Here is a 118,575-nt window from a genome sequence, read left to right on the forward strand (position 1 = left end):
ATAACAATGCATTGATAACTGTCTTCACAAAGGCGGGACTCTGGGAGGGAAACACAAGTGTAGCGTCTATTGGGAAAAACACTTCTTCTCGGGGGATCGCTAACTCACCCATGTTTTGCGGTCGTGGAGTTTAATAAGAATCAATTGGTTAAATAGATCAGCAGTCAACGTGACCATGACAATAGTATATAAATTAAACTGAAAAGATATATTAGTGATATAGGAAAAAAACTTTGGGTTACATCGGAAACATATACTTTCTCGTATGTCTTATTTGAGTACTAATGTAGTGGATTCCTCCCCTACAAACGCTGTTTGTTGCTGGCTAGCCGACCCAGCGAATTCCCCAGTGTATGCCTCGTGGTCTAGGTCAGCAACCAGCGCCGCCTTACATGACTGAGGTCAACTATTAAGCCATGCCTACCTCCGCTATATAAGACCTGACCTCGTGGTGACCTTGCTCTTTCGACCTACACCAACCAACAAGCAACACCTCTTCTCCTCCTCCTCCTCCTCTTCCTCCTCCTGCCTGGCGGCCCTCGCTCCCGCCAGCGACCATGGCGACCCACAAGCTAGTCCTCTGAGCACCCTCGCCAACCAGCTCTCTTTACTCAACGCTTGCAACCATGCTGCCTTTCCAGCACCAAGCTGCATTGTACATCCAATACAATATGTATACAGAGAGCACATTGTGAGTTTCCTTTCTCCATCCCATCCTGAGTGTGAACCAACATCTCATAACCCTACAAATGGTGACCCCCGGAGATTCGCACTCACACAGGATGGAGGAGAAACCGATCACTCTCCCAGTCTTCAAGCAACATGGAAGACTGGCTTATCCACACAGAGGCAGCTCTCATCGACTCTACAACTACTGTCTCTACACCGCAGGTTAGACACCCTAGAGCAGCTCTGCTACTCTAAGCAGACAGCCGCTCCTCTTCTTGCCCCAAGCACCACGTCCTACCGACCCCAGCACACCCGTCCTGCCTCAGACGCCGCCCCCGGCCCAGCAGTACCCCCTGCCACTGTCCTGGACCCTCCTCCGCTCCTGCCTGGCAGCCCCTGCTCCCGACGCGGCCCATGCGCCTGAGTGCGGACCCACACACCCCTCTTTTCTCCTTCAGGTACCCCCTGCTACTGTCCTGCACCCTGCTGCTGTCGCGGACCCTGCTGCTGTCATGCACCCTGCTGCTGTCATGGACACTTCCTAACGCAGCCCCTGCTCCTGACCCAGGCCCACACACCCCAGCAGGCGCATCTGACGACTCTGTACATGCTGTGAGGGAAGCACAACATTCATCACCCCCACACACCCTTTTTCTCCCTCTCTCCTCCCACAGATCTCGTGTATCTAGACAAGGTTGTCTCCACTAGCGGCCGGCTTATACACGCCCTCGCCGTCATGTCTAACATGTGGCATGCACCGCCCGTTCTGCCTCACATGTGCCATGCAACCCTGCAGACAACAAGTCTCCTACACCGCCTGGAGGGAAGGGGGAGTATTGCAGTGGATTCCTCCCCTACAAACGCTGTTTGTCGCTGGCTAGCCGACCAGTGTATGCCTCGTGGTCTAGGTCAGCAACCAGCGCCGCCTTACATGACTGAGGTCAACTATTAAGCCACGCCTACCTCCGCTATATAAGACCTGACCTCGTGGTGACCTTGCTCTTTCGACCTACACCAACCAGCAAGCAACACCTCCTCCTCCTGCCTGGCGGCCCTCGCTCCAGCCAGCGACCATGGCGACCCACAAGCTAGTCCTCTGAGCACCCTCACCAACCAGCTCTCTCTACTCAACGCTTGCAACCATGCTGCCTTCCCAGCACCAAGCTGCATTGTACATCCAATACAATATGTATACAGAGAGCACATTGTGAGTTTCCTTTCTCCATCCAATCCTGAGTGTGAACCAAACATCTCGTACCCCACACTATAACCGTGTATCCGAGGCCCGAGACCCTAATAGTGAGAGCCCCAGTTATCAGGGTGTGTGAAGAGGGGGACGGTTTGATGAAACCTATTATGATGAAGCACTTTCATGACCTTGAGGTGACAACAACTACGTGACACAGCTGACGTGGCGTATAATAATAATAATAATAATAATAATTAACGGTTAATTGAAAGAGCAAGGCTGAAAATATACTAATACATAATTGGGGAATGGGTCTCTTGATTTACAAATAATTACAAGTAACATAAGTGATACAAATATGATATATAATAACTAGGTGTATGTATTTGTGTGTATGTGGTTGTGTGTGTGTGTGTTTTATACTTTGTATATACCTATTCTGTTTGAGTTTTTAAAGAGATTTACTATGAGTACTTGAAAATATTACTGTCGCCAACCCTAGGGCCTAGTAACAATAGCTGCATAGAGCTGTCTGTACCTAACAGCTGTCCACAAGTTAACTAGCTCGACAACCACGGCTTCGTTAAGAGTGTACGTCTTGCTCTGAATATCTACTTATTTAAATTGTTTAGTTCTGTTGTTCTGGAAGACGTGAATTTTCTCTCTTTGTTTATAGGTAATGTTGTAGTAATTTAGTTGCCATGAATATATATGAATAACAATAACCCGTGTTTAATATAGCGGGGTTTAATCATTCACATTTGAACTAGTATGGATAAGATGCACTATATATTTTATGGAATTCATTGAAATCCCCATATATGACATAATTTCTATCGGAATCTTATAAGATACTTTATGAAAATATGTGAAGAGATGAGTTCTTAAATTGAAAATGATAGCATTTTGTTCATATAACGGGGTTCCTGTTGTTGATGTTGCGCACGACACCATATACCAATGTTTCCTCTCAATGGTTACCTCCTTATAATGTGTCATCAAAATAGTCTCTAATTCTTAAAATTTAACTTATATTTAGATTCAAAGATTATTTTAGACTTATAAAATAATACATAAGCTGTAAATAAAGATTTAAAAAGAACAACATTTATTTAAGTTTCTGCAAAACCTAAACCTAAGCCAAAGTCGTGAAGCGGTATTAAGAGCAGCTGTACCTTAGGCTGAGACTCACACTTGACTTGGCTGTCTCACTCAACACTATTACGCCTTTCTCACCATGGCAACTGACAATCTCTCTGCTGTTGTATATGCCAAAAATGATCTTAGACTTGTAAGTAATTTGACTTTTTATTGTCGATTTATAGTTGTATTTGAAGTGCATAGTAAATCCATGACGGTAATAAAAATGCCACAAGTTTTTCAGCATGGAGGTAATGTTGCACAAATGCACCAGTTTAATTGAGTAGAACTTGTAGTCAACCAGTTTTGTCCACCTCGAACAGCAGGTCAATTTATAGTAATGCACCATTCTTTCGGTATTATTTTCTTTACACACCGTTCATTCCTACCACTAATCTATTATCATATTCGAATAAGACGTCTAATTATAAGATAATTTTCATCTATTACATTACCGACGGAAAAGTATAATAACGGAGATAGCTTTTCCAAAATATTTTCTATTTTCTTCCATTAACATCCCGCCATTATCGTCTGCCTCTCCTCCAACACTGCCTGTCTCCTGTGTCTCCTTCATAAATCATCCTGGCAGGCGTTGCTGTACACGTCACACAGCCAATCAAAAGCCTTTTTTTTTACTGGGATTACCCCACCCGGGCACAGGTCACTGACCCACATCGGGGCCTGGGGAGCGAAGTTGTAATAATAATAATTCAGAAACCAATTAAAATGTTTTTGGGTTTAATTCGCGGTATTTTTGGCCCAATCAAATTTCGAGTATTCTTTTTGGTCTCTCATATTTTGAAATTCAAGTTCAGTTCCGACCATGGAAGTCTGCGATGGGTGTCACTTAAAGTATATGGAGTTGATTGCGATTTTTTTGAAAAAAAAACGAAGAAACTATAGCATTTTTTCGATCGCATGGTGTTCTTCCAACCTCAGTAAAGTGTACTAAGAGCAAGACAATGTAAATATCGCAAAGACTAACATGTGGCGTTGTGTAAGAATCCCAGAATCCAACGACGAACAAGAACCAGGCCAATAAGGTAAGAAATAGGTGATTCCATCATATGGTGAGAGTCAGTTAAGTTAGGTTAGGTTTGGTTTGGTTATTGTTTTTCTAGTGTTTTTCTAGCCACTTTTTCTTTCTCGGAAAACATCTAACGAAAAAAAATCGCAAAAAAACCCGGCTAATTTCCGCCAAAAAGGAAGGTCATATTCGGTCTCGCACAAATACACTAGAAAAATATATTTTTAACTTACTAAAAGTGAACGGTGTGACAAGAAAAATTTACCATTCTTTCTTTGGGTATTAGAGATATGCTTTTCTTATGGTTATTGAGGAGTTTTGAACGAATTTTATATTAATTTCTGTCGGAAATCACCCGTTTTTGAGATAATACCTTCAAAAGTTATCAAAGAACATAGGAAAAAATATTTATAATACCAACAGAAATTTAACCTTACTTAACCTACTCCCTCTTTCTGTGTAAAAAAAACACGCAAAGAAAATCCCCAAAATCCAACCAAACCTAACCTAACCCAACCTAACATAACGTAATCAAACGATAAGTACACCGATTTTAACAGTTTGGACAACTCACGTTGTTTGGTAATACACCGTGTTTTCAAAAAAATGAAATGGCCTCGGTATTTTTCTGATGGAACTTGGCAATAGACGTAAAACAATTGTGTTGACAATGTCCACTCAGCTCTTCCACCTGTACAGCCATATCTGGTACAAAATCAAAATTTCCCTCCTGACGGACCCACGCATTGCTCATTGGCTAAGACAAAGAACTCTTACCCAATAATAAGTCTCCCTTCACCCTGCGCTCCCCAATAATAACGTTACCCTCACCCTCTATTTCCACTAGCCAAATACGAACTCCCCCCCCCACCCCCCACACATGCGCTGTAGACGAAGAAGCGAAAAGCGAACACACTCGAGTAGGAACTGAGGGGGAAAGAGCTTCTCTGCCCAATGTAACCAAGGATGGGGTGTCTTGTGACATACAAATAATAATAATACTGGAAAAATAACATCTCGGTTATCCTGAATTTCCGACGAAAATGTCATAGAATAAAAAGTCTTAGAATTGTCTAAACATTTAGAAAAACGTAGATCTAACACCGAGAGATAGAACGGTGCAATATACCCAGCAGAAGACTTGACATGTATGGCAATAATGGACTAAAATCAGATTAGTATATACCGAGACTATGAATTATATAACTGTGTGACTTGTTAATGTCTTGGCCATGAGAGTAAATATCAGTGACTGGCAGAGAGGAGTAACTGTACCTCTGCAAACACATCCTAGTAATCTTTCTTTATTTTTGTTTTAGTCCTTCTATGTGACCGACTTCAGGATCACTGGAGAGCACCCAATAAAGATATCAATACAATACAGCATTACTGGTCACAATAATTTTAGTTCTATCACAAGATTAGGCTGATTAGTACCATCTACATATAGCCTTTATTGCAAAATGGGGTTGAAATCATTTACTCTTCAGAATGGTATGAGTAAAGTGCCTTGCGATATGGCCAGATCTAAATCGGCATATGTACATCTCTGCATTAGATCTCGGTAATTTATGAGGAAACCTCTACCACCAGAAGTTGTTTGATTTTGTTCATTTTTCCCACATACAGTAATCTTATGTGGGTAACATTATCGTTTCGGTCTTCAGCCTAATTTCAAAAGGTTAGAATCATTCAAGACATATCAAATCCATCGGAAAAACATAATTTCAACCCAACCCAACCAAACCTATAGGTAGTAGGCAGCTACCAAACTAATGGTAGACCCTGCTGCTATATGGCATCACAGAAATTGTGACCAAGTCCCAGGTTGCTCATCTGTCTTTCTGCCTCATTTACACACAATTGCAGGGTCTCAATTGACTCTCTTACTATTGACAACACAACATATATACAGTACTCCCTCTTTATCGACGGGGGTTACGTTCTGTAGACGGCCGTCGATAAAGAAACCGTCGATACCGTGATGGTTACGTAATTTTTCTAACTATTATTAGCATATGTTGAATAAATGTACCTTTAAGCATTAATGCGTTTCCTTTACACATAACCTTAAATAATAGTGTATAAATAATAATATAATAAGTGGACAAAAATACTAGCAAACTTACGATTTCATTTATTGAAGTGAACATCGGTCCTTACAGTAAACAATACAGTGTACAGTATATACAAGTGTGATGATTGAGGCTTATTAAAAGCCTGACCAGTCAGATGAGTATGATGAGTCAAGGTCTGCATCTTCTTGAGGGGTGTGGGCAGGTTCTGCGTCTTGTTGTTGTGAGGTGCCGGCAGCTTCTACGTCTTGTAGAATAATAAAAATCCGTCTAAATAATCCGTCGATAATCGAAACCATCGATAAAAAATCCGTCGATAAAGAGGGAGTACTGTATAACTTTTTTCACTCTTGATCTGTTTTATTCTTTCTAATCTTTTATTTTCCTATGACATCAGCTAACAATAATTTTAAAGTGGGGGGCCTTTTCGGATGGGTCCCACTGGTCGGGAAGGTTGTGGACCCCAGGGCCGACCTGATCATTATCAAACTACTGGGGCCTCAACTGACGTCACCGCGGTTGCTGAAGGATCGGCTTTTTTCACACTTAATTTTTCCAATATTCGCGGCCTGAGATCCAATTTTTCTTCTGTGGAGCACCATCTATTAACCTCTTCCCCCAATCTCTTACTACTAGCTGAACTTCAACTGACCAAAGCAGCTTCACTGAAACCTTTTCAAGTCTCCAACTACAACCTTTATACCTCTTTACGTTCTTAGGGAGGTGTATGCACCTACTGCAACACACATACACCTATAGCTCGACTCATGGATCTTGAATCTTCTCTTTATGATGTCATCTGGCTCAAAATATCTCTACCAACTATGACTATTTTGCTTTGTTTCCTATACTGTTCTCCCAACTCTACTAACCACAGTCAGTCCTCGACGGGTTTGGGGACCGACGACCAGGTCGTAAGTCGAAAATGCGAAAATAATACATAGAAAATCTGAAATGGGTGTCTCTTTTTCTTCTCAGCACCACAAGAACTCTCACTTTTAGGCTTGCCAGCCATTTTAAAGGGAATTACAAACGAAAATTTTGTCAGTACACAGCGAGATCACTAACGATGTGATTCGAAAATACGTAATATGAAAAATATTTTATACGACTGCGGCGGTCGTAAATCGAGGAGTACCTGTATTTGGAACTCTTTGACTATCTCACTTCTTGCCATGAGTCATTGCTATCCACACACCGAGATCCTCTACCTAGGGGATTTCAATGTATACAATCAAAGACAAAAGTTGTGTCGTGGTTTTGTCCAAAGAATAGATATATCTCATGAAACATTATGAGAGCCCCCTACCACAAGGCAGAGCTCACCAAAAGTATAGTCCTTCGGCATATGTTTTCACCAAATTTCATGACACGAATTTTGTCTTTCATTGTACATCACAGAGAGTGGCTTGGCTCTGCAAGGGATGACCCAGGTGGAGCTGAGGCACTCTTTTTTCCTTACTTAATGATCTGGAACACATAATTAAACACCCTACACCTGTTCCAGATCAAAAAGATCAACTTACTAACATTCTTGATCTTTGTTTTAGCTCTACCCCTCACTCTATTCATACTCAATTTCTGCCCCCTTAGGGTCTTCTGATCACAATCTTATTTCTATTAAATTAAACTGGGCACGACCACCTCACCCACCCCCCTCTAAACGCTAACTATGACACTATCGGAGGGCAAACTGGCAATCCTTGTGAGAATTCTTCTTGGACTTTCCCTGGGATGAATGTTGTTTTTCCACTCGGGATGCCTTGGTATGTGCTAACAGTATTGCTGGGGTTATACTCGGTGGTATGAGTGCATTTATCCCATCTTCTACCAAAACTTTCACATTACAATCATGGTTTGATCGCTCCTGTTCTCTTGCATGTAGGGAGAGAGATAGAGTGTATCAAGTTATGAAACTATCTCCTTCTCCTGTTCCCCACTTCTCTTTCATTACTTCTAGGAATCATTGTAAGGTTATTCTTTGTAGGGCCAAGCTGAATTTTTTAATAAGAAAGACCTCTGACTTGACTAACTCTTCTTCTGGTAAATCCTTCTGGTCCTTAATGAAAAACATATGTAATAAGTTTTGCACTCTCTCTTTTCCTCCTCTCTTCCGACCTGATAACTCTATAGCCAACTCTCCCCTTGATAAAGCCAATCTCTTTGGCACCTTATTCTACTCTAACTCCACCTTAGACGATTTCAACTCTACCCCACCTGCTCCTCCTACTGAACCTATGCACTTTCCTATAATCTCCACTCGTAGGGTTGCTGGCGTGTTATCCAGGTTGGATGTGAGTGAGCCTTTTACTTTTGTTGGGTCACCAGTATGGCTTTCTCCAGATGAGATCTACTGGTGATCTGCTCTCCTACTACACCCATCTTTGGTCATCCTCTCTTAGGGATTATGGGGAAACTTTCGCCATGGCCCTCAACATCTCCAAAACAATTGACAGGGTACGGCACAAGTCTTTGTTTTCTAAACTTTCCTCTTATGTTTTCTCTCCCCCACTTTGTTCTCTAATTTTTATCTTCCTTGAGAACTGATCCATGGCAGTTGTTGTCGAGGGATCGATCTCTCGCTCTTTCTCTACCAATAGTGGTGTTCCAATGGGTTTTGTTCTTTCACCTACTCTCTTCCTTCTTTTTATGACTGACTCACTTTACATTACGACTAATTCTATCCATTCTTATGGTGATGATTCTACTCTTCACTGTTCTTCACATTTTTCCCTTCCCCCTAATTCTCAAACTAGATCTGTTTCTAGAGCTGATATCATTTCATCTATCAATGCGGATCTGTGCAGCATATCCGAATGGGAAGGTAGAAACTTGGTTAAATTCAATTGTAATGAAACTCAGTACCAATTACACTTTCCAAAATAGAAGATCTTCCATCAATCACATTCAGGATGCTATCATTCTGCCAAATTTTAAAGTAGATATGCTAGGCCTCACCATTTCCTCTAATATGTCATAGAAATAACACATCCACAACATTGTTAAAGCTGCCTCCCAAAAGCTGGGATTGCTGTACAGATGCTGTAGCTACTTCACTCCTGAGCAGTTGCTTCAAGTATATAAGAAATTCATTCGTCCTAACTTGGAGTAATGCTCTCATATCTGGGGTGGCTCTTCTTCTGTCCAACTGTTAGATAGAGTGGAATCAAAGGCATTTTGTCTTATTAACTCTCCTCCTTTAGTTGATAATCTCTCTTCCCTTTCTCTTTGCTGCAATGTTGCTTCACACACACTCTTTTACAGCTACTTTAATGGGCAATTTTCGGTGGATTTGGCATCCTGTGTACCGCAAGCAAGCCCGTAGGCTCGTAACACTCGTCTTGCCCACAGTGCCCACCGTTTTTGTGTGGATGTCGGTCGCACTAGAATAACCTGTTATAGTACATCCATCTTTCCTCACACAGCCAAACTGTGGAATGCTCTGCCTTCTTCTGTTTTTTTGTACTCCTACAATGTCTCACTTCATAAAGGCGGTTTTCCGGCCTCTTTGTGGTGTAGGTTAATATAGTCTTTTTCTCTTCATATTTTTGATGTCTTTTTACTCTTATATGTTTTGCCCTCTAGGCCCCGTTGTGGGTCGATGACCTGTGCCTGGGTGGGCTATTCCCCCCCCCCCCCCAAATCGCTACATGACCAAAACAATAATAATACTGAGGCGACAACTTTTTATTTTAATTTTAAGTATTTTTATTTTATTCTTTTTTAGGTTTTCTCTTTCTACAATTAATAAATCACCTGAGTGGGCAGGGCATAATTAGCATATGAAATTAAAGAACACAGGATAATTTCTTTAAGTATTCACATACAGCATACTGTACAGTACATTACTACATGAATAAATGAGGAGAAATTGGACATTCAGGCAACTGGCTCTTGTATTCATTGAGTTTAACCCGATAACTGTGGTAGAGTGATTCGCCGATCAACCCTCCAGTGCGCAAAAAATCACGTACAGGTACAGTATATTGATTTTCCCTGAACATCATTTTAACGCTTGTGGATTAAAAGATAATATATAGAAAAATGTGGAAGCAAACTACGAGTCCATTAGTCCTTACCTTAGTTTGGCCGCCAGTCTCTTGTAACGCAGGAAAAGGATTCTAACATTTATTGCTTACTCCAACACTAGACTAATTTGACAATTTCTTTAAAAGTAAATATAGTTGAAGCTCTAACATAACTCTCGATGAATTTCGAGTGTTTCAGCTATAAGTAGGTAGTGATATCTCTGTAAGCCAGAACAATTGGTGCAGAGCACTTCCGAGAATGAGAGATTTCTGGGTAATGAGACGACTCAAACTGGGAAAAGAATCCCCAATCCCTGGAATTTTCTGGGTACTGGTAATTACATCATCTCTCGAACCCGCTGCATTCAAAATGCTCTGAATTCCAGAATGCACAAGTACAGTGCAGTATGTCACATTCCTCTGCTTATCATTCCAGAATATACTGTATGTCGCAGTTGTAGACTAATAACGTTGTAAGTGTTAAAGAATACAGTAGTGAAATATAGAGGCATACTGGGAGTAAAAACTATTATTTTCGCATATTTTCATCCTTACTTATGGAAATACAGTATTACAAAAAAAAAGTAAAAAAAATCATCATAACTTCAGGGACAAAGGCTTTCTAGGCTTGGGTCTACATGTATTCCTGTATTGCCATAATTAATATTGTACCCTGTACTACAGTATTTTGTTTTTAATAAACGATAGGTAAAAATCACAAGGATGTGCTGTAAATGTACAGTAAAGCTAGCCTGTCTGGTATAGACCCCCCAAAAAAAAAGTATCATTACTGAAGAGATCAAAGTGGTTTGTTATTTTATGACTAATGTTGGACGCTAGTTTCAGAAAGTTTTGGTACAGTCGACCACAAGAACACAGTTATACTATCAACTATATATACGTACTGTATATGTACGGCAGGATATGTTGTTAGCAACAGATATGTGAGGACACCCTCAGGCAAGGAAATGGTGTGGTAATTTTTTTTTTTACTGTGTTTACAGTATGAGTAGACAGTACTGTACAGAATGCCATTATCTAATCTATGGATCAAATTACTGTACAGTATCTGGTGCCCCTGTAACACTTTGTACAGAGAACTGCCATAATCCTGTTTTTTTTTGGTGTGGTGGACTACACTATACATTATTTTTTTTTCTTTTATGAGAAAAATATAAGATGTGTTTGTGCTGAATATGGCATATTAAAATATGGAACAGTATTGGTATATTGTACTTTATGCTGATTATATTTGAATTCAGTCTTTATAGTACTGTACATATTTGTATTTTTGTTCTCAGGAAAATCGTCCAGTTCCAGAACCAGGACCAAATGGTAAGACCACAGTATTATGAACCGCATTGTAGGGTAAAATGTTTTAAAATTTGTAATTTGTATTGTTATCGTAGGATGATGATGGCATCACAAGGGTTAAGATACAGTAGAACCTTAATAAATCGGACTAGTTGGGGTAGACCCCAGTCCGAGAAATGCGAAAGTCAGAAAAAAACGAATACAGGTATATGGAAGGGGGATGGGGGGGATGGGGATAACACTGTTTATCTGAACTGTTTAAAGAAAATCAGTTGTTGTCATGTTATTACTGCACTCAACAATCTAATTGGTTCTAGAACCTTGTTCGTTATAGCATTCGTTCGTTATAGGATTAATCTGTTCCAGGCCCCCAAATACAACCACTTAACACTGAAAAATATAATATGAAATTGTAAAAAAGTGCATAAATATGCATCTAAACTCCTGAAATAAAGAATATAATTAATACTTGTAATAAAAAACAATAAATTAGTAAAAAAAAAAAATTACTGTTCGTTGTAGAAGTTTCGTTCGTTATAGCATTCTCAATTTTATAGGTAAAACCGTTCGTTATAGGAATATTCGTAGTAGAATCCGTTCGTTATAGCATACCCCACTGTAAAAGAATATTACATTAACAATTAAAAAAAATGAAACAACTCTCTGGGGTGAAAATCAGACATAAGTCTGGTTGTCAACAACTGTTTTCACTGGGATGATTATTATTTACTGTAAAATGTTAGGTATATGTAAGTAACCTCAGAATTTTCTTAGGAATAAAGAGAAAACTGGATACTGTACAGTACTATAAAGATAAAAATAAGAACAATTAAGTGTAGGATTATATTGTATGTGGAAGACGAGTGCTTATCTGGGAGCAGCTGGCAGAGGGGAGGGTGTAGCCCGGGTGGGTACTCTCTCCCCAAGATTCCTTTAACACTTCTTTATGCAATTTCACCATAATTCTCATCTAATTTAGGATCATTTGGTGTCAGGTTGGTAAAATATTATCATAAAAGAATCCGCTTTCCTGAAAAAAGAATCCCACACTGAACACCACAAGTCATTTGTTTACAAAGGGCAAGCAGCTGATTGGCTTAGCATAATGTCGGTGTTCAACACTTAGTAAATTAGTACAGTATTGGAGTACTGTATTGTCACCCCGTCTGGTCCCCGAGGTATGCTAGAGACTGTCAATTGATTGAAAATGCCCAAAGGAGGGCCACCAGACTGGTGCCTGCTCTCTGGAACCTCATTTACCCAGAGAGATTGGAGCTCCTGCAACTATCTCGCTTATACTACAGACGGGTGAAGGGCGACCTAATTGAAGTGTATAAACATCTCAGGGGGCACTACCCGGTCAAATGTACATACCTGGAGCTGGCAGATGCCCGCCCCACAAGGGGTCACAGCTCAAGGTTGAAGAAGGCACAAGTCCAGAAAACTGTGAGGGCAAAATTTTTTGGAGTGAGAATTGTGAACTCTTGGAACAAAATGCCAGAGAGCGTTGTGACGGCACCGAGTGTCAGTTCATTCAAGGCCAGACTTGACCAACACTGGAGCAGGTTCCAATGTATTCAGGAGCCGGTGCATGCCCAGTATCTGCCAACAGTGAGTATCAGAGATGGGACCGACCGCCCAAGTGGCTAACGAGCCAATCATTGGTGAAGAGGATAAAGGTAAAAGTACCAGTAAGTAAAGTACAGTCGTGTATTTATCATCACTCAATAAATACTATTGCAGTGTATTTATCACCATTTAATAAATAATATTGTTGTGTATTTATCATTACTTAAGTAATATTGTAGTGTACAGTATTATGCATCTGCATATATCTGCATATAGGAAGGTTTCTTCATATAAAATACAGTACTATACAGTGTGTTACAGTGACCTATATTGTAAGCTGGTCTGCTGAAAGATTTCACACAAATGCATCTTGAGTAAATAACCTTCGATACAGCTTATCCTTTTATTTTCAAGTCATATTACAAATTACATACATTATTGTATTTTTTATAAATTACTGAAGATGTTATATTAATCATGATGAGCCATAAACCATAAGAGGCCAATTATATGAGAATATAATACTGAATCAATAAATAAATAAACCTGATGAATGCGGGAACACCTGATCAGCCCCAGCCTGCTTGCATACTCAAGTGTCTTAGTTTTCAGTAGGCCTATAGCAAATCTCATTAGACCACTGTACAGTATTCAGTAAGTGTGGTTCTTTTCATAAGATTTATTTATTATTCTTTCCCATTTCTTACAACATTATTTTTTTTATTACTGTTTTTCTGGTGACCAGAGCACCTCAGAGTCCAAAAAAAGCTAACTCGGCTATATTGAATTCCGATTTATCAAGGTTTTACTTACAGTATTGCACGATATCATTCATATCACCAGATTTTTTTTGAGTTGTGTTATTTTATGCTTTGTCAATAGAATGCTTTACATTATCTACAGTATTGTCAGAAGTTATCTTCAGGCAGGGGTGGTTAAATAGTTAGTTTGGTCTCCAATGGGGATATAAAATCCTGGTGGGCGAGCCAAAATATTGGAAAGCTAGCCCGATTGGTGACCTTTTTTTTATAAACGATTTTGCAGCTGCTGTTCACATTTGAAGACCGTATGCCTCAAAAATGACTGGAGGCGAAAGCTACAGATAGAATCTGTAACCTGAGCAGTAGAGCTGAATAGAGAATTTGAGGGAAGTTGTCGAAAACTGCTTTTCTGGTTGACCTGGTGCTCGCTGTCCCATCCTCTCTACAACAAAATGTTCAGTATTATGAAGCTCATCAGTGCTGGATTTAGGAGTACAGTATTCAGAGTGTGCAGCCAAACATAGCATCCAACTTGAAATATAGAAAAGTAAATATAAAAAGTTAGGTTTGTTTAGTTTATATTTATACTGTAATGCCACTAGCTACCGGTAGTTAGTTTTTCTTTTATTGACAACTTGGTGGGAGGGGGTTGCAGTAAGCTAGGATAGGCTATTTGCATACACTTGAGGTATATGGTAGATATTAATTTATTTACCATCAATAAACACTTTAATAACATGGCGGCTTTTGGGTGTGTTAGTAAAACTAAATAGCGAGAGGCTCAGGGCCCCCACAGGTCTAAATCCGGCACTGAATCTCATCAGGAGTGACTGGAAGAGTTCTCTCAATCCAGACACTAGCAGGCATTAAGACAGTTGTGTTGCACACTGCTTACATAGTAAACTTGGATCCACTGCCAGCAATTGAATGATGGAGTGCAGCTGGTCCAGGGGGAAGAAAAAAATTATACTCTACAGTTTGTTGCAACTACAACTTCAAAACTAGTGCAGAAGTTGTCATGGAGCTGGAGGAATTGGAAGATGAGGATAACTCTGGGGTGTGGTCCTGCTCAGACAAGGAAGAAGAGGGATTACATCTTGGACTCGACATGGATATGGTCTCGGAATGTATTCTAGTATAAGTCGAGAAATGCCGAGATATATAAAATTATCTGGGAGAATCTCAGCATATGTAGCCACCTGCATCACCTACCATGCCTCTGTGCCACCTACCATACCTCTGTGCCACCTATCATGCCTCTGTGCCACCTACCATACCTCTGTCACCTACCATGCCTCTGTGTCACCTACCATACCTCTGTGTCACCTACCATGCCTGTGTCACCTACCATACCTCTGTGTCACCTACCTTGCCTCTGTGTCACCTACCTTGCCTGTGTCACCTACCATACCTCTGTCACCTACTATACCTCTGTGTCACCTACCACACCTCTGTGTCACCACCCTCTGTGCACCTACCATGCCTCTGTGTCACCTACCACCTCTGTGTCACCTACCATGCCTGTGTCACCTACCATACCTCTGTGTCACCTACCTTGCCTCTGTGTCACCCACCTTGCCTGTGTCCCCACCATACCTCTGTGTCACCTACTACCTCTGTCACCTACCATGCCTCTGTGTCACCTACTACCATGCCTACCTGCCTCTGTGTCACCCTACCATTCTGTGTCACCTACTACCATGCCTCTGTGTCACCTACCATGCCTCTGTCACCTACCCTCCTGTGTCACCTACCATGCCTCTGTGTCCACCTACCATGCCCACCACCATGCCTCTGTGTCACCTACCATGTCCAATACCACACCTATGCCTGTGTCACCTACCATGCCTCTGTACCTACCATGCCTCTGTGTCACCTACCATGCCATGTCACCTACCATACACCCTGTGTCACCCTGTACCTCTGTACCCACCTACCACCTCTGTGTCACCACCCATACCTACCTGTGTCACCCTACCATGCCTCCACCTACCATACCTCATGTGTCACCTACCATACCTACCATGCCTCTGTCACCTACCATACCTCTGTGTCACCTACCATGCCTCTGTGTCACCTACCATACCTCTGTGTCACCTACCATGCCCATGTGTCACCTACCATACCTCTGTGTCACCTACCATACCTCTGTGTCACCTACTATGATGCTTCATTCTTCACCTGCAGTGCTGGTAAGTGTTACTTTTTTACATTTAGTAATTACATGTAATGTATATGGGTCAATAATTTTGTATTGTATTTTTGTAGGAGGGGGAAGTGCCTCGATAAGTCGGAATTTGGGATAACTTGGCATGTGTGCCCTGTCAATGTACACCTATATGCTCCACCTACCCATACTCTGTCATGTCACAAGAATGTCACTAGTCTAAAACCAGGTAGGTCTGTGCACCTACCATGCCTCTGTCACCTACCATACCTACCTCTGTGTCACCTGTCATACCTCTGTGTCACCTACCATGCCTCTGTGTCACCTACCATGCCTCTGTCACCTACCATACCTCTGTGTCACCTACCATGCCTCTGTGTCACCTACCATACCTCTGTGTCACCTACCATGCCCATGTGTCACCTACCATACCTCTGTGTCACCTACCATACCTCTGTGTCACCTACTATGATGCTTCATTCTTCACCTGCAGTGCTGGTAAGTGTTACTTTTTTACATTTAGTAATTACATGTAATGTATATGGGTCAATAATTTTGTATTGTATTTTTGTAGGAGGGGGAAGTGCCTCGATAAGTCGGAATTTGGGATAACTTGGCAAGGCCAGAGCCGCTTGTGTGCTGGGTTATCGAGGGTTACTGTATATATTATTGAGAGCAATTATTTAATTTTTCTGGCAGGCTAGTAGTTTTTGGCATTTAATAGCCTGATTCTTTCAGAGGTACTCCTGAGAATGGCTCAAGTTGGTATTTGTGGTTCAGATGTGTCGTACTGGACTAAGGGGGCCATTGGTCATTTTGTTGTATTAGCACCAATGGTGCTTGGTCATGAGTCTGCTGGTGTGGTGGCCAAGTGTGGCAAGAATGTCACTAGTCTAAAACCAGGTAGGTCTGTTTTGCTTCTCTACCTGTAATTAAGTATCCATCTTGTCAACATTCTATTATATTAATTGTTACATGTGATGCATGTTTTAGAAATTATTTTCTCTTTTGATATGAATTTCTTTAGGAGATCGAGTTGCCATTGAGCCAGGCGTTCCATGTCGTGTGTGTGAGTTCTGCAAAAAAGGCAGATACAACTTGTGCCCAGATGTTTTCTTCTGTGCAACGCCACCCGATGATGGAAACCTATGCAGATATTACACCCATGCTGCAGATTTTTGTCTCAAGTATAATGCCAGTTTTGTCCTTAATAATTAGTGTCATAAATTCTCTACAGGCTACTTAAATTATAGAATGATTAATAGCAAAATACAGTACTGTACGGTAGTTATTATTCTTTGCATTTATAAAACAGTTTAATGTTACTTTAAAATATTATCATTCAAAGTTTATTACAGTAATGATGGCTCTGGGTCACTATATCATTAGTAATTAGGAAATACAGTACTATAGTTAGTGTAATGCATTATAACCAGCATAATTCCTCTTGTTGGGAAGGAAAAGGTGTCCCTGTAGTGAAATACAATAATAGTAAACATACATAGAAGGAATTTGGCAAAAAGAACCTGGAATCAAATTTTACTGGATGCTTATGGTATGAGTTGTCAGTGTTAAACATTTTTGCCAAAATTTTGCAAATGAGAAGAAAGTAAAAGTATTGAATTGGGATGTAAAAGATGTTCACTGCTAAATATTGGTGATTAAAACGTGCTTCTAAAGGTAATATATTTTATATAAAAAAATTATGAATTTTACAGTTCATTAAAAATAATTTATTTTTTAAAATAAATTACCTTGTTTTTTTATAAAAAATATTTTACTTTATTTATTATAAAAATACATATCGGTACTGTATTTTTTTTAATGGGGATACTGTACAGTGGTCTAATCAGATTTGATACAGGCCTAATGAGAGCTAATAGGTACAAGATGACACTTGTCGTGTGAACATGCTGGAGGTTGACGGGGGTGAGACTGGCCGTTGCCTCGATTGCAAGTTTTTTTATTTGTTCATTATTATACAGTACAGTGGTCCCTCGGTTAACGAACAGTTCATAACACATCGCAAACCTTCAGAAAAAACGTCTGCATGACCAAAGCTTAAAATTTACCCAATATAGCCTATCTCGAATCTAAACATCCAATTACTTATGGTAGTTAAAGCAAAATTTTACTTATTAATTAATATAAATGATGATATATCCCAATACATTCTCAAAAAGTCCAGACAATGTCATTACTTCTAGATTGACTCGTATCTCCATCTAGTACTGATATACTCTGTAAATGCACTGAAAAAAAAGAGAAAGTCTACCAGGTAAGAATACATGACAGCTGAGCTGGTGTGAACATGGGAGTTTTTTATGTCCATAAGCTGCTCTTCGCGGCACATTACTTCACTTATGAAATATCCACGACTTAGACCATAAAAAACCACCCTTAAAACTTACCTGAACATGGCATTTTAGGTCTGAAGAGGCCATCCTTTGTACTACCTCCAACTGCAGCGGTGAGTTTGTTGGAGAACGTCGTCTGCGGGGAAACTGGTGACGTCATTGCAAATGGCGGCTCTGTTTCTAGATCACTGGTTCCCAAACTGGGGGCCATGGGCCCCCAGCAAAATTTAGGGGGCCATAAGCTGAGGCTATGTACACATAAAAATCCCAAGCCCCACCACACTAGAACAGCCAGTCAGCAGCTGAGCCAGCCAGAGATATGGATTGGGAGAGGGGGGCCATGGATAAGGATTATATATGAAAAGTGGGTAATGATCAGAAAAAGTTTGGGAACCACTGTTCTAAATAAATAAACTTATCTCGACTATTATAGCAGGACTTTAAAATTTATTACAAATTATATATACCGTATCACTCTACGAACGTGTCAGAGTGTATTTCTTGTGTTTACTCGGAACCGACAACGAGTTCATTATGAATAACAAGAAACGCCGTCCATTGAGTCTCTTTCTATTTGTAACGGAACTTTTCAGCTCTTGTGTTAATCCTCACAATGACTATCTTACAGAAAATGCTAGCCCTTCGTATTTGCTGATGAGACATATATCACTATAGTCTGACAGGCTTGCAACCAGGATGAGGGGTTGGGGTGGGAGGCAAAGAAGGAACAGAGGAGGCTCATCACCTTGGAGTTAAAATTTGAGAACTAACAGTAGCGAAGCATTATTTAGCCCGCAGAAAAAGGTCTGGTAATGCCATTCAGGACATGATAAGTGTATACAGATTATCAGGGATGTGATTTCTTCCTTTTTTTTTTCTCTTTTTTCCCAACGTTTTAGGCAACCCTCTAGGGTCGATGGGCACAGTTTACTGACTGTGCCACGCGAGGATGATGAGCCAGTATACTGAGTATAGTGGCAACACTCTACATGTTCATCCATTACATCTTATACTCATTGGCTGAGTATTGCTTGTTTTGCACTCCATTCTTCTATTCTTTAGTATTTTATTGACCAAAGATCATTGATGTCATACAATGCCACTATTAGAAGCGTTATGATATGCTGCTCCAACCTATCCACTTGATCAACCCTCCCCCACCACCACTGGCGGCGAAGGGGGCTAATCATTTTTCAATACAGTAGTCCCTTGGTTAACGAACACAATTCATTCCAAAAGGTCGTTCATTAACCGAAACCATTGTTTAAATGGGATTTTGGGTAATTGGTTCCAGCTCACCGAAAATTACATACAAAGTAAAAATAAATGCAGTAAAGTACACTTACTTTGAGGTGTGCATGTAGAAGGCTCCTTGATGATGATGATGATGGGAATTAGAAGTGGGGGTGGAGGAGAAAGGAGAAGAGAAGGAAGTGGGAGTGGAAGAGAAATCACCCCATGCTTCATGCCGTCATTTCACCCATAAAATTTTAAGTTCACTAGGTGTAATTCAAGATTATTTTCTTTAAATCAACACTGCACTGCACTATATATTGTCAATGTGTTAAATAAATTTCAGAATGACCAATATTTGTACTGTAAAAACATAAAAATAGTTTATGTTCAAGAGAGCCACAAGCAAGATGTTACCTCCACTGACCAGAGATACAAACTGACGCCATGGTGGGTGAGTCAAGTGGCTGATTGGCGTACCAAAAACTAGTTTCCTGTACTGCAATTATGTTAAATAAGTGTTAAAATGACTAAAAATTTTAACATAAAACTTGCAAATTTATTGAATAGCACAACCTTCTTGATATTTACTCAAATGGAACGAATTTAAGCCCTAGAACCGATTACTGTATTGGCGGACTAATATTCCAGCTGGTGAGCAAGCCAAAACATGTTGACATGATTTCGTAAGAATTTCGTTAACCGAATTTTTGTTCGTTAACCGAATTGAAGATTCTTATGGAAGGTAATTTGTTAACCGAGGCGTTCGTTAACCGAGGGATCACTGTATAACTAAGTTTCTATAATCTTTTTACACTTTCTGATCAAAATTTATTCTATAACTCATACTATATTTCATAGTTGTATAGGCAACTTAGTAGGGGGTGTCTGTGTCCCCCAGGAGGTCAGGGCTGTAGGGCATGTGTGTCCCATAGGAGGTCAGGGCTGTAGGGCATGTGTGTCCCTCAGGAGGTCAGGGCTCTAGGGCATGTGTGTTTGTCTCCCAGGAGATCAGGGCTCTCGTGTAAAAGGGGTGGGTGGGGGGGGCAGAAAAGGTTTTTATTTACTCTATTTGTATTATCTTATTAATATATCTGTAAGAGGAGATATCTTTCCTTTCATATATCTATCTTATATTTTCTGTTTATTGGTTTCAACATTAAACAACTGTTACATTGTATCCTTGACAACAAGGATGATTATTTCACACACTTGTCAATAGTACAGATATTCATACATTCCTTATAACACCATGTTAGTACTGAATGAACAACATGGAAACAGGTACCAGCATCTCGATTGGAGAGTACCCATTGATGGTGTACTCACAACTCATATAACAAATGTAATACTGGCAGCAATATTTTGGGTTTCCATACTCAACTTGGGACAATTATATTTCTGCTAATTATCCCCAGTCATGTACAACAACACTACCGTATTTCTCATTTCTGTTCACTCAGCGATCAAATTCACTTGATGATCTGTTTTTCAGCAACTCCTCCTGATCGCTAAACGATGTATCCCTCTACAGTAATAGTTTGGTATAGTTATTACATTTGCAACTATCATTTTGTGCAGACTGCCTGATCATGTAAGTTTAGAGGAGGGGGCCCTTCTAGAGCCATTAAGTGTTGGAGTTCATGCCTGTGAACGCGGTGGAGTAACTCTCGGTTCTTCTGTCTTGGTGTGTGGTGCAGGGCCAATAGGCCTTGTTAACTTACTTGCAGCGAAAGCAATGGGAGCTTCAAAGGTTTGCATCACAGGTAAGAGTTTTTGTTTATTTTAAATTCATGGAAATTTAAAGTGTTTATGTACCAGTCAGTATTATTGTGGGCAGTTACATTTATTTATTACTATTATTTACTTTATTATTATTGTACAGTATGTACATTTTTAAAATAAATTTGTTAGTACAGTTATTATAAATATATTATTTAATGTGGCAGCCAAGGCAAGGCACAAAAATTGAACAGAAAACGAATGAATAATCAAACACAAAAATTTGGAAATTGTCGAATAATGTGAAAATATTCCAAACTCGATTATGTTGTTTTTTCAGTAATTCGAGTGACCCAGAACCCCTTCTTTGTCGAATTCATGAGGATATAGTGTAGTATGGCAAGGGATTTGCCTCCCAGCTGGGAAGTTAGGTAGGATTTTTTATGTCAGGGGTTCTGTGCATTGTCATATCATTTTTATTACTTACTGTCATCCAAAGAACATTTATGGAAAAAAAAATAATGAAATCAAGCTACTCTTTTTTTAACTGACCGTTGGCAGATGTGCAGTAATGAGCATAAATCTAAGTACCTGCTCGAGCAACTCCACAGTTAGTCAGTTACCCCGTGTAACTTCGTGAGCGCATGCTAACTTTTTGACATCTCTATTTACATTTCTTTTTCATTCACTGACCTCATATTTGTTAACAAAATGGCTCCCAAGAGCAAGGAGAGTGATACAGAAAATGTTATTTAAGAGAAAGAAAGTGAATTTTAAGCTCACTGATAAGATTGAAGTGCTGGATAAATTATAATGTGGCATGTCTGCCAGTGCTGTCATGCATGAATTTGGTGTGAATGAATCTACTGTTCATCCTATCTGTAAAAAAGAAACTGAACTGTGCAAATGTGTTAAGGAAGCTGCCCCTCAAAGTGCCGGAAGTAACATCTGTGGCGTGTGATTCATATCTTGAGATGATGGAAAAAAGACTACATTTATGGATTGAAGAGTTGGTGAGTAACCGTTGTGGACGGAGTGGCTCTGAGGCAGCAAGCTTTCCGCATCTACGAGCATGTGACGAAGGATGCTACAAACCCCAAACCTTTCTTAGCTAGTAAAGGGTGGGTGAAAAGGTTCAGTAACAGATATGGAGTGCATAAATTAAGTCAACTGGAGAATTTGCCATAGCAGATAAGGTCGCCCTTTGACGCTTTTATTCCCGAGTTCTTGAACTTAATCCCTGGGCTGTGGGCTAAGTAGGCCTCGGCTCACACCATACATGGGCATATTTAGGCGCAAATGAAAATAATAGAAACTGTTTCCTTACAAATCCATCGTAAATGGTACAAATACGTAATAAATGAATGTACTGTACTTACCATTAGTTGGCATCGTGGCAGGTGTGAGGAGTGGGAGATATGGGTTGGTGCCTGGGGAATACTCTGGCTCAGTGATATAAGTTACAAGTTCATTTACATACTCAGACTTGAATTATACATAGGGAAAACAATTATTTGTTAAAATTTATGAGTTTTTATTACAATAAACTTACTCCATGTAAATATCAACACCATCTCTGAAACATTTTATCATTTCTAACTTGAAATACTATGACAAATATGATAATTTTGGTAACCATAGTACCATACCCAATTTTTTCCATAAGTTATTAAATTCAGCATTCATGAATACATGACAATTTACTAGCGCGTAACCCTCACAAATAGGGGGGTGGGGGGGATAAGTATATATTCTTTCATTATACAGGGTATGGTCAAAAATTTTCATACTATCTTCCTTTCCTTTAGACATTACTGAGAATCGCTTGCGAGTTGCCAAGGAGATGGGTGCAGACTACACAATACTTGTTGATACAAATGATGCAGAGAAGTTGGCACAGCAAGTCAAGGAAGTAATGGGTGGGATGCCAGACAAAACAATTGAGTGCAGTGGTGCTGAGACAAGTGTTCGTCTTGGTATTTTGGTGAGTATGATGCTGCTTTTGAGGAATGTGTGTATACAGTACTAGTAGAGTAAAGAACAGTGTGTGTGTGTGTGAGAGGAATGAAAGTAAACCTAATGGCTGTAAGGGTCTAAATTACAAAGTGTTACATCGAAGCCTCACAGTTGTATATCATGTATTGGTGGATATTTGTTGTATCATATAAATAAAAAGGATATAAAGGTTGAACATTTACACTGAAGAACCCAGAACTTTTAATTTGGATTAGCACATAGTCTGTTAATTGTAGATGTATAGAATAAGCACCAGTTATACAATCTTGGGTTTAGTTGAATCCAGTGTCACTCAGACTCTTTACCTGCAATAATTAAATGTACCTCAACAATGACAGCATGCAGCAAGAAAGCTAAGAGGTAGGTGTGTAATAAAGAGCTAGTCTGTGACGATGAGGGTGGTGGTGATAAGAGGTAGAGGAGGTGTTGTGCCAGTTTCTAAGACTGCTGTCTGGTTCAAGTGATGTCTACAGCCTCAGGTTTGTTATTTTCACCTGTCTGTTTTATTTTGCCTACAATACCGTATACAGTATTTAAATGTAGCTCTACAACATGTTAGTACAATAGAAATGCTTTAACGTAAAATATTCTATCAAGAAAATATAGGGGTGTATGTTTCGACAGCCGAGAGGTGTTTAAACCCACACAAACACTCTCCCTTCCTCCCTCCTTTGTCTTACTGTTTGCTGTATACCTGCACTGTCTGTACACATGCTGAACTCTATGCAGCATTCTACCTGCATAGTTTATGTGCATGCCAAACTAAAGGTTGGACCCCGCTAATCCGGGACCCGATAGTCCAGCAGCTTCGATGGTTCGGAACGGTATCAGTTATGCAATTCACTCTTTGATTTTTCTGCTTATCTTATGGTGAAAATTATGATATGTTCTGCAACTTCTTAAAGTAGCATCCTGTGCTCTCCACCCATTACGTATTTGCCCTTATGACAATTATTATTATTTTTTTTCACAATATGTATGTAGGATGGTGTGTGCAAGTAACCGAGTGAAAGTAAATTAAGAAATTTACATATATCGACCCTAAAATACGAGTTGAAAAACAACCATAACACCACAGCTTGGCCCAGTATCCTGGTGGTTACAGTGACGAGTTTATCCTGGCTACAATGCCATGATTAATCACTATTAATCACTATTATATCAGTAAACACTAATAATAACAGTAAATTCAGTGAAAAATGGCAGAGAGGGAGGAGAGTTACAACTGAAGACGAGAAGACGACGCTGTAATTAGCGGTCTCTCACTTGCTCCCAGGCTCCAGTTGCCAGTTGTACGATTGAAATACAGTATGTATAGAAGAATACATATCTTGTAGTCTAATTTGAAAAAGGTGATGGACACAGTGATAAACAAATTATATAAACCATACATTTACCTATGATAACATATTAAGAAATATTGTATCATTACTACAGTGAATGAAATAAAATTCCCCAAAACAACATTTGATAACTCTCAGGCAGCTGTGTCTCGCTCACTGACGCCTTGGACCCTTGAAATTTTGGCTCAAGGTGGACATATCTGAGGACAAATTTTGTCCTTTTTTTTTTAATTCTTGAATTATTTTTTGGCAAATAATTTTGTCTGACTGAGCTACAGCACTAACACAGTAAGCGTGAGCTTGATTTATGCTGATCTATTTTGTAATGGTACCAGTAATAGTACATTTTATACATTAATTTGCCCTTTTTTACCCTCGACTTTGACGGTTCGGAATTTTCGCTAATCTGTAACCTGTCTGGTCCCAAGCTTCCCGGATTAGCGAGTTCAACCTGTAATTATAAATTTATAAGATGATTATAGTACTAAATAATAATATTATTACAGTACTGTTGTTATTATTATTATACAGTATAGAATATGCCAGTTCATTCACTCAGATCTGAAAATAAATAGGGGTTCAGGATCATTCTCATGTTTTATGTATAAACACCCAAGTTGCAGATATTTTGGTGACTCCAGTGGCATAGCGTGGTATTTGTACAGGGGATGCAAAAGGTTATTAATTTCTGACCAGAATGTCACCAAGAACACAAGAGGATGAAAGTAAAAAGTAAAAGAAAGTATTATTTTGATTTAGTTATAATTTGTCACAGGACTGCACAGCTGGCATCAGGTTGTTTTTTTAGGATAAGGAAAAGCAAATTATGTGGATCACTATCATACAAATGAGATATTACTTAGTAATAAAGGTTTGTTTCAGACTACCCTTATATACAATAAAACAAAAGGCTAACTTCAGATAACCATGCCTGCAGTGAAACATAAAAGTGTTATTTGACAATAACCATGAATGCAATAAAACTTATGTTATTTAAATTATGATACTGCAGATTAATATCAGACAAGAGCCAGGAGCTGCTTTTTCATCTTGGCAAAGGTGTCAATGACTCTTATCATAGTTCAGAAATTGTTGTGCATACTTCTGTTCAATTGTAAGAAGAGACAATTTGTAAAATGCTCTTTTGGCATGGATGATCAAAGGTAAAATTTTATAAGTTTCATCTGACTTAATGGTCTTTCAATACCAGCACTTGAAACAGGAGGGTCAGGAAAATTTGTGTAAGTAGTACGTACTATATTGGGAAATGTATGTAAAACTATCAGTTATTCTTCTGTGCAGAGATGCCAAAATGTTCCAGATTTATCATTAGTAAAGTGTTAAGTACATTTTAAAATCTTTAGAATATTACTGAGAATATTATTAGTTCTCCAGAATATCTCTAGATTTTATGTTGCAGATGTACTTTTTTGTTTTGTTTTTTTACACTAAACAGAAGTAAATATCTCTTAATACCTGTAGGTCTACCTCGGGAGCTGCTAAATTGGCAACACTGGCTGCCAGAGTGTAAGGGCTACCCAGTGTCCTGTTGCCAGAATTACTATGAATCGCATTCACTTTACTACTGTAAATTAGCAAGATACATTTTTTATGCCCTTTTCGCAGGTTCAGGATGTAGCAGCTATGGTTATAACAAAAATATCTCCCTCCATCCCTTTTTCTGCTTATGTCATTTATTCACAACCAGCTCGAGATTTCCAATTATACAGTAACAGATAATTTACTCGATCAGGGGTAAGAGCAGCCATCCACCCGAGTTGGCAATGCAGGTGGGATGCTGTCGGAGCAAACAAGCTCCGTGGCATCCATCCTGCATTGGGTGCGGGGTTATCAGGGACTGTTGTGCTACCGGGAGACTGCTTTGGCCCACCTCCGTATTGGCCACACACGACTGACTCATGGTTTCTTAATGGAGAGAGCGTCCCATTCCCATTGTGATAACTACCTGATCCCATTGACTGTTCAACACTTCCTAGTAGAGTGCCCCAGTCTCATAGGTCTTCATAGTAAGCGCCTCTCCCAATGCTGGGGGGGAGACGGGTCTCATCGTCTCTCTTTGGTGCTGGGGGGGTTGGAAGTGTGGGAGGGGACGTCCTCTACTTCGTGGAGGAAGTCGGCCTTATACACAAGCTTTTAGTTTTATCAATTAATGTTTAAATGTTTTTTACGAAAGTTGTAAGTTATTTGTTACTTATGTTTTTTACCTCATTATTTGATTTGAATCTTGTAAGTATTTATTTATTTTAATTCGGTGGCATATGACCTAATCTGTTGCATCACCAGGGATGTAATTACCACAATCAATTGATCAGGGGTAGCATATTTCCCAAGGTATGCCACTAGTGAGGTCAGTAATAAAAGATAAAAAATTTCTTATGTACTGCATATTTAACTACCTATACACCTTTTACAACATTATTCCTTAAGATCAGTTAGTTTGGTGCTCATAACAATCCTGAAATATTTTTGTTAAGTTTTATTTATTTTACAGGGTACTAAATCAGGTGGAACAATAGTGCTGGTTGGTCATGGTCCAGATGAAGTAAAAATCCCTGTGGTTAATGCTGCTGCCCGTGAAGTTGACATTCGAGGCCTATTTCGATATGCTAATAAGTAAGAGCACAGTATTGTACATTGCAGTTTTATCTTATTACAGTTAGCAAAAGTAAACTATCTCTTGTTTAAGATTAAGTAATTTGTTTAGGGTTAAAGTTAATTTCTGGTGTCTTATTTAACAACATTTTATTATTACCTTTGACGGTTTTGCCATAACATATTATGTCTTGTTAGGCGGTGTTATTGTCACATTTTCTGATCCTGGACACAGGATAACTTCGCACCTTGTTTAAAGGTGAAAACCGACTTACAGAAATTGACTAGTAATGGTTTTATGAACTGAATAGATCATCTGGTTCTAACCCAACTTAAACCCTCAATATTGTTAGCTAAGATCAATAAACATTAAGTTCATCTCTTGTTGTGACCATTAGAGATCAGAATCAACAGCTAACCCAGAGAGCTGAAAGCTTATTAAGTCATGATGCTACAGCAGCTTCTCATTTGCAGACTTCCATTGTGTGTGTAAATGAACCTTGAAATGCAAAATTTTGCATTCACTACATTCTTATAAGAGCCTCATGGCCAAAAGATCAAACCCAGAACTTTCTTGTTTGCTACCACTATGAACAATCATTAACAAAAGTTTGCTTCCTCCCAAACTGAAGCACAAGTGACCCCAAATTAGGTAAAACAGCATACCCTTATCAGTCTGCTCTGAAACTCATTCCTATGACTTGGTCTAACCATGGTGAGGGGGGGGGGGGCTTGAGGTCCTGTTCATCTGATGAGCCACACCAGGGGAGGCGGGACTGATCCTCCCCTTCATCTTCATGGAGGAAAGGGCTTCCCATTCTGGAAGGGTCATCAGGGAGTGGCATCTTTCCTCCAGTCCAATCCATAAGGGCTGGAGAGTAGCTCTCCCATGTGTTTGCCATATGTGGCAACCCATACGGCAGGGAGATGGGAATCCTGAAGGTTGAGCGATGCTACACGCTGTGTCCTGTCTCCAGCAACACACCTCTTTGGTCCCTTATTCTGGTTAGATGGAAGGCTTGACATGTGGCCCAGTCAAGTTAATAGGCTGGTCAACATGACAGACCTTTGGGCCAGTCATTTGGCTAGGGTCAAGCAGGCACCACAAAGTTGATGACCCATTTGGTCCTGTGGGTATCATCGGACTTTGTGGTAGCCAACGTATACCTCCCTACTACCCCTGGGGTCATTATAAGTAGCTAATAGAATGGAGGTGGTTGCTAAGAGGAGCTATGCGGACGTATTAGGAGGGCCACGGGTGGGGGGGGCGGAGAGTAATGCAGAATCAGTACAGGTTCTACAGCAGATTGGGACTCTGAAAAAGTGTGTCGAAGAAATGAAAATTAACGCACCTACTGTTAGGGGAGAGGAGGAACACCAGGAACGGCTCCAGCGCAGGAACAATGTAATAGTTTTTGGAGTCCCAGAGAGCCAGGCAGAGGGAACTGTGAGTAAGGAAACACACGACAAGGTGCTGTTTCAAAATATTTGCACAGAGGTTCTGAAGATTCCAGCAACCCCTCAGGATGTGAGGAGACTGGGACAAAAGCAGGGGGCTAAGCCTCGCCCCCTCAGGATCACATTAGGGAGTGAGGAGGAAAAATGGCAAGTTATCCGGCAGGCAAAAAACTTAGCAAGGAGCGAGGCATTTCGAGATGTATTTATTCACCCAGACCGCACGGTAATGCAGAGGGAACAGCACAAGAAGCTCCTGCTGGACTTGAAGCAGAGGAGGGAGGAGTCGAGAAGGAACGGGGACAGGTGCACATGGGTTATACTCAGGGGGAGGGTAGTGGAAACAAGTGTGCCGACACAGGGCCAGGGGGCAGCAGTGCACCCTCCACCCACTCAACCCCCCACCCGGGAGGCGGCACCAGCTCAGCCTACCGGACAGGAGGGAACGAGCGCCGTGTAAACAATGAAATTTTTAACCACACCCTGCAAAATACAGTGTACTTAGCAAATGCTGCAGCTTCTGAGAATGTGGGTGGAGCGGGTTTATTACTAAGAGCAGAGACGTTACCGAGAACAAATTCTGGCTTGAATGTCATGTACACTAATACCGACACGTTCCTTGATAAGAGGGAGGAGTTTGAAACACTACTAAGAGTACACCAACCAGATATTGTAGGAGTTGTAGAACTGTTGTACAAGAACAGGAGAATCGACCCAGAGGAATGTGAGTTCAGTATTGCTGGATATGACTCATTTACGAACCTAACTCAAGAATCCTGCAGGAGGGGTGTGGTTATCTACGCTAGGCAAGACCTTAGAGCCAGCCAGGCGAGGGTACAGGGAGAGGATGTCTTTGAAGAGTCCAAGTGGTGTAAAATTAAATTAAAGGGAGGGGACTTACTTATCGTCGGGTGTATCTACAGATCCCGAACTGTGGCCCACTAAATCAAAGGAACTTAAGAACCTTAATAAACAATGCGGCGATGCTCAACCCCAGCCACCTCCTTATCATGGGGGACTTTAACTATGGCGACATCGACTGGAGAAACGAGTCAACCCCGAATGACTTGAATAATCCTGCTACTCTTTTTGTAGAAACTCTGAGAGATAATTTTCTGTTCCAACATGTGAGAGACCCGACACATTACAGAGGGGAACAAACACCCAAGCCACTTGACCTCATCATAACAAACGAGGAGGGTATGGTGGCCAAACTGGAACACCTTGCCCCAGTTGGCACCAGTCACCATACAGTGTTGTCATTCAGATTTAACTGTTACCTAGTTCAAGATAAGGCCAGGCCAAGGTGCAAATATTACAAGGGAAATTACAATGGGATGAGGGAAGAGATGAGGGGTATCAACTGGCCTGACTTATTAAGGTACAAGAACGCAGACACTACGCTGAATATCATAACTAGTAAAATGACCCATTTGATCGATAAATATATACCCAAGACCAAACCCAGTGCTTCTAGGAATACGAGGGGATCCCTACACATGAACCATGCGGCGGTCGACAAAATTAAGAAGAAAACCCAGAAATTCAAGACGTGGGTTGGGTCAAACGATGAGCAAGACAGGAGGATGTATGCAAGAGCCAGAAACCAAGCAAAGATAGAGTGTAGGAGGGCTGAAAAGGAGTTCCAAAGGCTGGTTGCACGCGAGGTCAAGTCAAACCCAAAGGCGTTTTACCGCTATGCAAAGTCGAAATTGAAAACGCGAGTAGGAGTATCAGACCTGAGGCTTGAAGATGGTAGTTACGCAGATTCTGACCAGGATAAAGCTGAGGCATTGAACAGCTTCTTTTCCTCAGTGTTCACAAGAGAGGATGCAACTAACCTTCCTGCGTTTGAGGACAGACGGTTCGACACAGCACTGACCCACATTGTGTTCACAGAAGAGGGTATTAGAAATAAACTGTCCAGGCTAAAGGTCCATAAGAGTCCTGGACCTGACATGGTGCATCCTAGAGTGCTAAGGGAGCTGTGCAACGAGCTTGCAGAGCCCCTGAAGATTCTGTTTTGTAAATGCCTGGATGAACAAATGGTCCCCAGTGAATGGAAAGTGGCTTATGTGAGTCCTATCTTCAAGAAGGGCGATAGGCACTCCACGAACAACTATAGACCGGTGAGCCTGACCAGCATAATATGTAAAGTACTTGAGAGTATTATCAGAGATGCAGCGATGGAACATCTACTACGAAACAACCTTGTAAAAGATTGCCAACACGGTTTTATGCCGGGGCGCTCTTGCTTGACACAATTGCTCAAGGTATTGGATATTTGGACCCATATTCTAGAACGGGGTGGTAATATCGACAATATTTACCTAGATTTTGCCAAGGCTTTCGACAGTGTACCCCACGAAAGGCTGAAAATCAAACTGGAAGGGTACGGAATTCGGGGAAATGTCCTAGCGTGGATAGAAGACTTTCTACATGACCGCAAGCAATGTGTGGTGATTAATGGCACGAAATCGTCATCTGTACCTGTAACAAGTGGGGTACCGCAGGGTAGTGTATTGGGCCCGCTGTTGTTTGTTTGTTTCATAAATGATATGCCTGACGTTGTACACTCCTCCATACAAATGTTTGCCGATGACGCCAAGTTATTTCGGGAAATTAAGAACCAAGCGGACTGTGAAGAGCTGCAGAAGGACCTCTGTGGGCTCCAGGAATGGTCGAAGGAATGGCTGCTGAGATTCAATGTCACGAAGTGTAAGAGGATGCACCTGGGGCGTACCAACGGTAAGGAGGCGTACCATATGTCCCAACGGGATGAAGAAAATGTACTAGTTGAGACTGTGTGTGAGAAGGACCTAGGTGTGTATGTTGACAATGAGCTGAAGTTCTCGGGCCATTGTGAGAAGAAGGTAAATCAGGCAAATAAATTATTGGGTCTTATAAGAAGGTCGTTCAGATATCTAGACGGTCCGTCCCTCGTGACGATCTTCAGGAGTGAAGTGCTTCCCCATCTGGAGTACTGTCACCCCATCTGGTCCCCGAGATATGCTAGGGACTGTCAGTTGGTTGAAAATGTTCAAAGGAGGGCCACCAAGCTGGTGCCTGCACTTCGGCATCTCAGCTACCCTGCGAGATTGGAGCGCCTGAACTTGCCTAGCTTATACTACAGACGGGCAAGGGGGGACCTAGTTGAGGTTTATAAGCATCTCAGGGGCACTACTCAGTTGAGTGTCCTTACTTGGAGCTGGCGGACGCTCGCCCCACAAGGGGTCACAGCTCAAGATTGAAGAAGCCGCAAGTCCGGAAAACCGTGAGGGCAAACTTTTTCGGAGTGAGGGTTGTAAACTCTTGGAACAATCTACCAGAAAGTGTTGTGACGGCACCGAGCGTGAGCTCTTTCAAGAGAAGACTTGACCAACACTGGAGGCGGGTTCAGGTACATTCAGGAGCCGGTGCATGCCCAGTATTTGCCAACAGTGCGTGACAGAGACGTGACCGATCGCCCGGGCGGCTAGCGAGCCGACCTTTTGGTGAAGAATATAAAGGAAAAGAGTCGTGACCGATCGCCCAAGCGGCTAACAAGCCGATCAGTGGCGAAGAGGATAAAAGTAAAAAAAGTAAATATGGCTTTCCCTTGTTGGGTTCCTCGGTGGATGGGTGGGGTGGGCTGGTGAAAGCTTGATTAAAAAATTTATTACACAGGGCAGTGTATTGGGCCTGTTGTTGTTTGTTTGTTTGTTTCATAAATGACATGCCAGAAGCTATACATTCCTCCATACAAATGTTTGCAGACAATGCCAAGTTATTTAGGGAAATTAAGAACCAATCTGACTGTGAAAAACTTAGAAAGATCTCTGTGAGCTTCAAGAATGGTCAAAGAAATGGCTGCTAAGATTCAATGTCACAAAATGAAAAAGGATGCCCCTGGGGCATACCAACGGTAAGGAGGCATATCATAGGTCCCAACGGGAAGAAGAAACTGCACTAATAGACTGAATGTGAAAAGGCCCTGGGTGTGTATGTTGACAATGAACTGAAGTTCTCGGGCCATTACGAGAAGAAGGTGAATCAAGCAAATAAATTATTAGGTCTTATAAGAAGGTCCTTCAGATATCTAGACGGTCCATCCCTCGTAACAATCTTCAAGAGTGGGTTGCTTCCCCGCCTGGAGTACTGTCACCCCATCTGGTCCCCGAGATATGCTAGGGACTATCAGTTGATTGAAACTGTCCAAAGGAGAGCCACTAGGCTGGTGCCTGCACTTCAGCACCTCAGCTACTGTCACATGTCGGCCCACACCGCTGTCTAGGATTGGCTAATTAGGTCATGCCCGAGAACGACCAATGTCAATGAGGGTGGTTCACGGCCTGTATGCTTATATTAATTCTCTAATGTTTTGATTTACGATGTTTCTTTATATCAGTGTTATTTAGTTTTGGTTATTAAAACATTATGTAAGAGCCATTTTCTGTTTTATAGGGTATAAGGTGTAAAACTTTTAATGTATTGTATTAGGATTAGTTGGCAACCGAGCCATATTTGTGTGGTGGTGGTGATGGTCAAGACAGAGCAGCGTCAGCCACAGACTGAACCGGACAGCAGGGAGAACCAGGAACTCCAGGCCTGGTATACACATGCCGACGTGGGGAACAAGATAGCCGCTGAGTTGTGCGTGAAGTAATTGGAGATATTTAGACATGAAAACTTGCTCTGTGAATGTAAATAGTGTAATATATGTAATTTTACATGACAAGTTTCCATAAGCCCTTCCTCTCGGTCTGAAAGTCCTGTGACAACTGACAGCTACCCAGAGAGAATAGAGCCGCCCCTGCAACTGCCTAGTTCATACTACAGATGGGCAAGGGGGGACCTAATTGAGTTGTATAAACATCTCAAAGGGCACTACTCAGTTGAGTATCCATACCTGGAGCTGGTGGACGCCCACCCCACAAGGGGTCACAAATCAAGGTTGAAGAAGCCGCAAGTCCAGAAAACTGTGAGGGCAAAAACTCTTTTGGAGTGAAAGTTGTGAACTCTTGGAACAATCTGCCAGAGTGTTGTGCTAGCACCGACTGTGAGCTCTTTCAAGATCAGACTTGACCAACACTGGAGCAGGTTCAGATACATTCAGGAGCCATTGCATGCCCACTTCTTGGCAACAGTGTGTAACAGAGTCGTGACCGAACGCCCAAGCGGCTAATGAGTCAATCAGTGGCAAAGAGGATAAAAGTAAAAAGTATAACTACAAATTCTTGACCTGATAATAACCCCAGCTCACCAACAGACCACTCTTCAGGAACTTGCAACTCTCCATTTGCCAGTAATGTTGCCCACCTTAACTCAAACCCAGACTACTCAAAGAACTATGGGAATAAGATCTCAGGAATTGCCACCTTAAGCCCTTATAGTTTACCCTCATCTGAAGTGGCTAGACAGCCCAAACCTCCCAAGCGACATTATGTGATCCATGTTAAGCAGCTACTGCCCAATTATGATTATATAGGAGTAACTGACATGTTCAGCACATGTAGACCAATCACAGCAATTGGTATGAATTATCAGGAGAGAGAACCAGGTTTGGAGGCTTGGGTCTCTTTCTCGAAACATGAAGAGGCCTTAAGTGCATCTCAAGCCATCTTCACCATGGAAGATGACAATAGGACTCTAAAGGTAACACTTGTTCCAAAAATCCCAACAGACCTGGACATTAATTGTTCAGCTGATTGGAGAACTTGTACCTCTACACAAGCTCAAGCAAGGCAATCAACACAGAGACACACCCCAAAGCACCAAAGTGGTTGATTGTAACTGCCAGGGCTGAGAGATGCAACTTCATACAAATGGGTAGGCTTCTTCAACGTAAAGTTGGAGGCATCAACAAGACTGACATGAGCCGTTTTAGGAAGAACTTGATCCTTGTTCATGCCAAGTCGACACTCGGTGTTCAATGCTTAGCATGATGAGACTGGAGCCTGGGACATTAAGACATGTAAATTTTAGTTACACCAAAGGAATCGTTTTCGACACTGATCCGCATGATTTTTCAAATGAGGATATTCTGATATATGCAAGGACTGTATGGAAAACAAATAAAGTACCTAGGACAAAGTCGGTGATAGTCTAGCATTTATTGACTCTGTCTTACTCTCTCACTTGACATGTGACAAGGCAATAAGATTAACAGTGTACCCATACAAACAAAGACCCATGCACTGTTACAACTGCTATGGTTTTGACCACTCGGCCAACATCTGTAAGAAAAATAAGATTTGTGGCACCTGTTCCGGTCCAGAACACGATATGTGCTCATTAACACCTAAGTGTATTAATTGTAAAAAAAGACTCAGAATCTGCTCTCTATATGTCTCATGCAAAACACATTAGCATTGGCCATGCTAATAAAGGCAGGAAATGTGCAGCTTTGGTTTCTGATACGGGTCCTGCCTCCAGGGGCAATGCCGCGCCCCTGCAAGCTCAGCAACCTTCCATCCCTTCCTCCCAAGCTGTTCCTCAGCCAACCTCCCTTACCAACTCCTCTACTAACCTCCCTAACCCCATCCTTAACAGTGGGGCCTGGCCCAGCTACTCAAGTTGCTCTCATCCCATTACCCACATTCGGAAACCCTCCCTTTAGAAGGATTTTTTTTTTTAAGGGGATTAGCCCAACCGGGCACAGGTCACTGACCCACATCAGGGTCTGGGGGCGAAAATATAATAATAATAATAATAATAATAATAATATCTATTATTATTATCATTACAACAATTAATAAAATTAATAGCAAATTAATAAAAATAAAAATAAAATAATAATAATAATAATAACCTATCAAGGAGGCAGTGCTCCAACCTACTGACAAAGATGGCTTCAGTTCACCAAAGAACCGAAGAGGCCTTTAACACCTTCAATGTCTCCTTTGGCTCGGAAGAATAAGTTTGAGGCACTTCCCTCAGAGGACTCCCTCAAACCCTGACCAACTCCCAAGCTAATTTAGAAGCAGATTCAGTGAGATCAAAAGCCAAACAGGTACATGGAGATTAAAGGACTTACTAGGGACAGTTGCCTCAAAGACGTTTGCTTACACGTAACGGTGTCGCATATATATATATATATATATATATATATATATATATATATATATATATATATATATATATATATATATATATATATATATATATATATATATATATATATATATATATATATATATATATATATATATATATATATATATATATATATATATATATATATATATATATGCTTCTTATAAGGCCTTAAAAATAAAATGTATACGAGGAAATAATTTGTGTAATTCATGTTTATCATACATCAGGAAGCTTCCTCACACATTGGCACTGCTGGACATGTCCTTGGTAAATCACACAATGGTTCAAAGTATTGAAACCCTCAGGAATCATAATATGTGGGGGTCGATTTGTGCAGTGTTTTTGCTTTTCATTTTTGTTAGTCTTTCCAATACTGTATTACTTTATCTTCGAGAAATGTCATTATCCTCGTGGGAAACCCTGAAAAAAGAGACTTAAAGAGGATGAACAGGAGAACAACCCACATCTCACCTCAGCTATGCTGTTAGCTGTGGTGACCAGGACGGCCAAAAAGTGATAGGACATTTTAGTGTTATAGAGTAAGGAAGTTGATTAATTATATTGGTGATAAACTCTTGAGTTAGTGTATTTTTGGAATACCAGATGTGAATAAATTGGCAAAAGGTGTGTATAAGATGGGGTATGCCAGAGTATATCAGTTTGAATAACTGGTCTGGTGTATATAAGGAGAGGAGTATGTTAGATTGTGTTAAGTTTTGCCTTACCTTGGGTGAATGGAGACTGTTTGGGAATTACTAGGTAAGGATGTATCAATATATTAATTAATTGATTGATGTATCTTAACCCATTAAGCGTCATCGCCATTTTAAAATGGCAGAACGGCATTGTCATTACAGCGTCACCACCGTTTATAAACGCCGCTGTTTTTATGAATCTCCCGCACTTACTAGTGACATCTTATAGCCTAAATAAGTGAAAATGGGACTCGTGGTAACTCTCTCAATTATCCCGCTATCATGGGCGCACCACTGGGTTGTTGGGAGGGGAGGAGAGGAGAGGAGAGGAGGGACGGCTGGCCTTATCCTATATTAATCCCTCCCTCGTTCACTCTCCTGACACAGACACACAAGCATGCCACACAGCATATTCATTTCATATCTAACTTACAAATATAATCATAATGGTTTAGTGACATGAGGTAGTGTGAAAAAGAGACTAATGACAACTGTCCCTGGTGGCATGAGGGAGTGTGTTGACACACATGTATGGCTAGAGGTGTTGCCAATATCATGTTATTTTTTGACCAAGTGTTTATATAAATAATTTGTTATAGTTTCTTGAGAAGTCATTTAAATCAATATAAATAATTCAAATTTATGTAAGCAGGTAGAACACAATAACAAAATCCAATTTATTGAAAGAAAACAAAAATATAGCATTACCTATTTATATGTTCAGTCATTCTGTGCCAGGCAGTGAAGGGGTGGTGTTGATGTCATGTGATTCTTGTTGTTTTATGTAAAAAAAAAAAAAATCATGGCAAAATAAATTAATAAAACCTTATATTTTTTTATTTATTACATAGTACTCCATTTGTTTGTTGAGTAATGAGAGGAAAGAAATAAAATATAGAAAATAATTTACATTCCTATTTGGCTTGCTTGCCTGAGAGGCCCTAGGGAATTCCCTTTGACTCATGCACACATATTGATGCGTAACAGGAAATTTAAATGCCCAGAGCTCAAAATCATGCAATTTTTCATCCCTTTGATAACAAAATACACCATTTAACTCACTCAAAAAATATAAATAAATAAATACATAATAATAATTTGGGGGGGATCTGACAGGACGAATTTTAACAGAACTGGTGGACGCTTAATGGATTAAAGACTGAAGTTGTGCTATTTTTATATTACAGTTATCCTGCAGCATTGGACATGGTTGCCTCAGGGAAGATAAATGTCAAAAAGCTCATCACTCATCGCTTCAAACTTGAAGAAGCAGACAAGGCATTTGAAACTGCTCGCACAGGTGCTGGAGGTGCTATCAAAGTTATGATATCATGTGAGTGATTGTTTTCTTGTTAACTCGGGATTAATCTAAGTATTATCCCCTTTGAATATGAAATGATAGAAATCATCTAATGTTGGGTCTACTGTTGTACTCCCGATTGTTTATTGCTTAGAAATTAACATGAAACAGATGTAATTATAAGTACAGTTCAACATAATTCCAGTACAACATAATTCCAGGTATCCAGACAAGTGGTAGATTCAAGTAATTGGCACTAAAATTAAATAATAATTAAAATAAAAATTCCTCTAAATTCTGCTAGAATCTTAAGTTTGAATATCACATGCAACAGGGATGTGCTGCCATATTTATTGCTTTGATAAACAAAATCAATACATAACCAATCATAAAATACAATAGCACATATTTTATGTACAAAAAATGGCTCATTTCCACACTCAAACCATCCTCTGGGCAACACAACACAGTTTCATGCAGTCAACCAACTGACTTAGACGTGTGACTGGCACTGTGTGTGTGTGCGATGATGTCACATCAGGAGAGAGTGCAGCCATAGCCCGGTAACCCACCGCCTCAACACACATTCACTTCCCCGTTGTAAATCGGGGAGGAGCTGTACTGTATTATTGCAATCATTTCTCCACAACTTAATAGTTTCATTACAAGTAACAATATACTGTACGAGGTGGCTGGGCTGGTGAGTCGGCGACATAGTTATAGCCAAGGCCTTGGCTATAACCGCCTCCTCATACGTTCACTTCTCACACATACACTCTCATGCTCTTCATTTTTCTTATTTTATAGTTATATATTATATTTTCTTTATTTCTAAGCCACACCATTTATATATAGGGGGATAAGTGTTAAAAAAATCCATTTTTCTGAGACAGAATTTGTGAGGTCAGCCTGTAGCTGTGTATTGTAGGATTTATTGGGGGGGATCCTAAGAGCAAGGTTCAACTAACCAGAAAAAAACTTTATCCGACTTCTCTCAATCCCCGTAGGTGCTGGATAACTGGAATTCTACTGTAATTAATTGTTAAAAAATGGTTTAGCAAATTTTACTACTGTAAGAACATAATTCAACTAAAACAATAGTTAACATGAATTACTTGAATTTCCATGAACTAAAATTTACTAAAGTTATTATACTTTGTGTGTATGTGCATGGGTGCAATTTACAGTGTAACTTTCTGAAGTGATGAACTCAAAGTTGTCAAGTTGTTTATACAGGTATATACAGTACGTATATATATACAGTATATAAATATACATTATGTAAATTACCATTGATTATATACTTTGTAGTATTATACTTGAATGCTAAATAAAAGTTATAAGAATATAATTTTAAATTATTTCCTCAAAATACTACACCCACACACACTGTTAATTTAATAATATTTTTTTCAATATATGTATGTAGGGCTTGCTTTGTCTTCTGTGAACAGCAGCAAGCACCAGAGACTATACTGTATAGCCTTGGTGTCATTTTACAGGCAAATTTGGTTGTTTTAGGCACCCAGAATAACACAAATCACCAAAAAAATCACCTTGCAACATATAAAATCACTAGTTCAACATGGCAGCATTGACTGCAAAGAACTGAAAAATATAACTGAGAAAAAGGGAGTAGTTAGCCACTTTCATAAGATTTTTATCAGCACTCCACACATTCGTTTTTCATACGTAACAAAACCATAGAATTCTGCTGGTATACCATCATCAGTTAACCTTTTTGCTAAGGATACATTATATTTTAAAAATACAATAAAAATAGAAGAAACTTCTTTTAAAATTTTGTTTTCTTACAACCACATTCAGAAGATATATGCTGATTAGCTGACAACCATTGTAGAGATAAGACCAGTCACAAGTTATGCCTGAATCATTATCCTTGGTTTGAGGCTGAAAAGTAATATGGAATTTATAGATTTACATGAAATATGTATTAACATATACAGTAATATATCTGACAGCTGGAACAATTGGTACAGAACGTTTCCATGTTTGAGAGATTTCTGGGAATTGAGACGAATCCTTAAACCTGGAATTTTATTTACGGAATTACAAAAGTGAAGTTAAAGATAAGCAACTTGGCACCCTCTAAGGTGGAGTACTTAGTCCCACTTTGTTCAATGTTCTTATGAATGCATTATTAAATTCAATATCAGACAACCCCAGTACTATCACTATCAGCTATGCTGATGATATTCTTATACATTCTAAAACTCATTGTGAAATGCAAACCACCCTGAACCATGTGCATGCAGCCTGTGAGAACCCCAGTCTTATTATCTCCACTGTGTAAACTAAGGTGTTCAACAAACAAGCTGGTATCTGCAATTTGGCCCCTCCAAGTTCAAGATAGGTAACAGCACTATTGACTATGTCTCTTCTTTTAAATATCTTGGTGTCTCCGTCCCTTGTACCTTACCTGCCATACAACAGCTAATCCCCCAATGTACTGACAGACTGAAATCTCTTAGAAGTGTAGCGGGGTACACCACATTATGGTGCTAATATTAGAATTGTTAAAACAATGTACTACAGTACTACCTAGGTTATATAAGATCTCTGATTGATTACCATGCACCAACCCTGGTCCTTCGTGACAGGAAAGGCATTGAGAAGCTCGAAAAAATGCAAAATAAAGCACTCAGAATTAGCCTAGGATGTCCCATGAGCACTAAAGTACTTAATATGAGGAAAGAACTAGGTATACCCAGTGTCAAAGATAGAATAATTGAAGTCAACCTCATGATAGCCCTGAGGCTTTTGAGTGGTGATCCTGATAACATTGTTTCCTTAAAATTGTTAGAATGTATGAACCATGGGACTGGTAAATCTAAATGGATTCAAATAACAGCTACACCATCTGTACAGAGTTGAGACACGACAGCTTTTTCTTCCACCTTGGCGGACAGTTCCCTTCGATATCACAATACCGACATATCCGCCTAAAAGATTAATTATACAGAGTATTTTTCTCCAACACACTACCAAAGTGAGAGCTCTTGAACACATACACACCCTACAGACTGATGATAATATCACACAGACCATCTTCACTGATGGATCTCTTAACACCGCCTGTGGGAAGGCTGGAAGTGCTATCGGTTTGACTCAACCTAACAGTAATGCAATTGATAAAGGAGTTCGAATTAACAACTGGGCGTCCATTCTACAAACTGAATTAGTTGCCATACTCACAGCTATCAAATTCATTGAAACCAATGTTACTGACAGTCTCATCATCACTGACTCTCTATCCTCACTACTTGCACTTGATACCCTCAACTCAAGTTGTCAAGCGCTTGTCTCTGAAGCCAGACACAAATATGCGTACCTTGTTGACCGGGGTGTCAAGATCAAACTGTTGTGGATCCCCTCTCACATAGGCCTCAAAGAACATGACAGAGTTGATGCCCTCGCCAAACTCGCGTCTAACAAAGGCACTGTTGAATACATTCTGGGTCTGTCAAAAAGAACCCTTAAAACTGTAATTAGGAAGGAACTTAATTGATGAATTTGACGCAAGCAGACAGGTGCAAACAGGCACTAGTCGATCCATAGTCTACCATGATGAGATGTATCAAGTGAAACATGTATAGGGAGCAAGTAATAAGATCACTAGATTACATGATGTTGTAACTGCTAGACTAAGGTTAGGATAAAAGTACCTCTGGCAGTACGTTCCTCAAGCAGATGTAAACAAAACTAAATGTAAAGTGGGTGGCCAGACATATGGCCACACACTTGAACACTACGTCCTCGACTGTGTGAAGATATAACCTTTCAGGGACAGGTCCAAGCACACCGTGTGTGAAATGGCACAACACTTCATCACTAATGGCAAGATAGCCGACATATTAAGATTGTATTCACTTTTTTTCACTTAGTAGCTATATCGGTTCCCATGTATATAACCAAACATAAAATGTGTTTGAATACCTTCTCACACAAATGTAAATAACAAAGTGTGCGGCCAGACATACTGCTTCACTCTGCTGTACTCACGCAGTTGCGAATAAGTTACCCTTTATGTATAGAACTAAACAAAGAATTTAATTGAAATACTGTTTAAAATTCAATACCATAATATCCTGACCACGTGGGGTTAATTGTTCTAACCCTTTGTAAACCATACTGTGTAATCCTTTTGCGCTACCGCTCACAGGATGAGTATGGGGTGCACAATAAACTAGCTGCTGTAAGCGACAAAATTCAAAAAATTTCCACCCACTGTATCTCACTGACACTGCCTCTCTCACTCATTCTACTATGACTGTTATTCATGATACAATATTGTACAGTACTGTACACTTTTCATTATTCATTAATTAATAAAGATATGTTACTAGTTTTAAATCTTAGTGTACTGACACATTTTTGGGGTATATTTTGATCAGTTAGGGGATGCATCTTTGGGGCCGTGGGACAAATCTATTTTTTCCCATATGTTATGTGTTTCAATATGTATGGTTTTTGCTTATCACGATAGTTTTCTGTAATATAACCCCAACAATTATCGAGGATACATGTACAAAAATCACTAATTCAACATGGTAGCACTGACTACAAAAACTGAAGAATGTAATGTGCATTACAAATGGATAAGTGAGAAAAAGAGGAGTAGTTAGTCACTTTAATAAGATCCTATTATACAACACTTCACACATTCATTATCTATACGTAACAAAAACATAGAATTCTGCTGTTATACCATCATCAATTAACATCTTTGCTAAGAATACATAATTTATTAAAAATACAATAAAAGTTTAATAATTGACTTTAAAAAAAATTTGTTTTCTTACAACCACATTCAGAAGATATATGTCAATTAGCTGACAACCATTGTAGAGATGCGACCAGTCACTGAAATTATACCTGGATCATTATCCTTAGCTTGAGGCTGAAAAATAATAAGAAATTTATCAGTTTACATGAAATATATATAAATAAATACATAGTAATATTCCTGATAGTTGGAACAATTGGTGGAAAACGTTTCCATTTTCAAGAGATTTTTGGGTACTGAGACGAATCCTTATTCCTGAAATTTTATTTACAGAATTTTTTCGAGTCTAAGCTATGCATCTGGCATGGAGCACTGTTCCTAATAAAGATTACCGGTAACTGCAGTTGGACAGCCACATAACTGTATTCACTTATGGAAAAACAACTATACAGGTACAGTATGGTAAATAAACAAAATATACTGTACTGTACTCACCAGTGCTGTATACTGTACACACCCTCTGCACACTAGCCTACAGTAGGCACGGACTGTTCATTCTGCTATGTACTGTGCATACAGTACTTTCACACTATTCTAAATGTACAATATAGGTATCTCATTTAACAATGGAGTTATGTTCCTGAAAAACCTAGCATTAAGTAAAAGTATCGCTTTACAAGTGATAACACGGAGAATTGGTCTTCGGGGATTTTTTCATCTAAATACACTGTATTTATCGATAATTTGCTCGAATATTAATAAACTAAAGTACACTACAGTAAAGTAACACTCTCCAAGTCACTTCATAATGTCCAGCTTCACCTTCAAGCTCAAGGGCTTGTGGGAGAACTTGCCCTTGCCTGATGAGGTTAAACAGCAGCAAGCTTACCTGATATTTTTCCAAAGTTCACTCACTTGACACACTATATGAGTAGTCCGTATAATACAGGGTACACAATAAACCATTAAAGTCACAGCTATCACATTGGTAATAGTGAAGCACAGAAGACAAAAATCAAACGACAGGCAGTTAACACGTAATACAGTACACGGCATAAAGATGCGCAATTGGAGGACAGCATCGCATTTTCTCCCACTTCCCTCCCAAGTTTCTACGCCTTTCCATGACCCCAAATGGATAAATAATTATTTAAAAATTATTATTGGACAAAGGAAGGCTATCGGTAGGAAAATCAACCTTGGTGACGTTTACTTCTGAGATAAGAAAGGCAGAGGTAAAATGAACTGAAGGTAGCAATGGGGGCAGAGTCAAACCCTAAGGGTTTCTTCCAAATGTATCAAACTAAAACACGAGACAAGATTGGACCAATACATTTAGATACCGACAAACTAACTGATAACAATGGAAAAATTAGCAATAATCTGAAGATAATTTTCATCAGTTTTCACCACCAAAAATTTAATCATGATACCTGAGGCACCAACTATCTACAGAGATAGTGAAGTAAATGATTAAGCAAGATGGTAATGACTAGTAACAATGTTAGTAAAGAAACAGATAAACTAAAACCTTATAACTCGCCAGGTCCCGATGAGATATATGTCAGAGTATTAAAGGAATGTAAGGAAGAAATTAGTATGCCTTTTGAAAACTTGTTTAATATTGTCATTAAAAACAGGTGTAGTACCAGAATCCTGGAGGATAGCGAATGTGATACCGATTTTCAAGAAGGGAGATAGACTACTATCCTCTAACTACCATTAAATTAGTTTAACATCAATTGTAGGCAAGTTACTGAGAGCAATAATTTCAAATGCAATTCGAAATCAGCCTGAGAAACAAATTGATAAATGATTCCAAGTATGGCTTCATAAGTGGGCATTCATGTCTGACAAATCTACAGTATTATCATTCTTTTCAACTGTTTTCAAATCAGTGGATAACGGACACCATTATGATGTGGTCTACCTCAACTTTAACAAAGCCTTTGACAAACACAGTGGTCCCTCGGTTAACGAGCGCCTCGGTTAACGAGACTTCAGTTAACGATTTACCTTCCATAAGATTCTTAACTTCGGTTAACGAGCAATCCCTCGATTAACGAGTTTTTTACGAGCCGACTTCAACATGTTTACGCTTGCATTTGGCGGTCCACCAGCTGTAGTATTAGTCCGCCAATACAGTAATCGGTTTTAGGGCTTAAATTCCTTACTATTTTAGTAAATATCAATAAGTTTATACTATTCAATAATTTTAAAAGTTTAATATTAATTTTTTAGTCATTTTAACAATTATTGAACATAATTGAAGGTAAAGAAACTAGTTTCTGGCATGCCATCCAGCCTGTTAACACACCAGACAGGCGTTAGTCTCTTTCTGTTTTCAGTGGAGGTAACATCTTGCTTGAGACTCTCTTCAACTAAATGCTTTTTTTCTGTTTCCAAGCAAATTATTGGTCATTTTGAAATATATTTTACATATTGACAATATATAGGTAATGCAGTGCAGTGTTGATTTAAAGAAAATAATCTTGAAATACACCAAGAGAACTAAGATTTTATGGGTGAAATGGCGCCATGGGGTGACTTCTCTTCCACCCCAATGCCTTCTCTTCTTCCTTCTCCTCCACCCCCATTCTAATTCCCATCATCATCATCATCATCATCCAGGAGCCTTCTACATACACACCTCAAAGTAAGTGTACTTTTCTACCTTTTTTGTTGAATTTAGGCAATTTTCGGTGAGCTGGAACCAATTACCCAAAAACCCATTGAAACAATGGTTTCCGTTAACGAGCAACCTGCTGGAACGGATTGTGCTCGTTAACCGAGGGACCACTGTATGTAAAATGGAGGCTCATGAAATCGGAGGAGATGCAGTACAGTGATCCCTTGGTTAACGAGATTTCGGTTAACGAGTTACCTCCCATAAGATTCTTAACTTCGGTTAACGAGCAATCCCTCGATTAACGAGTTTCTTACGAGCCGACCTCAACAAGTTTTCGCTTGCTCATGATTAATATAACATCTTCAGTAATTTATAAAAAATACAATAATGCATGTAATTTGTAATATGACTTGAAAATAAAAGGATAAGCTGTATCAGAAGGTTATTTACCCAAGATGCATTTGTGTGAGATCTTTCAGCAGACCAGCTTACAACATGGGTCACTATAACACACTGTATAGTACTGTATTTTATATGAAGAAACCTTCCTAAAAATGTTATTTACTACCTTAAGTGTTATAGGATGGCACAATTTGACTACTTGTACACTCAGACAAATGATTAATGAATAAACCAGGGTATATGCAGATGCATAATACTGTACACTACAATATTACTTATTATCTTCACACCCAACATTCCAACCACTAATCGATTATCATATTCGAATAAGACGTCTAATTATAAGAAAATTTTGATCTACAGTGATCCCTCGGTTAACAAAATTTCGGTTAACGAATTACCTTCCATAAGATTCTTCACTTCGGTTAACGAGCAAACCCTCGGTTAACAAATTCCTTACGAATTTTTCCCAACATGTTTTCGCCTGCATTTGGCTGCCCACCAGCTGTAGTATTAGTCTGCCAATTCTGTACAGTAATCGGTTTTAGGGCTTAAATTCCTTACCATTTTAGTAAATATCAAGAAGGTTGTACTATTCAATAATTTTAATAGTTTTATATTAAATTTTTTAGTCATTTTAACAATTATTGAACATAATTGAAGTATAGGAAGCTAGTTTTTTTACACGCCAAACAGCCACTCAACACACCAAGCTTGGCGTCAGTTTGTTTACCAGTTCAGAGAAAGGAACATCTTGTTTGAGACTCTTCAACATAAACGCTTTTTTTTTTTTTGTGTTTCCAGTCAAATTATTGGTCATTTTGAAATATATTTTACATATTGACAATATAAAATGCAGTGCAGTGTTGATTTAAAGAAAATAATCTTGAATTTCACCAAGTGAACTAAAATTTTATGGGTGAAATGGCAGCATGGGGTGACTTCTCTTCCACCCCAATGCCTTCTCTTCTCCCTTCTCCTCCACCCCCATTCTAATTCCCATCATCATCATCAACCAGGAGCCTTCTACATGCACACCCCAAAGTAAGTGTACTTTACTGCATTGATTTTTAGTTTGTATGTAATTTTTGGTGAGCTGGAACCAATTACCCAAAAACCCATTGAAACAATAGTTTCGGTTTACGAATTTTTCAATTAACAAGCAACCTTCTGGAACGAATTGTGCTCGTTAACCGAGGGACCACTGTATTACATTACCGTCGTAAATGTATAATAACGGAGATAGCATATCCAAAATTTTCTCTACTGTATTTTCTTCCATTAATCTTCCGCCATTATCGCCTACCTCACCTCCCTCACTGCATGTCTCCTTCATAAATCATCACGCACGTGCGTTCCCGTACACGTCATACGGCCAATCAAAGGCTTTTTTTTTTTTTTGCAACCAATTAAAATTATTTTTTATTTAATTCGTGGTATTTTTGGCCAATCAAATTCGATTTTTTTGGGGGGTTTCTCATATTTCGAAATTCAAATTCATTTCCGACCATGGAAGTCTGCGATGGGTGTCACTTAAATTATATAGAGCTGATTGCATTTTGGGGGAAAAACGAAGCATTTTTTCGATCGCATGGTGTTCTTCCAACCTCAGTAAAGTGTCCTAAGTGCAAGACTGAATGTAAATATCGCAAAGACCAACATAAGTAGCGTTGTGTAAGAATCTCAGAATCCAACGACGAACAAGAACCAGGCCAATAAGGTAAGAAATAGGTGATTCCATCATATGGTGAGAGTCAGTTAGGTTAGGTTAGGTTTGGTTTTGGTTTTGGTTTTTCTAGTGTTTTTTTGGTGTATTTTTTATTCGCTTAGCCTTTATTTTTTCGGAAAACGTCCCACGAAAAAAATTTGATAAAAAAAAAAGGCCAATTTCCGACGGAAATTAAAGTCATATTCGGCCTAAACACACACAAATACACTAGAAAAATATATTTTTGACTTTCTAACAGAGTGGGGTGCGCTTATGCAAATTTACCATTGATATATAGTGACAACTATACTGCAACAGTATTTATTAAGTGATGATAAATACACGATTAAACTGTACTAATTTACTAAGTGTTGAAGACAAACATTGTGGAAAGCCAATAATCTGTTTGCCCTTTGTAAACAAATGACTCATGGTGTTCAGTGTGGGATTCTTTTTTCAGAAAAGCTGATTCTTTTAGGATAATATTTTATCAACCTGACACCAAATGATCCTAAATTAGATGAGAATTATGGTGAAATTGCATAAAGAAGTGTTAAAGGAATCTTGGGGAGAGAGTACCCACCCGGGCTACACCCTCCCCTCTGCCAGCTGCTCCCAGATAAGCACTCGTCTTCCACATACAATATAATCCTACACTTAATTGTTCTTATTTTTATCTTTATAGTACTGTACAGTATCCAGTTTTCTCTTTATTCATAAGAAAATTCTGTGGTTGCTTACATAAAACACTTTACAGTAAATAACAATCATCTCAGTGAAAACAGTTATTGACAACCAGACTTATGTGTGATTTTCACCCCCAGAGAGTTGTTTCATTTTTTTATATTGTTGATGTAATATTCTTTTTATAACCTTGTTGTAAACTTAAAGACCTTAGATGTTGAAGTGCAGTAATAACATAATATTAACTAATTTTCTTTAAACAGTTCAAATTTGCAACTCCCCCCCCCCCAAATATGTTCGTTTTCTTTGGTCTTTCACACTTTTTGGGCTGGGGTCTGCCCCAATTAGTCCTATTTATCGAGGTTCTACTGTACTTAATTGTCAGTAATAAATTTTAACAACTTAATACTGCTTTAAAAATATTCTTGGCCAATTGTATCGTGGTACAGTAATGTAATTATAACTTCCTGTAGAGTGAATGGCCCATCCAACTTAACAGTCTAAGAATTCTTCAGTTTCTCACTCTCTTTCCCAAATTCCCCATTTTTTCTTATTTCTGTTCTTCAATTTGTCAGCGAACAAGAATTTCTTTAGAACTTTGTTGACTTACATATTTACTTAAAACAGCTTATGGTAGCTTACTGGCCCCCCTTCACTTTATGAAATCATTCCTTACTGCTAAGATAATATATAGACTAACACCATCAAGACATATATACTGTGGCACAGCTAAAAGCGAGAGGCTTCTTATAACATATAAGGATAACAATTAAACTCAGCTGGTGAGATACTGTACTATATTCATATTGATAAATTCAGTGATGTCTTACCATAATGTAAACGTGCGTAGGTAGAGTGCGAGCTAGCAAAGCATCTAGGGATGTGGGCTGCCCTGGAGAGTGGGACTCAACGCTCAATGTTAGCTTTGGTAAATGAACATTTCCAGCTAACAAAGGATACAGTGTATATGTCACTCGTTCACTGCAGCTTGGCAACACACGTAACCGTACCTGAAAAAAAAACAAAAAATAATACGGTATATATATATATATATATATATATATATATATATATATATATATATATATATATATATATATATATATATATATATATATATATATATATATATATATATATATATATATATATATATATATATATATATACACACACACAAACATTTGAAGGAAGATCAACCTAGTTCTTCTGAAACTGAGTTTGAAGAGTTTAGGGCCAGCAAGGGCTGGTTCGATAAGTTTAAGAAAAGAAGTGACATTTATAGTGTTGTCAGGCATGGTGAAGCTGCCAGTGCAGACAAAGAAGGAGCTGAAAAATTTGTAGTGGAGTTCAAGGAACTGATGTATGAAGAGAATTATCTTCCACAGCAAGTTTTCAATGTGGATGAAACCGGTCTGTTCTGGAAGAAAATGCCCAAAAGGACATTCCTCACCGGAGATGAAGCTTCTTTACCGAGGCATTAAACCCAGGAAGGACCGTCTCACTCTATTGCTTGGTGCCAATGTTTCAGGGGATTTCCGACTGAAGCCTATGCTTGTATACCACTCTGAGAACCCCAGGGTGTTCAAGCAACAAAAGGTGGAGAGGACAGCTTGGAGTTTATTGGAAGTCAAACCGTAAGGCATGGGTAACGAGACAGCTCTTTAATGAATGGGCCAGTTGAGGTGTTTTGCCCTTCTGTGAAGAGTTACCTCACCACCAATAAACTTCCTTTAAGGGCTCTTCTCCTTCTGGATAATGCCCCTGGTCATGACCCTGAACTTACCAGCACTTTGGAAGCTCGAATTGACTTTGTCAAAGTGCTGTTTTTGCCTCCCAACACCACATCAATAATGCAGCCAAAGGACCAAAATGTAATCAGCAACTTCAAGAAGATGTGCATGAAAAAAATGTTCAGAAGGTGTCATCAGGTAACTACCACTGATCCTGATCTATCACTGGCACAGTTCTGGAAGATGCAATACAACATCCTGGAGGCTGTAAAATTGATTGTGTCAGCATGGCAAGAAGTCTCCATTCGATCCCTGAATTCTGCGTGGAAAGCACTGTGGCCAACAGCAGTCCATGATTTTGATGGATTTGAGGAAGAAACGGAGTTGGACAAGGAGATTGTGTCCATTGGTCAGTCAATGGGACTTGAAGTGGAGGAGGATGATGTTGAAGAGCTTGTGATGTCTCATGAGCAGAAACTTACTCCTGAAGATTTGAAACAACTGGATGAGATAATAGAAACAGACAGTGGTGAGGAGGAAAAGGAAAGTGATGACCATATGTCTTCTTCAGACTTAAAAGATGCTGTTCACCACTGGGAGATGTTCAGGAAACTGGCTTCAAGGCACCCTGATGTGGAAACAACAGAACCGATTTTGTGTACTGTGGAGGACAAAGTGGTCTCCTTCTTCAAGAACCAGCTAATGATCAGGAGGAGAAATGCCCCACAACGAAAAATTGACAGTTTCTTCTCTAAAAGGCAGCGTGAGAAAGATGCTTCCCCTCAGTGTTCCTCTTCAAAAAGGAGAGAGGATTTTCCCGCTGGAGAATCTGTCAGCCCAGAGGTTCCTGACATTATTATGGAAGGTGACTCGCCTTCCAAGAAGCATTAAAATGCTTCTCGTCCACCCCCACTTCCTTCTCTTCTCCCTTCTCCTCCTCCACCCCCACTTATAATTCCCATCATCATCATCATCAACCAGAAGCCTTCTACATACACACCTCAAAGTAAGTGTACTTTACTGCATTTTTTTTTTTTTTACTTTGTATGTACTTTTCTGTGAGCTGGAACCAATTACCCAATATCCCATTGAAACAATGGATTTGGTTAACGAAATTTTCGGTTAATGAACGACCCTCTGGAACAAATTGTGTTCGTTAACCAAGGGACCACTGTATTATTATTACACACAGTAAACCTTTGCCATTCGCGGGTTTGCAATTTCAACGATTTGTGGTAAGCAGATGGCGATTATGGTGGCTAGCTTGTGAGCCTTTTCCTGCAGCGCAACGAGTCACCCCACGCACCCAAGGCATCTCATTTCCCTCTGTTCGCGCTCACCCAGTACCTATAACCCAACATCTTGTGTTGTACTCTCAAAACTTTCGTGTTTCTTTGTGAAAATGGACCCTAAAAACTGCCTAATGTCAGTTGAGAGAATGCTAAAAGTCCTCATGTTCATTTTTATGAGTCAACAGGTGGTGAAGGGACTAGTGCAGTGACTCAACCAACTTTTAGTGCCAGTAAAGATTGGTTCGAGAATTTAAAGAAAAGATTCTCTCTTCATAATGTGCGGCTGACTGGGGAGGTCGCATCAGCTGACCACACAGCTGCAGGTGCATTTCCCGCCAAATTGAAGAAAATAATAGAAGAGAAAGGCTATAGATCAGAGCAAGTGTTTAATGCCGATGAATCCAGTCTATATTGGAAAAAATTGCCTGGTAAAACATACATAAACAAGGCAGCCAAGGACAGAGTGACGCTCATCTTCTGTGGCAGTGCAGCTGGCCACATGATTAAACCTGGTTTGCTTTACCGCTCAGCAAACCCTAGGGCTTTAAAGAGTAAAAACAAGAGCCTTTTGCCAGTTTTTTGGCAGTCCAACAAAAAGGCATGGGTAACTGTGCAAGCATTCCTGGATTGGTTCCATAAATGCTTCGACCCAGAAGTGGAAAAGTACCTTGCTTTCAAGAAGATGGAATTCAAGGTGCTATTATTGATAGATTATGCATCAGGCCACCCAGAAAGTTTACAGTTTAGCCATCCAGGTGTAGAGGTGGTGTTCCTACCCCTAATACCACTGCTTTTATTCAGCCTCTCGATCAGGGTGTAATACGCACCTTCAGGGCATATTACACCCGACGCTCTTTTGGTCATATCCGTAGTGCCATGGACACAGACCCTAACCCTGATGTTAGCAAGTGTTGGAAGTAGTACAGCATTGCAGGCTGCATTACCAACATCAGTGAAGCATTCAATGAACTCAAACCAGAGACAGTGAATGATTGCTGGTGAACTTTATGGCCTGAGTGTGTGAATAACTTCCAGGGATTTCCATCCATAGTAAAGGATGTGAATGACATTGTGAGTGTTGCACGTCAGTTGGGTGGTGAGGGGTTTGTGGACATGGCTGCTTGATGGGCATGGAGAGGAACTGACAGAAGAGGATTTGGAAGAATTGGTAAAAAATTCCGAGGAAGATGAAGAAGAAGAAATTGTGGAATTGCAACAAGAAGGTTGAGGCTTGAAAAAATTTTGGTGAACTATTTCGACAGGTGAAGATGGTAACTGATTTCATTGTTGACCACGACCCTTCCATGGGAATGGAGCCTCAAGATTATCTGAGGAATCAACCAGGTATTGTTTCCCTAGTAGGAAATGTTTGAAAACCAAAGAAAAGATGAAACAACTACCAATCACGATGTTTTTAAAGAAAAAAACCAGCAGCTACCGCTGCCGCTCCACCCTCCTCCTCCCAGCCACCCTCCACCTCTCTGCCACATGCCACGTCCCGGTTGCGCACCTCTCCACTACCTGCCTCTCCACCACCTGCCTCTCCACCACTGCATCACCCTCTTCCAACAGTGATCCTGATGATCCCCTATGCTTCAGTAACCAGATGTCTCCCTATGTATAGTGCACCACTTCATCAAGCTCCAAACTTCCACGTATGAATGTAAGTATAGTATTGGTGACTTAAGTTTCTCATACACAGTATAGTGTTTGCTGTATATATATCACAATCAAAATCAAATTTACACTTACAAACTATGATTTGTATTGAGTATTAATGGTTTAATTTTACGATAGGTCTTTTATCTTACGAATCCAATAAAAAATGCTATACTGTGGAGAAAATACATGATAATTTACAATCTACAAATGTTAAAACAAAACTACAATAAAATGTGGAAGATTTATCCTGAAATCTCCTTTCTGATAGAGACTGAAGCTGTGAAGTTCTTATTATACAGGGTGACTTCTAGGGATCCTCAAGTCCTTGTTGAACAGTGTTCCACTAATGCTGACAACCAATCCAGCTTCCTTGTAGTGTCATCCTCAAAGGGGGAGTTGGTACAATTGGAAGAAAGCTGAAGGCCTTATTACAGCTGGTGAATGCTCAATCAATACTCATAACAACACAGCAATGGATCTGGATTAAGCTGATCCTTTTTGCTTTAGTTTTGGAATTGGCTGGCATTGGGCTTAACCAGAAAAGAGGATTTCAGGAGCAATCCTCCATTTCTAGCTACTGCTGTCTGAAAGACAACTCTTTTAATCCATAACCAGTTAGAACCAGAGAAAGTAGGAGTTGCTACACATGCTTCAGGATTAGATAGACACACACACCCCTTACAAGGGATAACTTTTTCCTACTGGGTTGGGGATCCTCTCCCTAACTCAAACTGAATAAATACGGTGTCATCCTGGACTTTGTAGGATAAGCTAGGTTCAAATTTCTCAAAAACATCAGATGTATACCCTGCCACAGACAATTCAAAATTGTCACCAAAAAGTGAATAATGCATGTACAATCAAAGGAAAAAGGTCATGTTACACCCCCCTAGCATTATGTTCTGAAACTCATGACAGAGAATTTAGGTAAAGTAAAAGCAAATCTTCGAGGATTGAGTCTAACGGGGAAGTTTTCAAAAATTCTTCGTCGTGGGTTTCAAAACATAAGGCACAGTAAGTGTAGAGAGACTTTTTTGTATAATTGTACATACTGTACATACCAAAAGAAAAGATGACGTACTCAACATGATTCTCATAAACTGCCAAAAACCAGCAGTAATCTGTTACTAATGACCTCTAAAGACATTTAAAACTCTTAAAAGACAAGGGAAACAAAGTTGTCCTAGATATACGAAACAAGAAATTAAAATGAGAATGAGATTAGACAATTACCTTCAAGGAATAAGAAGAAGCTCTGTACAAAACCAGATGAGAAAACTAAACCTGGATTCATAGGTCTATTTGGCCATCATAACTAACATAATGAGATAGAGGGGCCTGTACTGCTGCAACATTATATACTCCCCTAACTACTTTGCAATATACTGTAAATACACAACAAATTTACTTCATATATCTTCTTCTTTTTCTTTTATAATCAAGTAGTCAAGCAATGTGCATGGAAGATAAGTTATTGTAGTGTGTAAAGTATTCTGGTAGACATCAGGATCAAGGTTAGTTTACTAAAACAAGACTGCTTGTATAGACGCCATCATAAAAGAAACGTCCATATCATCAAGCTAATTTTTTTCCCATAATAGTGCTGCTATGAGTGATCAAACACCACTATGCAACTGCATATGAGGAATTAAATATATTAAACCAAAAGTGATGGCAACTCATTAAACACTGTCAGACAATCATTATTGTTGATCCTTAGAATTCTGTCTTTTCATAATGCAGAACAATACCCTCAATAGTAAGCACAGAAGGAATAAATCAACATAAAACATACCTCCTTGTGTCCAGCATACATGAATGCATCTGATACTTGCATATTGAGGGCAAGCTCTGCAGTGTGAGCACCATGGTTTGATATGGTGTAAGCCAGAGGTAGTGGGGTGCGCACTGTTCCTTGTGGGGCCACCTCACACTCAACCCACACACCCCAATGTTCCACCATTACTGAAGGAAGACCTACACTTACACTAACAGCTGGGGAATCACTATTTGATCTGTAAATAAAGATATATTCTTTTACTTAACAGTCACTTATAATATAAATTAAAGTAGACAAAAACTGAGGATGACCAGATTTAGAATTTCAAAATTGTCAGTGCTGCTGTTGTCCTCCTATTAGCCATGATGCTGCTGTAAAAGTATCTCAGTCACTTAATATATGTGGCCATAGTGACCATTTTACTAATTCTTACCTATCACTCTTAACCCCCAGACACTGGGCTATGGTATATTTCTAAAAAAATTAAATAAAATATAAAATAATTCTAATCTTACAGACTGGTTATGCATGATATAAACAGTAAAGAAATGTGTCTTCATTATATGTCGAGGATGTGTTCCAGAGAAACGTGACTTAAGAGTGAAATTTTTTATAATGAGGAACTTTTCTCATAAGTATTAATATAATTAGGGGTATATGTATTACAACAAATACAGTCTACACTTTGAATGCTCAAGAAGTGTTAGTGGAGAGAGAACTTTAAGCAAATAAGCATGCAATGGAATCATTATAACATACCCTATAGTATTTGATATGGAGATATTGTATGTTCACAACAATGATTTTCATTACCATTGAATGAAACATGGTGGCTCAATTTTGCTACTTATAAACTTTGACAACTGATCAGTGAATAAACTAGGGCATATGGAGACCCATTATACACTACAATAATATTTATTACATTTTATAAATACTGTAGGCTTCAATATTATTTACTAAGCGCTGAAGACAGATCCCGTGGTAAGCACCAACCTCTTGAACAGTGACAACAAAGTACTTGAGAGATGGTTGAGTGCTGGCAAGATTGCTAGGGAGAGTGAAAACGATCAACTGTTCCCACTCTGTAAACAAGAGCCTGAGAATATAATACAATGCAATAACTCATCTAGGATTGAGTGTGCAATTTTTTTTGGGGGGGGGATTGACTATTTTATAATATTGTTTTATTAACTCAGCACCCAATGAACCTAAAAAACATGGTAATTATGGTGAAATTGAATAATGTTATTATAAAGGGATCGCAAACTGATGAGTGAGAAAGAGAGAGTTGTCCTGTCAATCCAGCCAGCACTCCCTCCTTACTCCCTCGCCACCCTCTACCTCTTCTCCCCAACTTTTTTCACTCCATTTGGTTACATGCAAAATCTCCATTCCATAAAAACTGAATAAGATTTTCTTAACTTTCATTTTTTGGGTGTTGAAACACTTGTGTGATATAAATGTCTAGGCAGTGAGGTAAACAGTAATCTGGCAATTCATGGTGTGTTGCTGCCAAATCGCCTGCTACTCTTCCACACAAAATATAACCATAATCTCTTTTTTTTTATTTTATATCTTTATATTAGTGTACAGTATATTGTAGTTTCTTTATTCACAAGCCAAAAGCTAATGTACACTCAGGTGCCATAGTTTCAATGCACCCTCTACCCCTACTCCTGGCTCGAGGGAAGTCGTAGTGATGGTAAATAAAGTGTTGTGAAGTCACTAAAAACCTATATCGTGCATATATTCTCTCAAATATTACATCATGAACTGCTATTCGTACAATCCAGCGAAGCTTCGAGCTACCACAACCTATATCGTGCATATATTCTCTCAAATATTACATCATGAACTGCTATTCGTACAATCCAGCGAAGCTTCGAGCTACCACATTGCACCATTAAACGATGGGTGGGGGGAAGTGGGAACGTTCAGTATGAAGCCAAGGCTACGACTTCCATCAAGTCAGGTGTAGGGGTAGAGGGTGCATCAAAACTATGGCGCGTGAGTGTACATACAATAATAATAAAGTAAATAATACAGTAATAAATAAATGTAATACTGCGTGGTGAGCTGACAAGGCGAGGGGTGAGGTGACGAGGCAAGAGGTGAAGTGACAAGGCAAGAGGTGAGGTGATGAGGCAGGAGGTCAGGTGATAAGGTGAGGGATGAGGTGACAAGGCAGAAGGTGATGTGACATGACAAGGTACTTACACAACAAACACATTAACAACACCAAACCAATGTCTTATAACATTTTAATTTTAATTTCAATTTTAAAATTAATTGATAAATGACTCGATCTGGCTACTTTTGTACTTAGACAACTGATCAGTGAATAAACCAGGGCATATGGAGATGCATTACACACTACAATAATATTTATAAAATTCTGATAAATATGCTACAATATTATTTACTAAGTGCTCAAGACAGATCCTGTGGTAAGCACCAACCCTCTTGAGCAGTGACAACAACAGTGTTTGAGAGATGATGAGTGATGGCAACATTGTGAGGGAAAGTGGGACCAATCAGCTGTTACCGATCTATAAACAAGAGACTGGGAATAGACTACGGCGCAATAGCTCATCTGGGATCGTGTGTGGGATTTTGGGGGGAAAATTAATTACTTTTTAATAATGTTTTATTAACCCAGCACCAAATGAACCTAAGTAATATGGGAATTATGGTGAAATTGCCTATTGTCATTTTAAAGGGAGCCGCAGGCTGATGAGTGGGGGAGGTGAGCTGTGCTCCTCCGCCACCTGCCAACCCCTCTCCCCGGCTACACACCAAAATGTAGTTTTGAACATTATCTTAATATATAATTCAAATTCTATTTCTATATTTCATTCATCTTAATCTATTTCATAATATATTCCTATAATAATAAAATTGATTTTTTGGAATCGCTCAGTTATTTCAGATTCATTCCAATTTCAAATTGCTCAATTCATTTTTTTAAAAACATATGAATTAAGCCAAAATCTGAATTATAACTACCCCAATTAACAAGAGTACAGTGCATTAGGAGTCTTGACTGAATAACCAGAAATTTGTAAATGCGAACTAACCTTTTCCAATATAAGACATACTGTCCAAGAGTTAAAGCTGAGTTTGGGAGAGATTTTTTACTAAGAGAAATACAGAAACAGTCAACTCCCATTTCTCCTTCAGAAAGTTCTGTGTTCATCACCTGTGACTTGGATTCTGTGCCAACTTGACTAACTTCATTAGCCTGTAAATATAAATTATTAATATTAGTCCATTAGTTATTTTAAACATACAGTAGGCTCTCGCCAATAACGTTTAATAGGTGCCTGAAAAATGCTGTTATTAGCGAAACCGTTATTTGTGTCACATTAAAATACATGTAAAAAGGATTTATTGGTGCTGCCGCCCCAAGAATTTCACCCAATTTTTCCCCTTAGAAGCCCTGCATAACACTTATTGTTTGCTGAAATAAAGAGAATTGTTATTCAATCATCAAAATAAAGAGTTTGTGTGATATAACACTTAGTTTGGGGGAGTTTTTGAGGTGCTTGGTGTGATGATTGTTCCGTATCTGAGGGCCGCTAAGACTTGCACTGCCTTTCATTCTACAAGCCAACCATTTCACAAGAAAATGCTCTGTTATCACTAACAACCTGTTTCTATCACTTTTACCATTCATAGCTCGCCTCACATTTTCATCACTACCGAATTATTTCTTCGCCAGAGCAATACTCTTCTTGGTCTCCTCTAAGTTCCTCTTAATATTTCGCACTGTAGACTCAGGACAGTTCAATTTTCTCCAGGTTTGTTATGATTTAAATCAATTTAAATCAGAGTAAAAAAATCATGATTTAAATCAAAATGATTTTTTTACTAATAAATGTTATCTCTTTTTATTCTACATGATTGAAAAGTATATGCAATGCAGCAGGCTAATAACATTACAGTAGTACCCCAATTTCGCGGAAAGTGAAAACCGCATAAAGTGAACAACAGAACATATGGGATTAATTCCAATAGAGACTGGCCCGACCCCCAAACTCCACTTTTTCCGACACAATACCTATGTTGTAGTAAAAATAACATCTAAATTTTATGATGGTATGCTCACACAATTAATATTTAAGAGAAATACAGCCGCCAGGTTAATGTCCATTCAAATAATGGACTCAAATCCCCCCCCTCTTCCCAGCTCACTAGCTCCTACCTCTCTGAGAAATGTTTGGGTGAAACCACTAGATTTTAACGTTTAGTAATAAATAATACCTCAGACTAAAGTTAGGATAATATAATTGACATTTCTGGATTCCTTGCAGGTCAGGGAATATTTTGAATGTAAACTTCATATATTTTGCACAAAAGATAAAATATTTGCTTTGTGTAAACCAAATTATTACATTAGATCTAAAATTTGTATGTCTAATGCAAAATCCATGATGTTTATATTCAAAATGATCATCATATTGTAAGAATTCCAGCAATGTAAATTATATTCTGGCCGGGTAATTTGTATGAATTTTATGAGCTAAAACAAATATCTTCAGTAAATAAACAAAGAAATATTCTTCAAGGACACTATCTGTCAATCAAAATACCCCACCTCCGCCCTCCCTCCCTTCCTACCCCCCACCTTCCCTCCCTACCAGAGAAGCGATTGGGAGAAAATAGTATATTTACATATTTAGTAATAAATAATAACCCAGACTAAAGTTAGGATAATATAATTGACATTTCTAGATTCCTTGCAGGTCAGGGAATATTTTGAATGTAAACTTCATATATTTTGTACAAACGATAAAATATTTGCTTTGTGTAAACCAAATTATTACATTAGATCTAAAATTTGTATGTCTAATGCAAAATCCATGATGTTTATATTCAAAATGATCATCATATTGTAAGAATTCCAGCAATGTAAATTATATTCTGGCAGGGTAATTTGTATGAATTTTATGAGCTAAATAAAAAATAAAAAAAAAAAATTATACTTCACCGCTTATATGAGTAGATGCACCGCGGAAAGTGAAAGTCCGGTTCTGGCAAGGTACCGCGTAAATGAGAAATCGCGGGATGTGAAACCGTGTAATGCGGGGTAATACTGTATTTGGATTTACATAATTATGTACTGTACTATAGTCTGTTTTTGTGATAAAAACTACTAAGTCTGAAAAAGTCACTTTGGATCAGCAAGTTGCTAATTATATATATGCAACAAATTCACCCTTCCGGACAGTGGAGCACGAAGAGTTTATCAATATGATTAAAATGCTAAGACCAGGATATGTTCCACCTAATAGACATCAAATTGGAGGGTCTCTTTTGGATCAAGCCAACGATTCAGTGATTAAGAATTATTCAGAAGAACTTAGTGGGAAAACAGTTTGCATGGCCATGGATGGATGGAGTATTGGAGTAATATCCATAATGAGCCTATAGTATGTATAACTTTAACAGCGGACAGCCGTATTTATCTTGCTGACTCTATAGACACAGATTCAAGACACACAGCTGAATATCTGTAGAAATTAGCTGAGTGTGCTACAAAAAAAGTGTGAAGACAAATTTGGATGCACAGTAAGAAGCTGTGTAACAGATAATGCTGCTTATATGGCAAAAATGAGAAGTGAATTTGGACAAGATAAATCCATTATAACATATGGTTGCTCTGCACACCTGTTAAATTGCTTTCACAAAACCTGTAAATCAAGAACATTAAGGAGCACATTACTGAAATCATTAAGTACTTCAGAAATCATCACATCCCAGGATCTTTGTATAGAAGAGCAGGAGGAACAATGCTAGTAATGCCATCAGACACACGATGGAACACAATGACAGATTCTATTGAATCTTATTTAAAGAACTGGGAGACCCTTGTCAAAGTGTGCAAAGAAAATAGTGAAGACATTGATAAGAAAATCGAAAGGAAAGTTAATGATAAGGCATTAAAAAGAACTGCAGAAGACTATTTAGAGAAACTTAAGCCTATTGCTGTGGCATTGGACTGTGTCCAGAGAGAACATACCCTATTAAGTGATGCTGTAGAAATCTGGGTAAAACTGAAAACTAATATTAAGGAGTATTTAACAGATAAGAAGGATATGGATAATTTTGAAAAGAGAATCAAAGTAGCATTGACACCTGCCCATTTTCTAGCTAATGTGATAGATCCAAGGTATCAGGGCAGACATCTGACTCCTGAGCAGTGAGACATTGCAGAACAGTATGTGTGCGAGTCTCTTCCACATTTCCTTTCAACATTAATGTCCTTCCATGTGCACCATTTAAAGAGGTCTATTTTGGTAAAGATGTTGTAAAATCTCTCTCACCCCTTGCTTGGTGGCGGTATTTTGCCAATGATATGACAGAAAATGTAATGGATGTTCCTAGGCAATTATTTACAGCTGTTGCATCATCAGCAGGGGTTGAGAGAATTTTTTCCACATATGGATTTGTACACTCAAAGGTAAGAAATCGCCTAGGACAGGAAAAGGCATCTGCGGTAAGCTTGTCACAGTACATAAGCATTTCAATGTTCAACTAAGCTAATTTAAATGTTTTGAACTATTTTTGTTGTTTACAGAATGAGAATATTTTGTTGACTTGAAGTTATTACCGGTAAATCTTAATACACTATAATCCTACAAATGTAAGAAAATAAACTTGTTACCAGTACAATATTATTTTTTTTGCAAAATGAGATTATTATTCTGTTGACTTGAAGAAGTTAAGTTATTAATTTTTGAAACACTGTAATCCTATAAGAGCATTTATGTTAAATTTCATTATTACGTTTGGATTCGTGCACTCAAATGTAAGATATGTTACCAGTTTTCTTTTATTTTACAAAAAGAATATTATTGTGTTAAATTCCATTGGTACATCTACTGCATAGATATCTTAATGCCAATTTTCTGTTTATTATCCTGAATAAGCCTTGGTTGAAAAATACTGTTTTTATGGTTTAAAAATACTATTTTAATGCAATTAGTAAAAAAATTAAAAATTTTATTTAAATAAAAAAAATCCGATTTAAATCAAATAAATCGATTTGTTTTATTTTTTTTTAAATCATGATTTTTTCCAACCCTGATTTCCTCACAATATCAATGTTCCGTGCACCACTTTCAATGAGCTCAACAATCTGTTCTTTATCCTTCACCGAGTAGGCACGCTTCTTGTGGCTTTGTCTCATAGCTTTGGGGTCTTTTTTCTCATTCACTTTAAAAGTTCCCGGGCATTCAGGCGGCAAATCACTCCCTCCACCACCTCCCCTAACCCCCACAGGCAAAAATGCGGAAGCCATTGTTGATCACCGACCCTTGCAACCACTGGTTATAGAGGCGAAAATCTCACACGTGGGCGCAGCGCTGTATTCCACGGAGCGTGTTTGAGAGTGAGAGTGAGGAGGAGCGGACAACTACGTCATCAACATGGCGGCAAACAAACGCTATCATTGATGCGCTCAGACGCTTCCTGTAATATCTCCGCTATTCAAGAGAATCCAGACGTAATTATCGAAAATGGGTATGTAGTGTAACTTACCGCTATTGTCGAAAACATTATTGTTATTGGCAAGAGCCTACTGTAATGTGATTTTCAACAAAATCTAATTTTGGGCCCAAACTGTCGAAATTGTAAGTCTTACACCTTAGTAATTTTTCGACCAAAATATACCTTCCTCTCAGAATTAAAACTTAAGGGGTTTAACGAAGTGTGTAATAACCTTCAGTTGCAATCCATGGAGCCCTATGTTCAGCTGTATCACAACCATATCAAAGCTAGCCGTCAACAAAACATTACGAGTTCTTCACCCGCAACCCACCACAGCCAGCCCAAGTCAGTGATAGTGAGGATATGGAATTTGAGGGATTTGACAAGGAGGCCCATCTAGCCTCTGTGGTGGATAGTGATACAGGTGATACAAGTGATACAGGTGAGGGCCAATAATCTGCTCTCTGCCTCGGAACCAACCCCCCATCCCAGTGTGCCCAGCCATCTCTCCTACTAACGTAAGTGTTTAAAACCTAATATTATTGATATTTCTCTTAAATATTAATTGTGTGTGCATACCATCATAAAATTAAGATGTTATTTTTTACTAAAACGTATTGTGTCGGAAAAAGGGTAGTCTGGCGGTCGGCCCAGTCTCTATTTCAATTAATCCCATATGTTCTGTTATTTTTTTTTCGCGTTTTGCGTTATACGCGGACCTCCATGGGTTAAATTAGCCGCGTAAACCCAGAATATACTGTATATCATAGCCTAAGTCCTTATATACATCTAAAATTACTTAATCTAAGACAAAAGAAGAAATAGAATGACAAAATACAGTAAATGAAGGTAAAAATAAGTCATCAGGTAAATAAAATACTGTAAATTTCAAATTTAACCCTGTTCGTATCAGTGGGCGTTCGTAGGTCGAGGACCCCCTCTACGCACTATACATATTTGTTATATACCGTACTTATACTGTATTGCATCAAATTAAATGTTTTATACTTATATTGTTAGAGAATTTGTACTGGCATTGTGTAATTATCAATACGTATTATTGTAATTGTGTATTTTGATATAGTGCGTTTTTTCCCAGCTGAGAAAAAATGCCCCACCCCCTCCTCAAGAGTTACAGATGACTGGCTGTTGCAAATCTGTCCGATTTCGTCCTTGAAATATGAAGTTGTTCACAGTTATATTCCTGCCTCTGCTGACGGCTGTTTGCTCGAGCGCCCAAGTCTGTCACACTCATCCACCAATTTCCAGCGGCCTTGTAATATTTCAGTGTGATTCTGATCTTTTAAAATGTTAGTTTTTGCATAATGTAGTTTTACTGATATGTAATTTGTCTTAGTATGCCTTATTGTGGGTAAAAATAAGTATACTACGTATATTAAATGCATCCTCCGAAAGTGTGAATTTGTTACCAGAGTTAACAGTTAATTCATGTACTGTATAAGATTTCTGATAAACTTCCTGCATGCTCATGTTTGAAATAATGAATGTATGTATCTTTATATAATTTAGCTAAATATCTTTCTCGTCAGTAGAGGTCATCCCAACGAAATCGGACAGATTTGCAAAAGCCAATCAGCTGTAACTCTTGAGGATGGGGCGGGGCATCTTTTCTCAGCTGAGAAAAAATGCACTATAGTATCATTATCGAAAGAGTATCAGCCATTTCTAAGTATTGGAGTATTGGTATTGTTATCAGCTAGATCTTGGCACTAGTATCAGCCAAAATATTGATATCGGTAGATCTCTAATTACCATATGTAATAGCTAAACCAACAATTAAAAAATTCTTCAATAAAGTATTGTACATGTGTTGTGACACTGAGTGGTGTGCAGTAGCCCTTCAAGATAGAAACAAAATTTTATGAAAATGATTGACAAAGTACAAAAAATTTTCTCCATAAATCCAGATGAACACTTACCAGAGCCAGAGAGGAGTCAGTGAAAGTGATGGGCACATGAGAGGTGCATTTAATTTTGGGCACCACCAAGAAGTTTTCACCACCAGCCACTCTTCCTACTTTCTCAAACTTTAATGACTGGGTTTCCACAGTTACCTGGGAATGAAAGCATTGTTAGAAGAAAATAAAAGCAAATAAGTACTGTAAAGTTGATAAATTTAATGCTTTGCATGATTTCTTTGAAAAAAATAATAATACTGTACATAACTGCTTCAGTTGATTTATAAACATTTTGAGTATATAAGATACAAAATCATATTTCATAATGATTTATTCCTATAAATCCTCTTATGCTACTTTAAACTTTTTAACCTCTAAATGACAGTAAGCTTTATATGTAGAATATTTGCTCTGACGCTATTAAAAAATGATTATGGTCAACACTGAATACGAATACACAACATAAAAAAAAATTACAAAGTGTACAGTAATCTTAACAATTACCCTCCTTCGCTTTGAATATGAAGACACCAGAAGCTGGAACACCAAAATGAGAGCAATAGGTGAGGGTTTGGTGCTGCTTTAAGAACTGAGACAATGTACAGTATATAAACTTCATTAGTCCCAAAAGAGTTTAAGGCATCTGAAATAATGAATGCATTTTGACCATGATCCAACTAAGTGAGAAGTGCTACTTGCAGGAGAAAACAGCATCTGACACTGGGCAGTCTTCTGGCTAAAGGCATACTTTGCCAGAATTTGATTAATGTTATAATGTTACACATCTAACAGTTCACTTACTGATGACCAATATACTGTACGCAGGTCATAAAATGTGACCTCTGGAAATTTAAATCTGTACAGGACAACTGCTTTCAATACGGAGACAGCATCCTTTAAAGATGAAACACAAGACAAACTTCAACAGTATTAGTTCATACCTGGAATGGAATTCTTGCCTGAAGATGGATGTTTTTTTCACTCACACATGGGCAATGGACAACAGATCCACCAGAGGATAAAGACACAGTGTACTCAAGCTGTTGGAAACAATATGATAGTTTTCTTTTAGGTAATTGTTAAAATATAGGTATACCCCAGTTTTTGAACCAATTAATTCCATAAGAATATAACAAATTCAGGAGGTTAGGGACCAGCCACCCCCCAAAAACTCCCATCTACTCTTGATATACCTCTGTCGTTCAGACTGTCAAACAAGAAAAAAGCAGACATATAAAGCAAGCATGCTAAGCATTAATATAGGAATGTAAACATAAGTTGGTTGAAAATGTTCAAAGGAGGGCCACCAGACTGGTGCCTGCACTTCGGCACCTCAGCTACCCTGAGAGATTGGAGCGCCTGAACTTGCCTAGCTTATACTACAGACGGGCAAGGGGGGACCTAGTTGAGGTGTATAAGCATCTCAGGGGGCACTACTCAGTTGAGTGTTCTTACTTGGAGCTGGCGGACGCTCGCCCCACAAGGGGTCACAGCTCAAGATTGAAGAAGCCGCAAGTCCAGAAAACCGTGAGGGCAAACTTTTTCGGAGTGAGGGTTGTAAACTTTTGGAACAATCTACCAGAGTGTTGTGACGGCACCGAGTGTGAGCTCTTTCAAGACAAGACTTGACCAACACTGGAGCGGGTTCAGGTACAGTATTTGCCAACAGTGCGTGACAGAGACGGGACCGATTGCCCGGGCGGCTAGCGAGCCGATCTTTTGGTGAAAAAGATAAATGAAAAGAGACGTGACCGATCGCCCAAGCGGCTAACAAGCCGATCAGTGGCGAAGAGGATAAAAGTTTAAAAGTTATAAATTGAGACTGTCATTCACCAGTGTTGAACTGTTGGGTTCAAGTTGAGTTGCCATTCCTCCCCTCAGCCAGCCCCTCTGGCTGAAGGGCTGACTGATGCTATGGCCACTGTTTCTGCCATTAAGCATTTTAAAAGATACTGTATCCCCACCTTTTCGAAAACAATTAAGGGTTAGTGGAAATTTCTGTGGGCAAACAGAAAATTTTTAGATTCAGCAGGCCTGCTAACAAGAGCACCTCTCACTATTTTTATATCCCATGCCTATACACCTGTTCTATATAGTTACTGGAGAAATACAGCCATCTACGGATATAATATTGAAAATGGCTTCTCTCAAAATGATTTTTTTTTGTTAGGTTACTAAGTTGTGGAAGGGAAGAGGGAGGAGGCTGATCACAGTAGAATATAATAATAATGGATCAATAATATTCAGGTAGAAAGCCAGCCTTGATGGCACCCAGCGAGTAGTGAAGAGATTATCTTCTGATACACCTTGTCCTTTTATTTGAAGTCATATTACAAATTATATACAGTATAATATTTTTTTTATTATTTAATATATTATATTATTTAAGAAGAAAATTACACTATAAGAGGCTGATCATACAAGAATATAATAATGAATAAAAAAACCCTAACCTAACCTAATCCACCCCTCAGGTCAGGGACCCTTTTCCCTTGTTATTCAGCTTGTGTTTTACTTTGAAGTCAAATTATATACTGTATCATATTTTATTCTACTGTATTTAATACTGTATGTTATATTGTTCATGATGAAACATACACCATAATAGGTTGATCATACGAGAATACTGTATAAGTTGTAATCAAAATAAAAACGAACTTGGGATTATGGCAAAGGCCAGTCCCACATATAAAGTGTCATCTCATATCTATTAGCTCTTGTTGGGCCTATTAAAGAAAATATATGCTCTACTTAAAACCCTAGCCATTGTTTATAGGTTAAACAGAAGAGGAACAATCATTGGGGCATTTAGGCATGATTGCATAACACACCTAACACACAAAGTTGAAGAAAAAGAAGAAAATAGAAGATAAAAAATAAGAGAAAAGCAAGAACAAATAAAAGAGAAAGAATATGAGAGAAGAGAAACAAGATAAGAGAAGGTAAGAGAAAGAATATAAGAGAAGATAAGAGAAATGAGAGAAGAGAAAGAACAATTTCAAGAGAAAGAATATAAGAGAAAGAATGTAAGAGAAGATAAGAGAAATAAGAGAGGAGAAAAGAGAAGAGAAAAGAGAGAGTGAAAGAGAGATGTGAAGACTGTATACACCGTAGAATCTTGATTAATCACGAAATACAAACTTGTGAACTCATGGCAAGAATTCCCAACACATCACTGCCCACCAAACTCAAAAGACCTCTGCCGATCCTCCCCCAATCACCGGACCAACAAAGACCTCTGCCGATCCTCCCCCAATCACCGGACCAACAAAGACCTCTGCCGATCCTCCCCCAATCACCGGACCAACAAAGACCTCTGCCGATCCTCCCCCAATCGCCAGACCAACGAAACTTGCGGGGTACAGTACAGTATACTCTAGAGTTAACAGAATCCGATATAATGAATTCTTGATTTAGCGGAAGGAATTTTTTCCATTTTTTCCCTCGATTTAGTGAACTAGTTCGCGAAATCAAAATTAATTTCATTAATATGCAGACACCTACACAGACCCCTCAGACATATTATATGTACATAAAACATTAGAAACATTATTCATGGCTTACCTTAAACTTGGGAGTTTGGTGTTTTAATCCATTTTTTCTATAATTTCCAAACTTTTTTCCCAATTGATAGCTGCACTCTTTAGACTTTCTCCCCCACACCACTTCCTTTCTGAGACTTCTGAGAGACTTTCGGCATGATGTCTAAGCACAGTAGTTAGTTAACCGAGAGGTAGCAGTGAACAACACACACAGTGGCAGTAGGACACAGACTGAGCGGATGTAAACAAACCCCACGCGCCAAGCAGCATGAGAGGAATTTAACGAAATCATGCTCAATTTAAACCTAGCTCGCTAAATCGAGCGAAAATAACCTAAATTCGATTTAACGGAAATTATGATTTAACGGAAAGGGGTGGCTCGAATTAATTCATTAAATCGAAATAACACTGTATTTCCCCAATATGTAATCGTTGGTTATGTGAAGCAACGGTTAATGGGACGTCGACTAACGGGGAATACCTGTACCAGTAATTTAGGGTGTATATCATTCATCACGAACAATAAAGCTGTGACAGGCTTTCGAAATATACACACACAGGGTAATATAGTACAGAATCCTCGGGTTATTTTGAGAGATAGGAATCGAGAACATTCGTGAAGTAAAAAATCAATACTGTGGCCGTGGTTGAGTGGCCTGGGTAAACTCCATATTGCAAAGAGAAATAAACTAGTACTTACCTTTAATGTTAGTATTCGATCAGATGCAGTGAGAGATTTAACATAGAATGTCACAGATGATTGTTCTCCAACACCCATTTCTCCATAACTAAAACTGTTGACCTGTGATCCTAACTTGTCACTGAGTAGACCCGAAGATGTACACACTTGTGCTGTACAAAAAGAAGGAAAGGATAAAATCAGATATGAAGAGCTGATCCCAAAATCCAACTAAGAAACTGGTGTAATGCAATCACTTAGTCTACATATTGAAGATTTAGCTAGCTTTGACAATAGCAGTTAGCAACTATAGTATTTCCACACTAACCTGGCCTGTAAGCCACGCTCCTCTTCTATAAAAATAGCTGATTGATTCATAGAAAATGTTTGTGTAGCTGTCCATTTATTCAAACTAAATGTGTTCACAACTGGTAGGCAGAGCTGTTATTCTGTAAAATAATGTTATGATCATAAAGTTAAGATAATATTTTTACTACAACATAGTTGTGTGTCGTCAAAAAGTGGAGTTTGGGGGTCGGGCCAGTCTCTTTGGAATTAATCCCATATGTTCTGTTGTTCACTTAATGCGGTTTTCACTTAACGCGGTACCCTGTGGGTTCAATTGACTGCGTTAAGCGGGGTACAACTGTATTACCCCGCTTTACACGGTTTCACTTTCCAAGATTTCTCATTTACACGGTACCTTGTTCTGTACCTTGCCAGAACCGGACTACTTTCACTTTCCGTGGTGCATCTACTCATATAAGCGGTGAAGTATAATTTATTTTTTATTTTTTTTTATTTAGCTCATAAAATTCATACAAATTACCCTGCCAGAATATAATTTACATTGCTGGAATTCTTACAATATGATGATCATTTTGAATATAAACATCATGGATTTTGCATTAGACATACAAATTTTAGATCTAATGTAATAATTTGGTTTACACAAAGCAAATATTTTATCTTTTGTGCAAAATATATGAAGTTTACATTCAAAATATTCCCTGACCTGCAAGGAATCCAGAAATGTCAATTATATTATCCTAACTTTAGTCTGAGGTATTATTTATTACTAAACGTTAAAATCTAGTGGTTTCACCCAAACATTTCTCAGAGAGGTAGGAGCTAGTGAGCTGGGAAGAGGGGGGGGGGGATTTGAGTCCATTATTTGAATGGACATTAACCTGGCGACTGTATTTCTCTTAAATATTAATTGTGTGAGCATACCATCATAAAATTTAGATGTTATTTTTACTACAACATAGGTATTGTGTCGGAAAAAGTGGAGTTTGGGGGCCGGGCCAGTCTCTATTGGAATTAATCCCATATGTTCTGTTGTTCACTTTACCCGGTTTTCACTTTCCTCGGTACCCTGTGGGTTCAGTTGACTGCGTAAATCGGGGTACTACTGTACAGTATTCACAGATTGCTTCATTCATCTTCTGTTAAATGCCAAGAAGCATTAACATTTTACTTAAAAAATATTTTGATGGATTTGTTTCATAAATGGGAAATAGATTGCGATTGTAAACTGAAAATATCGTAATGTGAACGTGACAATAAACTGCTTCACTGTCCGTGCTAATACAATATTAACATTACTTTTGAGTAAGGTAGGATATAAATTTTGGTGTTCTGGCCCGCTGAGAAATACCTAAATTGTAATGCGGACAATGACCGAGGAAAGGTTGCCCATGCCTGCTTTAAGAGATGATGATGGCACCACTGATGATGAAACTGAAGTGTTGGGTGACTTGTTGGTGGAAGAGCTACCTCAAGACTTTGAGGGATTTGATGTTGAGGTTAGAGGAGGGGGCAGGGAGGCAGCAGTAACCAGCCCTCCCTGCCTCGGAACCCACCAACCAGCCACGTCAAGCAATTCACTGATTCCATCAAGGAAAGTTATTCTACAGTATGAGTGTATATAAATAGTATTGTTATCAACAATATGTACAATATAAATGTGTATGAATACATTACAGTAGTGTCATTTTCTGGGTGGGTTGTAGGTCATTATAGGAGGGTTCGGGTGACACCGCAGAACTGATTAGGCTTATTTACATGTATTTCAACGTCACTAGTTTTGCCATTTTTAAATTTTGCAGTGCTAAAACCAGTACCAATTAGTCGCAAAACTTAAAATACATATTAAATAATAAACAATATAACTAAGTAATTTGTAACATTATGATGGGGCTCTCCTTCATGTGAAAAAGAAAACCTAAGATGAATAAGTTTCTTGATGATAAACATAAACCAAATAAACTTAACATCACTAACTTACTGGCATGCTCCAGGTTAACAGGTGAAGAAGGGTCTAGTCCAAAGCTTAAGGATATGTCTGAAGCTATACTTTCTTCATTGTTGGTGAAGTGAACCTTGACTGGTAGCCACTCCCATACTAGTGCTGTGGTATCATGATCAACCTAAAAAATATAATCATCACATAACTTACCTAAAAAAAATTAAAATAAAATCTGAAGATGGTTAGTAAAGGTGCAGATATTATTGAATTATATGTGTAGTAAAAAAAAAAAAAGAATAAGGAATTAATAAATTTCAAGAACTACAGGCGAGTAGATAGGAAGCAGACAAAAAATACAAGAGATTTTCTTATTTGAGGAGTCTGCACACCTAGTTTTAACTGGCTTAGAATAAGGATATCATCAAACTCATTAACAAGACAGTTTACAACCTTGAGAGCACACCTTGCTGCATTTATCCCTCACTTATGAACAACTCCAATTAATGGCCGAAGTCCTAATGTCACAGCAGGATTTAAAGCATACTGGAGCTAAATTTAGTAAGACAGATCACAGTCATGAAGCACATAATCATACTGAAAAAGAAGGCACTTAAATTATCCTCACCTGAATTTTGGAGAATGTAGAAGATAACTACAGAGCAATGACCCAGAAGCTCCTCTGAGCTACCCCACACTAGCTGGATTTCAAATGGTTATTTCCAAGTGTTGGCAGAAACAAACAACTTGCCAACAGTCAGTAAAACCAAAGTACACTACAGATAAATCACAAGTAATCCCTCACAAATGCTGAATGGATCCGTACAACCCACAGTGAGTCCTATGATAAAAGATGATTGAGCATGTAAGCCTAAATTAAAGCCGAAAATCGTAACCCCATTTTCCCCATTAACCCTTAAATTCATTTTTCTTCATTACCCCTGAAGTTTGTGCTTCATAGACTTGTCATGGGAATTTTCAAAAAACATAATTCCCATGAATAGCTGTACAGTACAGTGCACACTCGTTTTTCACAGATTTTGTATTTGCAGTTTTGACTATTTGCGGATTTTCATCAGAAATATATGAGCACAGTTTTTTCATTGCAACTGGTATTACTGATTTCATATGCGGTTGAATTGTGCGCACAAACAAGTATTACATGTGGTTATGTATTTAAATACCAATAATACTAACATGTGTGTTATACAGTTATGTTCTTTTTATATCAGTCACCATTGCAAGAGCAGTTTGGTTTTCTATGAAAGATATAAAAGATGTATGTCCTTTGAAATTTGTTGATACAGATCCACAATCCCTTATCTGCAATTCCGAAATCCGAAAAGCTCTGAAAACCAAGAATTTTTCATGAAGCATCACTCGTGTGCATGACATACCCAGAGTGATGTCAAACATGACCCGACGAGCCCAAGCTTTACCCACTCAGGTGTAAGGCGTCAGTTGTATCTCAGCAGAATATAACTTGCATTGCTGGAATCCTTGCAAGACAGCATTCGTTCGTTATAGGATAAATCCGTTCCAGGCCCCCAAATACAACCACTTAACACTGAAAAAATTCTGAAGAAAATGTAAAAAATACGGTACTTTATCTTACCTTAGTGTTGTTCAGCATGCAGGACAGGAGGCAGAGGGGGAGGGGGGAGGAGGAGGGGGGAGGAGAGAATTATGGAAAAGAGGTGGAAGGGGAGGAGTCATCCTTCCTAGCCCTCTTTGGTGACTGTCTCACCAATACCAGTATTGGTGATAGATATTGGGATAATGACAGAACCGAGATAAAAAGTACCTTAAACTCGAGGCGAGGTTGGCGGGGTAGAACCTCCATTTCTGCGATGGGGACACTGATGTCAAAATTGTCTTTATAAAGGAGACTGTTGACAAAAGAGAATATCATTAATTAAAAAAAAATCTAAATTTAGTATATGAAGACAAACAACTATTTTATTCTACCATCCTTATTTTCAGTACTATACTTAATGAAGTGATCAGCCCCATAAAGCCACACAAATATTTACAAATGTTCTGTGTCATAAGGTACACATTAAAAAGCTTCACATCTGCTCACTGTCCACTTTTCTTTTCCCACTGATGCAGACTGAACCTTCTTTGGTTTTCCACTCTCAAAAATTACTTCTCATTAGTCATTCCCTTGACCACAGTAACTTACTGCATCCTAGTGGACCATTTAATCACACTTACTTAAATCTTCAACACAAAACCATTCAGTACACCCTACATTATTGTAAACCCACTAGAAAAAGTATCTGATTTTTTTTTTTACTTTTTGAATTGAATTGAAAGTTTATTTAGCCAGAAAAATACAATACAGAGTGGATAATAATAACAATATTAACATGGCTGAGCCAGTTGAGAACCTGAGCTCTCTTTTAGGCACCTGATATATACTATACATTTATCGCAAGGAAGTATTATGTAACATTTAGTATCATCTGGAATAGTACAATAGCATGGTGGTAATAAGAACATCCCATAATGTTACCACGGTTATCACTTCAATATTTATTAATTTTATTTATTTATTATTTTTTTTAGTTTATTTTTTTTTATATACATATACATAAATTACAGTGGAATTGAAAAACATAAGTATAATGGGGGGGCAGTACAACATGGGTTGCACAGTAATAAGGTTGAACAAGAGGACAGAGCTGTCAGGATTATGTCTAGTTGGCAATTAAGTTTACCCCGGTATTGCAATGGTAATTACTTATCTATTTACATGATAATTTCCGATAAAACGGTTTTGATGGTACAATAAAAGCAGGTACTGTACTGTAAATATAGTAGGTGTTACAAGAAATATTAATACTTAGACAATAGATATTTTTTAAGAGATGATTTAAAGGAAGGGAGTGTTGTCTTTGCTCGGATGGGTGGGGGTAAGTTGCTCCACACCTTCACACCGTGATATTTTATGGAGGTCTGGGACTGAGAGGAGCGCATGGGGGGTGGTTTTAGTAGCTCTGGGTGCCTTAAGTTGTATCTCTGATTATTCCGGAACTGGAAATAATTATTGTCAAGCAAGTGATTGATAGATTTATAAACAGAGGGCACAGCAGTAGGTGTTAATATCTTTGAATTTTAAATTTTCAATATAGCAAATTTTTTGTTTGTGTGATCTGTTTTTTTCAAGTACTGTAGGTCATTGTCCGTACAACTCTCTTTCGTGCAGAAACCAGAGATTGTGTTTTTGAAGAGCCAGAGGCCCCCCATAGTGTGTGACAGTGTATCAGGTGTTGGTAAAGAAGATCATGATAGATTTCTTTCATTGCTGTGAGAGTGAGTGACTGTCGAGTGTGATACATGATACCGCACTGTTTATTGACTTTACTGTGAATGGCTTGTATGTGGTTTCTCCAGTTAAGTTTCTCATCAACAATAACTCCGAGGAATTTAGTATTTTATTTGTGTTTAAGGACTGTATTACCAAGGTACAGGGGGTCCAAATCTGGGGGTAATTTTTTCCTTCTGTGAAAGATCGTGTAGTGGGTTTTCTCAAGGTTTGAGGTCAGTTTATTACGTATTACTCAGGTCCTGACTTTAGTTAATTCAGTGTTCATAGTTCTCACCAAGGAATGGAGGTCTGAGTTGCTGGCATAGAGATTACTATCGTCTGCAAATAAGTTGTATTTTATGAGTGTGCTGGCGTGGACTATGTCATATATGTACAACAAAAACAGTACTGGACCAAGAATGGAACCTTGGGGAATGCCATACAAGATTGGCGAGGAGTCAGATTGGTGAATATTATAGCAGACATACTGCATCCTGTTGGACAGATATGAGGCCAACCAATTGTGGGACAGGCCCCCAGGCCCCTAACGCCGTAATGTTCAAGCTTTGAAAGGAGGATGGTATGGTCGACAGTATCGAAGGCTTTAGAGAGGTCCAAGAATATACCGACTGTGAACTGACTGTCATCAAAGGAATTTAAGATGTCATTAGTAAAGGATAGCTGAGCACTCTCAGTCGACCTTCTAGCTCTAAATCCAAACTGGGAGTCTGTAAAGATGTTATTGGCATTGCAGAAGGAATTTAGTCTATTACATGCTAGCTTTTCCAGTATCTTACTCAAGGCTGGGAGGACTGATATGGAGCGGTAATTCTTGAAGAGACCTTTGTCCCCAGATTTTTTATATGCTGGGTGAACTTTAGCAATTTTCAGTTTATCCGGAAAGACACCACTAGTGAAGGAGGAGTTACAAATGTGTAGGGGAACAGGTAGTAATAAGTGGGCTACTAGAAAATATGACATAAGAGACGAAGCATTTTGATGACCCTACCGAGACAACAGGAGCCAATGTTCATATTGACATCCATCGAACCCCACCTTGCAGATACTTTCTGTAGCAAGTGTACACAAGGTTGCAATCATACATGTGTAAATATTTCTTAAACAAAAGAAAGGTTTAACAACCAACAGATTAATCATTTACCAACCCTTTGGCTGTGATGCTCAACTCAGATTGAGGACATCTGAGATGAGTCTGCAGCCATCAAAAAACACTTTAAACACCCTGTGTAGTTTACCAACTCACTCCCAATTAAAAAATGGTTGCAGACCTACAGACGCTGCAATCTCCCCACACCAGAGTCAAGGCCATGACATAAAGAATATGCATCAATTTTCAGCTGATGCTCGCAAGCCTCCCACAAAGTAATTTATTAATTATCCCCTGTTTTCACCATCATTTTATGAATTTCATAATATCCTGATATATTATATGAATGTATGTTATGTATTATACTCCATGGGAGTTAATTGCATAAATCAGCATACCTCACTCTCATTGTTTGTGTATACTGTACAGTATTGTTCTGAGATAGTGATGTGTGTTGCAATGTTGCGTGGTATCACAGTAATCTTTTGAAATGTTCAATAGATTTTACATTTTTAATTTAGTTTTGTACAAAAATGTTCTCCAGAACATATTTTTTTTTTTTTACAAAAAGAATACTCTAAGAGTCTGTACATGAAACTTCTTACAGCACCAGAAAGTCACATGATGTCACCAAATTACACCTTTTCACATATCCGTTGAGACATTGTTACAAGACTATTTGACAAATTTCATAACCGAATAACAGACAACACATATTGAATGACAATCTAAAATAACTGTTGGTGTTATGTCATTCTCCAATTGTTACATTCTCAAACTATATATAGACTGTCGGTTTATTGTTCACGTCTGTCAACTTCATAACTTATGTCAATCATTTCCGTTACCATGAACAAACAGTTATTTTAGATTGTCATTCGATATGTGTTCTGTCATTCGGTTATGAAATTTGTCAAATAGTTATGTAACAATGTCTCAACGGATATGTGAAAATGTGTATTACAATTAAAAAGCCCTGAGCATTTGTACTGATGTCACTAATCCACTCAATTGTGCGCCAATTATATTTAATGTCAGACATGGACACAGAATCAGACATATAGGCCTGAGGCCTTTGTTCAGAATAAAAATGAGAAAGAAATTTTTTTTTACAGATTCCCAGACCTCATGATTTGTTAGGAATATGGCAGATACAGCACTCTGAAGACTCAGCTTATAGTACATAAGGAGAAAGTATGGCTAGCACTGCACTTTACCACCTTTCACTAATGAACCTGTAAAGTTAGGTACCCATTCTGCAGCTGGGTCAATTGGAGTTACCCTTCTCTTAAGCCAAGTGTAGGACTCAAATTGGCAACCAGTCAGAAGGCTGCCAAATCCTTTGTAAGTAACAAAATTAAGTATAATTATTTAATTAAATAATATTAAAGCTTTTGCGGTTCCATAAGCCTATTAGTTAATGTCCTACCTGAACTCTGGGAATGCTGGTGTGTTGGCAGCATGCATGGTAACTCCTTCGTTTCCTGGCCCTGTCCACTGAAGACCAACAACGACACTGCTGCCCGGTACCCCCATCTGAGCCCGCACCCCTGTCACCTGTCACAATATTATCTGTGTTACCACAAGTAATTCTGAAGAATGGTTTTTAATGACATATATGAGGACCTGATCTGGAAATCCCATTTGATACCCGAGCCTGGACTAAACGACTCATGAATATACCTCCTGAAGGCTTGAGGTTCAGAAATTCATGGGCTTAACTCAAAGATCAACAATTTCCCCTTCAACAAATCAATCCTTTAAATTAGGGTTAAAACAAACAGTACAGTACAGGTGTCTCCAACCTTTATACACTAGCTGGTTACTTAATGGTGCATGTAATCAGTGATCAGCCGCAGGTGTACTAAGACAACATAAGTCAGCACTGCGTTCCACAGAATTGAATGTAAAATCAGAAATGCAGGACTATATTTTATTGTCAGAAATTTTTTATAAGCAACACCCCTATTTAAGACCAAACAAAGCTTTCATTTCCAGCATATAAATACTCAGCATTGAAATAATACCACTAGTCACTAGCCTAGTTAAATACTCTGTACAGAAATTAGGGAAACATAACCTTTAGCATTACAAATATGGAAATATGAAACTGTCTTTGAACAGTACAAAATAACGGTTTAATAACCGATTCGCACCCGAAATACAAGCATACAGAGGAAATTGCTTTATAAAGTAGCATTATGAGCATTATGATATCCTGCAGTACACAGTACAATAACCCCCCCCCCCCAAAAAAAAGAATTTATTATAAATGACAGAAAAAAATGTCCTCCATGTGTAATATTCCAGTAAAATAAAGTTTGCTTTTTGTCTAGGAAAATAAGGGCTTCAATTCTAAATACAAATACACAGAACAATACCAAAACCAATATGAGGGTTGAGCCTGGATATAAATTGCAATTTCTGAAAAAGTTGGTTCAAAATGTGTTACAGCAGCCTTCACAAGTTCTGTGGTGTGACAGTTTGTTAGCTTATAATGGTACTTGTTCTTCACAAAGTTAAGTACACTGAATGTCTGCTCACTGCAGTATGTTGATCCAGCAGTATGTTGATTTCCCTGCTTTTTATTTTCACCTAAATTATAAGGAATAATAACAGTCTTACAAACCCAAAATTTAGAAGTCACTCAGCCGGCCACATACATACTACCCCTTCTCCAGCTGCATGCAACCACAAAAATGGGGGTTGTGGAAACCTGACCTAGAGGCTGGGAGCTAATGAGTTATGGTCACTGCATAGCACTTGCCCAAGCCATTCATCTTTTATTCAGGCTCAGCTATAAAGCAGGAAACTGAACTACCTCATCACCCGCCCACCTCCGTGGACAATCTGAAGGAGGTGGGTGTGATCAAGGTTATTTTATCTAGACTTCAAAATCAATTGGGATTTCAAGTTATATCCTTCATTTATTAATTACACCTCTCTACAACAACTCGTGAAAGGAAAAATCAGGGAGAGGGTGGGAAAAAAGCTAGAGTTGTACAACTACACACCTCTTTACCAGTTATGATGAGTGAAAGTTAGTCTTTACTAACTTATGCAACTCCCATGTGTTGCCCAAGTCATCTAGAGAATGAACAACAGCCAATAGAGGCACAATTGTTTTTTACCATAATACAGTACTGTACATGCAAAAATGGGTTGGCCTACGATGATATCCTCTGACCGATTCTTCCAATGTTAACAATATACAGGAAAAACAAAAACACTGACAATACTCTCCTTGATGCTGAGGCAAGTAAGCCACCTACAAGATAATTCATTCGGCCTCAAGACGAGTTTATAAATTTATAAGTAAAGAGCTAAGCCCAACACCAGCCAAAATGGAGCATGCAAATGCTCACCAGAGCACAATGGAAGAATTTCAGTTAACCTAAAAAGTTGCATGGTCTGCTCAGATGCAGGCAGTGATGAAATCGTTGCTTTCTTTGAAGTACACGACACTGGCCAAACAGCTGAGCATTTGAAAGCCTTTTTTTTTTGTTGGACAATGGGCATCAACCAATAACAAACTCTAAAGCTAACTACTATATTTTGTCTTTGTTTTCCTTAATATCAGACAATGTTTGTTTAGAAATGCCAAACTCCTGCATGATCTTTGCTCCAGTAATGCCAATTTCAGGCATCTCAGTTATTTTTAACTTATTTTCGAAAGTTATAGACACTTTTCATTTTCCTTCACTATTTCCCTTTTTGGAACACAACCCCCACATAAAGTATGAGTGTCTCAGAGAAGCCAGCTTATGTGAACAAGATAGTTTTATGCTGAATGTGTTTTGCTATGATCCATGCTTCAGAGAACTTTTATCATTACCACAAGTCTGATGGACATTTTCTTTCAATTGGGTGTATTCACAGCACTGCCAGTGGAATGTCCAATATCCTCAGACATTAAAAACATTGCAATATCAAGGTTACATGTTATTCAAACACCTTAAATATTCACAGAGGAGGTAGTGTACCTTATGTCAGACAGACAAGAGCTACTGTACATTGTTAAATAGTTGTAAAGTATACAAGGTATAAATGGACACCTGACTACTCGGGCAACAACTTCCATATAACTACTGCACTGTTGTTACCATGTTACAATCACCACAGAACTAAATGATAAGAGTATCAAAAGAAAAACTCCAAACAGCCAATGTTGCTGTATACCTGTACTCACCAACTACAAGATGATGAAAAGAGAACCAGAAATAAAAATATAAAACTGCTTTACATAAACTATACTTCAATTCATAAAAAAAAAAGAACAGTATTGCCATCTTAAGCAGTCAGTAAACAGTATTTGTTCATCATAAAATTTTTGGCAATTGTGAATCTACATAATCTTTTTCTTTATCGTATAATTTCTTTATATACTCACTTTGACTTTCTTGCCAACATCCTCCACAAGAGGGACAAAACTGAGATGGATCTCTGTCACTTGGCCTGGGAGAAGGACTAGCTTTTCTGGCTGTGTTTCCAAGAGTCGATCATTGTAGGAGGGGGAGTTGGTGCCAACACTCACAGAGCTCAATGAGATGGACGTCAGGTAGGAGTTTCTGAGAAGGATATCAAATGGTCTACTGGTCAGTTTTTACTTACAATATTAAAAAAAATATTCAAGCAAAATCATGTTTCTGTAAAAATTTTGTAAAGGCCAGTACACAAACACATCTAAACCAGCAATAACTATATATGATGAAAAGAGGTGGTTTAAGCAGGTATGAGAGAATGCCACTATAAAAATTTATTCTATTTTCCATATACTGTTCTGTACTTTCAGTGGAACACACAAAACATCACCAAAACCTTAACTATTGAAGACTACCTAAGGAAAATCATGTTTGCTGTTAAATTATCTTAAATGTAGGAGGTATGAAGTGGTGGTGTTAGCAGGTGTGAAAGAATGTCATTGTCAGAATTTACGTAATGTTTTATTATACAATAAGGGTCTATGTCAGTGAATAACCCCCCAAAAAAAAATTGGGATTTTAATGTAATAACAAAAACAGTAACAATAAAGGTTTTCTTCTTAATGTCTTTTCTATTTTCAATTCTGTCCCTTCTCCTCTTTGTGTTTTTGTCAATCCACTCTCTTGTACAGTCTGCGCGGAATGTTAGATCGAGTGCTGAAAAAATATTGATATTTACGATTATGTTATATAAATAAAGTCAAGTAACACTTACCACTTCAATTAATACTTTGTAGTGTTTCCACTGTGCTTCAGACAGTCTTTTAGCCTTCGAGGAACACTGTCAGCAAGGTTTTGCAAGAGGTCAGGTGGCAGGTTAGCCCAGGTATCCTTGATGGCTGCCTCTAGTTTCGGGATTGATGATGTGTCAGTGTTGCGCAGACGACGCTTAACAATGGACCACAAATTTTCTATTGGGTTAAGATCTGGGCTACTGCCAGGCCAGTTATTAAGGAAAGGTACCTCACAGTCTTTGAGCCACTGTATGACACTTTTAGCAGTGTGGCATGGGGCACCGTCCTGCATGAAAAGGCTTGCCTTAGCTTTGTCAAATGATTCAGGTAAGAAATCACTGAGCAGTTCAAGATAGTTGTACTGATTTATCATCTGGTTCTTAGGGAGGATTACTAGTTCACCAACACCATAATACGTAAAGGAAGCCCAAACCATAAGCGAGGCAGGGTGCTTAACAGTCTTCACTGTGTACTGTGGGAGGTGCGCGTCTGAGTGTAGGGGTCGGTACACCCTCCCTCCATTACTCCCAGTCACAGAAAACGTAGCCTCATCCGACCATAATACACTCCTCCATGTCTCTAAATCCCACACTTCATATTTCTTTGCAAAATTTCACTCTATTTTCCTTCTGTCTCTTTGTCAACAGAGGTTTACGGCGGGCACGAAAACTCTTAAATTCCAGGTCATCGTGCAGGGCTTGTTGAACACAACGTAACGAGACGTGACTCAAAAGACGGGGGTTTCTCTCTTTCACTTCACGTGCTGTGAGTGAGGGATTGGACCGAACTTGTCGAGAAATAACCTTAAGTGTCCGTGGAGACAATAATTTAGGCCTACCAGACTTAGGTAATGGAGCTGGTAACTCGTTCTCTCCAAGGTCACGGAAACGTTTGACAAGATTTTGAACTCGTAATGCCACACCAGTCTGAGCCGATATTTCTCTCAGTACATGGTTCGCTTTGTACAATGCAATCACTGCTGCAATATCGTCTCCTGTAGTAACCCTCCTGGACATCTCTGATGGCCACTATGTCGGGTTAATGCACCTTAAACTAGACAAAACATGGCCACATGGCGCGAGAACCCGCACAAAAAATCTTCCCCTCACAGCTGCCACAGGCGCACTGACTACAAGCCATGACGTGTTCTCAGTTGCCAAATGTCAGCACTAGCCAACAAACCAAGCGTTTTGACATCTCGCATCCCAGGACAGGCTTCACAACACATGATCTTATTTTTGCGAGAACTTAGTTCGTCGGCCCTATCGCGACTTAACATTCCGCGCAGACTGTACACTGTCCAGTACAGGTATATCCCGATAACCAACACATATAGGGACCGTGAAAAGTTGTTGGTTAGTGAATCAAAGCTTATCAAAGCAATTAATCACATTAGAATATAACTAATCCAGGAGGTTAGGGACTGGCCACACCCAAAAAATTCCCATCTACCCTTGATATACCTCTGTTGTGCAGTGTCAAGCAAGAAAATAAAGCAGACATATAAAGCAAGCATAATAAACATTAAATAAGGAATGTAAAGCATAAACTGAGACTTATTTACCTGTGTTGATGATGGTAGAGATGGTCTAGGATGGCAAGTTCAAGTCTCTACCAATCCTTGCTGGTCTTTAGGCACGATTACGTAACACATTAAGTTGGAAATAACGAAAAAATCAAGTCTCTACCAATCTTTGCTGGTCCATCACCACTTTTATTATGCCTTATTACACCGTATCACATCACATCAAGCTAAACCCAAAGACGGGTAACACAAAAGGAACTGTCACTGCAGAGAGCCAGGAATGGGTCAGAGGCAGTGCGCCGAGCCCTCTCGTGGCAAGAATTCGAATCATGCCACTGCCCGCCAAATTCAAAAAGCTCTGCAGCTCCTATCCTGATCGCCGGATCTCTAGGGTCTCAACGAAACTTGCAGGGTATTTCTCCTATATTCCCCTATATGTAATCATCGGTTATGTGAATCAGCAATTAATGGGACATTGGTTTTCGGGGTATACCTGTACACTATTTTTGTATTTAGTGCACAATTCTTGTGAACTTATGTAATATGATGTTATACCACACAAATATATGTCATTTTATTTTCATAAACACACTGGTGATTTATGAGTGATAAATAAATGTTGGAGATGGGAATGGTCTCAAAGTTCCTGGAATCAAACCTCATTTTCCCCATAAGATCATTGTCTCTCTCTGCAGTTTTGATGTTCGTGGCCTTTTCCAGGAATACCGAGAGAAATGTGTAGTGCCAGTAAATACTGTGTGTACAAACACAAAAGGTCAAAGCAATGTCAGCAACTATGTTAGTCCTAATAATGAATACTCTGGTGAACATAAAATATAATGACTGCACCTGATCTTGACTGTCACGCCCACTTCCTGGTCCACATGAAACTGGCTCCGTGTGAACGACGCTCGTACCTCCAGGCATGGCACTAAGGTTGTCATGTCTACTGTGACGGGTGATACTTGACTTCCTAGTAGAGCAGACCACGCTTCTGTTGCTACAGTAACAACTTCTGCAGGTGTTCCTGGTTCAGGGTCTGGAGACTGTCCCTGAGTGGAGATTATTTAAGAATTTAAAAAATATACAGTACAGTATAGGATTATTTTTTCACTCTTGAACCCTCAATAATTACTATATTTTAGGACATGCAATAAACAGGAACCTAAAAATCAGTAGGAATAAAGTCTGATCATTGAGAAGAACATTTGATTTTCTTCAAAATAATCAGATTTTATTCCTACTGATTTTTAGGTTCCTGTTTATTGCATTATCCTAAAATATAGTAATTATTGAGGGTTTTCAAATAAAAAAATAAATAACCATGTATTAAGATGGAAGCTAACAAAACGATACAGGTACTCCTCGACTTACGACCTATTCGACTTACGACCACCCGGACATACGACCACCGCAGTCGTGCAAAACAAAAATTCAAATTACGTATTTTCGAGTCCCAACGTTAGTGATTGTGCTGTGTACTGACAAATTTTTTTTTTGTATTTCCATTTAAAATGGCTGGCAAGTGTAAAAGTGAGAGTTCTCGTGGTGCTGAGAAGAAAAAGAGACACCTAGAAATTTATGTAAATCTACCCATAGATACAGTTGAAAAAATTTTACATTAGTATTAAAATGTACTATGTACAAAAATTTTTATCTCTTATGCAAAATAAATGATGTTTTTATTCAAATTAATCACTATCTTTTAAGAATTCCAGCAATGCAAATTATATTTTCCTCGGTCACCTCTATGACATTTTATAAGCAAAAAACAAAAACTCAATCTAAAGGACATAATTAAACAAATAAATACTTCACTAGACCTTCGGTGCCAACTTTCAAACATGTCACTGTCACCTCCCCCCCCCCCCTCCAGGGTTTGGTGGTTTTAGGCTTATGGTTTTTATATTATATAATATCACAAACTAAAGTTAGGACAATATAATTTGCATTGCTGGAATCCTTGCAAGACAGCGAATAATTTGAATATAAACGTCATGTATTTTGTACAAGAGATAAAAATTAATCACCTGTATCACATTACAGTAGTGATTTTAGAGTTCATATATATATATATATATATATATATATATATATATATATATATATATATATATATATATATATATATATATATATATATATATATATATATATATATATATATATATATATATATATATATATATATATATATATATATATATATATATATATACACACACACTATATACAGTATAGTCTGCATTTACGCGGTTTTTGTTTACGCGTTTGGTCATTTACGCGGTGCCTTGCCAGAATGAAAATGCTTTAATTACGCGGTAAATTTGGTCATTTACGCAGGCGAGCAGCTGGAGAGGTCCAGACCGCCGCGCCATTTTTTACCCACGAGGTCCATTCTTGACCATATGCGGGAAGCGGCGTGGTGAGTGGTGCACATTAGGCCGCTCTTACGTTATCGCTGACGTCATATGACGTATCGGACTGTGATTGGGCCACGCATCCTTACCACCCACGCATTCCCTCCGCCGCTAGCTGTGATTGGTCTAATGTAACATGACGTGCCCTGCCACCAGAGGGTAGAAGTCGCTGACCTAGCCGGGCCTGTCTCATTGTTCTCAGTCCGCGTATACAGTTCTCTCTTGTGCCCGCTATTCCCCTCACAATGGCTTCCGCGGGACCCCCACCACCAGAGAAAAACCTTGAATTACCTGGACCAAGCCATGATAATGTGAAGGAAATCATCGAGTTGGGGGAGAAAATTAAGCTCATCCTTGACAACGACCCAGACAAGCATCGGTATGAAGTGTCTAATAACCATCTGACGAAATTATGGAGCCGTATATCCAGATCTATCTCGACAACATCAATGCTAGTCGTCAACGTAGTATTGAGGACTTCCTCGCCCGCAACCCACCACAACCACAGCCAGCCCAAGTCAGTGATAGTGATATTGACAGTGAGGATATGGACTTTGAGGGGTTTGTCTGGGAGGCCCTGCAAACCTCTGCGAGTAGTGAAAGTGATTCACCGGAGGGCAACTAATCTGCCCTCTGCCTCGGAACCAGCCGCCATCCACGTGTGCCGACCCAGCTTTTCTACTAACGTAAGTGTTAAAAAACCTAATATTATTGATATTTCTCTTAATTATTAATTGTGTGTGCATACCATCATAAAATTAAGATGTTATTTTTACTACAACGTACGTATTGTGTCGGAAAAAGTGGAGTTTGGGGGTCGGCCCAGTCTCTATTTCAATTAATCCCATATGTTCTGTTATTTCATTTACGCGTTTCTCGTTTTACGCGGGCCTCCACAGGTTCAATTGACCGCGTAAATGAAGACCCCAACTGTGTGTGTGTATATATATATATATATATATATATATATATATATATATATATATATATATATATATATATATATATATATATATATATATATATATATATATATATATATATATATATATATATATATAACTTGGTTATCGCGATTTTCGTTATCACGCCTCCATTAAAATCTGCACACCTGCTGTTATAGCACATTTTTCAAGCCGAGAATTTTGTTATCACTCAGTTGCCTCCAGGTGTATTGTTACCCCCTTGCTTCGCCTACATCTATTGAGGATAAAATCTTTCACCTACAAATTGACAATAACACATTTGCTGTAATCAGACATATCTAGTTGCCTCAACAATTGCAACCCCAGTTGCAATTGGGGTTGCAATTTCAAATTCTGTGGCATTACTAAAAATAGTAAAGTTTCTGGTGCACTCTAAGATTAAGAGAGAAAACGGAGGACTCAGGCATCCTGATGTGAGAGAAAACGGACTCGTATGACGGGAGACCAAATAAAAAAAGCATAGCTACATGTTTTGTGGACTACAGTATTAAGCGTACCCTTTTCATCACTTTGTAATAAACCTAGCCATGCCTATGTGTGTTTATGATATTTACCATAACATTATATATATATTTAGTGGGTATAAATGGTCGTAAAATGGGAAACTTGGGGTTGGGTCTTGGGTGCCTGGAACCAATTAGAATAAATCCCATAGGTTCTGTACTTTTGTTATCGGCGGGGTCCCAATTAGGGGCGATAACCAAGGGATGACTGTATATACTTGTGACACTGGCCAGTTGCTTCTGGTGTTATGGTACAGGGGTACCAAGTGACAGCACTAGGATCCCACTTCCTCTATCAAGGAATAAACAATTAAAATTTAAATTGAAAAAAAAACATTCAAATAAGTTACTATCTTACAAGAATCCCTCCAATGTAAGTTATACTCACCCAGGTCGTTTGGGTGGCAAATTATGAGAAGAGCTTAGTCACTCTTAAGTAATGATAAATAAACACGTAGGCAGGCCTTCAGCACCAACTGTCAAATCTTATCTCAAATAAATAAACAAACAAACGCCAGACATTCTGTCACCTCACCTCCCGCCCCTCCCACCCCCCCCTCTCTCTCTTCCCACCACCCTCGTGTTCAAGATAAAAGATTGGTGATTTCTTTATGTTTATTTTATATATCTCAGACTAAAGTTACGATAATATAATTTGCATTGCTGAAATCCTTGCAAGACAGAGATTAATTTGAATATAAACGTCATATATTTTGCTCAAGATATAAAAAATGTAGTACATTTTATAAAAAGTTTTTCAACTATTTTTGGGTAGATTTACATAAATTTCTTCATTTATTTTCACCCATTTACATTCACACACAATACTAAAATAAACGTAAAATAAATTAGTGCAAAGCTGGACTGCACATGTACTAATTTGATTACGGTACTAAAATTGTTATATCTAGTGCAAATTATAACATGTTTATATTAAAATAAATCAGTATCTTACAAGAATCCCAGCTATGTTAATTATATTTCCTAGGTCATATCACTGGCATTTTAAAATGAGAGAAGCTTAGTAGGACTGTTAAATAAACACACAGAGACCTTCGCCTCAAACTTATCACCTCAACCCCCCCCCAACCCCTCGCTGGGTGGCGGAGCCATCAGTCCCCCCCAAGCCAGGCTTTTAGGCTTTCAGTTTTTATCTTATAAAATATCTCAGACTAAAGTTAGATTATAATTTGCATTGCTGGAATCCTTGCAAGACAGCCAATAATTTGAATATAAACGTCATATATTTTGCTCAAGAGATAAAAATTGTTTTACATTAGTGTACAGTACTGTAGTACATTTTATAAAAAAGTTTTTCAACTGTATTTTTGGGTAGATTTACATAGATTTCTTAGTGCAAAGCTGGAGTGCACATGTACTAATTTGATTACGGTACTAAAATTGTTTTGTTTAGTGCAAATTATCGCATGTTTATATTCAAATTAATCAGCATGTTAAAAGAATCCCAGCTATGTTAATTATATTCACCCAGGTCATTTCACTGGCTTTTTATAAGAGAGAAGCTTAGTCACCTAAGAAGTGATAAATATACACGCGTTAGACCTGGGCCTGTACCAACTGTCAAACGTACTACCTCCCCTCCCCCCACGCCCCCTCGCTCGCTCCCACCCTCTCTCTCCCCCATCTGCTGGCATTGCTGGAATCCTTGTAAAACAGTGAAAAATTTTAATATAAATGTCATGTATTTTGCACAAGAGATAAAAATTAATCACCTGTATCACATTACAGTAGTGATTTAAGAGTAAAAGTGTATATGTACATATATAGTATTCCATATACACATAAGTATAAATAAAAAGTTTATGTGATGATCGGACAACGTCCATTTCGGTTAATGTCACGTTTCCAAGAACGTATCTAGGACGTTAACCGGCGCATGACTGTGTGTGTGTGTATGTATGTATGTATGTATATATATATATATATATATATATATATATATATATATATATATATATATATATATATATATATATATATATATATATATATATATATATATATATATATATATATATATATATTACCCAATAGTGATAATGATTATAAAAAAATTATCTGTGGGAGTTACATAAGTTTAAATAAGCTTACAGAAGGTACAACCAGTGCCGGATTTAGACCTGTGGAGGCCCATGGGCAGCCTCTTTGTGGAGGCCCCCTCATTATAACTACCCAAGAGGGTGGGGTGGCGAGTGAAGCGAGCCTAAACATCTGGGAGTTCCGGGGGGCGCTGTAAGCCCCCGGAAAATTTTGAAATTTGAACACTTCTTTGGAGAATTTTGAAGCCATGATGGAATAGATAAACATGATTTTTAAAGAATGAAAATAAAAATAATCCAAATGAATAAACAAATAAATAAAATATTGTAATATGTGGAGGCCCCCAGATTGTGGAGGCCCCTGGGCAGATGCCCACTTTGCCCACTCCTGAATCCGGCCCTGGGTAAGACAAAGAAATTAATATTTTGTAAGTGATGAGTGGTAAACAATTAAAATACTTGGGGAAATGTGTCATAAATATAGTATAAGGATGAAGGAGATTCTGCCAAGGATACTCTGCTATAGGCTGGGAAAAGATTTAACATTAGGGGTCCCTGACTTACGAACACCCGCCAATATGAACGGGGTTAAACTTAAAATTTACAGTATACAGGATTTTATTTATCTGATGACTTACTTTTTACTTTCATTTACTGTATTTTTTCATTCTATTTCTTCTTTTGTTTTAAATTAAGTGATATTAGTTGTATATAAGGACTTAGGCTATGATATAACGGGATTCTAAACATTGTTTTGTAAGTACGGTATGCACGTAGCGTGTGTTCCAACTTACGTACAAATCAGACTTAACAATGTCCTCAGGAACAGAACCTGTTCGTAACCTGGGGACCCCCTGTACTGAAGTGGTTTCCATTCACCTCTTCAATACAGGGACACCACTTTAATGTTTTATATGGCTAATGCCCAATGATTTTATTCAACTCAAGAGGGGAACTTATATACAAGAGGTTAATTAAGCATTGAATAAATAAGCACGATATTAAAAACATGCAGACAAACAATACTTACACTAAACAGCTTCATAAGATTATCATGCACCCTCTTCTTTTCTTCCAGTGATGTCAAAAGTTTTGTGCCCATAAACTCAAGGGCTATGCCAAAGTACTCTGTGAGAGCAGCAGTGTTATATGCACACTGGAGTGCTAAAGTACAGGCTGATGAGAGGAGACTCCACCACTTCTCACTGCGGTAGTCCCACATCACATGGTTCAGTAAGCTACAGATGCCACAAAAAAAGATAAAAGAATTGTAGACATTTGCTATGAAAAGCAATGAAATACATATTTAAATTGTGTACTGTATTTGTTTACCTCACTGTTTCCCTGTCTTTCTTTTGTGTGTAGATGCAAACACAAGATTAAAACAGATCTAATTATCCTATGTAACAGTAAATATCAAATTTCACCCAAACTATCTTAAACTAAACATTATTTAATCGAGCAACTGTGAATTCACATTACTTAGCATTAATGTTGAGATTCGCCTTCATTAATCTCTCAACTAATTAGAAAAGATATTAAAGTATACCGTACACCAATGTGTATAAGTTACCCAGGCAGTATCCTTCTGGAAAATCAATATGTTTGAACTTCCACCAATGATGAGTCTCACATTTGCACTATAACATCCCAAATAACCTGCTCAGATTCTCAAACTCTGCACTCACCTGCAATTGCCATAATATCTCATTTCTGTTCTTCATTTTGATTCTATCATTCTTTATCTTTTCATTGATTCCTTAATTTTAGTTTATCCATTGTGTTGAAGTAATTTTCATTCTGTTTGTAAAATTATATTTATTACCTCACAGGAGATGTATCTATGATGGTTAAAGCAACAGCTATAGTTCTTCCTCAATTATTTCATATATTTCATGATATGAGGAATGTCAATCAACTATTAGTTCTACAGCAAATACCATCACCTGACCAGAGCCAATGCCAGTGTGTCCTAGTAAATCTACAGCAACATGTCCTGTATATAATAGTTTGCATTGTATTGCACTTACGAAAGTTAAGAGGGAGACACTAATAGCATGAGACATTTAATACTAATCTAAATGGCAGAAATAAAACCTTAACTTGCTAGGACTCTGTTCATAACCAGAATTGGGATGAACACAAATGAAATGACAATAAGGGATTGAATTATGAAATCCCATTCTGTGACTGCATCCATGCACATTTAAGCAATTCAGTCTCCTTCTTTGTTGTTTCTTCTCTTTCATTACTGAATACATGGGAGATTTAATTACCAGCCCCAAAACCAGGGACAGAAATACAACATCCCCCTACCAGGTGATCTGTTCCCTTGATTTAATAAAACATAAAGTAAAGCCTTAGCTAAATACTTCGAAATACTGTACTGTACTGTACTGTACATATCTAGGATTCAAGCACAAAAAAGAACTTGTATCACAGATCATGACTTCAGTAGTGCCGATGACGAGATGACAAATGTATGGACGGACTTACGTGAGAGCTTTGGAAGAGTCATTGGCTTGGTGATACTCTTCTGCCATCTGGACCATCAGGTGTCTCTTGATGCGTGGACATCGGTATTTCTTAAACTGACTTATTGCCGAAGAAAATAATGGAATGATGGTGTTGGAATGGTTTACTTCTTTTACCTCATGATACTGGATCTCCTGAGATAATAAATTAAAGTCTTATTATACAAGTCGTACTTTAAATCTTTCTGAAAACAAAACACGAAACATTTCTCTTACAGGGCCAGAAGTAGAGAAATGTTTCTCTTCTTCCTAGACTTTTCATTTGTCCTTCATTTTTAAAGTCCTTAATTCTGGCTTTAAACTAAATCAACAAGTGATTACAAAAAAAACTTGTTTACAGCAGAGTTATGATAAGGTGACTGGTATATTTTATCACTTAAATCTATGAGATGCAAGCCCCCTACATCAATGGTTCTTACATATCAAATAATTATTACAACTCTCCTACCACAATCCTTTCCCTTCACAGGTGTTATTTAGTTTTCAAATTTATCTGTATGAAAACATGTCACACAAAAGAACCTAATTTGGAATGAAGCTATCTAGAGTCAGGAGGGTAAATTTCAGGAGGGGAGCTCAGATGATGAATGCCTGGATTCCAAAATGGTGGTTAAAATCAAAATGGTTGACCAAATCAGAAAAAAGCAACTTCATCCAGCCAAAAACAGCACCAAAAAGACCAACTACAATAAACCCTTGATAACTCGGCAAATTTTATAAATTGGCACGCTGTACTCTCAAAATTTATAAAAAAAACTCTGGAAATGTCGAGTTATACAAAATTATCTTAAAAATCTTGGCATATTTAGCTGCGTGGGTAACAGTGACTATTGTATTGCCCAACAGTTAAAAATACATTATGCAACAGTTTGGTAAGTGATGACAACTGCTGCCAAATAAATGAGACCAACAATTATTTCCTTATTTTTTCTTGAACATGGATGCGAGTTGCAAAATTCAGCCATTAAGTTAAACAACATTGTTGTTGTAATGTGTGTGTGCACATTCATGAAAAGAAAACAATTATAATAGACAAACCAACCTTAATCCCTTCTGCTTCTCTCTGTTGCTCTGGAGGCTCTAGAGAATGCTTCCCTGGCCGCCAAGGACGCTGACCATAGAACTCTAGTTTGCTCCATCCCTCTAGTAAGTCTGACACAGGAGCTGACACTTCCTGTACAAGACATTTAAACTGGGTTAATCTCAATTAGCATTGAAAATTTGAAGCTTCATTGTCACCGAAGGGGAACTTTACTCAACTTTTTCATCGTGGGTTTCAGAACATAATGTGACTTTTCTTTAACAGTACATATGTTAGATAAAGTGGGAATCCTTTAGTAGGTGTATGATGCCTAAATCACATGATCAAGATAAAATAATAATGTTAATGTTACCTTACACACTTGCAGTGCTGTTTTTCTTCTTAAAACAGCATACTGAGCTGCTTGCTGATAGTAGAAACCTGGGTGCTGTGTCTGTACTGCAGGAAGACCAATGCGCACAGCTTCCTCAAATACATCTCCAAAGATCTGGTATCTGCATTAAGTAAAAAAATGTCAACATTAATGGCCAAATTTTCACCATGTAAACAAAGCAGCAGGAATTTAGAATATTATAATTCATCAGGGGTCGAGCATGGGAGCTTTTACTCATAGAAAATATATCTCCACCTATAGAATGGAAATCAGTGTGTTCCTACAGTATATAACAGGGGTGGCCAAACCGCGGCTCGCGAGCCGCATGCAGCTCACGAAAATATATTGGATGAACTCGTTTTTGCATCATAATCAATATAAAAGGTACCAGTAAATAAGAAAAATGATCGAGCTATACATTTATATAACTGAGAGGCCACTGGATTAAAAAATGTTAAATATTCAAGGTAAGTACAGGGAATATTTAAGAATTTAAATCTTAGTTCTAATGCTAGAATTTAGTCGGGTGTCATTCATCAGTGCCGAGTCAGGTTAGTAAATTTCAGATCAGGGATTACAGAGTACTGTACAGTAAAGTCGGAGGGAGGGGCAAGATAGGGGGCCCAGCCTCACGTCTTGACCTGACACATTAATGCAGTGTATTTAACACTGGATGTTGAACTGTCCAGATCTAACTATACTGTAATCCAGGAGTTGAGGCAGCCCGCAAGGACTAATGAAAATTTAAATGGACGCGGCTCAAACTCACAGTCTGACTACCGAGATAATACTGAGCATTTATTGTTGCGATCTTCCCTTCCTAAGGGCCTCTAGAGTTGCCAATTAGTTTATTTGAGAGAACTTACTTGCCACTATGATGCATCAAAATTTGACAAACTGTTGAAAACTTAACTTGGGGAGAATTTTTTAAAGTTTGGCGACTCAATTTGCGTCACCGTGAAGTTGGTCTTATCATGAGTATGACGAGAATCACGTCATCATGCGTGAGAGGTTTAAATGTAAAAGTCTTTTAATAACCATGTTTTACACTTACGGTAAAGACATTAGTTGTTGAAGTGCAGTGCAGTAATAACATAACATAAGCAGTTTTATCTCCATCTCCCCCAGATACAGTTACAGTACTTGCTTTTTTTTTCGGACTGGAGTCTGCCCCAATTAGTCCAATTTATCAAGGTTCTACCTTTCACCTTTTTTTTTTTCCCTTCAACAATCCAATTTTATGTTACGTACTGAAATTCAGACACATGTCTTTCCTGAGATGTGCCAGTACTTCATTATGTATTAAGCATGCTCAGCACAATTAAAACAAACATCACTCAAGATTTGGATAACAATTGGTACATATTTGTACTCCTGATTAATTATTGAAACAAACTTTTACAATTTAAAAATTACACACTGTACATTAGCAAATATTACTGCGTACGTGTATTTCTTAGTAAAATTTGTAATAAAGTGTACACGTAACACTAAAAACGTGTGTATATATTCTTCATGTCTTGCGGCTCTCGAACATCTGAAGATTATCGTATGCGGCTCTTAGGTTAAGCAAGTCTGGCCACCCCTGGTACTGTATATACAGTAATACAGTATTCTAATATATTGTAGATGCTGGCTTACAGGTTCATACTGTTCACTTTGTTTCAAATCTCATCGAGTTTCTCGTGAATACTGGCATAAAATTATTACTGCATTGTATTGTATTACATGTATATGTTTATTATTGCCTAATAATCACGATGTATACCAAAAGTTTCATTAAGAACATGCTTTGTGTTATTTTAAGACATTTTGGATGGGTGATTTTTTCACGGAAATATATCTCAGCTTCTATAAAAGGAGTCAACGGGAAAATGTGATCAGATTACAAAAGATTGGCTTACAAAATTTTTTTAAGAAAGGAACCCTTTCATAAATTGGAAAATGCCTGTACAGCACATAGAATGATATAACACGATTTGATTTTGTGAGACAATTATCACTTATCAGTCTCTCTCTTGTATTATATCGAGGGTCTACAGTACCATTAATTTTGGTGAGAAAAGAAAAATACTTGAGAGGTGATAGTATGGCATTTATTGGTCGCGAACCTGGTTTGGTCCGTTGAACAATAAACACCACATTAGTGAAAGGTAAAACACAAACTATGAAACATGTGCAAAGTGGTGTAGGTAGTCAGCAAATGGATTCAGTAACTTAAGGTAAGAAAATAAGAATTTATCATAATCTTCTTAAGAGCCGACAAGAAATATTGAGGAGGCAAAATTTGCATGTGTTGTTGGTACAGTGTTGTCTGTAAGCTCCATAGTGTAGCCACAACTCCTTTCTTTTTCACTGTATGCTATACTTGTCCATTAGTGATGCTTTACTGTCATTAAATATTGAAAGATGGTAAGAATCTAGGAAAGTAATCAGATGAAATTAGGGTGAGTTGCAGGTACCATCCAGGAGGTATGGTGGAGCAGGTGAGAGGAGTGTAAATGGCAACATTCCTATTGTATACTTGATCACTGTTCGAAGTTTAGTAGCTTATATTTCACCATTCATTATTAGAGACATTTCAGGGTTAAAAAAAAAATTACATGGGTTTGAATGGGAAATTAGTGTCCACTTAACATACATCTGATTACTGTACAGGTTTTCAGAAACACATGTAATTTATGTGGATGCTGACTGAATATTGTATAACTGAAACTAACAGTAACAAAGTTCCAAAACTGATATTGAAAACACATAGTAATCCTTACTGCTTTGAAAGCCACGCATAATGCTCAAAGATTAATTCCTTGGGTCCTGTCCTCTGACGGAACTGATCAATGTGGCGCCGAAACTGGGCAATTGCATCTCGGGGAAGATTGAGGGCGAAATCAAGTCGACAGATCTTGTAGTTAATGACTGCTGCAACAATCCGGATTTCATGCAAATTGGTGTCAGTTGATCGTAGGTCCAGAAGGTGGTGGTAACACTGAGCGTAGTGCCTGACAAACAAAATGAACATTATAGTTCTGTACTGTAAATTTCTCTGAGAGGTACATACCAAAGAATCTTTTATGACAAAAAAAGGCTTCCACAAAGTACATTAGATCTGCAATTTCAGTGCAGCAAAACCTCACTAATTCAAACTACGGTACTACAGGTACACCACCAATTTTCCGGGAGCTGATGGTTCGGCACCTTCTTTAGTCCGGACAAAATTATGAGAGGGCACTTAACTTCCTTCCTTCCCTCCCTCCCAGCCGGGGTGAAGGTATTTTTAGGCTTAAGTTTTTTTAGCTTATAAAATGTAGTTGACAAGACTTAGCAGAATATAGATTGCATTGCTGGAATCCTCTGTTGGTCCGGCAAGGCTTTGGAGCCAGGGGTGCCAGAAAATCGGTGGTGGACCTGTTTATATATAATATAATATAATATAATATAACATAATATAATATAATATAATATTATATAATATAATATAATATAATTTATCAGGTTGACAATCCCTTGCCCGAAATCCTTGAGGCCAGATGTGTTTCAAATTTTGGAATTTTTTGTTTTTCAGAATGGTTAGGGTTTTTTTTTTTACAGAGATCAGCCCAACCGGGCACAGGTCACTCACCCACATTGGGGCCTGGGGGGGGATGTAATAATAATAATAATAATAATAATAATAATAATAATAATAATAATAATAATAATGATAATGATAATGATAATAATAATAATAATAATAATAATAATAATAATAATAATAATAATAATAATAATAATAATAATAATAATAATTATTATTATTCATAGGTCTAGGTCGTGTTTCTCACTTTAGATCTTTTTTTCATTCTTGTATTATTTTATTTTTGTGTACAGTATTTTTTTTTATAAATTTTATTTACTATGAATTAAAAGGTGCTCCTCTACTTACAAATGAGTTACGTTCCTGAGGCTTGTTTGTAAGTCCAACTTTACTCTTGTAGATACCAAACATATTGTAACAAATGAAAAGATTATGGTAATTTAGTACAGCTATGCCCTTTAATACAGCCTTAAAACCTGGCTCACTCTTCTATCTGGAATTTTCTTCACAATAATCCAGTCTCATCCACATTAAACATCTGCTCTGGCAGGTATCCCCCTCAGTGATGATGTTTGTATCTCTGAAAGTTTGTAAGTTGAATGTTCTTAAGTAGAGGAGCACCTCCATTACTACCTGTATTATTATTATTATTATTATTTTTATTATTATTACATTTTCGTCCCCCAGGCCCGGATGTGGGTCAGTGACCTGTGCCCGGGTGGACTATTCCCTGTAAGAAAATAAATAAATAAAAATAAAAATATATACTGTATGTTTTGCTCCACTAAAAAACTTTCAGTTTTCGGAATTTCGGATAAGGGGGTTGTCAACATATAATATAATATAATATAATATAATATAATATAATATAATACAATATAATATAATAAATAAAATTAATATAATATAATATAATATAATATAATTATATAATATAATATAATATAATAAAAAAATATATACTGTATATATACTGTGTATATACTGTGTGTATATATATATATATATATATATATATATATATATATATATATATATATATATATATATATATATATATATATATATATATATATATATATATATATATATATATATATATATCCTCAATAGATGTAGGTGAAGCAAGGGGGGTAACATTACACCTGGAGGCAAATGAGTGATAACCAAATTCTTGGCCTGAAAAATGCGCTATAACGGCAGGTGTGCAGATTTTGATGGAGGCGTGATAACGAAAATCGCGATAACCAAAGTGCGCTATAACGAAGGGATGACTGTATATCTATTTCTTTAATAATTTCACGGGATGATAAATTTTACCGTCATCCCGCGGGCCACACCTGACCATCCCAAGGGCCACATTTGGCCCGCGGGCCATGAGTTTCACACCCGTCTTACACCTTACAAAATTTTTTACCAAAATATACTTTTTTCTCAGAATTGAAATTTATGAGGTTTAACTAATTAAGTACTTTCAGAATAACACAAACCCTAAATCACACCTTGGAAACCCATAGTTGATGAGTAATTAGCATTGAAAAATGTCAGTAAAATCATTCAAGGGTCATTTTACCAAATAATTACAGTGGTCCCTCGGTTAACGAACACAATTCGTTCCAGAAGGTCGTTCGTTAACCGAAAATTTCGTGAACCGAAACCATTGTTTCAATGGGATATTGGGTAATTTGTTCCAGCTCACAGAAAAATATATACAAAGTAAAGCCAAAAATGCATAAAGTCACAAACACTCCTAAAATTCCCCTAAATCGCCCTTAAATCACTATATATATCGTACATATACACTGGAACTCTTAAATCACTACTGTAATGTGATACAGGTGATTAATTTTATCTCTTGTGCAAAATATATGACGTCTATATTCAAATGATTCTCTGTCTTGCAAGGATTCTAGCAATGCAAATTATATTCTCCTAACTTTAGTCTGAGATATTATATATGATTAAAACTGTAAGCCTAGTGAAAACCCCCAAACGTTTCTCGGGAAGGGAGGGAGGGAGGGAGGGAGGGAGGGAGGGAGTGTGGTAGATGAGTTGTAGTTTGACAGTTTGGGGGAAGGTCTGGTGAAGTATTTAATTTATTTATTTATGTTGTTGCTCATAAAATTGTATATAAATAACCGGCCAGAATATAATTTACATTGCTGGAATTCTTATAAGATAGTGATTAATTTGAATATAAACAAGCTATAATTTGCATTAGACATACAAATTTTAGATCTAATTTAAGAATTTTATTCGAGAGCAAAAATTTTATCTTTTGTGCAAAATATATGACGTTCATATTCAAATTATTCACTGTCTTGCAAGGATTCCAGCAATGCAAATTATATTCTCCCAACTTTAGTCTGAGATATTATATACATGATTAAAACTTTCCCAAACCTTTCTTTGGAAGGTGGGGGGAGGGAGGGAGGGGTGACAGTGACATGTTTGACAGTTGGCGCCTGTGGTGTGAAGTATTTAATTGTTAATTTATGTCCTTTAGATTGAGTTTTTGTTTTTTGCTTATAAAATTTAACAGAAGTGACTGGGGTGAATTTAATTTGCATTGCTGGAATTCTTATAAGATAGTGATTAATTTGAATGTAAACATGCCATAGTTTGCACTAGACAAAAATTTTAGTAATCATTTTGTACATTATTCTGATTACATGTACAGTTCAGCTTTGCCCTTAGGACAGTGCGTGCATGTAAATGAGTTTCAATAAATGAATAAAGTTACATATATCGAGCCAAAAATAATAGTTGAAAAACTTTATGTAGACAGAGCTTGGATGGCTAAATTTTTGAATGACCAATAATTTTAATACTGTATAAAAAAATGCACAAATATTAAAGAGCACAATTTTCTTGATATTTACTCCAACGGAAACGAATGTAAACATAGAAGAGATTACTGAATTGGTTGAGTACCTCCTCAGCTTATCAGCTGATGTTCAAAACAAAACGTGATTTTCGTAAGGATTTCGTTAATCAAATTTTTTTTCGTTAACCGAATTGAAGATTCTTATGGAAGGTAATTCGTGAACCGAAATTTCGTTAACCGAGGGACCACTGTAGAGGAAAGAGTGACTGAGAAACTAATAAAGAAGGGAATGGACATTATGAAAATGCAGTTTTGGTTCATGCCTGGCATGATGACTAACAAGGCAATATTTATGGCTAGGCAACCACAAGAAAAATACCTAGGGAAGGAGTGGTGGTGGGTATGGAGTTTTTTTTTCCCCACCCTACAGTCATCTGCTGGACAGTGCTGCCTGTCACTTGAACAAATAGAGTCCCTTGATAATGGAAAGTACTGTATAGCCTTCCTCTGTTTTGGTGGATGTATCATGAGATCAGTCATCTTGTCCCCTTGGGTATAAGATGGAATTTCTCATTTCAATCCTCAACTTTTTTTATTAATTTTTGAAATGCTTTACTTAAAGAGTCATTTAACTCATCCTATAACATTTTCAATTATACCATTTCTTAACACTGTGTATATTGTACTGTATTGAAATGTTCAGTGCTGTAAGGCAAACAATATATTTTCTATTGTAACACAGCATCTTTACCCATACCAACATAACACATCATCATACTTATATTAGACTAGTTTAGTCTTTATTCCCTGATGCCCCTCTGCCTGCAAAGCAATACAGTGTTATAAATAACATTGGAGTATAAACTTGAATGCTGCAAATAAACAAAATATTTCTCTTCTTACTTGATGGCTGTTTGTGAATCATTCCGAAGCTCATTAAGGAAGCCAAGTTTAAACTGGTGTCGTACAAACAGGAGAGTATGGTTAGTTTTATTAAGAAAATCGCGATGAGCTCGAACACCCTTTGCTTCACCAAGATAAAAGGTCCAAGCTATCTCACTAAGGGCATTCTCCAGCCTGGAAAATAAATTATTATTAAAGATTAATTTTTTATCTTACACTGTGGAACTGTGGATGGCTGGATAAAGAAAAGGGGATAAAATGCACAACAAATGTACACACAGTAAAAAAAAAAAGTGCCGGGAGGGTTGGTATGCATGCCTGTATGGCAAAGGTTTCCACCTACCTGTGGTAGGGCCTTATTAGTTAAGTCCCACAGGACCAGCATAATATTATCAACACCATTACATTAACTATCTTACAAGGCATATTCCACTAACCCTCGTCCGTGGTGTCATATTTTTTGCACATAATCCGTACGGTACTTTTTTTTTACTGTGTGTACAAGAAATAATTCTGGAGTCAGGGATAAAGGAATTGTATATATTCACCACTTGATATCAAGGGAAAGAGTCCCTGCTGGTATCTTAACCCCTTGTGTGTGGGGCCCTCTGTGCTGAATAAAACCATGTGGCATTAGCCAAATAAAACATCTTTAGTAGCATCCCTGTAGTGAAGGAGTACACAAGAGCGATCTTACAAGTTGTTGGATAAACAGGATTCCACTGATCTGTTGAAAATTTTCAACCCTGAATGTAAAAAGAGGACAGGAAAGCAGAAAAGTAAGGATTGATCCTTAAACCCTATTTTATAAAGAATATGGATTGGGCAACTCATGTACTAAGGCATTGTACTGTATGTCTTTAAGCTTTGGGACTAACTGCTTAGATTCCCAGAAACCCTACACTTGTGTGACCAGGCTATACAGTTGATTACCCTTGGGACCAAACAGTTTCCAAATTAAAAAAAATTACAAGTGGACATTTGTTTATTTAAAGTTTACAGTGGTAAAAAACTAGCAGTAGTATGTCTTTTTAACATAAGTAGCTGATGAGTCAGCTAACAAAAAACAAACAAACAATAACAATTAAAGTAAATTTAAAAAAAAATTAAATACCCTATACTGTACAGGCAGTCCTCACTAGACATACTGCCACTAGGTATATTTTGCAAATATGGTAGGGTTGCAGAATATGCGTATCCATAGTACGCGAATGCGCTTATATGCACCTGACCCTCTGAACCACCCTTACGCTTGGGTTTCACATGATTTGCATGATGTAATTTGTGTCATTGGCCAGTGTGAGGGTGATATGTGCCCAACTGTCAATAATGTGAAAGGGTTAATGAAACACTTAAAGAGAAACTTGAAGCATTATCGCCCTCATTGAGGAAATTACAAATCAAGTTGAATTTTTTTCTTATCTCGAATAACTTTAAGTTGCTGTTTTTTTATAGTCAACAAGAACTAAATACAATAATGACTATGAAATTGGAAATGCTATTAGCCAGTGTGGCCAGAACAGGAAAGTGGTCATAAGTGAGTGGTTTTGATGACATGATGGCATGGTCATCATGGACCTAGTGGGATTAATAACCTTAACAGGATCATTTACATACATCTTATACCAGGTAAAAAAGAGAGAGAGAGAAACGTAACGTACCTTACAGTATATCCTAAAAGATGAGCATCTGAGTGAGGTAACACAAAAAGATGCTTAGCAGGTAGATCACAGGCAGTGCAGAGGGTTGCTGCCTTCTCTGCTGCTCCCGTGTCCTCACCTGGTACACTAATCCCACTCTGAATAAGAACCAGCGCTACACGACTGTTTCGACTTCCCAACACAGTCCTGTGTTTACCAAAAATAAATAAAAAATAAATAAATAAATAACAGAATAGTTATCATTTAATATGAAAACTTTATTTATCATATAATCAGGTCCTCTCTAAGGCACAGACCACCAAATACAATTACAGTAATTAAACTATCTACCAATTCATCTATTACTTTTACTCTTCTCTTAACTGTGTGGGGCAGATCAAGGGGTACAGACCTCAAAGACGGGGAGAAACTGTAAGGAGAGTAGTAGTACAGTGAGTTCTACTATAACGCATGTTTTGACAATGCGAATTGGCTCTAACGCGATTTATGAATAGAGGAACGATATTTGTATAAAGCGAATGCTTGTTTGCTGTAACGCGATTTTTGCTTACTATTTCTCCAATTTTGCGGTATTAACTGTGAATATGGTAAAGAAGAATATCTCCAAGAAGTGTTCTGGTGATCGCATTCCCGGTGATGATCGTAAAAGAATGGCTATAACCCTTGAAGAGAAGCTTGATGTTATCTACCTCAAAATCACCCTTCTCCCCCATCAAGTAGTAATCTGCACCTAACCCTATTTTCTCCATAAGCCCTGTTATTTCTATTACGCGAATTTCTATAACACGATGTTTTACAAGAACACAACTATCGCGTTATAGCAGAAATGACTGTACACTATAGGAAAAGTGCAGAAGTGGCAGGAAAGTAGAGATATCCAAAAATCTAATATCTAGTTTTTACAATTAACTCTTCATTTTGTGTGGGGTGGATCAACAAAAGCAGAAACCTCAAGGAGGAAAATATTAGTACGTAAGAGTAATGCAAGACAGTGTGGAAAATGAGAGAAAATGGACTAAGATGAAAATATACAAGTTTTCACACATATATGATCATACAGTAGTTTCAAATTCCATGTACAGTTCAGTATACAGAGTGAATCTTAGCATTCATATTGATTTACAGTGTCCCATAGTAATTCACTTTGAACTAAAGTTAAGTTATTAGGTTCATTTGTGTTACTCCCATCATTTATGACCCAAAATCAGTCCTCAAGTACTATCTAACATGACCCTTCTACTATATATAGTTCAACTACATTACACCTCCACTTTTTAATGTGCCCTTAACCCTTTAGAGGGAAGGGGTTTCTTTCAGCTGCCCTCTATGAGGTTAAAGGGGTCAAATGATCTTAAAATCCAATACTTAGTTGCAATTCAATGATGTATTGGTAAAATAGAGGTGTATGTGTATATGTGTATATTTAGGCTCCAGGAACCACCAACTTCACTTATACAGTATAGCGTACTGGAAAGAGAGAGAGAGAGAGAGAGAGAGATATACAAACAATAGGACAACATCAAGTGGTTTATGAGAACGATACAGCCATTAAGAGAGAATGGATGAAAGAATATGAAGAAATAGTCTATGTCTACTGATGGTTCTGGCCACCATGCACCATAGAAAATAAAAAGGACTACAAGATTAAAAAAAAAATACAATGAGGCTAAGTAGCCAAAAAAAAGGGGGGGGGACAAATTTATATGGTTTTACAAAGCAGTCGTAAAAAGTCAAAATGTCACAACCTGCCATGAAAGAGGAATATAGAGTCACATATAACAGGTAACTTTACTACTATTATTCAGTAATAAATAGGACTAATATTTAATTGAAACAATAACACTGGGTGCAAATTTGGTTTGCAAAAGTGAAAAATTACATTGTCTATGTACTATAATATTATTTAAAGCTTTTTAGTGGTCTCAGTACTGCATATAACATTTCAGTTCTTTCAGCTTTTAACGTTATAATTAAAACAAATTTTGGTAATACAAAACTCACTTGAGTGACTGAACTTTACTGGCAAGGTCATTCTTCTTCTCAGTCCAGCTATTGTCATTCCAGTCCAAGTCATAGAATAAGACAACAAGTGCTGGCACATGGTACAGGTACTTGGAGATCCAGTTTGACTTGAGAATACCCTTGGGGATATACCACTCATATGACTGTCTCTGAAAAATTAAACATTTAATATTTTGTGAATTAGCTTTTTTAGTCTTACAAGAGCCACTGAAAATGGTGCATCCCTCTGATTGAGAATGTCTACAACATAAATTATTTTTGCCTGTAATACATCAAACCACCCCATGCAAAAACCTGTCTGAATACAATTTCATATTAAAACTTAAATCACTTTACTGAATCTATGAAAATATATCAATCAGAAAACAAATTTGTCATGGACAGATGGATGTACACTTGGTTTAAAAAAAAAAAAAAAAAATCTTTCAGGAGGGGTCTGATGAGTTTTGAACCGAACAATCCACACACAGGGCTACCAATGTGAGGTATGCCTCATGGCCTTTATCAAAAAACTTTGTTTGTGGTGTCATTTTGTTTCTCACAAGAATTGTAAACATAGTTTTTGTACCGAGTTTACTATATTACTGATGTAAGTGTATGCGTGTTAAGTAGGAAGAACTGAGGTAGGGCAGTGATGCACAGTTGTAAGTACACCTGTACTGTATACAGTACAGTACATGCAAAGCATAACCCAGTATAAATTAAATTTGGGAAGTAATAAGTTAATATGAAGTACGTATAAAGTAAGGCAAGAAATATACAGTGGAATCCCAGATATCTGCCAACTTCGGGGATTGACAGGTGCCGGATAAACAGTTTTCCAGTGAGTTGAAAATCACTTTTAGAAGCTCCCAATAAATCCTACAATGCACAGTGCTACAGGCTGACCTTGCAATTCATCTAAAAAAAACAAACTTCTTTAAAACTTATTCCACCTTGTATACACAATGTGACATAGAAATAAAGAAAATATAACATAAAAGTATAAAATAAGAAAAATGAATAGCCTGGGTGTGTATGTACTGTATGGGAAGTGAACTACGCTGACTCACCAGCCCAGCCGTTGCCTTTATTGTTACATATTATAATGAAACTATAAAAGTTGTGGGAAACTCATTACTACAATACTCTTATGTGGCTTAGAAATAAAGAAAACATAATACAGGGGGTCCTGGGGTTACAAACGGCTTCAGTTCCTGAGGAAGTTCATAAGTCGGATTTGCACGTAAGTTAGATTTGTAAGTCGGAACACATGCTATATGCATACCGTACTTACAAAACTACAGTATGTTTAGAAACGCACTATATCATAGCCTAAATCCTTGTATACATCTAAAATCACTTAATTTAAGACAAAAGAAGAAATAGACTGACAAAATACAGTAAAGGAAGGTAAAAAATAAATCAGGTAAATAAAATACCCGGTACTGTAAATTTCAATTTTAACCCCGTTCGTATTGGCGGGCATTCTTAAGTATAAAACTACAAAAGAAAAATGAAGAGAATAAGTGTGGAAGTGTGTGGAGGCCATGGACTATATTTGTGTGGCCGCACTCCTTCCCAATGTGATGTCATGGCATACACAAAGCACAGAGCGGGAACCACACGTCTGTGAGTCAGCTGGTGGACTGCTTGGCTGAAGGGTGTGCCTTGCAGAGAAGATGGTTTGAGTGTGGAAGGAGCTATTTTTTTTTACATAAAATATGTGCTATTGTATTTTATATGTTATGTTATGTATCGATTATATTGTTTATCAAAGCATTGAATATGGCAGCTTATTCCCATTGCGCGTAGTATTCAAACTTACGATACTAGCTGATTTTCGGGGAATCTTTATTTTTATTATTTCATTTTGGTGCTGGTTAGTTGAATCTACTGGTTGCCCAGATACCGGATAATTGTGATTCTTCTGTATGTAGAAAAGGTGACTACAATACTTGATGGAAATGTTTGGTTCATATTTCAGTACTGTATAATTTTATCAAGAATTGGGGCCAAATTTTTCTATGTAAGCATGTACAGTATCTCCAGTTATATCCTAGTTGTGTGTGGTTAAATGGGTTTCTCATAATTTAAAGATGTGTAAAAATCTTCAGTAATGCATGTAATTAATAAAAAGAGGAAACATATCCTTTTTGGTACTACTGTAATCTAATATTTCTCCGGCAAAATTCATCCAAAAGATGGCTCAGGAATGTATCCTATACAGTACTGTATTTCTGATTTCTGGGGTTTTACTGTATACACATGGAATACAATATTCTTATTTCCATTTAGTTGAGTATTGTACTGCATGCATAGTAGTCCTAGAATTGCCTAATACAAGTCAAAGTCACTTGAATTACCATATAAACTATACTGCATATAGAAAAGATGACAATACTGTACAGATACTGACAATTTCCTTGGTATGTGATGCAAAATTCAGAATACTTATCACTTTCCCTTACAAGTACCAGTACTGTAATGTATATTCACAACTTTTACAAATTCTCCTTACCTTTTGTTTCATGGGAGGCATCTGGAAGTCAGGAGAAAGGAGTCGAAAGTGCAGTGGGGTGCGGTCTGTTCTCCGGTTTAGTGCAAATGCTTCCCAGACAGACTTGTGTGTTGCCTTCTCAGCTACGTCCAATCCTGAGTAATAACACAGAAACTGTGTAAAGATATCAACTCTATTGTTCAGAGTTGAGCACCTAAAGGAAAAGTAACAGCTGCTAAAAGTCATACTGAAAGAAGAGGGAGAAAACAGAAAGAAATTCATTGATACAGTGGAGTCATGATAATGTATAAGATCAGTACCAGAAGACATTATGAGTTACCAAATTGCAAATTACAGTTTAGGTGATTTAAATGGGATTACAGTAAAAACCCTGAGTACAAGACCACCTGAGTAACGACATGTCCGAATAACAACACGAATCTTGGAAAAAGTTGTTAAAAAATTTTAAAAAATATCTTGGGTATCTTGAGGGTCAATGTTATTGTTGTGGAGCGACACAGCGTGAACTGCATGGTCCCGCCTGCATCACAACAACACAGCCGCACTGTACTCAATCTACGTGTGGCTATTACTCAATGCAGATATGCCTGTTCTCTCGTTACATATAAAAAACACACATTGTGAGAACAACCAAGTAAGTATGTTTGGACCAGCCCCCAAAGAGTAAAAAAGCACAAAACCATGAAGGATAAACTTAAAATGCTAACCATGGTTGACATTAAATGCTGTGTTTCCAAGAAAATGCAGAAATTTGCAACTGAATACAGTATACAGTATACAGAAAGCATATCATAAGTTTGATCCACTTCAACTCCACTGAGTGTGAAAATGGGTCCCAACCACACCCACACAATCTTTACTGCATAACACATATTGCCCGGCAGCTGTGGCCTGAGATGGTTACATGTGTTGTCACTGATTCATGTAATGAAACTGTAAAAGTTGTGGAAAAATCATTTCAGTACTCTAATGTGTTTTACAAATAAAGGAAATACCTGTATATATAAAACTAAGAAAAAGAAAAATGAAGAGTATGAGAATAAACAGTATTGTGTGTGGGAGGTGAACATAATCTTATATGTGGCTGCATCATACTCTCCCCAATGTGACATCACGGCATACATAATGTAGCAGCCACGTGTTTTTCAAGTCAGCTGGTTGGCTAAACTCGTCCACTTTCGGCATTACCCATAGAATGGATTAAGGAAGGAAGGAGCTACTTTTTGTACATAAAATAAGAGCTAATGTATTTTATGATGTGGTACTTATTATTTTCATTTTTAAATTTAGCTGCTCTCCTTTACTGATCGTTAAATCTGTGACAACGAAGTTCCCAAGAACAAAGTGAATTTTGTGAACATTGCCAGAGGTATAATGTACACAACTATATCATCCACTTTATCTCACACAGCACAAGGCCATTAGTGCCATATACAAAGATACAGCAAGTCCTCACTTAACGTCGTCCCGCTTAACGTTGTTTCGGTACTACGTCACTAAACTTTAGACCAAAAATTTTTTTAACATCCCTGTGATCCGATACTACGTCAATTTGCGTGGTCACGGACTACATTCTACGGCGCATCACCTGCTCTTATCTGGCCGCTCTACGCTCTCTCGGCTCGACTCGCTGCCCTCACTCGCAGAACGTCACAGCGTCTTCAAGAGACGCCAAGACCTCAGTAGCTCCATTCCATCCCCTGGGTTTGCCAAGTAGCTATCAAAGTCTTTCAGTTGAGGAGTTTGTGGATGAATGTTGCCTCCATAGTGACCGAGTCTGACTAAGACTCATCGTGAACTGTCCCTCTAATTGGGGTGTGGCTGTGGTGACGTCACTTTTCGATTCTAATTGATGATTGGCTGCACTTTTCACACCTCATAACATCTGATGGGTGTGGGGGGCAGTGGTACTTAGTTATTTTAGCAAAATTTTAAATACACTCAGTCTCACACACATATGTATAGATACAGGCTTTATATCTACGAATAACAACCTCTTCGAATCACAACCTCTTTGAAATTCATTTAAGGTGCAGGTATATGAAAAGAGTAATTAATGTCGAACAGGAAGACCAAGCCACTGAAAGAAAGGTGGGGGAGAAGAGAGGATGGGTGGGTGCTAATGGACACAAGAAGATTAAAGGAAAAGTCTGCTGTCAGGGCCACTTCCACCTGACCTGACGTGAAGTGACCTCACCTAACGAGACCTCTAGGTATGTGACCACGTGGTGTCTCCCCACACAGTATCCTTCACGGCTCCACCCACACCATACCTTCCATCCCACACAACTCTTTTTCCTATAGTTAATAATTAATTAATTAATTAAAAAATGTTATTAGTTTGCCACAGGCATTAAAACTCTTTGTTTGAGGCCTGTAAAGAGTAACGATTTTTTGTTTTCAATTATATTGGAGTAAAAGTATTAAAAAACTATGCTTAAGCAAAGGCAAAGGCATAAAAAAATTTAATTACTTTTTAAAAATTAAATGCCCAGAAATGTCACTTGAATCCAGTACTCAAGTAAATTTTAGTAACTTTACAACACCGACCAACACAGTGGTACACAAAGTAACAGAGGAAAGTGAACTATAAATCAAATATTTTTATGAATGAGAATTAACAGACTAGCTAAATCAGCAAACGTGCCAATGGGACTAAGTTGCGAATTTCATGTCAGGTGCTGGGGGTTGTGGGTGTGGGGAGTGGTCTGATGACTCTATGGTCCTCTACATTCTGATGTCAAGGGTGTGATTTTAGTTTAGTGAATATCATTTCCTTAAGTTGTTAGTGATTGCTTAGTGCAAAATTTAAATATTTGCTCATGTACATATCACTCTTATGCACTACCCCGGTACTCAAATAATTTCCATTAGCCGGAATCTCTCAAACCCAGAACTCTCCGATAGCCGGAATTGAAATTTTCTCAGAAAATCGTTCCCAAAGCCACAATTTTCCAGAAAATTCAGGCTTTGGGAATGATTTTCCTATGGGCACATTTTCTGAAAAATTTCAAGAAAATTTGCCCAATACCTGGAAGATTCAGAGGATGGGGGGGAGGGGGGGGGTCTTTTCTGGGATTGAGAGATGAAAATCAGGTGCATTTTGCAAAAATTCCGAGAATAATTTTCCAGTACCTGGAAAATTCCCAGAATAATGGGGGATATTTTTCCAGGTTCAAGAGATGCTGTATTGGGCAATTTCTGGAACTTTCGAGAACATTTTTCCATTACCAGGAAAATTCCAGGGATGAGGGATTTTTTCCAGCTTCGATTGTCTCGTCTTGTTATCCGGAAATCTCTCATTCCCAGAAGTGCTCTGCACCAATTGTTCCGGCTAATGATGATATCACTGCAATGTACAGCTGTTCCACTGTGAACTATCACTATATCATAATATAATACATATACAGTGATCCCTTGGTTAACGAGCGCCTCGGTTAACGAGATTTCGGTTACCGAGTTACCTCCCATAAGATTCTTAACTTCGGTTAACGAGCAATCCCTCGATTAACGAGTTTTTTACGAGCCGACTTCAACAAGTTTTCGCTTGCATTTGGCGGTCCACCAGCTGTAGTATTAGTCCGCCAATACAGTAATCGGTTTTAGGGCTAAATTCCTTCCTATTTTAGTAAATATCAAGAAGTTTATACTATTCAATAATTTTAAAAGTTTAATATTAACTTTTTTAGTCATTTTAACAATTATTGAACATAATTGAAGGTAAAGAAACTAGTTTCTGGCATGCCATCCAGCCTGTTAACACACCAGACAGGCGTTAGTCTCTCTCTGTTTTCAGTGGAGGTAACATCTTGCTTGAGACTCTCTTCAACTAAATGCTCTTTTTCTGTGTTTCCAAGCAAATTATTGGTCATTTTGAAATTTATTTTACATATTGACAATATATAATGCAGTGCAGTGTTGATTTAAAGAAAATAATCTTGAATTACACCAAGAGAACTAAAATTTTATGGGTGAAATGGTGCCATGGGGTGACTTCTCTTCCACCCCAATGCCTTCTCTTCTCCCTTCTCCTCCACCCCTATTATAAATCCCATCATCATCATCATCATCATCATCATCATCCAGGAGCCTTCTACATACACACCTCAAAGTAAGTGTACTTTTCTACCTTTTTTGTTGAATTTAGGCAATTTTCGGTGAGCTGGAACCAATTACCCAAAAACCCATTGAAACAATGGTTCCGGTTAACGAGCAACCTGCTGGAACGGATTGTGCTCGTTAACCGAGGGACTACTGTACTGTTTACAGTACTGTTAACAGTGTTTATACCCAGTAGTTATACTGTATGAGAATCATAATTCAGTGAAGATATCTTCTCTCTAACCAGAAAGCCTAGGGGTTGGGTAACACAAAAACAGATATCTACTGAAGTAAAGCAATTAAAATACCTGACCTGCCGTGGTGCCAGTCAGTGTTGCCACATTTAGATCATATAAGAGTTACAGTAATACAAAACAAATTACTCTGGACAGTATCCAGTGTACAATGGGCTGGGTGAATCTTACCAAACATTTTCATTGTACAGTAGGGTCGGGTTATATAGCGACTTTATATAACGATTTTTTTTACATCGCGACCACCAAAATTATTGACATTTTTTTTTAAAAAGCGATATTTCTTTTTATTTTGCGAGGGAAACTGTGCAGGAAATATTTCAAATTTATCACTACAGTTCTACCCAAATCATCGAAATTTTCCAATATACAGTAGACTCGCAACTTACGCGAGGGTTACATGCCTGGGACCTCGTATAAAGTCAGAAACACTCCTATATCGCCCTTAAATCACTATATACGAGGTCTGTCCAAAAAGAAACCGAACATTTTAAAAAACAAATTTATTGCTTTACTTACAACTTAATTTCATGTAGATCCACAATGAAAATGTGGAAAAGGTAAATCTAGATAAAATCACACAGGGAAAAGGGAAACAATGGAGCACCTTAGCTTTCGTCTTTATTCAAGACATCTTCAGAGGCAACATCCTTGGACCCTGTCTCGCGATATATCCCGACCCTACTGTTGTTGTAGAGCATCATTTAATTTGTATAGGTAAAAGAAAAACAAACAGTTGATAATGAAAAATTTAAGACTGTAGATGTACAGTAAGCTGATTACTTGTACCTGGCAGTGCAGACATCACAGAAATCAGTGCATCATCTCCTCCACCTCTATCACCATCCGACTCATCGTCACCATCTGACTCTTCACCACCACCTCCCTCAACTTTACAGGCTGCTCTTTCTACTACTTTCAGTGATTAAGAGATAGATCCACCTCACCCAGAGCGGAGACATACAATATTCTCTCCTGCTCATTTATATCATTTACCCACTGACTCTCATTCCAGGGGTTGATACCATTATTACAAGATATAAATGTATACAATATTGTACTGTGTTTACCAATATTGTACCCAAAATAAGTTATTCATAAGTCACCCATAGGTAAGTGTAACAACTTGAGTATCACATCTCCATATACAGTACTGTACTATAATTACAGTACTGGTATAATAACCTCTCTTAGCACTAAAATCACTTAGTGCTCTCTTCTCCTGAACACTAGGTGAGGTATTACTGTACAGTACATTTCAGGGGTATAGTCTTTATCCAATAGAATACATCTCCAGTCTTTAGGAATAAAGTTTAATCTTTCCATGACTTGATGGATGACAGTTACAGTGTGGTGAGAGCCAGATTCATGTACTGTATGTGTAAAATAATTGACAAATAGCAAAAAAGTGAAAAAACAATATGCTTTACGACAGATCCACTGGACCACCACTTGACAGAAAGGAACGGAAACCTGGAGCATGTTCTTCCCACATAGTTAAAGTGGGTATCAAGAAAAAAAATCAAGAATCTGACCTGACTATCCCCTCTGGTCCTTGAGAGCATCACATTGTTGTGATGAATCAAACAGATTTGAAAAAGTAGAAAAGTGCATTGTGTCCATTATGGTGCTCCCTGCTATCATATTCTGTACACTTTATGAACTATGAAAAGCTTTGCTAGTTAGGTGTTTGGTATTGGAAGACCGTGTAAGTCTCGAATAAAGTTCTAAAAACCAGAAAATATATGACCTACCTATTTATTCACAACAAAATTTAATTATCCTGTGCAATAATGGACAGATTTACAATTTGATGCAGTGGAAGCTAAACACCGCAGGAGAAAACATTTTCTCCAGCAATTGATGTAAGAGTTTATGCTACCCTTGATACTGGAAACCCAACACTTATTTTTGGGTTAAATATAAATTACTTACCCATCATTCCAATCAGGGCATAAGGTGGAGTGGTCACTTCAGGTGGAAGGCTGTATGGATCAAATTCATCCTCCATTTTATCACAGAACAGGAATGTTGATACAAATCTGAAATTAAGATCACATGATCAGTAAAGAAATGATGAATTTTGCTATGCAACTATTTTGAGAATTAGCCTCCAAATTTCAGTCCTCACCTTTGTTGTTGTGATGTTATTGTTAACAACAAAGTGTACTGTACTAAGGATTTTAATACAGTACTACGGAAGGATGGCCCATTCCTGTGGGCGAATGTATTCACCGCCCAAAGTGGCACTGCTAAGCGGCTGGGTAGTAAACTAAATACCAGTAGTTACCAAGTAAGGACTAAAAGCGGGAAGACGAAAATTTCAGCAAAATCACAATTTTCTTTTGTTTTGTATATTTTTTTTTAGCAGCTGCAATAGGGCCTGCTATTAATTGCTCTAGAAACTCATTAAGGAACAAAAACATTTCTTTCTTTCAATTTCAGAAAGATAAAGACAGGTAAGTCGTACACCTACTTCTGTCAATGTTGACTTGACTGTCCATTACTTTCTGAGCTCTTCTTTATTTACTGCATTTAGTACTGATAACATTCCACTCTTCAGAATTGCTGGTTAATATCAGAGTATCAAAAAAAAGTGTATAAATTGAATAGGATAACTGATGTGTTCTCAAAAATATAGGCTGGAACTTGGGTCATTATTCAATGTGTTTTGAATGGATTATGTATTAATTTCTTGGACAAATTTATGAAAATCTTACCAACCCAACCTAAAATCTATGGTATAAAGACACTAAAAACGAACCAATCCAAACCTAACAAAACCTAAACAAACCTAATTTTACCTAACCTTACCTTTGTCTCGGCAATTTTGTGCCATTTCGTGAAAAACTAAATGGTTACGAATTGGTAGAGTACAAGCACGTAACTCTATGTTGATTATTATATAAGGAGATAGAAAAAATTAATAAAATTAAAGCACTTTTGTCTGAAAATTTATATTTTCCAGTTACAGGTATCCCTCGCTACACGAATGTTTGCTCTGCAAATGTTAGCTTATAATAACATTATATTCTTACACTTCTTTCTCCCTATACAAAAGCTATGGTCCCTTATTATTGATGGCATACCCATCAAAGCATAACATGTTTTGATGGCCCTTTTCTTACTATATTTTCCTTGCTGAGTACGGTTATGATATTCATTTCTTGGTCAAATGTTTTATTTGGTAAGTAATTAGGCCCCTAGGCTCGCACTAGTAGCACTACTTCATCTATTGCAGCGATAAAAAGGTATGGCAGCCCAATCCACACTCGATGTTGTCCTTCTCTCATTGTTCTTTGTTTGTTTATGAGCCGTTTGGTCTGAGTGGCTTCTCATGCATAGACCAAAAAAGTCAAATTACACCATATCATAGGAAGTACTTTCTGTTTAATATGCCAGGGGGTCTTGGGGGAAGAGTCCCAAGCTAGAAAGTTAGGTAAGGTGAAGTAGGTTTCTTTGGTTAGGTTGGTGAGGTTGGTCTTCTAACAATGCTTTGGCTACTTGTGTTTCTTATCAACTCAAGATAAGTTAGATTTTATTTACAAATAACCCCATTTTATGTAAAAATGATGTATGTAACCCACATTTATATAAGTATTACTGACTGTTAAATTGGGGCTAATACATTGGATAAATCTGGTCACCATCACATGTCCCCTTTGAGGCTAAGGGGACTCTTGTAAGTGGAGTGGAGTGGAGACGTCACTCTGAGTCCCACACAGCCTCTGGGGAGTCTCATGCTGCTTAACAATGTCAAGCTTCACTTCAGAGACATGGTTGTCTTGAATGCCTTGGCCTTCCCAGACATTTTCAAAGTTACAGTCCTCATTTCAGTCACAAAAACAGAGCAAAAGCACTTGTCACAAAAAGAGAGCGTACGATGATAACGAAAACAATGATAGCGGCTGACAGTGCTCACATATTCTAAACAAGCCACAAAAACACAGAAAATATCACTTCACATTCACCATTACACAGGTCAATCTAAATATTAGCGCGCTGTCCTCTCACTTAACAGTTTCTCCTCTCCTCCACTTACGACGGAGTTCCTTTCTGACAACCAGGTCGTAAGTCGATTGACTCAATCGACTTACATTGTACAGGTAATAATTATAAAACTTTTGCCTTTTTAATATGCAAACTGAGCGGGATACGACGTGGATGCTGTACACACGCGGCAGGATGCCAGCCAAAGTTGTCGTAAGGCATCGTTAGACATTATGATCAAAAGTCTAGACTAGAAAATAATGTAAAATATTTTAATATAATACAACGACAATGACCGTCGTAAGTCTGGGTTGTCGTCAGTCGAGGAGAGACTGCATAAGGGAAAAAAACACCATGATAAATGCAATGTACAATGCCAGCCAATAATTGTGGAGCAATACAATGGTGGATGTACGATCAACAAAGAACCAAGGGGAGGGCTGTAGTGCACGGGTTGGCTATGTGGCAGCGCATGGGTAGGCTGACAAGAGAAGGTAGATATGCGTGATGCATAGGGTTAAATAGTGTTTCCTAATGAAATGTCACTGACTTGACATAGAAAATATAACTTTCATTACTGGAATCCTTGCAAGACAGCGATTAATTTGAGCATAAACAACCCATAGTTTGCACTTGAGAAAAAAGATCCAATTAATGGACATCAAGAGCTGTTCTATGGATATCGTTGAAGAGAGTTGTTTTGATCATACAGAGCAAGATGGTGTTAATTTATAACCATCGTTAAAGTGAAATACTGTATTGCATCTCGGGATATCGTACCTCGAGGTTTACCTGAAGAGGAAAAATGTGGAGTAAAATCTGAGTTGTAAAAAGTACAGGACTTTGTTACAAAAAAAAATTATTGTTACAGAGCCAAAATGTTACTCAGGTAGAAGAAAAAATTCCAAAATTCAATGTACTCAAGTAGAAGTAAAAAAGTATCTCATTTGTAAAGTACTCAAGTACTGTACTAAAAGTAAAAAGTAACAACAAAATTATTAATCATCTTAAATATTAAAATAAAAGACACGTAGCATTACACATGTTTACAATACAATAGGGTCGGGATATATCACGAGACAGGGCCCAACGATGTTCGCTATATACTAAATTGTGATATATAAATACATGTAATCAATGGGGAAAATAGGGTTAGGTTCTGGAGGCCCAAAGAAGTGACTAAACTTGACTTAACGAGTTCATTTTCTTACTAACTAAAGCGCCAATGAACACTAGACTCGGGAACAACAGGCTATTTCAATGTCAGTATCAATATCGAGGAACACCAGACTCGGCAGCTGACGCACCATCCTGGGAACACCGGACTCAGCAGTAGACGCCACACTCCCAACCTCAATTGACAATCCCACACCTACATAAACATACACCCAAAATATTAGTTACAGTATTAAATCTTTTCCAATAAGCTTTCCATTATCTTCACTTCACTTTTCACGTCACTAGCAACCCATTAACACTTGCCTTAGAAGTTGTAATCTGCAGCAGAGTCGGCTGCTTTCTCGTCACTCACTTGGAAAGACTGAGCGGGCGAGTGAGAATGCTTGAGTGAGCAGCCACGGTGGAGCCTCTGGTGAGCAAATAACGCATTTGTTTGCCATGATGGTACATTTGAAATATTTCCAGCATGATTTCCCTCGAGAAATAAAAAAATTATCGCTATATAAAAGAAAATGTAGATAATTTTGGGAGCCACGATATAAAAAATCGCTATATAAAGTCGCGATATATCCCGACCCTACTGTATTTGCAAATCTTTCTATTGAGATTAATAAATAACTGATTCTCAAAATTATGGCTGTCCAATCGGGATCTTTTAGGCTGACTAAACAGACACTCAAGAAGCAGATGTAGGTAGTGGGGTGTTAAGCTTGAGAGATAACTCACATAATGTCGTAAAAACCTCAGTAACTCCATTCCATCCCCTGGGAATGCCAAGTAGGTATCATGCTCCTTCAGTTAAAAAGTTTATGGACGATTGAAGGTAAAAATAGTCATCTTCTTCAAATGAGCTGCTGTCAAACATGACAGAGTTCTCACGGTCTTCTTACGGGTATTTGAAAATACATTCCAAATATGGCCAAGGATTGGATTCCCTCAATGTTGAAATCATCTTGAAGTACGTGATGGAAATGGCAGAATGGACGGCTTGAGCACTTAAACTCTGTATTTGTTGCTTGGGAACTTAGATGAAACGATATGAAAGAACACATGTGATTGCTCCAAATGTGAAGAAATGCTTGTGATTGGTTAGCTTCCAAGTTTGTCCAGTGTCTTGTACGACATACTCGACTTACGACAACCCGGACATACGACCGCCATGGTCGTATAAAATATTTTTCAAATTACATATTTTCTAGTACCAACGTTAATGATCACGCTGTGTACTGACAAAATTTTCGTTTGTAATTCCCTTTAAAATGGCTTGCAAGCGTAAAAGTGAGAGTTCTTGTGGTGCTGAGAAGAAAAAGAGACACCCATTTTAGAATTTCAATGTACAGTATTATTTTCGCCTTTTCGATTTACGACAAATTTGACATACGACCTGGTCGTCGGGACGGAACCCCGTCATAAGTGGAGGAGAGACTGTATAGAGTGGTCCCCCGGTTAACGAACGGTTCGATTAAGAAATTTTGGTTAATGAATTAGCTCCCATAAGGATCTTCAATTCGGTTAACGAACAAAACTTCGATTAAAGAAATCCTTACGACAAACACGTTTTGTTGTGAGCATCAGCTCATCAGCTGATCGGCTAGTCCGCCAATACAGTAATCTGTTCTATGTTTACATTCGTTTCCAGTGGAGTAAATATCAAGATGGTTGTGTTCTTGAATATTTTTGCAATTTTAATATTAAAATTATTGGTCATTCTAAAATTTAGCCATCCAAGCTCTGTCTACATATAGTTTTCAACTAATATTTTTGGCTCGATATACTGTATAGCAAAAATAAAGAAAATCCACAAGCAACTTCGGGTGGTCACTCTCTTCTACACCTTTACCCTTAAGTTTCTTACACACTAGGGGTTAGGTTAGGTTAGGTTTTGGGAGTAAATTTTTATTTTAGGATATGAGTCCCTAAGGGTTGACCAGTATGTTTTTCCAGTGTATTTTGGTGTGTTGTAAACGAATCTGACCTTCATTTTTGGCGGAAATTTTTAGTTTTTGCCTCCCCCGCCCATCAATAATGGGGGGAGAGCCTGAAAAATCGGATTTCTGGGTGGGGGAGAAAACGAAATAGAGTCATCTGACCTAACAAAACTTACTAACCTAACTCTTAGCCGGGGGTTACGCCCCCAGAACCCCGGTAGGCCTAACCTGACCCCTAACCGGGGGCAGTAAAAAAAAAATTAACGTGAAGATATCAATACCTCATTGGTCATGACTGGATGACGTCAGTGAGTTCTTTCATCTGTTGTGGTTAGGTTATGTCAGGTTAGGGAGGAACAATACAAGGCTAACTGTTTTAACCATCGCCAACTTTTAGGTTTCCATACTTGGAGTATTTCTAACCTCATTTCAACCAGGGGGCAAAGAATAATAACGTCAGAAATGAATTTTATTAAAGTTTTTCCATACTTTCCCCGGAAATAGAGGTCAAATTCGATTAAATCACAGGAAAAAATAATTTCTAAACTACTACGGCATATTGGCCGAAACTGTAATTTTACCGTCAATTAGGTGGTGGCAACTACTAATTATTTACAACAATACCAAACAATTTCAACTTTCAAATAGGTGGATGACCAAAACGATAATTTTACCCTATTAAGTTCCAATAAATATCACCTCTTTTAAAATACTTATTATAATGATAAGAACATTTGTGGAAAAATTAAGGCAATCAAACAACTCCTGGCAGCGGTCCGACTAATTACCCAAATGTAGCCACAATGGAGTCAAATAATGGTCCAACATGAATAAATCGGACTGCTAATCACTTCTCGATTATTATTTGTTGTCAGAAAGTCAAAAAAAATTGGAAAACTTACTTTAATCTGAGTTAATAGATCGCGTGCATGTACCGAGGGAGTGAGTAATTACCCAAATGTAGCCGCAATGAAGTCAAATGATGGTCGTACAAGCGTAAATCGGGCTGTGAATCATTTCTCCATTATTATTTGGTGTCATAAAGAAAAAAAAATTGGTAAACTTAATTTAATCTGAGTTGTGTTGGGTTGGGTTAGGTTAGGTTAGGTTAGGTACATGCACTTGATCTATTAACTCAGATTAAATTAAGTTTACCAATTTTTTGTGACTTTCTGACACCAAATACTAGTCGAGAAGTGATTGGCAGTCCAATTTATTCATCTAGGACCATTATTTGACTTCATTGCGGCTACATTTGGGTACATATGGGTACATTTGGGTACATTTGGGTAATTAGTCGGACCCCCTGGTAGTAGTGGTGTTCTCATGCCTTACCCGAATTCGTCTTCTTTACCTTTAACTACAGCAGTCACTCTTTAACTTACTTCAGTGTTTACAGTCTCTCCACGGACCTGCCAAGAGCTGTCAGTGCAGGGAAAATAAATAGGAGGACGCGCGTCTCCCATCAAGGAAAGTAGAGTAAGGAGGGTCAACTTTATCATTTGCACGTGTTTTTTTTCAGCGCCGCCTTTTGCTCCGCCATCTAGCGTTGATAAACATAACTAAGAAAGTATTCATAGAACACGAAAGATGCCGTTTAGTGGGTTAACTATACTAACCTTGACGTATTTATAATGTGGTGTTTATATATTTATATATTGATTTATACTTTACTTATTCATTCATGAAGAAAACCTAACCTCATTATCATTTGTAAAACGTCATTCATTCCAAAATGACTGAAATTACGGTCTCGAGTATTTTGTTCCTGGTTAGACGCATTTTTTTACAAGATCACTATTGTCGGATTGTAGAGGTATATAGTTAAATAAGAATGTTATAATGCACTTTATTAATTATAAAGTAACAATAAAAAGAAATACAGAAAGGGCTGATTCAACGTAACAATCTTATCCATGTTCCTAACCTATCATACGGGTAAGGCCATCATTCATCTTATATAAATTGTATTGTCAATGTGTACAAGTCATGTATTGCCAGTTAAGAAGCCACTTAAAATATTTATTTTATTGCTTTAACTGTAAATGATATATAAATAAAATGTTACTTTTTCCTGTGACTTTTTCCTAGCCAAAATTGTCACATTTTTCTCTTACTATTTTCCTGCGACTATTTCCGTTCACCACGCCACTAATCCGGAGAAATTTAATATTATTATTCAAACAAGAGATCAAGTTTCATAATCTTCCTCAAGCTGAGGCCATGATTCCTTTAAACATTAATGTAAACAGACTGTAGGAATTCGTAGTATAATGTTGTCTAGC

The 118,575-nt window shown here is 38.0% G+C and overlaps 2 protein-coding genes across 5 annotated transcripts; one reads left to right on the plus strand and one right to left on the minus strand.

The window, feature by feature from the left end:
• Positions 1-2,999: 2,999 nt before the first annotated feature.
• Positions 3,000-39,101, plus strand: LOC121869069 (sorbitol dehydrogenase-like). Of its 2 annotated transcripts, XM_042370197.1 has the most exons (8): positions 3,000-3,149; positions 11,433-11,466; positions 16,681-16,845; positions 16,970-17,129; positions 21,114-21,298; positions 23,063-23,238; positions 27,126-27,247; positions 37,641-39,101. In XM_042370197.1, exons 1-8 carry the CDS (start codon positions 3,096-3,098, stop codon positions 37,792-37,794), a joined length of 1,050 nt encoding a protein of 349 aa, XP_042226131.1. In that variant the 5' UTR covers positions 3,000-3,095; the 3' UTR covers positions 37,795-39,101. The 2 variants fall into 2 exon arrangements, with proteins under 2 accessions (XP_042226131.1, XP_042226141.1); XM_042370207.1 differs by lacking the exons at positions 16,970-17,129; positions 21,114-21,298.
• Positions 39,102-42,390: 3,289 nt separating this feature from the next.
• LOC121869078 (trafficking protein particle complex subunit 11-like) lies at positions 42,391-117,754 on the minus strand. 3 transcript variants are annotated; one of them, XM_042370219.1, is made up of 23 exons: positions 117,676-117,754; positions 111,129-111,235; positions 104,839-104,972; positions 102,318-102,487; positions 100,317-100,502; positions 98,656-98,829; positions 94,120-94,350; positions 91,331-91,472; positions 90,979-91,110; positions 89,899-90,071; positions 88,433-88,640; positions 82,283-82,485; positions 79,084-79,261; positions 76,123-76,250; positions 72,077-72,161; positions 70,315-70,456; positions 68,046-68,197; positions 64,745-64,843; positions 63,825-63,959; positions 57,471-57,634; positions 54,406-54,625; positions 48,754-48,933; positions 42,391-42,674 (listed from the first exon to the last, which is right to left on the minus strand). In XM_042370219.1, the coding sequence occupies exons 2-23, from the start codon at positions 111,202-111,204 to the stop codon at positions 42,603-42,605; spliced, it is 3,384 nt and encodes a 1,127-aa protein (XP_042226153.1). In that variant the 5' UTR covers positions 111,205-111,235; positions 117,676-117,754; the 3' UTR covers positions 42,391-42,602. The 3 variants fall into 3 exon arrangements, with proteins under 3 accessions (XP_042226153.1, XP_042226163.1, XP_042226171.1); XM_042370229.1 differs by having other exon boundaries at positions 117,645-117,715; XM_042370237.1 differs by lacking the exon at positions 117,676-117,754 and adding an exon at positions 117,626-117,644.
• Between the last annotated feature and the right edge of the window lie 821 nt (positions 117,755-118,575).

Source organism: Homarus americanus, unplaced genomic scaffold (assembly GCF_018991925.1).
Source record: "Homarus americanus isolate GMGI-L3 unplaced genomic scaffold, GMGI_Hamer_2.0 scaffold32583, whole genome shotgun sequence".
In the NCBI taxonomy this organism is placed as follows: domain Eukaryota; kingdom Metazoa; phylum Arthropoda; class Malacostraca; order Decapoda; family Nephropidae; genus Homarus; species Homarus americanus.

What these genes read in the sequence shown, in the direction of transcription:
- LOC121869069 (XM_042370197.1), top strand. Translation starts at nt 3,096, where the DNA reads ATGGCAACTGACAATCTCTCTGCTGTTGTATATGCCAAAAATGATCTT. An exon ending in TTCAAAGGTTTGCATCACAG is followed by an intron (nt 21,299 to 23,062) that starts GTAAGAGTTTTT and finishes CCTTTCCTTTAG; the next exon opens with ACATTACTGAGAATCGCTTG. An exon ending in GTGTTCGTCTTGGTATTTTG is followed by an intron (nt 23,239 to 27,125) that starts GTGAGTATGATG and finishes TTTATTTTACAG; the next exon opens with GGTACTAAATCAGGTGGAAC.
- LOC121869078 (XM_042370219.1), bottom strand. Translation starts at nt 111,204, where the DNA reads ATGGAGGATGAATTTGATCCATACAGCCTTCCACCTGAAGTGACCACT. An exon ending in GAGAAGCAGAAGGGATTAAG is followed by an intron (nt 90,072 to 90,978) that starts GTTGGTTTGTCT and finishes TTATTATCTCAG; the next exon opens with GAGATCCAGTATCATGAGGT. An exon ending in CCAGCATTCCCAGAGTTCAG is followed by an intron (nt 72,162 to 76,122) that starts GTAGGACATTAA and finishes TTTTGTCAACAG; the next exon opens with TCTCCTTTATAAAGACAATT.